The sequence below is a fragment of the Poeciliopsis prolifica genome, unplaced genomic scaffold (genome assembly GCF_027474105.1).
Source record: "Poeciliopsis prolifica strain line A6 unplaced genomic scaffold, Auburn_PproV2 SCAFFOLD074, whole genome shotgun sequence".
NCBI lineage: Eukaryota > Metazoa > Chordata > Actinopteri > Cyprinodontiformes > Poeciliidae > Poeciliopsis > Poeciliopsis prolifica.
The window spans coordinates 1,383,161-1,524,796 of NW_026562449.1; the positions used below are offsets into that span (position 1 = coordinate 1,383,161).

At 41.0% G+C, this 141,636-nt stretch overlaps 9 protein-coding genes across 17 annotated transcripts; 4 read left to right on the top strand and 5 right to left on the bottom strand.

Moving 5' to 3' along the window:
* Positions 1 to 7,736: 7,736 nt before the first annotated feature.
* Positions 7,737 to 19,104, bottom strand: LOC129352303 (cAMP-dependent protein kinase type I-alpha regulatory subunit). 2 transcript variants are annotated; one of them, XM_055021228.1, is made up of 11 exons: positions 18,959 to 19,104; positions 17,420 to 17,635; positions 12,613 to 12,783; positions 12,428 to 12,519; positions 11,655 to 11,716; positions 11,530 to 11,576; positions 11,289 to 11,447; positions 11,156 to 11,216; positions 10,901 to 11,022; positions 10,627 to 10,708; positions 7,737 to 10,104 (listed from the first exon to the last, which is right to left on the bottom strand). In XM_055021228.1, the coding sequence occupies exons 2-11, from the start codon at positions 17,591 to 17,593 to the stop codon at positions 9,932 to 9,934; spliced, it is 1,143 nt and encodes a 380-aa protein (XP_054877203.1). In that variant the 5' UTR covers positions 17,594 to 17,635; positions 18,959 to 19,104; the 3' UTR covers positions 7,737 to 9,931. The 2 variants fall into 2 exon arrangements, with proteins under 2 accessions (XP_054877203.1, XP_054877204.1); XM_055021229.1 differs by lacking the exon at positions 18,959 to 19,104 and adding an exon at positions 18,809 to 18,903.
* Positions 19,105 to 20,998: 1,894 nt separating this feature from the next.
* On the top strand, positions 20,999 to 30,634 carry LOC129352241 (WD repeat domain phosphoinositide-interacting protein 1-like). Its single transcript, XM_055021120.1, has 12 exons — positions 20,999 to 21,413; positions 22,176 to 22,258; positions 23,153 to 23,322; positions 23,400 to 23,496; positions 23,827 to 23,924; positions 24,010 to 24,102; positions 24,185 to 24,255; positions 24,973 to 25,080; positions 26,654 to 26,818; positions 27,005 to 27,112; positions 27,213 to 27,352; positions 28,252 to 30,634. The coding sequence occupies exons 1-12, from the start codon at positions 21,334 to 21,336 to the stop codon at positions 28,371 to 28,373; spliced, it is 1,335 nt and encodes a 444-aa protein (XP_054877095.1). The 5' UTR covers positions 20,999 to 21,333; the 3' UTR covers positions 28,374 to 30,634.
* A 37-nt stretch (positions 30,635 to 30,671) lies between these two features.
* On the bottom strand, positions 30,672 to 46,222 carry arsg (arylsulfatase G). Of its 3 annotated transcripts, XM_055021118.1 has the most exons (12): positions 46,122 to 46,222; positions 40,925 to 41,149; positions 40,554 to 40,789; positions 38,579 to 38,693; positions 37,748 to 37,894; positions 36,047 to 36,237; positions 35,885 to 35,965; positions 35,673 to 35,781; positions 33,543 to 33,663; positions 33,325 to 33,415; positions 31,896 to 32,222; positions 30,672 to 31,606 (listed from the first exon to the last, which is right to left on the bottom strand). In XM_055021118.1, exons 2-11 carry the CDS (start codon positions 41,134 to 41,136, stop codon positions 31,942 to 31,944), a joined length of 1,584 nt encoding a protein of 527 aa, XP_054877093.1. In that variant the 5' UTR covers positions 41,137 to 41,149; positions 46,122 to 46,222; the 3' UTR covers positions 30,672 to 31,606; positions 31,896 to 31,941. The 3 variants fall into 3 exon arrangements, with proteins under 3 accessions (XP_054877093.1, XP_054877091.1, XP_054877092.1); XM_055021116.1 differs by having other exon boundaries at positions 30,672 to 32,222; XM_055021117.1 differs by lacking the exon at positions 46,122 to 46,222 and adding an exon at positions 44,065 to 44,166 and having other exon boundaries at positions 30,672 to 32,222.
* A 10-nt stretch (positions 46,223 to 46,232) lies between these two features.
* Positions 46,233 to 53,030, top strand: LOC129352239 (monocarboxylate transporter 7-like). 2 transcript variants are annotated; one of them, XM_055021115.1, is made up of 6 exons: positions 46,233 to 46,326; positions 47,489 to 47,729; positions 47,839 to 47,982; positions 48,083 to 48,211; positions 49,933 to 50,844; positions 51,424 to 53,030. In XM_055021115.1, the coding sequence occupies exons 2-6, from the start codon at positions 47,492 to 47,494 to the stop codon at positions 51,714 to 51,716; spliced, it is 1,716 nt and encodes a 571-aa protein (XP_054877090.1). In that variant the 5' UTR covers positions 46,233 to 46,326; positions 47,489 to 47,491; the 3' UTR covers positions 51,717 to 53,030. The 2 variants fall into 2 exon arrangements, with proteins under 2 accessions (XP_054877090.1, XP_054877089.1); XM_055021114.1 differs by lacking the exon at positions 46,233 to 46,326 and having other exon boundaries at positions 47,420 to 47,729.
* Positions 53,031 to 53,317: 287 nt separating this feature from the next.
* On the bottom strand, positions 53,318 to 62,482 carry LOC129352242 (archaemetzincin-2). The gene is made up of 7 exons (XM_055021121.1): positions 62,282 to 62,482; positions 57,851 to 58,139; positions 56,957 to 57,130; positions 56,725 to 56,853; positions 56,468 to 56,631; positions 55,541 to 55,717; positions 53,318 to 53,934 (listed from the first exon to the last, which is right to left on the bottom strand). Exons 1-7 carry the CDS (start codon positions 62,282 to 62,284, stop codon positions 53,776 to 53,778), a joined length of 1,095 nt encoding a protein of 364 aa, XP_054877096.1. The 5' UTR covers positions 62,285 to 62,482; the 3' UTR covers positions 53,318 to 53,775.
* A 73-nt stretch (positions 62,483 to 62,555) lies between these two features.
* Positions 62,556 to 65,712, top strand: si:dkey-21c1.1 (uncharacterized protein LOC100150256 homolog). Its single transcript, XM_055021122.1, has 3 exons — positions 62,556 to 63,314; positions 63,459 to 63,564; positions 64,788 to 65,712. Exons 1-3 carry the CDS (start codon positions 63,298 to 63,300, stop codon positions 65,040 to 65,042), a joined length of 378 nt encoding a protein of 125 aa, XP_054877097.1. The 5' UTR covers positions 62,556 to 63,297; the 3' UTR covers positions 65,043 to 65,712.
* A 974-nt stretch (positions 65,713 to 66,686) lies between these two features.
* tepsin (TEPSIN adaptor related protein complex 4 accessory protein) lies at positions 66,687 to 74,963 on the bottom strand. Of its 2 annotated transcripts, none has more exons than XM_055021248.1 (13): positions 74,888 to 74,963; positions 74,539 to 74,611; positions 73,153 to 73,244; positions 72,987 to 73,080; positions 72,824 to 72,891; positions 72,409 to 72,490; positions 72,246 to 72,317; positions 71,893 to 72,081; positions 71,430 to 71,613; positions 70,099 to 70,212; positions 69,927 to 70,005; positions 69,024 to 69,158; positions 66,687 to 68,940 (listed from the first exon to the last, which is right to left on the bottom strand). In XM_055021248.1, exons 1-13 carry the CDS (start codon positions 74,924 to 74,926, stop codon positions 68,314 to 68,316), a joined length of 1,848 nt encoding a protein of 615 aa, XP_054877223.1. In that variant the 5' UTR covers positions 74,927 to 74,963; the 3' UTR covers positions 66,687 to 68,313. The 2 variants fall into 2 exon arrangements, with proteins under 2 accessions (XP_054877223.1, XP_054877224.1); XM_055021249.1 differs by having other exon boundaries at positions 74,539 to 74,629; positions 74,888 to 74,953.
* Positions 74,964 to 75,199: 236 nt separating this feature from the next.
* On the top strand, positions 75,200 to 76,840 carry ndufaf8 (NADH:ubiquinone oxidoreductase complex assembly factor 8). The gene is made up of 4 exons (XM_055021164.1): positions 75,200 to 75,276; positions 75,364 to 75,454; positions 76,389 to 76,502; positions 76,580 to 76,840. The coding sequence occupies exons 2-4, from the start codon at positions 75,374 to 75,376 to the stop codon at positions 76,598 to 76,600; spliced, it is 216 nt and encodes a 71-aa protein (XP_054877139.1). The 5' UTR covers positions 75,200 to 75,276; positions 75,364 to 75,373; the 3' UTR covers positions 76,601 to 76,840.
* Positions 76,714 to 102,931, bottom strand: slc38a10 (solute carrier family 38 member 10). Of its 4 annotated transcripts, none has more exons than XM_055021161.1 (18): positions 102,754 to 102,931; positions 102,349 to 102,568; positions 100,478 to 100,595; positions 100,264 to 100,309; positions 100,029 to 100,122; positions 99,358 to 99,501; positions 96,239 to 96,363; positions 89,831 to 89,933; positions 87,914 to 88,096; positions 86,844 to 86,955; positions 85,318 to 85,424; positions 84,033 to 84,186; positions 82,069 to 82,227; positions 81,586 to 81,990; positions 81,394 to 81,498; positions 80,696 to 80,716; positions 78,757 to 78,897; positions 76,714 to 78,549 (listed from the first exon to the last, which is right to left on the bottom strand). In XM_055021161.1, exons 2-18 carry the CDS (start codon positions 102,436 to 102,438, stop codon positions 77,333 to 77,335), a joined length of 3,324 nt encoding a protein of 1,107 aa, XP_054877136.1. In that variant the 5' UTR covers positions 102,439 to 102,568; positions 102,754 to 102,931; the 3' UTR covers positions 76,714 to 77,332. The 4 variants fall into 4 exon arrangements, with proteins under 4 accessions (XP_054877136.1, XP_054877135.1, XP_054877137.1 ...); XM_055021160.1 differs by lacking the exon at positions 96,239 to 96,363 and adding an exon at positions 96,984 to 97,108; XM_055021162.1 differs by lacking the exons at positions 80,696 to 80,716; positions 96,239 to 96,363 and adding an exon at positions 96,984 to 97,108.
* Between the last annotated feature and the right edge of the window lie 38,705 nt (positions 102,932 to 141,636).

The window sequence follows — 141,636 nt, forward strand, 5'->3', positions numbered from 1 at the left end:
AAAACGTGAGAGAACACACACTAGCCTATTTAAAATCGTAGGTGTAACGGGTTCGTTCTAAGAGTGTGAGGTTTCACTCGAACACATTCTAATACCAGCTACGAAATACCTTCAAATTAAAATTCTGCACTACCACAGCTGAATTTGGAGTAAACAAACAAACATGGACAACGACGTTGAAGTGGTAACTTTAGTTTGCGGACTTATTTTAACCCAAAAAAGACGTAACCAAAAATCAAAGCTTTGGATTAAGAACTGGAGATATCGTAAGCAAGGATTATATTTGTTGCATCGCAACATGGAGGTGAGTTTTTTTTTCATAAAAAATACTGTTTTCAATGTTTTTAGAAAATCAAATGGGAGTTATCCTTTCTCCCCAACTGACCGCGAAAGCTTAACGTAGCCTATTCCAGCTCCTTTAATTGAAACTTATTATATTGTTTAAAATTGTATTATGACTGCAGAATAAAATCAAATGCGCCATTTCAACCAAAGATTGGAATGTGCTTCTCAACCAGATGTACTCTGTGCAATAATTTTATAATTATCTTTCATTAAAAGATAAAAAAAAAAAGTCGGAGGAACACCACAGAGATTGGATGAATGAGCAAAGATGATTAAAGACAGTCAATATCCCCGATTTTAGATCAAAGCGGTCCCGACGTTCCACCGACTGAACTCGATCAGTCGTAACACACCACACACTACAGGATGATCGGTTACGATTGTTTGGAGCGACAATCTTACAACGTTCTGAGTTCTTAAGACTGATACATTGGGGTTGTAATATTTACTTGGACCACTTGCTGTGATTAATACCTAATTATTGAGAGAGATTAAACCTGTGCTTTTGTTCTAATGTACTGAAAGTTAACTGTGCTCTCTGAATGTGCATTGCCCTCGGTTTATTACTGATCAGAAGGGTTTATTAAACTGATACATCTTAACCTTTACCATTTTCCTGACTCATTTTAGGAAAATGTTAAAGTTGCACTGCATTTAGATCTCAGTTGTAGTTAACATCAAGCATGTGGGCGTGGCTTAGTGTAAAACTTTCACTATTTGCCATGAAACATAAACATTAAAAAACTTCCAAATGCAAGATCACAGCTGCATCACACTTCCTGTGTTTCTCTATAGAACAATCCTGAACACATTTCCATGGTCACTTGATGAAATCACCCTAGCCCCGCCCACTTTTCAAAGGCAATCACCAGTTTTTTCTCCTGTGAGTTTTACTGTTATTCTATCATATATATGGGTTTCATCATGTGAATACTGACTTAAAACGACAAGATGATGAACTCTGTGAATGCTGGCTGCTGACCAAACCGCATTGGGGTGTAGAAATGGCGAACTGCAGTTCTTCACCATGTGCATATGATAGGCTCTAAATGATACGTTGATCATCCGACTGCGCCAAATTGGCAAATTGATATGTATGACCTTTGTTGACCTCTAAACACCCCAACAACATTGAAATGTATTTTGACTCCACTGCGCCAACTACATTAACACACCAGCTATATCTCCTCGCTATATCAACGAATCTGCACCACATTTTTTGTGCGTCGTCAGGAAGTGCCGCCGAACGCATCGATGCATACCGCCTGGTGGACGGGCGCGGAAACCGCGCAATGACTTCTGTGTTGGAACGTGGGGAGCGTTGATGGAATCGGAGCAACAGTTTCCGCGGTGCGGGCGGAGGTGCTGAAAACTGCTGAGAGTATCTGTGGTGGCTGGCGTCGGGCGGCGGTTGCTAGTACCCGGTGGCAATAGGCCGGAGCGGCGCTTGGCTGCGAGGGCCGCTCGAGGCTGCTTGCAGCTTTAATTATTATTTATTATTATTCTTCCACCCAAATGAATTGGCTTTTTGGGGGCTTTATCATATTCAAAAACTCACCAAACTTGGCGGAGGCCTTAAGCCTGTTTAAAATTTACGTATTTTAAAGTCGTAGCAAAAATTGCAACAGAAATGTCTCTACGGCGCCACCTGGAAATTGGAAAAACACCCTTTTTTACCCTCTCCTATTCACTTACTTTATCGTAGACACATGAAATTTGGTACACTTGTAGAACTCCCCAAGATGCTCAAAATTTATAATTAATGTCATAGTGCAAGTATCACAGGAAGTCAGCCATTTTTGATTGAAGTTCCCATTTTGACCCCATTTTTGCCGATTTTTGCCGTTTACAGCATTTGTATTTGATCTATCTCCTCCTAGGGATTTTGATTGATTGACTTCAAACTCGGTCAGTCTGTTCATAAGGCATGTCCCATCTAAAGTTATCTAAACGGTGAGTTTTTGAGTATGCTGAAGGGGGGTTAGCAGGGGTCAAAGTTCACCTACTCGCCATAAAAAAATAAACTGCTATATCTCTTACACAGAAACTCACAGAAGCATCAAAGTTTCTGTGATTGATCATCATCGGGTCTTCTACAATACCCTATGGTCGAATGATGACATCACTTAGGCCACGCCCCCTGAGAACAGGAAGTGTAATGTTTTACTGTGAACTGTCGCTATCTGACCCCTTTGACCTCATCAACATGAAACTGTGCCCAGACACAGAGAACATGTTGGTGTATTGAGGATTCTAACCCAGACCAGCTTCGATGGAGCAGGTGGGCGTGGTGGCGTGGCGAAGTCACCTGTAACGCCATCGCCATACGTTTGGCTCTCAATTCCACATTTTCGGGCCCAGCTGCTGCAAACTCATAAGGATGGACCCTCATCCACTCCCCAAAAGGAATCCATCACAATATTTGGTGGGCGTAGCCGAATTTCTCTATAGCGCCCCTAGAAAACTTTAAATGATCAGCCCCAAGCCATGCTTTAACCTACAATTACGAAACTTTGTACACATGTGTACCTTGTCAGGACGTACAAAAAAGTCTCTTGGAGCCATGGTCTAAACCCCACAGGAAGTCGGCCATTTTGGATTCAAGTTCGGTTTTGACCCCATTTTTGCCGTTTACAGCCTTCGTATTTGATCTATCTCCTCCTAGGGATTTCGATTGATCGGCTTCAAACTCGGTCAGTCTGTTCATAAGGCATGTCTCATCTAAAGTTATCTAAACGGTTTGTTTTTGAGTATGCTGAAGGGGGGTTAGCCGGGGTCAAAGTTCACCTACTCGCCATAAAAACATAAACTGCTATATCTCCTACACAGAAACTCACAGAGGCACCAAAGTTTCTGTGATTTATCATCATCGGGTCTCCTACATTACCCTATGGTCGAATGATGACATCACTTAGGCCACGCCCCCTGAGAACAGGAAGTGTAATGTTTTACTGTGAACGTTCGCTATCTGACCCCTTTGACCTCATCAACATGAAACTGTGCCAAGACACAGAACACATGTTGGTGTATTGAGGATTCCAACCCGACCAGCTACGATAGAGCAGGTGGGCATGGCGGCGTGGCGAAGTTACCTGTAACGCCATCGCCATACGTTTGGCTCTCAATACCACATTTTCGGGCTCAGCTGCTGCAAACTCACAAGGATGAATATTTATCCACTCCCCGACTGGAATCCATCACAATATTTGTAGGGCGTGGCCTAATTTCTCTATAGCGCCCCCTAGAAAACAGCAGCCCATAGGTTATGTATTTATTAATTATTTAAATATACATTATTATAACTTTTTATATATATAAGTTTATTTTGTGGGTTACAGTACAAACATTCATTCATTTTTGCTAGAAATAATACAAAGTCATTCAGCAAAACTTATGACACAGCGAAGTAAGAACACACTGGGGTCAGTGTTGATGGAGTACTACTGGCACCTTGTGGAGAAATACTGGTACTGCTAGTGCAATACCAGTATTGCGACAGCAGGAGGCAGTGGTACTCCATCAATGAGAAAACAGATCGACGCTACGTAATAACAGTCAGCCGGCGACAGCTGGAGCTGCAAAGTTTTCCTGAACATTTTGCTTGCTTTTTGGAGCCACAGAACTGGACTACGCTCAACATTTTGCTTGGATTTTGGAGTTGCAAATCCGAACCACGCTTTGGAGCAAGAAGGCTCTGTTGGACCGGAGTTGGAGAAGTTTAATGGGCTCTTTGCACCTCAGCTTACACGTTCGGGAAACACGGCTGAAATGTTTTTCCAAGATAACAATTAATAATGTACATCGATCCGAAACCCCAACAAGTAAGGCAAAGAAAGGTTTTAAGATGTTCGCCTCGTTATACATTCACAGATATGAAGGTGAGTTTTATTTTCTTTAAACTGCTAGCACAAGCCTGCTAGCTTTCTAGTAAAATCTGCTATTTAATTATCTAAAGATTTCTCAGCCATTCTAACGGACACTGTGCCTTATTTTCAAGCATATTACGTGTGTTTATTGTTAACGACAATAAAGCAGCGGGGAGGGGGGGGGGAGCAGATTACAGTTCAGACTTTTTGCTTGAAGTATGACGAAGAAAAACGAGCACAGAGCTTACTCTGGTATCGGAGTTCTAGTTCAGCTGACTGTTCAGATTCAGAGTTATTACTTTTAGAAAAATATGGCCGTGTTGCTTAAGGTTTCTGTGTTATTTCGTTTTATTACTTTTGCATGCTTGTTGTGAATGGCTCATTAAGACGGTGTTTAGAGCGGTGTGTACGGCGTTAGCTTCAAGTGGTAGCTTTAACTTGTAGCAACGAATATTTACAAGCTGTCTTAATTGAGGATCGCTTGGAAATCCATGAAACTTAAACAAAGTACATAGTATTGTTTTATTTGTGTCTTAAGTACGACTTTGTCTTTTATAGCAGTCATAGTTTCTGAAAGTGGAAAAAAGAGCAGCATTCGGGTATACAGTTGTGACGTCAGCGCGGCAGGTGCAAAGAGCCCATTGCTGTTCGTTTAAACAGTCGTAACTCGCGGTGCGGTGAGTAATTTATTCCTTCCTGCTGGTTCTGGAAGCCGTCATGTTTGGAACAGTTATTCTGAGGAGGATGCTAACCCAATGCCTGAGGCCTGCAACGTTTTTAATGCTAACAAAGCGCTTGACTAATTCAATAAACTGAATAGTGTGTGTGATACATCCAGTTTCATAAATTCAGAGTTGTTTGTTATTATGTATAGAAGATGTTTAAAATGTCGTTTGAAAGAGCTCTGAGAAAATGCTAAGTATCTTTTTACCGATCCATTGGGGTTGTAATATTTAGTTGCAGCACTTCCTGTGATTAATACCTAATTAATGGATGGGATTCAGTCTGTGCTATTGTTCTAAAGTGCTGAAAGTTAACTGTGCTCTGTTAATGTGCATTGCCATTGGTTTATTACTGAACAGTGCGGTTTATTAAACTGATACATCTTAACCTTCACCATTTTCCTGACTCATTTCACGATAACGTTAAAGTTGCACTGCATTTAGATCTCAGTTGTAGTTAACATCAAGCATGTGGGTGTGGCTTAGTGTAAAACTTTCACTATTTACCATGAAACAACATTAAATGACTTCCAAATGCAAGATCACAGCTGCATCATCACACTTCCTCTGTCTTTCTAGAGAACAGCCCTGAACACATTTCCATGGTCACTTGATGACCTCACTGTAGCCCCGCCCACTTTTAAGAGGCAGTCACATGTTTTTTCTGCTGTATGTTTTACTGTTATTCTATAATTTATATGGGTTTCATCATGTGAATACTGAGTAAAACGATAACATGATGAACTCTATGAATGCTGGCTGCTGACCGAACCGCATTGGGGTGTAGAAATGACGAAATGCATTAACTTCGCCACGTGCATATGATCGGCTCTAAATGACACGTGGATCATCGGACTGGCGCCAAATTGAAAACGTATGACCTTTGTTGACCTCTAAAGAGCAAAACAGCATTGAAATGTATTTTGACTCCACTGCGCCCCTACATTGATCCGCCAGCTGTATTTCCTCGCTAAACCAATGAATCTATACCACATTTTTTTGCATCTTGAAGGATAGCCGCCGAACGCATAGATGCGTACCGCCTGGAGGACGGGCGCGGAAACTGCGCAACAACTTCTGTCTTAGCACGTGCGCAGCGTTGATGGAAACTGAGCAACTGCTTCCGCGGTGCGGGCGGAGGCGCTGAAAACTGCGTGAGAGCTTCTGTGGTGGCTGGCGTGAGGCGGCGGTTGCTCGTACCCTGCGGTGGCAATAGGCCGGAGCGGCGCTTGGCTGCGAGGGCCGTTCGAGGCTGCTTGCAGCTTTAATTTTCATTATTTTTTTAGTGTGAGTTTATGCAACTGTAATAAAATCTGAATGTATGTTGAGGTTTTTCCCACACCTCAGCCAGCGGTTCTGGTTCTGGAGGAGAGAGAAGTCAAGCACTGGATATGTTGTTGGTCAAGTTTGGGGCCGTGAGAACGACAGCTGTTTTTAAATTCTAAAATAAAATTATTTTTAAATAAAGACACGTGTTTCAGAGACGCTTTCTTCCCCTAAATTAGCACAAGTGTGAGTTAGGGAGGGGAACTGTGAGTGGGAGAAAAGGCAATTTAGCAGGCGTTTCAATTCACTCCACCCTGTTTTCCAGACTTGTAATCCTGTTTCATCAGCGACTAAATGCCTTTTACGACATCTGAGGCAGGCTGGGACAAAGAAAGAAAGAAAGAAAGAAAGAAAGAAAGAAAGAAAGAAAGAAAGAAGAAAGAAAGAAGAAAGAAAGAAAGAAAGAAAGAAAAAGAAAGAAAGAAAGAAAGGAAGGAAGGAAGGAAGGAAGGAAGGAAGGAAGGAAGGAAGGAAGGAAGGAAGGAAGGAAAGAAGGAAGGAAGGAAGGAAGGAAAGAAAGAAAGAAAGAAAGAAAGAAAGAAAGAAAGAAAGAAAGAAAGAAAGAAAGAAAGAAAGAAAGAAAGAAAGAAAGAAAGAAAGAAAGAAAGAAAAGGGCACGCATTCTCCGCAAGGCCAATGAAAATGAGAAACTCATTTTATTGGGTTTCTTGTTTCTCCTCAGTTCTTCATCAAACATGCAGCAAGGTGTGGATGTTGAACCATGTCAAACAAACTGCAAAGCACAGACTTTGCTTTACCATGATACTTTTTCTTCATGGCGTCAGCAGACCTGTCTGCTAATGACCAAATAAAAAAAAGAGTAAAATAGGACTGAAAGGATGTTTAAACTCATTCATCTTTCTGGTCATCACGCAGCAGTGGACTGATTTAGAACAAGTTTTCAGGAGTTATACAGGATAAATGTCTCCCTCTGCTGTTCAGATGCGATGTAGCATCTTTTCTGACATTTCATAGGCATCAGACTTGCTACAGTAGGCAGAGGTAGAGATGAATGTTAAATGTCTATTGGATTTTTGCTGTTTTGGTTATTGATAAGGCAAAATGCTTACAAAAGGTGCTATGTTTCCATACAGATTTCTGTTGAAGTATAATTGCAAATATTAATATGATTTAGAATCAGAATTTAATTCCCAAGATTTGCCTGATAGTAAACAAACACAATGGCATCACAGTATGGTCAGCATGTGAACAGAGGTTAGGTGTTTTATTCACTGGCATTACATAACCACTGATGGTATTTATTGATCTACACGCTAACTTTAACTGCACATGGTTAAGAACAGCATAGAAAAGGAGTTATGAATTATCAACAAGTCCTATCCAAACAGAGGAAACAGCAAGTTATCTGGAGGAAACCCAGGAGAAGTGAGTCCCACTGTGAGAGAAACTGCAATGAAGGATTAGAACACTCAGTAAGCCACAAAAATAAATTAATAAAATAATGGACAAAGGTGAATTGACTTTTTACTTTTTTTATTGCTTAAACTGCCATCTGGAACAATCTATACCAAAAGGATAAACATCTTTGCACATATAGGAGGTCAAACTAAATACAGGTTAGAATAGAAAAAGAATGGTCCTCTGACGGGCTGCAGCTCCTCGTGCTGCACACCAATCAAGCTCTCTGAAGGTCGGGCTAGAAGTGACGGACGACTACTGTAAGCCCAGGTTAGGTAAGCTAAGGCAAACCGGGACGATTGCAGTGTGGCTAAAAACGGTTCCAACTAAAACCTCCAATGCAGCTATTTACATGAAAACAATGAAGGTGACTCCCTCCGCCCTGACGGAGGATAAACACGACGTGTCATCAGTGGACACAAACCCAGGAGTAACCCGGGGGGCCGGCTGGGACGACAGATGATCAGTTTAAGTTCAGACGTTCCTTTCACCGAGCTGAACGGTCCGCAATCAGTACCAAAAAAACAAAAACAAAAAAAAAAAGCTTCAAAAATAAAAAGTTCAAAATCAAACAGACATCTCAACGTGAAGCGCATACGACTGCTCTAAATGAAGCAAAGAACAGAGACACTGTGGATTCAGAGGTCAGCTCCGATAAAAGAGTGAAGAGGGAATGAGGAGTCAGATCAACATCATCTCACTTGGTAGATCTTACAAAAACATCATATGCTATCTAAATAGTGGCGAAGCAGTTAAGCCAAAGGGATAACAAACAAAATATCTGACAAACTTCCTGCTTCTGCAACAAGCATCTTTTTTTTTTTTCCTTTCTATCTTTAAATACGCCCTTCCCTTCACACCGGATCACTGGATGCTTTAAAGCGTCCTGCCAGGTAAGCGTAGAGAACAGGGCAGGCTCCCCCTGCAGGCGATAACAGGCGATGACAGCAGTGAGTGTGTTCTCTGCCTGCCAGCTTCAGTAGCCAAATACTTGACTTTCCTTCAAAACGTCCCATTGCTGCTGAAAAACTTTTCCCATGACGTTTTACACAATACGAGTTACATACTGTTGATGTTAGTCAACGAGAAGAATCATTTATTTATTTAGTACTTTGTGGCACCAAACACCTAAAATAGAATTTATGGAAAAATAAGTGTTTACAAAAGACAGTTAAACATATTTCACTCCAAACCATAAGATTTATCATTTTCTCAATGATAATAATAGAACTATTTGAACTATACTATAATAACATTTTGATTATAAACAATAGCAGAAGAGCGACCAAGTTATTTGGTATTTTTCTAAAGAAACTGAATACTGAAACTTGTGTAATACTCCTTTGCCTTCTATTCTTGTGTATTTTTTTTCTTCTTCTCCTTTGAGTGTTCAAGGCAGTTCTTGTGTGGTTGTTCAGTCAATTAGGAGGATTCTAGCCATTTCCTGTTGGAGCTCCAGGGAACATTTCCGCAGCTATGCATGTCTGCGCTGTGACAATAATCAACATTTGGCACTAGCCTGGTAGCTGCACAATAAAAACCCTTTAAGTTGTACAAACTCTTTCAAACTAAGCGAAAACAGACGCGTCACTGCCTTCGTCATCCCCATCGAAAAGTTAACAAAACAACAATAAAAAACTGAATGGAATCTCAGATCACAGCTGATTCCAGAAATCAGCGGACAGTAGGGTCGTCCCTACTGTCCGCTACTAAAAGAAAAGAAAGGATTAAAAACAAGCAGAACAACAGTTGGGTGCGGTCATGTTTCTGCCTTGCTTCTGTGTACCTAGAGGGAAGAATCAGCCTTCACCTCATCTGAAAGCAAAACAGTAAAAGCGCCTTGTAAGGTCTGATTGTCTCATCAGTCTGAGACCCTAAAGTCTTTCAGATCTCCTGCTTTAAATTGAAATCTAAAAAGAAAAAGTGTAACCAGCAAATATATATAGATATATATGAAAGATAAGTAACATGTGGTGTAACTGTGTCTACAAGGTAGCGTACAGCAGCTGGTACAAGCGCTGGTGAGTGGCTAAAAGTCACCACAGCGTGACACGTGGAGACGGCAAAAAACCATTTTAGTAAAACAAAGAGAGAACTCAAAAGCCAAAAAATAAAATAAATGAGAGCAAAGTAACAACGAAAAGCAAATTGCATTTGTGGACCCTGGGTTTGAAAGAAGAGAAGGTGAGGAGGAGGAGAAGGAGGAAGAAGAGTAGGGGGCAGAAAAAGAAGATGGGGAGCAGCGGTCCTCCCTCAGACAGACAGCGACACGAAGCTGTTGTACTGCTGGATGTTGCGTTTCAGAATGTCTGAGCAGGGGCCCAGGACGCGCTCGAAACGGGGCCGGTCCAGCTTCACGCACTTCAGGGGGCCGCGGGCGACCACTGTGGCAGCGCGGGGGCGGTTCATCAGCAGAGCGATCTCACCTGGGAAGCAGAGAGAAATGACTACTGAAAGGAAGCTAAATTCACACCTTAAACATCTGTGTTAAATTATTTAGCCTGTATATCATTTCAATCAGCTCTTATCTTAGTGGTGTCCAGTCCTACATCTAAACAATAGGGTTAGAGCTGCATCGACAGCAGCTGAAACACCATTCATTTAATGTCAAGTCATTCAAAATACTAACATTAGGAAACAAGTGAAACTACGCGATTCACAGAAACAGCATAGAAAATGGATTATGAGCTGAATTATCAACAAGTCCTATCAACACAGGAAACCTGCTTGCAGTAGCCTCGCTCTCCAACAAAATGGACCACATTATAACACCAGCAGCGAGGCTCTGGGACTTTACTGGTCAGTGTATTAAGTGTCAGACAATCACAATATTAAAGTAGACCATGTAAGTTGTCAAACACACAGCAATGTGAGAAAATGTCGAGGGACATCCCTACTGTCCGCTGCCAGAAGCAGAAATCTTGGAGTAGTGTTTGTTCAATTCTCACCAAAGTAGTCAGACGGTCCTAATCTTCCTACTTCAACAAATTCTTCATTCTCAGAGCGACGCTGCAGGACAGCTGCTGAACCCTGAAAAAGGACAAAAAGTTTCAGTCTAGTTTGTTCCACAGAAAAAAACTGAAAGCTTTATACAGTGAACTACAGAACAAACTGAACAGCACATTTAACACTGAGGAGCATATTTGATAACAGTAAAAATTTATACTAATGAACTTGTTAATGTCTAAAGAGTAAAATGTTTGTTGAAAAACAAAAGCATACCTCTAAAATGATGAAGAACTCATCTCCGGGCTCGCCCTGCACCACGATCTTCTGGCCGTCCTCAAACTGAACGGGCTCCAAGGCGTCGGCCACCGTCAGACGCTCCCATTTATCAAGAGACTCTAAGGATGGAGATGGGAAGAAATATCTGAACTGAGCTGACAAGAAGATATTTTTAGCTGCTCTTTATGTTATTCGGATCTTCACACAGGTGACATGATCTGTGTCTATTTTTAAACTGCCAGAAAATCTCACCTAAAATGGACACTTTCCTGAGGAATTCCTCATACATCTTCCTCTTTCTCAAAGTGCTTCCCTACAGAGAACGGCGAGTTGTGTTAGTGTCACTCCAAACACAAAACCACACAGACCAGGGAATCGTGATTACCATGAGTATTCTCCTGTAGCTGTCTCTGTCGATGCCCCACAGCTTCACGTTGGTCTTGGCTCTGACTGTAGCCGCTCTCGGGGTGCCATAGATGAGTGCCAGCTCTCCGAAGCTGCCTCCCTCTCCGATGCTGGTCACCCACTCGTTGTTCACGTACACCTGAGCAATCGGTCAGACAAGTTTTATCACCCGAAAGAGACAGAAATGTTTCTGCCACGTCACGACAACGAGAGACACTCACATCCATCTCTCCTTGGTCGATGACGTAGAAGTTGTCCCCTTCATCACCTGAAGGCAGAAAAATAAAATGTTTCGTTTCAAAGTGAATTTATGCTCTGAATAAGTACACTGGATACGTTTCCTTACCTTGCTGAATGACTGTTTCCCCAGCAATGTAGGTGACTGGAAACATGGCATCAAATATGTCACTGGGAAAGAAAAGATTCATGAGAGGATGAGCAGGATGTATATTCATGTCTTCAAAACATGAATATACCATACCATATATATATATGGTATGGTATGTTCATAAGAACAGCTCATTAAAGGGGCAGTATTATGCGTTTTCTAGGAACACAGTGCTACTTTATGAAGCTATCAAATAACTGTTACCTTCAGTTGATATAAAACGCTGCATACATCAAAAATGACTTTAAAAATGTTATGCCTTAAAATGACATCTCTTTAAAATGTCCTGCTATTTCTGAAACTCCACCTTCAGGAAGTCATCACAACATGGCTCCTCTATTAATCCTTTAACAATGTTTTCAGCAGTGTTGCTCTAAGAAGCAGCTCATATAATGAGCTCAGCAGATGTGCAGGCCATCAGGGGTTTGCTAGTTACTGCTAGTTACTGCTAGTTAGTTTGAGGGAGCTGAGTGGTGGAGTCATGGGGGAGGATGCTCTGTGAGGTGGAAGTTTGGAAACTCCAGCTCAGAGGAGGAGCTGCTTCTCAAAGGTAGGGCCAAATCCACCCATGTGTTTTACACAGCTGAACGTTTGCCTGGCAATTAAAGGATTTCTCACACATCCATGAAAAGATCAAGGCAACACTCCAGGTATGTTTTTATGAGGAAATAACATTACAATATTATGTAAAACTTAAAAATGTCAAATAAAAAGTAGCTTAAGACAGGTACCTCCTTTCATTGTCATCCAGGTGTGAGAAGAGCACATTCTTTTCAATGGCTTTAGCCAAAGCAGCCATGGTTTTGTAGTCCTTAGGAATCACCTTCAGTACCAGCAGGAAAACACATGTTTGAAGCAGATCCACAGCAGCATTGCATGCATCATGTTCCCGATAGCTGACGTAGACCAGGCCTACCTTCCTGACGTACGAGGCTGCGTCCTCCTCTGTGTAAACCTCTGCACTGAAGGCTCCTCTCCGCCGACGACCCTTCACCACTGGGTTCATGGGCGGAGACACTTCTTCATCGCGCGAGTCTGAGCGGGAGCTGCTGGCCTTCTGCTGGTTCTGAATCTGCTTGGCCTCCTCCTGCAGGGCCAAGAGAGAGAGGAAAACATACTGCGATCAGAAATCTTTCAGTGTCCAGAGGTTCGACTCAGGATTCGGAAACCTATTTTTGCACTTCAGTCTATAGATTGTGTTTACATTTTGTAACTGACATGAACTGACAGTGTAAACAAAGTGAACATTCATTTACTCTACTGTGTCAAATTCCATCAGTTTATATTTAAACAAAAATAGGTCTGTGCAAAATATCCTGCAACTTAAATGACTAGTATTCAGTGAGCTGAGCTGTCTGGCTTTTTCTTGATAAAAATATCAAAGAATTATTCAAAGCACATATGGTGACCATGTGAACTCACAAATTGGAAAATGTTGACGAGAAAAACATACAAATTAAACACATTTTCAAAAGATTTGTGAGCGTTTTGATTGGGTTCACTCATATGTCTCAATAAAGGTGTAAAAGCCGCATTTATTTCAATTAATCTGCGAAATAAAACCTGCCGTTTTAGGGCTTACATGGTCAAGAAACGTGATAATGTTACGAATATCTTTGAAAGTTTCCTCTTCGGTCATATTTCAGTCCGTTTTCTCATCAAAATGCGAGAGTTTAGAGTGATGCGCGCTCCCGAGACAGGGCATCCAATTCTCGGCAGGTACGCATTCCCGGTTTTTAAACTCTCACTGGTTGCCATGGCTACCCGGTTACATACAGTAGGATGTTGTCAGCCACAGTGTAAAAAGTATCGTAGTTTACCACTCTGTCCTGGTGTTCCATCAAATTATCATACACCGTCAGAATAGCATACATGCAGCGAGTACGCATAGCGACGCATGCGCATTAAGGAGTCCGACTGTCAGAGGTTCAGCATAGGCGACAAGTTATGAGGAGTAACTCATTAAATTGCTTTCAATGATGACTAGAAAGATATACATGCATTGTTGTGGTTTCAAAGTGTATTTAAAGGCAAGTCTAGCTGCAGTCAACTACATCACACGGCAGTGTAAAACTCATAAAGGACTGTTCCTTCTCTGGTGTCTCCTGCAGTACGGAGATCGATTCCTGTTTGGTAACAATTGAAGCGTCTTCCGATCCAGTACTTTCAGCTGCAGTCCTTAGATCAGCAGGTCCATGTTTCTCCAACCAGATATGAAATGGTATCTTTTTCTTCTTGTGGCGCCTGGTCGTTGGTGGCTGTTCCTTAGACTTAGAGGGCTGTTTCTTCTCTGCCATATCGATCGTCTCCTGCACTCTAGCGATGGACTCTTCTTCACTCACCAGTGACTCGTTCTGTTTTTCAATATTTTCTGCAGAAATCTCTTGGTCAACAGGGACGTGTTCCTCCAAGCAGGTTTTAAATGGTACCTGCTTCTTCTCATTGGACTCACTCTCAGGTGTCGGTCTGTCTCCTTGTTGATCCACTGTCTCCTGTGCTTTGGCAATCGATCCTTTTTCAACCACCAGTGAAGCGTCCTGCTGTTTGATATTTTCAGCAGAAATCTTTAGCTCCTCAGGCGCGTACAGCTCCCCCACACTGCAAATGACACCTTCTTCTTCTTGCGCTTGGGTGGCTTGGGTGGCTGTAATTCCCTTTCGACAATGTTGTCGAATTCAACCTCTTCGACTCTCGGCTGGTTGGACTCCATTGTAACCTTGGCTTGTTTCAGGTTCTACGATAAATCACTTCTCTAGAAACGCAGTAAAGATTTGATGTCAATCTCCAAAAGAAATGAGCATCAAACAAAGTTGAAAATCTTACTGTGAACTGCGAAATAAATTCTCAAGAGACAAGTATCACCAACGGCTGCTAAACGCTTGTGATGAAAGTAGATCTATGTGAGGAGCTTATAATCATTGGTGATGTCAGAATTCTGCTTTTGGAGTTATGTTGTTATGTCACATTGTGATGTCACAGGCTTGTCTAATGGACTGCAGAAAACATCAGTGGGTTTTAAAACTGGTTTCCATAGTTACCCACCATTACTTGTTGTTTTGACGTTGGTTAGCATGTTGTTAGCGTAGCTAGCCTGGGCTACAATAACTGTTCAAAACTGAGTGATAAAATAAGTTCTGGGGGCCCGCCACAATTTGTTTTTTATATTAATTAAGGAAAATAACAAAATTAATCATATTGTGTTTTCTAAACTAGTTTTTATCAGTAAAAATGAAATGCTGGCTCTCTCAGACCAAAAAGCACACATCCATATTTGCACTGAACCTCCTGATCTGCATGAAATGGTTCGTTCCTGCTCAGCAGAAGTCAGTAGAAGACAAGAACGACTGTGGAGATCATTTTGCTACTAAAAAACTGAGAAAATCAAGTATTTAAAAATTGTGAGATAAGAGAGAAAAAGACAAGAGAGTCAATTTATAAGCCAGTTTTTCTCTGAGAGGTGGGTCGACTGTGAGATGATCAACCATTCAGCATAGTTAGTTTAGCACAGGGTACTGTATGCCTCCAATAACTAGCATTTAATGAGTTAAGGAAAATAATTACCAAGATATTCATATATTTAACTTGTCCCTGCACCTTTTACCACTTAACAACAGATGAGTCAGTCAGCAGCAGCTCTAGTCCTGACCTGTCCTCTAAGTGAAATTAAAGCTGCAGTATGAAACTTTTTTTACAATTTTTTTACATATTTGTTAAAACTACAATTATATTGTTATTGTATAGCATGAGAAATAATCTGTGAAAAATCTATTTCCTCTGCCTTCTTGCAGTACTACCTAGAAACAACCAATCAGTGGCAGTTTTACTGCAGTCAATCACAATCTTATGTGGAGCTGCTCATCCTCCCTCCCCTTGCTCTGTGCTATGCTGTGGCTAGCACAGCCTGTTGTGAATGCTGATGATGGCAGATAAACAGTTTTCCTGTAATGATAATTTGTTTCTCCCCCACTATCATATTTAGCAGTGAGTGAATGAGGATGATTGACAGCGCTAAGACCGTCCTACTGGTTCTGATTGGTTGTTTTGGTCAGAATGTTGCATTACTTTAGACAGCAATAGTAGTTCAGGGAGGAAGTGAAGAAGATTGATTGTTTTCACAAATTATCTGTCTCATATATTCTCACAACATGGTCACAGCTTTCACAAATATGGAAAAAACATATTTTTTTTATATCAAAGTTATATACTGCAGCTTGAATAAAATGCAACCCTATAGCATTTCTTGAGAAGTTTGGATTGCTTTATGTGTATTTTGCATGTTGCCTGAGAGTTACTTGTGGGGAGAGACATTTCAGTAAGAGAAAAAATGTAAGCAACCTACTTGCATACTGCGTGTGAACTGTTATATGTAAAATTTATGAGCAGTAAATACTGTTTACTAATATCAGTATTGAACCAAAGAAACCAAGCCAGCTGCAAGCCTTTCAAGTTGTGATGCTTTTTGTGGGTCAAATAGACTCAAAAAATTAGAACAGCAGCTGCGCGGGGAGTGGGGCCCAATCTAATTTTGGGGCCCAAGATTCCTGGCAGCGCCCCTGGTTGTACTGTCTGACAGTAACTCCAGCTCCGGTTTTCCTGTTTATCTGTGCCGTTAGAGTCAGTTATGTGTTAATACCTTCATAACTTCTTCCATCTAGGCCCTTCCTCTAACTTCATTTTTAAGCACCTCAATAATGAGGAACATAGCCACCTCTTTTGTCCTCCTCACTTGGTAATCCTTTCGACACCAAAGAGTGTTCTAGTCAGTTTGATGTGGTGCATTCAATAACAACAAAAAGATAGAACATGGTAGTTTATGGCTCACTGATCCCAATCAAGTTGAAAAACACATGATTCTCATCAATCCCTGATGTCTCTGAGCATCTCCTCCAAACAACAATATTTCACAAAAATAAACCGCATCAGAAACATCTCCTAAAGCAAAAATCCTCACAGATCCAGACGTTTGTTTACTGAAAACATTTTGCAGCTGTGTGTGACGAGCCAAATGAGGGGTAAAGCTGCCTGCGTTTTGGGCCAAGTGTTGTTAGAACATTCTAGAAGTTTTTTATGACCCAGTTAGTCGGTTAGTCCAAGGAGGACAGAAATTTTACTTAAGAGAGAAATTACTCATTTTAACTATGAAGTTACTCAAGTAAATGTAAAACATATAACAGTAAAAATATTCCTAAAAGATACATTATATATATATATTTTTTTCCAAAATGTTAATCATGTAAATGTAGATAGTTCTTACCCAACTCTGGAATTAATGGTGAAAAAAATTGATTCTGTAAGAGTAATATATAGCTATATATATTTTATGTACTTTGGCAGATAGAAGAAAACAGACCATTTTTCACACTAGGTTGCTATCGACTAGAACTATCTGTGGGTATCTGAAAGCTTTGCCTCAGTTATATGTCATACTTTTGTTTTGTTCTTCAATTCTTTTTCAACAGTTTTTCTTAAAGTTACAGTGAACACTATGGTTTACTGTTAAGAATCAGAGAACCAGGCCATAATTAACTGAAGGCCCGACCAGTGTGCTTGAGTTGTAACAAAAAACCTTAACAACAGCACTGTAGAAATAGAAAACAAATAAAACGTGTTTAAAAAATGAGACAATTGTAGCAGCTGAAGAGCTGAAGAATCCATTATTTTGCACACTTAATGAAGGCGGTGTGATGCTTTGTTTACCGTTACAAACCACATCAAACACAAACCTTTTCCAGCCTCTCGAAGTATTCCCTGAGGAACGCCATGGGCCGGTCAGGCCTGGAGGTGCACAGCTGGACGATGCAGTCCTTCAGCAGCTGCTGGATGTTGTGTTTCTGCACGTACTGCTCACACTCCCTGAGGCTCCGCTCCTCCTCGCTGCTCGTACTTCCAGATGCCATGATGACAGACGAAACCCTGCTCTATGACCTCTGACGTTAACGCTGGAGAGGACACAAAAAACCGGATTAGAACTGCACAACGGAGGTTTTGACAGGGTTAAACTGGCACTGTGTTGTTGAAACACTAAAATTAAGAGCCTGAGAAAGGATGAGACGCGGACTGACAGAACTGATGAGAAGGTGAGAAAACTAGAACTAGAGTGAGACTGAGCGGGTAGACGGGGTTTTGTTTTGTTCGCCATGGAGCCTGATCATATGACGTGATCACACTTATGTGACTGAATGAAAATAATTCAACTATCTGGTGCCTCGTCACACGCATGGCCAACAGTTACAGAGCTGCTGTTAAACAGGCAGAACCACAACAGAATTGCAAAATGCAAAAACATCCTGACTTGAGCTGCTCCGGAGGCTTCGAGTTTTAACTGAGCTCAACCTGTCCGCGTTTCAGCAGCAGGACTGCCTTTCCACTGCTGCCACCAATCAATGTGTGCGTTTTAGAGGAATAAAGAGGACTCGTGTCACGAGCAGAACAATCCAATCTCCGCCTGCATGGGGACTGTGCATGAACGGCACCCATGACACTTCTAATCTGACAACTCTGGAAGGGAAATCACTGAGCAGTAATCAAACTTATAAAACACAAATAATAATAATCCGGGCATAGATTCTGAGCAATAAAGTCAGTTTGTATTGAAAACTTGGCAGGATTGTTTGAATCTAACCTAGCACGGAACCTGGAAGCCGAAGATGCCTCTGTTTTTGGACCCACATGTAGCAACTATTAGAGGAGAATTTACGCCTTGTGTAATGGATTGGTCCAAGTACCCGTTCTGGTGGTCTGGGTCTACCAAAAATCACATTTAGTCTTCGGTTTAGTTGCAGAATTTCACCCGCAGTCCATCAAATAACAAACGTCAGTTCAAAGTGAAGGCATTTTCGTCATGCATAATAACGTGGCTTCTGAGAAAACAACTACATGTGATGAAGGAAGGTCGATAAATGCAAGTGTATTCAGTAAAACTGCTTTTTAGAATAGAAATCAAATGTCCTGTCTGTAGGAGTATCGCCGTGTAGGTCAAGAAGGCCGACGGGTGAACTCAAGCTACCCACCGCAAACAAATTAACTATGAACTGGTTGAAAAATATTCCCCCAAACACACAAAAAATGCTCAATAAAGGTTGTTTACAACTGCCTAACTATATTTGGCCTACGTTGTGCGTCAACGACTGGCTTGCTGGCTCTGTGCAAAGGCAAAGCTCTCCTCCAATGACGCCATCTTGAGTTCTATCATAAACAAACGAGAAACGCAGGAAAGAAAATTTCACCTCAACAGACTGCAGTGAAACGACACAAATACTCACAAAAACTGTAAAATCCCACCGAGCCTTTCGATAAAGACTCGGCACGTATGGTATTTTCACAAAGCGCACCGTTACTAGATCTTCCTGCTCGCTTCGATTTTTTTTTTCCGAGCCTTGGACCGCTGCCCCACCGGATACGGCTGACAACCAATCAGCAGGCGTCACTGACGTCAATTCTGCCCATTCTGACATGTGAGCCTGTAACCCGTAGCAACCTTAAAGGAGACAGCGCGGAAATGGTGACGTCAAGGAAATGGTTCGCGCACACACAAAAACCGCTGATGAGAAGAGTTAGATTAACAATCTACGTTCCGTTACCGGAACACGACTAACTAATATGAAAGCAATATCATCATCTCCGTTCAGTTAGTTTGCACGTTAATGCAAAATGAAACGGTAAAATGCGTATGAGAGTATTTGAAAGTGCTCTAATCGCATGCAATACCTCGGTTACAGTAGTGAAACTGAAGTTTTGGTCTAACTGTATTCAGAATAAGGGCTTTTCCGAAACACTCAGCCAATATGCAGCTATCAATTTACATTTTTAAGTATATCGAACGAAAGATTTTAAAAAAATCATTGAACAAAGGAAGAAAGTGTATTCAGATAACAGATAAAAAGAAGTGAACTATAAAAGACATAAAAAGAATAATGTCAACAAAGTGATAAAAAAATAGATTAAAAGTCTAAAATATTTTAAACTTTGCAAAAATATGTCTGAAATAAATAGGATATCTAGCGTGCAGTCATCAAACAAAAAGTCTCCTCATTGACTTAAAAAGAAATCAAAATCAGAGGCAAAACCTGATTTTATTGCATTGCACAACACAATGCAAGGAATTGAGACACAAAATAAGAAAAATAACAAAAAAGCTATTACAACAATCAGTTGAAAATTAATTGTTTATAACATGACTATTTAAATGCTGTGTAGAACCATTTAATCTGAAATAGGGGTTATCATGTAGATCCGAAATAAAGTGACCTAAGAATGGACCTTTGACGAACTCCACAATTCATTTTTGTTCACCCAGATTTGCAATGATGAAATGCCACATGGAAATCCCTGTCTGCCAAATTAAATCTGAACCAGATTAGATTTGTAGTTTGTAAATGAGTTCATAAAGTCTCTTTTTCATTATATTTGCCAGAACAGTAGATTGGAAAAGGCCGGCCAATAACTTTCTACTGCTTACTGTTCCAGGGGCAAATGTGAAAACCCATCGATTTGCTAATTTAGTGACCCATCATGACAACCACTTCCTAGTAAAAACATTTACTACACTGAGTACTTGTTGTGCTCTGTTTTCAGGCTTTTTACTATTGTGCCAGGTGAATATTATTAGCTTTTCTCTGCTGTGTGTAATAAAAGCTTATTAAAGAGGTACGTATTTATAATATATATAATTGCTCTGAAGCCCAGAGCCATATTATGTAACAACCAATAATGGATCATTTATTATTCTAATGAATGAATCTTCTGAAGATAGTATGATAAGACGGGAACATTAAAATATTTTTTAACAGATGATAATTGAACTTAATAACGATGTTATTTTACATTCAGATACACAAGCAACAGTATGCACGTCTGTTAGTTTTCTATTACTCTACTACACATTTTTAATTATTTTTCCATGTGCTGCATCTGGTTGGTTTTTTTTTTTCTTTTACTGCTGTTATTTTGAGCACAATTCTGAGTAAATCCAGCTCAGCTAATAAATGTCATGTTCCTTCCCGAGAAAAAAAAAGCCAAAGGTGACCAAATGACTTCAAACTTTTTTAGCTTTAGCTTCTTTGGGTTGTTTTCGTCCCCATATTTTTATCCAATTAAATAACCAAAACAATTCCTCGTGATGAGACAGAAAGGTTAGTCGACCAATCGGGCGTTTTATGTCTTCTTATAGGCAGTTCGTGGTTGATGTTTAGACGATTCATCCAATCATACGTCAGCGCAGGAAATGTTGGCCAATAGCAATGCGAGAAGGAATGGGGTTGGCCTGTTGGAATGAGCCAATCGTTACGCGGCTGAGTGTGACGCATCCTCCCATCAGCTGTTTTTGTTTTTCTCCGAGAACACTGGATGTTAATAACAACATAATAACAGGACTCCTGACTGGCTGCGGTGAAACATCTCACTCCGGAGGTGACAGTGTTGATCTTTGATCTCGTTTCGGTTCGGCAAAACTCTTCCTCTGGGAACTGAGCGCGCCCCGAACCGCTATCTGAGCCCGGACATTCCTTTCCCTCAAGAGTGCGAGCGTGGCGCTTGGAGTCTGGACGCCGCGGAGGAGCAGCGGGCTCCGGCGGGGATCGGCCCGAGCCAAAGGCCTTCAACCTCGGACAGCGAGACGACAGAGGTTCCCGTGGCTCGGATGGAGACCCAAGAGGCGGTATCGGAGGACCCGGGACCGCACCGTCACTTCATCTGCGCCTCGTTCAACCAGGACACCACGTAAGCGACCTGCGGGCCGAGCCGAGCCGAGCCGAGCCGGACCGGGCCGAGCCGAGCCGGGCCGAGCCCGGGGTCAACTCCTTCATGTACCTGGCTGTTGCATAACGATTTCTAGCCGTATTCCCAGATAACGGTTTATTAGTTTTGTTGACATAGACCCAAACAGTGAAGAAGAGAGCAAACAGAACAAATCTGCAGCTTTTTTTGTAATCGAAACATCAGAACTTGAAGATAAGGTGGAGGTGAAGTAGGCCACTGTGTTAATCTTGTGGGCCTGTTGCGCATCAGAGCAGTAAATTTATGACCGAACCACGCTGATCAGAACACCAACAATCTGGATGAACAAATAGAGCACCAAACATATACAAAAACACCAAAACGTATATATGAACACATCTTTTTGTATTTTAATGAACATTAAAGTGCATTAACAGGTGGCAGGTAGGCAGTGATCCATGGTAGGTTTATTATGTGCCCTGGCCAATAGCTCCATGTTGTTCCCACAAAATGTACTGTAACTTCTTAAGATTCAAATATTTGAATATAACAACTGTGTTCTTTACAGATGAAGGCCTAGTTAGAGAATGATGCTGCCACCACCGTGTTTATCTGTAGGAACAGTGCGATCCATCTTCTTAAAGGACTCCATTTGTTCTTTTTCTCAAATTAATTCTTTAACCTAACAGCCGGGGAGATGGTTATGTTTCATATCTGATCATGAAGTTCCTTCTCTTGATGACAGTGTGTGTGTTTTGATCGCAGCTCTCTGTCCGTGGGCACGAAGAGGGGATACCGGCTCTTCTCCGTCACAGCCGTGGACAAACTGGACTGTATCCATGAGGGAGGTACGGAGCAGGCACTTCCCATGCTAACCTCACCACCAAACAAAACCTCCTGAAACAAAGACGATTCATTGTTGCAGAACCTGCAACTCCGTGTTCGAGTTTATCACAGCAGCGGTCTGCTGCTGCATTACTCTGCTACTCAAAGCACTGTCTGAGTGGTTTTTTGAGCCCTCATCAGATGGGCTGTATCATGACTTCTCAACCACAGACGTCTCCAGCAGCAACCGTCAATTAATCGCACGGCTAATTAAAACCAGTGAATCATTTCCATTTGCACAATTTATCGTTGTTTTTCCTCTTTTCTCTCTTTCTACCTGAAACTGGAAGCCAAATGTTTTCAGGTTGGTTCTTTGGTCCCTTTTTTTTATCTTTTTAAGTAACTTTTTTTTTTACAGACGTCATAAATTCTTTTATTTGTTCTTTCTTTTGTTTTGCCTTTTCATTTAGGATATTTTGAGTATCGTCCAGTTTCAGTGTTAAATGTTTGTTGAAATTTAAAGTTTATTGATCCTCGATATTGTACACTTATTATTTTTATTATTATTTCAGTATGTAATTTTTATTTAAAAAAATATTCCAAGTGTTTTTGTTAAAACTGTCACCATATTGTGACAGATAATGACACATAATCTGTGAGTAGATCAATTTCCTTCCTCAGCTTCTGTTGCCGTCAGAAGAAACACACCACTCCCAAGTCGCCCCAATCAAAAACAACCAATCAGAGACAGGAGGAGGGGCTTAATGCTGTCAATCAATATCATGTCGTCACTGCTAACTATGTTAATGGAGAAACAACTCCATTTATAGAAAACCCTTTTATGCGCTGTCATTGGTGGTAATGCTAACTAGCTTTAGCATTCACAAGGCTGCTTTCGCTTCCGTTCCCTCTCTCAGTGGAGTGCCCAGACGTCTACATCGTGGAGCGACTGTTCTCCAGCAGCCTGGTGGTGGTGGTCAGTCTCTCCATGCCCCGCCGAATGAACGTCTACCACTTCAAGAAAGGGACGGAAATCTGCAACTACAGCTACTCCAACAACATCCTGTCGGTGAAGCTGAACAGACAGGTGAGAACGGGAAACGTCTCTTTCCGGTTATGTCCGGCTGTGTTGCCGTGCTGATCACCCTGGTCTGTCGACTTCAGCGACTCGTGGTGTGCCTGGAGGAGTCCATCTACATCCACAACATCAGAGACATGAAACTCCTCAAGACCCTGCTCAACACGCCGGTCAACCCAACAGGTACAAGCCAGCTGCTGGGTCATTTAACTGTTCAGAATGGATCAAATGTGCAAACATTGACAGTTGATGCAGATGAACACTTTATTTTTATGGTAAGATTTATAAAAAAAAACTTATTCCAAAATGTTAGGTACACAAAGTTTTGTTTTCCATTAACTATGAACACAGACAACATTTACATCTTCAGTTGTTTTGGCCAATCATCCGTGGGTTAAGTTAAACTGGAATTCGACTAACCTGGACAGAAACATAATCACAACGAAAGAGTTCAAGTTGAAATTTGACTCAACTGGTATAAAAATTTATAATAGTCCCTCTGCTCACCTGTAGGTCTGTGTGCGCTGTCCGTCAACCATGGCAACTCTTACCTGGCTTACCCAGGCAGCGCCACCGTTGGAGAGATCACGGTCTACGACGCCAACAACCTGGTGAGGATTGGGGTTGGCGTGGTGAACCTTTCTAGTGACCTGGATGCAGGTCACTATTTCTATTTCTTTGTTTTCGCACTGTTAGAGCACGGTGACCCTGATCCAGGCCCACGACAGCCCGCTGGCCGCCCTGACGTTCAACGCATCCGGCACCAAGCTGGCCAGCGCATCTGAGAAGGCGAGGGCGTGAAAACAACAAAACCCTGCTTTTTGTTGTTTTCAATAGCAGGGAGCGTGAACTACTTCTTTTTTTTCTGTAGGGTACTGTTATCAGAGTTTTCAGCATCCCAGAGGGTCAGAAGTTGTTTGAATTTCGTCGGGGGATGAAAAGGTTTGTGTTTATATGTGCTTTTAATATTTAATATTCTCTTATTAGTCTTAGTGGAAAAACTGCCGGCTCAGCAAAGTCATTTTTGTGTCTCTTGTAGAGGATGCTAACAGGCTAACAGCATTATAAATGTATTTCCATTATAAATAAATCTTGACAATATTCTGCTAAAACAAAAAAAACCATAATTTTGCAATTGCAGTGTCTCCATTAAATAAGAAATGTAATCAAAATCACATGTGAATAAGGTTGTTCACACAATAAGTTGTTACAAAAACATCCTCCTCCATAAACTTCCTGTCTTCTTCTTCTTTGTAGTTTGTGCCAGTGGCAACATCCAGTTGTTAATCATGTGACTCATGTGATGTGAAAAAAGTGTTTCCATTGGAGATTTGAGAAATAAATCAATTTCGATAAGATCCCTAAAAACACACACCTCATTCTCATACCAAAACTTTTTATTAAAAAATGTGTTTTCTTAAAGTTGCAGAGTTTCAATTACGCAAATTTATTTATGAAATGTTAAATTGCGAAACTTTATGGTTAACGTAAACATCAGAGTGTAGAGGAATCATCTACACTCAGAGGTTGGAATGTTTCAATTCTTGTTCAGGAACTAGATTGAGTGTGATTCTGTACTTTTTTCTAATACCATGCTACATGCACCGATGCTTTACAAACTTCTTAATTTAGTATTTTCTCGTTGATGTCCTGTTTCAGATACGTTAGCATCAGCTCTTTGTCGTTCAGCGCAGATGCTCAGTTCCTGTGTGCTTCTAGCAACACTGAGACGGTTCACATCTTCAAACTGGAACAGCACAGCCCCAGGTGATCACCGTTTCCTTTTATGTCTGAGTCAACAATTAGAAGCTCGGGGTGATAAATGCTTGAACGTCTCAGTCGAGGTCTTCTCCAGAGGTGATGTTATTTGCACATCGAGGCTTTTCCTCGTTTATTGAACAACTTCAAGAGACAGATGCTTTTAGAGTCAGAATGCTCTTTAGCTATTTGCAGCTCAGAGACACATGCTGTGTATTACAAAGCAATACACAGCATGGAATATCTGCTTCATGACAGGCACACATTGCACTGAATACACACCAAGCAGGTCCAGCACAAGGCAGCTGTTTGCCCCCATTTTGGCATCAGGCTGCAGTTATAATGTGGACAAACAGACCTTTAACCTACTTCACCTGCTTTCTCCAGGTCGCTTCAACAGGCCGTGCTGACCTAGTTAAAGTAACTGTCATGAAGTGTGTCAAGAACAGGACATGGAGCATGGACATACCGTAGGTTCAGGCAGTGGAATGAAAAAATACAGCAAAGGAACAATGTAAAAAAACAAAAACAAAACTGGAGCTAAAATACGGAGGCAGAGGCGAAACTAAATAACGGAGATGTGGAACAGCTGTGGCAGGAGACAGCAGCGAGGAAGACTGAACTAAAACTACACGGTCTGCAACCCAAAAGGTAAAAGGCCTGATGTCCATCTAGAGAAATAAATTCAGAATACAAGAAACAGAACAGAAGCAAAGGAATGAACTAATATGGCAACACCTTGGTGACAATAATGAACACAAAGAGATTAACCAAATATTGGCAAGATCTAACCAACACAGAAATGATCAAAACCCCAAAAGAAACTAAAACCCAAACACCCAATAATCATAACAACTTATTATTATGTATATGTGAGAATCTCCAAAATATGACTGTTTTCATAACCTTGTCAGGTTTATTCAAAACAAAATGTGTGTCTGAACATCTGTAAATATGTGACAAAGTATCACATGTACAAGTCTTAGAATTTTTTTAGAGAAGAAATGGAAAAATATTGAAATAATCCATAAATTATAATTATACATACTAATTTGTGAACCTGTCTTTAAAAAACTAAAGGAATGTAATTATACACTGTATGACTACAGTGTAACCGCAGATATTTTAACAGTTGTGTAAGCTAGAATATATCACCTGATACATTTTTCAATGATTGGTTTGGACAAATTTTGGGCCATTTATAAAAACTAGAAATAGTTTTTTAAAAAAGAGAAAGAGAGAGAGAGAGAGAAAAAAAAAATTAATTAAAAGTTGCTTGACATTATGACATTTCCCAGGTTTTCCAATGATGTTGGACATTTTTCTCTTTCTGAAACGACCCAGGGATGAATTTTGTAGGAGAGGAAAGGCAACAGAAAAGTCTTTAACTGATTATCTGTTTTGATAATCGGAGGCTTTCAGTGTTGCAACCACAAATGTAGAATCATGTTGTGCAGCATTAAAATGAGCTCTTTTTAATGTCACTGCTGATTTTGTTGCCACCTAATGGTATGGCTGTGGTGTAAATATAACAAAGAAATGCAACTTCAGTATTTATCCTGAACCCTCGTGTTCCCTCCAGTCAAGAGGAGGAATCTCCAACATGGTCAGCATACGTGGGGAAGATGTTCACAGCAGCCAGCACCTACCTACCCACCCATGTGTCTGACATGATGCACCAGGACCGCGCCTTCGCCACCGTACGGCTCAACATGTTCGGACTGAAGAACATGTGTGCCCTGGCCACGTAAGAAATCAGCACTGCAAAGTTATTTTACTTTGTTTTTAGTTTTCATATAAATTTCTGGAAAATATTTGAAATAAACACAGAAGATTTTTGTCACAAACGTACTCCTCCTTCTTTCCCCATGCACCCACAATACGCAGTCGAATGTCTCTCAATAGATCTGTTTACACTTTATCTTTGTTTCAGGATTCAGAAGCTTCCACGGCTGCTAGTTGCATCCTCAGAGGGTTTCCTCTATGTCTACAATGTAGATCCGCAGGACGGAGGCGAGTGTGTCCTTGTTCAGAAACACAGGTGTGTTCCTGCTACCAGAAATATTGACGATGTCAAAACGACTACGGAAATGACACAATGATCATGTTTCTATGTTGCCCCCTCTGCGCTGCTCCGTCAGACTCTTTGAATCGGGGGAGGAGCAGGAGGAGCACAAGGAAGAGGAGAACCAAGAGGACGGCCCCCAGCAACCCGCCGGCCAATCATATGCTGCCACTGTGGCTCTTCCTTCCACGCCTCCTTCCTCCACCGCACTCATGGGTAACCTGTTGTTGAGTTGGAAATGTCTTTCAATACTAAATGGGTGTAATCCATTTTTTATTTGTTTTTCCCACTTTTTAACAAAATGTGGTAGTGGAAGACATTTACTGCGTTTTAAAACCTCTTACAATGTTTCTACAGCTTCAAACACATTTTAGAGTAAATGAAACAACACAAGCATTATAATTATCCAACAGAAGACTGATTCCACTTCAGAGCTCTGTCATATTTTATGCTGCTCTATAATAAAAGAACAAAGGTTGTGGTTGTGAGAAAAAAGTGAAAAAGATCCAGGGGTGTGAATACTTTTCCAAGTTGCTGTAATTCTAATAGCAAAATCTTACTGGACCATAGTGGAATTTTATGGTTTATTAAACGTTTATTTATATATGTCAGATATTTAAAGTGAAAATAAAACCACTGGGAAAATTACTAGATGTGCAGACGGGCAAAATAAAAGAGCCAAATTTATAAATTGCCCCCGATTTCCTTAATTTTGGGAGATCAGTGATTGAATGATACTTAAATCTTAAAGCACATATTATCGACTTATCTTCCTCAGCAAAGGTCTAAAAATCAGTCACTGTCCACTTTCTCTCTGCTATAAGAGATTTGACTGACATGCACCCCCTCAGCTCATGTCTGCATGTTTGCAGTCAACAATAGTCACCCCACTGTTAACAACTCAGCGGCTTTTTAAATATTTTTAGCAACATTTCAGCATCCAAAAAACTGGTATCGGCCAAAATCAGCAGGGCAAGCTTTTTAAAGATCGGTAATCAGCAATCATCCAAAAAAATTGCAATTGGTGCATTCCTAAAATGTCAGTGTTTTGTTTTTTTTTTCCCTTTGGATTGTTGATCAGAAAACCCTTTTTCTCTCCTCTCGCTCCCTCCCAGGCTACTCTGAAGACGGTGGAGCCCAGAGAGGGGAAGTCATCCCTGAGCATGAATTTGCAGAGAGCCCAATCTGTCTGGATGACGAGAACGAGTTTCCTCCAGTCGGCAACCAGAGTAATTAATCCACCGTTTCTCCAACATCCCCACCGTGATCCAGCACAAAAAAAAAATATTTACAGTACTAGTTCAAACAGAAAGAATGGTCTGATGACAAGAGACTCTGCGACCTTCCTCAAAGCCCACCGATGACCTTGGATACTATGTCAGAGGATTCCTTTGTGCTTGTTCCTGTGTTCATCTCATTCTGTAAGAAAGAAGCACTAGGACATCTCTCATTAGGAAAACACCTCCTGATTTCTGTTTTTTCAATCAGTACAATGTCATAACCATCAGTGTTAGATATTTGTGAACAGTAAGAGACGTTGGCAGAGAAGTAACATTATCATTGTAGCTAATTCCGTTTAAGAATGCAGACAGTCTCATTAAGAACCTTTACGATTTTTTCCCCCATTTTAATTTCAATGTTTTTTCTCTGAATGTTGCACTTTATTCTTAACTCAGAGGTTACACTTTAAGAAAAATAGTCCGACATTTCATGTGTTCTTCAGGAGGGATGCTGGAAGTTTGTATTAGGTATTAAGCGTAGCCCTTTTATGCAGCTTTAACTCTAACAAAAATCATGTGGTGACTGTTTGCATGTCACTTTAAAACTGAAGACATAAAAAAAGATTTTGAGCAGACGTTACGGTGCCTGACTCCGGCAGTGTTCAGCTCAGAGGTCAGGTTCCACTCATTCACACCTCTTGAACTTTTTCACATTTTGTCATTTTACAGATGTAACTTGATACAAACAATGGGGTGTCCAAGATGGCAGGTTTCCTTTTATCTAATCATCAACCCTAATCAATGATCCTGCCCCTGGTAAAGAAAATCTCTCAGGATGATGCTGCCACCACCATGTTTCACAGTGTGTGGCATGCTTAAGACTAGTTGGCTTGACACACGTCTGAACCGTGTCCCCTACATGGCCTGTGGTAAACAGTGTGATTCTGTCGGTGGACTTCAGCTATTTGTTTTTTATTCTTTGTAGTTGTAACTGAAATATGTTTAATTACATTACTGCTGACCCATCTCAGATACTATTGTCAGATTTCATCTCTAGAAAAAAACAAGTCGTTTCCTCATCTCTTCTCAACTATCCCCTACATGTAGACACTCTATTCCAGTGGTGGCCAAATTTTCGCTAATGCGCTAATAGTTAAGCTAATTGTCCACTCTGTGCGTTAGCAATGAATGAATGCTGACTTTGAGTGTGTTTAGCGCACTTAGCTTCCTCTGCAATAACAACTTTGACCTTGTTTAGGGCAATTGACTATGATGTAACATGCGTCATGGTGGGTATCAACATGGTGGAAGCCAACTCGCTCTATAGCGTTAGCTTCTACTAAATAGCATGTTAGTATAGCGATTTAGCCTTAGTGTTTATGATTAATGCTTTAGGGTTAGCTCAGCTAACGTTTTAGCTAGCGTCGCCCACCACTGCTCTTTTCCATTAAAAACACTGAAGTGACAACATGTAATTTCAAGGGGTGTGAATAGTTTTATAAGGCGCCATAACTGTGTTGCAGTAATTAAAACCAGCTGAGCGTGACAGACCACTTTTGTTTAAGATTCGAACTGTGAAGGCATCTGTGACGTCACACTGGGCCGGTTCTTTTAAAGCTCAGGACAATAAGAGTATTTCCTGATACGAATTATCTGAAGTACTACAACCTGCAACCATACATTGATGTCTCTTCTCTTTTTCTTTTTTTCTTTATGTCAGCGTTAGACCCTTTAAGTTTATTGAAGTTATTAAATGTTGCCTCAAAACAGAGAAGTAGTGGTCTCAAGAAGGAAAGCAAATAATACACTATTTCCATCATTACAAATGCCGTATGTATTACTTGCAGCTATGATGCTAATCATGGTAGCAACAGAGGAGAGCAGAGACCTGAGAGTAAATGTGTTAGAGTTAACTCTGAGGAGCAGGTGACCAGATGAACGGGGCGAAGCTGCACGTCTTTGACTTTCAGTGATAGCATTCAAACCTTTTTAATAAGATGTTCAGATGTAACTCAGTTATTTTTACATTGATGTATTAAACATTATTTTGCAAAAGCATTATTACACATCAGCACATAGATTTACCATACCTAATGTATGTTAAGGATTTTTACTGGATGTATAATGTGTAAATATTGAATTTCTATATAGTACAAGTGTACTAGGTAACCTGGTAATTGAACACGACTTGCCAAAAGATGGCGCTGTTAGGACACTCTGAGCTGTTCAGTTCAGGACATTTTACCCAGCGACCCATTAAAGCTCAAAGTGACTCAAACTCACAAACTCCCTGTGTCTGTTTACGTCCTGCGTATTTGACAACTGACGCTTGTAGAAAGTAACAAGTGATCATTAAATGTGTTTTACTAAGAAGCGGATTGTGCTTCCTGGTAGGCATTTTTTGGATCTAGTGCAGGAGTCAGTGACCTTTATGACACGGAAAACCTTTTTGGCCTTTGGCCCAGCTAAATATGTATTTTTTAGGGCTACAAAAGCTACTTGTTTCATGTAGCTTATTTAACTTAGCTTATTTAGATTGTTTGATGTTAGGTTTTAAATAACAAGTTATTGAACATTTTTTACACAAAAAAGTACAGTTTTTCAGTGGAATGTAAAATCTTTAATAGAAAATTACAAACTCTGTAACCAAAAGAGGAAAAACATATTAAAAATTATATTCATTAGACTATTAGCGTTATTATTTGTAAACATGCTTTGTTTATAGAGCTCTGGAAAAAAATGAGAGCACTTAAAATTATAAGTTTGTCTGATTTGACTTTTTATATTGATATGTTTTGAGTAAAATGAACATTGTTCTTTTATTCTATGAACTGCTGACAACACGTCTCTAAAATTCCAAGGGAATATTTAGTAGAAATTTGCAGAAACTGAGAACTAATCACATTAACTAAAAGGATGCAGTGCTTTCAGGTGGCAAATAATGCAGAGAAAACAAGTTCATATTCATTTAGAAATAACAATACTAACGTTTTAACTCAGGAAGAATTCAGAAATCAATATATAGTGTAATAACCAGGAGGTTTTCAATGGGGTTCAGTGGAGGGGTCTCTTCATTTTTTCCAGAGCCGTATTGCATGAAAACAGCTAGCATTTTAAAACACTACATCTTTAGTGTTTTTGACAGAAGAGTCACATGGCTGCAGACCCCTGAACTGGTCAGTCTGAAGGTTCAGAAAGCAACATCCAACAAAGGTCTCAGGGTTGGAACCGAAGCCTGGATGACCAATCACTTCAACAGATGAAACATGCTGCTGATTAACAGGAACTTTGTTCACAGATCAACAAAATGACACTTAAATGACACACTGTCTGATGGCTCCAGATGTATTATGAATTTTTTAAAGTATCGATCTAAAATAGAACTGGACCAGAAGCCCTTTAGATAAACAATCAGATTTCAGCTGCTGGTATTTCTTGTTTGCACATCTGCTGCATCTGGACATTGAGCCTTTAAATAAACTCTTTCTGCACATTAACTGTTGTGAATGAGACACGTGTCTGTGCTTTTGTTCGCCTACCTCATGGTCCGTTCCTTGTGCCTGTTGTTAATGTTTCTTCCGGGCTTCAGCACATGGTGCGGCATCGACACATGGCCTGTGTCCGATCGCAGCACGGCGCTGCTAATTCATCTTGGCTGTAATCCGCTGTGGACACCGATCCATCAGTGGCGATGTCCCACAGAAGTTCCTCTCTTTTGCGGGCTACCCTCTCTGCAATCGCCCTGTACTCGGCTGTGGCGAACTGCAGGGGTGTTTCCTCAGCTTCTTCACGATCCAAGTCAAATATCAGAGGTGGATCATGGAGCTGCTCCTGGCCGGTGCTGCCGTTGCAAGCTGCTGCTCCGCCTGCCAAAATGAAATCTGTTTCAGTTTTAAATCCCTCTGCAAAAGTGAAACGTTCAAATGAATCTTATGCTATTTTAAACTCTTCTTTGTTGTGTAACTTTCACGTCATAAGGCAGACAAAATTGACAGACAAATGTTTTGGAAACTGTCAGGTTTTGGTTAGGTTTAGGGTTAAATATGTACTAATAATTGTTAGGTCTAGGTTTAGTGTCTATAGAAATCAATAGAAGTCAGTGGAAAATCCCTGCAAAGACAGAGAAACAAAAGTGTGTGTGTGTTTTAACTAGGTTGGTTTGCTGGGTTGAGATGAGGTCCATTGCAGCAAATTCATATTAAATTTGCTGGTGTTATGAAGTAGTGCATTGCACAAAATCCACTAGACACCACAACTGGTTTGGGTCTTTCATTATTGATCCTTAAACTTAGCCACATGTAGAACTGTAACCATGGGTGAATAAGAGAGAATTCACAGTAAATTCTGGCTTTTGGACCCAATGCTTATGTTGTTTGTTGATCAAAGGAAGTAATTTAACCAAAACTGTAACAAAAATACACATTTGGCATGTAAAAAAAAAAAAAAAACTTTCTGTCTGTAAATATGCTAGAACTCTTCTAGTGGCAGATTTAGCTTCACTTCATTCAAATTCTGGAAATAATTTGAATGAAGTTATTCATTCAAATTCTGGAAATAATTTGAATGAAGTTATTCATTCTATCGAGCACCTTTGCAAATGATTATTCCATTAATCATAAAATAATCACCAGATCGTCTTTACACCATAAATATGTTCAGTCCAGCAGAAAGCACTGAGCTTTTCACATGTTGATGTTCGGAGGATTCTTCAGCTGCAGATGCATCTTTTGCTACAGATGATCAGATGTTCTCTAAAGGAATGCTGCTACTGCTTCTTAAGAAATAGAAAGGTTACTTTCCTATTTAAAAACGGATTTGCATCACTGTATTTGTTTTATTGACATATATTGATATATTTCTAATATTGCATTAAATTGAAGAATCTGCACAATGTCCCCAGTTTTGCATCCGATTAATAAATAAATTGTCAAAATAATTGATATTGATTTATTATTGATATATTTCTACCTGTGATGTAAAAGGCTTTGTGTTTTCCGACTCTAACTGTTTTCAAGTCCCCGAACTTTCCTGCAGCGCCACTGTTGGGGTGGAAGAGGAACTGCAACAGCAGAACACAGGACAGTCCCATTTCACAAAGCAAGACAGCGATGCAACGCAAAGCAGCAACACAACGCAACGCAACACAACGCAACACAACACTTCCACCTGTTTGTAGCAGTTTGTACCTCGTGACCAGAATGTTCGCCACGAAGCAGAACACTGCTGGCATCGATTCCATCGTAACGCCTGTCTGCAGGGGGCGCTACGCCTGCCAGAGACAGAACTGTTGGAAAGATGTCCATACCACTGTATGATGAAAAATGAAGCAAGAATGTGAGTTATGAAACAATAATTCAAAACAGTTCATCTCTTTTTACAAACACTTCTCAATTTACAAACACTTTCCGAACAGATCTATTGCATGGTGCATATCGGAAAATTAGAATATATCTGAAAATGAGTTTTACATTTTAATTTAATTTACACATTGTGATTAATTCATTTTAATACTGTACAAATGTGAAGGTTTCATGCACTGAGCAGAGATCAGAATCAGACAATATCCCCTGATAGGCTCTAATCAGTAATTCACAGATCAAACACTGGAGCATATTTTTTCTTTTCTGTTCATTAAATGCATAAAAACTAAGAAATATTGACTATTAAAGTTATGAAGTACTTCCTGTTGGTTAATGTATTTTTGCTTCCTTAAACATACATTGCCAGAGGGGTTTTTGCAATTAAAAATTACAAGTTGAAATTGTGTTTTTGTTTGTTTGTTGTAATCCATCAAGTGCCACATTAAGGTTATTATGTGCTGTTTAAATGATTTTACCATGAATTTCATTAGTTCTTAATGAGTCTTCCTTTCACAAATTTTTACGTATCTATAGAAACTGGGTTTCTAATTTAGAAGTGTATCATGGCAATGAATATATCCAGTCAAATACAAGCTTAAGGGATATATAGTCATATCAATAAATTAGAATATTATTGAAAAGTTTATTCATTTCAGTGCCTCCATCACTAACTAGAATTCATTATATATGTTATATATTCAACCCAGACTGATGTTTTCAAACCTTTATTTCTGTTAATTACAACAGTATTCTGCTTACAGTTCACAAAAAACACAATACTTAAGTTTTGCATATTACATCAGGCAACTAAAAAACAACTTAAAACACAACTAGGGGCTTAATAAAAAGTATGTTTATTACCAGCTTAAAGGGTGCAATCGAAAGTTACTTTTAGTCTGACAATCTTCATTGGAAAACAAATTCTATTTTTTAAATATATATGAAGGGTGTTTTCTGCTACATAAATAGATTATCTTCTAACTTATTTTACTCTTCGACCTAAAATACAGCAGCTGCTTTTCTCAAATAACTATTTTTGTTTTTCTCTTCTATGTGTTATAGTCATTGAAAAGAAAATCAGAAATAGTCAGAAACTAAATCCTCAAGTCAGCCTGATTGATGTATTTGTGTCTGAAACTTGCATGATCTTTGTTAATTGCTTACAAAAGCCCTTCACACCCAGAAATATTTGAATTCCTGAAAAAGCATAAAGCGATGTCAGACATTTGAGTAAAGCAGATGGATAATTTCTCTATATTTAGACAGAAATCATTTTTGAGCTCTTCTGTGGTTCAGCAGTTCATGATGACACTTACTTTATCACTACAGACCAGTGGAGTGAGCTTCATGGCCTTAGGGCTTCAATTCAGGTTATGAGTTGACAAGTAACGCTCCATAAATAATCAGCTTGTAAAACTTACCAAAGTAGACTTAAATATATCCTTCATAACAAGTCAAGACAATATATGTAGCCCTGTCGCACTATCAAATATTTTAATCACATGATGAATTAAATTCAGTCTCTATCTGCCAAAAACTGGATGATGAAAGTCTTCAGTCTGGTACTTGGGTTTCAACTAACTCTTTTTTGATGAAAGGACTATTCATTCTGTTTACAGAGTCTTCATACTTCATTTTATTTGTTGCTGTTTCTGTTTGGATCCTTAAAATGTCTTCCAGTTTCAGTGTTAAATGTTCATTAGAATTGAAAGTTTATTTATCTTTGAGAATGTGTTCTTGCATAAATAGGCTATCATCATTATATTACTTGAAAATGGTCTCAAAACAATAATATTATTATTTATCACAATAAGTTCTGGGACGATTTTTCATCTGGCCAAACTTGTAATGTAACTACTCCCTTCAATGTTCATACCTGGATCATCTTCGTCTCCCTAACATTCTGGTGCAGCAGGTGTTTAACTTGGTGGATGGAAACAATGAAACAGTGCTTGCCTGAGCAGGGCTGAGCTGGTGGTGTTTGCAGGGATCCTGCCTGGCCAGTACACCACAGTTGGCACCCTGTGACCGCCCTCCCATGTAGTCCGCTTAGCTGATCCGCCGCCTAGCATGCAGAAACAAAAGTTCACCTTATAAGAAGTCAAGAGTTGACTGTGAAGCCTTCTGAGGAATTTCAGTGAGCCGATCTCAACTTCAGTTTGTTACACCTTTGCTGGTCTGCCATTTTCCGGTGAAAGGCCCAACGCTCCCTGCAAACTGACACTTTTCTTCCCACGGGCCGTTGTCGCCTAAAGCATACAGACACTTTGCTGACTCCATCACATGATGTTCTGATTTGTCACATGAGGGAAATTATAAAACAGTCCTACCAGTAAACCAGATTAGAGTATTTCCTCTATCTGTCTCATCGGCGGCAGCCTTTATCGCCCCAACCAGACCGTCCAGTTCGCGCAGGCTGGCGGCGTACACCACGTCACCTGAAGGCTCCGCCACCGCGGGGGCGAGCGGGACGTGCATGTGAGCTGATGCCACCAGGAGGAGATACGGCTGTGCTCGGGCCCTGGAACCGCAGGACAATTTGGTTTCACAAAACATGTGATGGGTAAAAATTTTTGAAAAACGTTTAAAAAAAACAACCATAATTTCCTCACGAGGAAGAGTCACGATAAAGTGACATGACCTAACAGGCTGCTTATTGATTTACTTTCAGCTACATGATGCAATAGCATTCAGGGTCAGTTTGGTGAAATTATAAAATGCTCTAATTAGAGCATTATCAAACAATAACGCTCTAATTAGAGCATTTTTATTTGGCACAAAATATGTAAACATATTTTGTGCCAAATATGTTTACATTAAACAAAATATGTTTACATATTTGGCACAAAATGGCCTTATGGACTGTTTGGAAGGATTGTAGTTTGGTTTACTTGATTTTAGTGAAATAATGAATTATTAGATATGTATGTAATTAATTATTATAATGACCTTTCACCTATTTATGATTTGTTAAATTGTAGAATTTAACTAGCACCAAACTGTCCGTTGACTACAGGTGGAAGCATTTTTTGCTGTAACCCGGCTTTGTTACAGCAAAGCTGGGTTCCAGTCGGTACCAGGCATCTCTCCTTTTAAAAGGTTAATAAAATGTTGTACATCATTTCGGTGTGAAATAAATAAACAACAGTAGTACAAGGGTCTGAATACTTTTTCTGAGGCATTGTGTGTCTGTCAATGATGGAAACAAATATAGTTAAGATTAGAATGAATAACATGTAGCTTAATGTGTAGCTTTTTGCTTTCCAGACACTCAAAGCTGCAGCATTGACTGAAAAGTGCAGAACTCGTTCACATGACCCCTGGTGCAGCCTGGGGTCATTCTGCCTTTTAACCCACAGCTGAAAGCAGCAGGGTTCACCGCCCTCCTCCTCATATGCTTCAAGCGTGCACACACACCAGGAGTGTGTTATTGGTACAACTACTGTGTAAATATGCTCTAATAAAAACACTCGAGACAATAGCAAATGGCTAACAACTAATGCTGCTGGATGGGTCTTTGATTTATTACTGTGTTACTATGACTGTCACAAGATAAACATTAAATCAAAAAGTCAAAAGCAGTTCATTAACTTCTGGGTAAAAATGATGGTCTGATGTGTTTGGTGAATGTTGATTTGAAAAAGTTGGGAGCAAAACTGATAAACTTTATTCTGGTATTATTACAATTTTTGTTAGTATTAACATACATTTTCTCTGATACTTTAATTTGACTTAATTTTGGAAATAAAACAAAAAGCATTTTATTCTTAACCTGACCGTAATGCTCTGCTGTAAACAGATATAGTTTAAATGAATCATTTCTTTTGTGAACAAATTTTCAGTAAATTTCACAGCTTTGTGTGCCTCCCACTTTTCCGTTAGCTGTAAATTGCGTACTGGTCTGTATTGTATTCACAACTTGTGAAAATCAATTAGAATGTCCTTTGGACAAACGGATGTTATGAGTTATCCAAATGTTTTGTCTGGCAGAGATCAACAGATTGATCTACTCTGTGTTCACTGTGTTGTACCTTGCACTTTGTATAATCCTGAGAGCAGCAGATCTGTACTTCTCTGTTAGCGCCCAGAGGTTCAGCGGCTGCTCCACAATGGAGCTGTTTTCAACCAGAGGAAGTCCCACCTTGGAATAACAGCCACTGTGAACACTCCTCCTCTGTCTACAACAGGAAGACACAGTAACGTATGAAGGCCTGCAGACGTAGAGTTGTGGCATGATCGGAAATTAGTTTTAAATAAAAAGTTTCTTGATTTTTTTACACAAATAATTGAAATTGGGCGTCTGTCACTTTAAAAACTCCTGTGATCACAAAAGTGCTACTCTATTAACACTTTAACAATGTTTTTAGCAGGGCTGTACTGAGAAGTAGCAGAAGACCAGTTTCACCAGGTGTTTGCTAATTGCTGTTAGCTAGTCTGAAGGAGCTGAGTAGGAGAGTTCTGGGGAGGACTGCTCTGTGAAATGGAAGCTTGGAAATTGCAGCTCAGATGAGAACTTTTGTCCTCAAAGACCGGGCAAGGTCCACCCAGACATCTTACACAGCTGAATAGTTGCCATGGAGATTAAAGCATTTCTCAACCATGCAACACTTGATACATACACCAAGGTATGTTTTTGATGAGTAAATCACATAGTAACATGATGTAAACATAAAAAAAATTACATTTTGAATAATAATGTCCCTTTAATATTCTCCTTTGCATGCATTTTCACCAAAAGCTTTACACACCAAATTTGTATGAAGTATAAACTGTTATTCTTCAAAATGTCCAATATTGTGACTGCAAGAAAAATATGTGAAAGTAAAACATAAAACAAACAAACTAACTAAAAACAGCCACACCTGATCACTTGAGGTTCTGATGAAACACAAGGGAGACACGGGGGCAGATCATATCCTGGTGTGTCAGTACAGCCCATGTCATTACTGTAGGGAATGCCGAAGTAATAATCGAATCCTGTTTACAAAACAAGAACAACCAGTCAGTTGTGGTTCACCATTGTTAAAACAATCTGCCACAAATGGTCATAAGCTGGTTCTGTTGGAGATTTCTTCCTGTCAAGTTGGAGTTTTTTTTTCTCCACTGTCGCTACATGCAGGCTCAGTATTAAGGATTGTTGTAAAGTCAACAACACATGCTGGTCCAGGAGGAGTGAATGATGTAAGCCAATGACTTGATACAATCTGCTGTGTTTCCTTAGGTAGAAAAAACTTTTTAACTCCTTTATTGTTTGATAACTAGGAGTAATAATGGACTTTGAATTTGTTAGTATGAACTGAAATGCTAGAAGAGAGAGGGCTGTAACTCAGCTGGTGAAGAAGAATCAGCAATGATGTGTTTTTTGTCACAAGGCGCAGCTGGAAGATGGCTGGTGACCTTGTTTCGTACATTTCCTGCAGTGAAGATGTAGAACTGTGAGGCTGGAGGTGCTCAGAATGTCAGGCAAATGGAAGGATACACAATTGTGCAAGAGGTGGAAATGTACTCATGTTTCAATTTAAGTGATATGTAAAGACTGTAGAATGATTTCTACCATTGACTGTTTCAATTGATGTCAGGCATATGCAGTTTCTGTATAAGCTTATCACAATGCTATAATAGAGGCCTTTTTCTGAGTAAATCAAATTTTTGGTACTAAAATTCCAATCAGCCTCTGAAGATCCCCTGAGTTACCAGTGGCAGACCTTTAGGGTTCAAGTTGCCAGCTAGTGCCTTTGAGGACTGTGTGTTCAGCAAACTTCCCAGAAGCTTGAAAGTCAACAACTGAACTCTCCTTCCTAAGGCATTTTTGGAGAATGGCTAAAACAACTATCCAGCTGAAATAGGCCATTGTCATACAGGTTGTCATTTTTATCAAGAGTGAAAGGATCTATCCAGAGTGTTCCCTGCTTCACACCCTTTTGATTCTCTAAACAGAAATTACCCCAAAAGGATCGGCACATGGACAGATGTACTTTGTCAGCAATATAACATACTAGTCATGGTTAAAATAAATTAGTCTTTTCTCATTTTATCACATTACTTTTGCAATGGATGTTGGGGTATTCTCCGCCTGATGGCAGCATTTCAGACAGTTCATGAAAAGAGCGTCAGGTGTTAAATCATGTTAAAATCGGGCGTCATGTTAAAATCGGTTCTCATCGTTTTCGAAATTGGTTGACAAAAACTACGTCATTTTGTCTCGGAATTTTATGGCTGTGTTTGTTTATGCAGAAAAAACAGCCCTAAAAAATTAACCTCCAGAAGTCGATTTTTCAGCCTCAGACCAGACCTTCCCCCACAGCCAGGGGGAAGGTCTCTGCTTATCTGCTGAGGGTACACCAACAACTGAACTCTCTTTGTTCAGTTCTGGTCCAGTTCAGCGGGTGAATGTCCAAAAGAAGCTTTATGCTCTTTTTTCTTTTGACTTCTGTCGACATGGAAAAAAAAATAAGATATTCCAGCTTGTCAATCTTTACTTCCTTCTCTGACAAATGTGTGAACATAAGTGTTTACTACACTGGTATAAACCACAATGATATGCCAAAATATCCTGGCTATGGGAGGGGTTTTATGGCTCAGTGTCTCTTGTGGACCTTCAAGATAGTGTATGAAAAAGAACATCGGCACGAGCGTTCTGGCCGTTGTTCTGTGCCCTGATCTTACAGTCACTCCAATTCTCCAATGACCCTCTTAACTCCTATCATTACCCTCAGCAGATAAGCAGAGACAATGCTGAGTATAGGTGGAACTGCTCCAATTAACAAAGACATGACTAGAATGGAAGTCAGGCAGAGGACAGAGTGAACTCAGCAGCAGCCTGCAGCCTGGACTCACCTCTGTTGATTGGACTGTAAGGTCCGTTGTGTCCGAGGTGCCATTTCCCAATAACAGCGGTGTAGTAACCGGCCTGCTGCAGCAACTGGGCCAAAGTGACTTCGGACAGAGGCAGGCCAGCCACAGAGTTCACAGCAAAGTTATGAGTCACTCCATTTCTGAGGCCATAGCGGCCGGTCAGGATAGCAGCACGCGATGGAGAGCAGGTGGAAGCAGGGGAGTGGTAGTCTGTTAATCTGGAGAAAGTTTTTTCATACACATACGGTTTATGACATCTGAGGTCCTCTTCTAAGATTACACTTTAATTACTTTGTTAACTTGTCATGGAAATCAGAGGCTCATATCTCATATATCACAAATAAAGGTTTTACCTGAGCCCTTGCCGGGCCATTTGGTTGAGGTTTGGTGTATTATTTGTGTGTTTCTCTGGTTGGTTAACATCCAGATCTCCCCAGCCTATGTCATCTGCCAGTATGATGATAAAGTTTGGCTTCTTTTCTGCTCCTCTTTGTGAAACTGTGTAGATCACCAGCCCAGACAGCAATGTCACAGTCAGGAGCAGCTGAGATACAGGCCTGACCATCTTGGAATAAAAACTGTGAAAAGGAACACATGTTTCACTTTGAACTTGGCTAATATATAATAATATTCAAGTAGTTAGAGAACAAACATTATCATGAAAACCAAGATGTAGAGAAATTTAAAGGGCCGGCATTATGTAAAATAGACATATTCGAGCTTCACATTATGTTATAATGTTGTTCGCTCATCAAAAACATAGTTAGAGTGTTGCTTTGATTCTTTCATGCATGTTTGAGAAATCCTTTATTCTCCATGAGAATAAAGCATTTTACACATTCAGCTGTGTAAAATGCCTAGATGGACCTAGCACCGCCACAGAACTGCAGCATCAAAACTTTCAAGCTTCTGCCGCACAGAGCAGCTCTCCGCTGTGACTCCCCCACTCAGCTCCTTCAGACTAGCCAGCAGCAATTAGCAAAAGCCTGGTGGAACTGGGCACCAGCTGAGCTCATTATAGAAGCTAGTTCTCAGTGAAACACTTGCAACAACGTTGTTAAATGGTTAATAGAGAAGCCATGTTGTGATGACTTCCTGCTCTTTCTGAAGGCATCATTTCAGAAAGAGCAGGAGTTTTTAAAGAGACAGAGGCCCAATTTCAAGGCATTCAATAACAAAGTAAACATAGTTACTTGACTGTGCTATAAAATGGTATTAAGTGCCTGAAAAAGACATAGTACTTCCCCTGTTAAGCAGGGTTAGGTTATAATACAATATTCCAATTTTGAACATGTCACTGCTCTGTACAAGTCTTTAAAACTAGACTATGGAACAACAAAAAACCTACTGTGGCCTATTTGAAAAAATTGTACCATTTAATCAGAAAGGGATTTACATTCAAGTGGAGCAGTTTTTTCAGATGACTGTGATGTTGAATTGAATTAATTAGCCGAGTTACAATTAATAAAGCAGTCTGGTATACGCCGAGGAGCTTTCAATGTGTAATAAAACCAAATGCATTATTGTTAAAATAGCATCATTTGTGCTGCGTTCTCATGTAGGCAGACTGATATTGATGGAGGGATGGTTCAACCTCTCTCAAATAATAATAGTAGTTTCTCCAACAATTTCATTATCATTGTTCTCATGAGGGCTCAACGTTTTAGGAATCGGAACTATCACAGGTTTTATTTTTTTCCCAGAGCTCAGGCTCTGAGTGTGTGTCAAGTGAAAGCTGAAAATGTTGATGTCGTGCAAGCATGAGCTGATCTGCAGATGTTTATGACAAAAAGAGAGACAGACGCCTTGCTACAGAATCAAGTTTGATTAAAATTCAAACCTTGTTAATCATTTATATGCAACCTCCCGTATAAATCCCAGCATCTGTGCTGGACTTTCAAACAAATAGAAATTTGTTTAGTTCATTTGCTTTATCGACTTAACAGCAAACTTCTTTTCGTACTTGTGTTAGTCAGACCCTGTATGTAGCCCTACAAGGTTTTCGTGACAGGTCGAGGACAGTGTGTGTTCTTTTCCCACTCGCTGTAACCAGCCTATTCCCACCAGCCAATTAAGGTTTTGTTGAGCAGCTCTGACTCCAGATCTTGAAGCTGCTTTTTTCCTTGTGAATGCCGACCTTTTGTGACATCCATAGGGCTTATTTGGACTCTTCTTGATAAGAATTTTCTTGGTTATTACTGAGATAACGAGATGTAGGCAGCTATTGACTCTGTGACAATGCAGATCTCTGTGTCTCTAGAAAATGTCCAATCGGTGCATAGAAAGCCTTCTTTAAACTCAGGTTTGCTTGATTTAAACACCCTTACGGTCTTCATATGGTATGAAAGAATAATAAGTCACACTGAAAAAAGAGAATACGTTCCAACCTTTAAAAAAATTCTGATAATTGGTCATCAAATTGAGTTGATCCAAGTTCATTTATTAAGTTTATTAAATTGTCAACGTAAGCAAATGTAAATAAAATTAAGCTTGATCAACTCCATTCAATTGGCAAAAAGAAATTAAAATGAACATTTCAGAATGGCCTATTTGAAGTCTGGACTTAAATTTAACTAACATCCTGTGGTAGGACTTTAGACAGGTCAATTACACTCTAAAGCACTGGATGTGGCTTAATTGTAAGAATTCTGCAAATCGTGGGCCATTGTTTCTCCAAAGACATGAAAAACCCTGGACAGCTGTCTGTCGCCTCCAGGGGTTTGGTAGATTTAGGGGTGATTTTTTTTTCTCACACATTTAATTTCAATTTGCATTTTGTATTTACTCAAGCTGTTCCGTGTTAAAGATTGTTGAGTGGAGTTGAAGCATTTTTGCCTTAAGGACAAGGCAGAAGGGGAAATCTCGCTCATCATAGTGGAAATTTGGAAAAGTAGGTAAATCTCCACCCAGGTTATTAACCTGAAAGGACATGTTGTGCAGACAGAGGGCAGACATTCCAAATGTTCAAAAATGTGGGATAAACCTGGAAAAAATGCGGATTTCAGAAGGACTTTCCACAAATTTCAACCTGAGAACCTGCAGCCACCAATCAGAGCAGACCAGGTTTTAAAAAAGGCGTGCGCGCTTCTGCGGACGGTTGGAACAGACTTGGTACAGACTTAGAACTGGTTGCAACCAGATCCCTCCGACCCGACCCGACCTGTCTCCCTCCTCAGTATGAACGCGCCTCTGTGACGCACGCGGCACGCCTGTTTCCGGGGTTCACGCGTGTCTGTGGACACATGCCTGAGAGAACATGTGGCTCACACACCGGCTGCCCCGCGGCACGTGGGAGACGCTGAGAACAGTCGCAGCTGTCCCGACGGAGAACGGATTCATTTCAGCTGAAAGGAGCAACTCTCAGGTCAGACAGAAACACTTCCGAACCGAACATCTCACAACCCGACATGTCCTCTACGGCCGGCCGTCACTTATCACTACCTTGGCTAACTGAGCTGTGAACGTCTTTAAAAGGCGGCGTACAGATACTTACAGTGTGAGCGAGTTGTCATTTATCGACGCGCACGCGACAACAAGCAGCCAGGTGGCAGGTTGGCTGACCTGAACGAGGACGCTGAGTCAAGAGCAGCGCGCGCGAGGATACGAGCCCAAGTCAACATCTCCACGCGCACTGAAAATCAGGCGTTTAATTGGTTCAAACCAACAGGATGTAAAGCACGAGAGACTGTACGAGCACATGTAAATAATAATCACAAATGAAGAAAGCGGAGAGGCATTTGTGTGCTGGTTGACAACCGACCTAAGAAAATACAAGGTCGTAAAAAAAGTTTCCAAAGAAGGCAAAAAAAAAAAAAAAAATGAAAGAAAAAAGTAGTGGAAGGACAGGGAGGATGCTTGTACGTAACAAATCTCCAAGTCCTGTATTTCTCCATCCTTTAAAATGTTTTAGTCTGTTATTGTCATGTTATGCATGTTCCTTTATTTTATAAATAGCAAGTTATTCATGTTATTCAAGACTTTGTTCGGTTTTGTCACATAACTGTATTTTCCGTTGGTAAAGTAGAAGTGTATTAATGTGAAGTGAAAGGAAAACCTCATTTTTCTTGGTGATGGTCTGATTTCATATATTTTGTTAAACCAAATGAAAATCTGAAAAGTGTGTTGTGAATGTGATTTTATTTACATTCACAACTCCTCCCCCGTTAAATCTTGCTGCTGTTATAAAGGTGTAGAGAAATAATATATATATTTTGGTCTGGACTTTGACTGGGCCATTTAAACTGTTCCATTGTCGTTCTGGCTTTATGTTTCAGGTTGTTGTCCTGGTGGAAGGTTAACCTCTGCTCAGTCTCCAGTTACCAGTTAAATTATTGTTTTCAGTTTTTTTATTTTCCAAAAGGTAAAAAATCATTTTCCTCTTTTTGTGTAGGTAACCAATATAAAACCTTAACGTTTATAATGTCATGTGACTAAATATGGAAAACTTCAAAGCACACCTTTCCTCACTTAAGTTTTAACTTGATCATTTCCAAATCAATCGATACAAATATTTATATGTATGTTTTAGTAACTATGAAGATCACATAAGACATAGAACACATCTCAGTCTTTTCTATTCTCCATAGGCCAGCTTTTGTTTCGGGTTGGTAATAAATGCCCATTTTCATTCATACACACCTGCAGGTGTATTAACATATTAACACATTTAAATCCGGTTTTCTTGGTGTTTTCTAACAGGAGTTTTTTGTCTTTTCTTTCACATTTCACATCTCTGTATGTGTAATAACATGGGACAATGGCTACTTACCCTTTATGTTTATTTGCTTTGTAAATAAAGTGTTATGCAACTACAGCATACTGTGCACAATAAGTCTTTCATTAAAGGTTTCCAGCAGCTCGAAATGAACATGGATTTACTCCACTGCACGCTTAACGTACCAGCGGCGGTTATGAAATCTTTTCTTGTTGTGAAACTGAACAAAGCCATGAGTGGAAATTGCATGAGTTTCATATAGTGAAGGTAAATTTTCAAATGCTGCCCTTCAGAGGGTCAGTTAGAGGAATAATACAGAAGCTGCAGACTGTTAATAAAAAGATGTACAGCTGTAATTGTTTGCATCAGGATTCATCCCATGCCTTATTGTAAGAGGATTACAGAGTCGACTGCAGTTCCCTTTTTGCAATTTTTAAAAATGAAAACAAATTTCATTAAGTCTTTAATAAATTCATTGGAGGGCTGAGGAACTGTTATATTTTCCTATGGTAATTCATATTTTATTCTTAAGTAACAGAGATTGAAGTGTCAATAAATGCACCACGTTTACAAATGAGGAACAAAATACTGTCGACATCTGGACTTTTTTGCTCAATTTTGACCCCCCCCTCTCCTTTTCCCCCTCCTCAAGTATTAATAATTAATTAGTTTCTACCTTGCAGAAAGAGGCTGAACTCCAGCAACTGTTTTTTTCTCTCTCCTCACATCTATGGACTCCGCACTGACACTGTTTGTACATTCAACATAGCTGGAAGATGCGCAGCATGAAAATGGAGCAGCAGGAGTTGAACCAAAACTAAAACAGATGATCTGACCTGTCAGCGAGGAGAAGAGGAGCAGATCAGAGGGAGGATCAGGCGTCCTTTGACAGCTCTTCGCTGCTAGAACCACTGAGGCGGGTTCTGCAGAGTCCGACTGAGCCAGTGCCAGCAGGGACTGGGACTCTCTCACTGCGGGCTCATTGCATCCGGCAGGTGCCTGAGGTTCGGCTCCACATCGCGGACTGATCGCGGTTCAAAGGTCTGTGCGTGTTTTGGTCATTTTCTAACTGTGCCAAAACATACAAATAAAATTTTTTTTTTTTTTAGTTTTTGTTTTAAAATATATACTTTTTTTGTGATAATAAAAGTCCCTCAAACTGACTGAGAATGACCCCACTTTTTTAAAATTCCTAATTTTGCGACCAATCTCTACTGTGCCTACAGGAGGCGCTATTTCCTTCTGCTCACCTCAAATGTATAACGTGTTTTTTACCCTAAAAATAAACACGTCTCAATTTTCTATAAGCTTGGAAGGAGTATATATGTAAAAAACATATTGTTTTACAATATCAGGATCATGTCACATGATCGCGGTTTTGGGATGTGGAGGGTTTTCAGAGTATTAGTACAAAATGTACAAAGTGGCTTATTTTTCAATATCACATTTTCTGTTTTAAAATTAATAACTGTCCATTTTTCTGTCCAAGTGAGTTATCCCAAAAGATAATAACTCACTTGGGCAGCTTGTTGTTTATTCAGAAGCAGGCCTTCTTTAAACAACAGTGTATCTCTTCAAAGAAATAATTCTTGTGAAAATAATTTTATGCACCTCTTGCTTACTGGTGCATCACAAGACATTAGCATGTATAACTAGAAGTATTTCAGCAATACCTCTGAAAGAGTGAATCTCATTCGCAAAGTAATATATTACAAGTATTTATTTCTGTCAATGCCAATGGTTATGGTTCACATCAAACCAGGAGCTCATGGGAAATCTCATTTGGTAATCTCACATAATGTTGATTGAAAGTCAGTCATGCTTCATTTGTGACAGTATTCACCGGTTGCAGTTTTCTGGCCAGTTAGTGATTAACAATCTTTAAAAAGCCTGACCTGCCAATTCCAAATTTGGCTGATACTGTGTTTGTTTTGTGTGTGAAATATTGCTAAAATATGGCAAGAAAGTCATTGAGTTGGTGACTATTGTTAACTGCAAACATGTACACGACTTGGTGGGACGGTCTGTCAGTCAAACCTCCCTCACAGCAGAGCGATAGAGGACAGTGGTTGATTTTTAGCAAGACCGGTAGATGTGATCGGTTTCAGTATTGAACAAAAAAATTATCTCCCAAATGAAGGCAATTGAGGCCAATTTATTGGTATACCCCTTGCGATTACTAAAGCTTTTTCCTCTTTTGCAGAGCATGGGACTGTGCAGAGCTAAAGTAACCCAGCTCCTTGGGGCCAAAGAGTACTCTCAGGCCCCTGACGGAGGATGGGGGTGGGTGGTGGCTGTTGCCTTCTTCCTGGTGGAGATGTTCACATATGGCATCATTAAGAGCTTTGGGATCTTCCTCCAGGACATGATGGAGGAGTTTGGTGAGACCAACAGTCGGGTCTCATGGATCATTTCCATCTGTGTGTTCATCATGGCCTTCAATAGTAGGTGGCCGGTTCATCTGCCGCGACAGACTGGATGCAGCTCTGAAGAAACCAAATCCAGCCCATGAGGGGCAATGATATTAAATCACAATTTGCTTGCAATCTGCAGGTCCGCTCTCCTCAGTGATGATGAACCGCTTTGGCTTCCAGTTTGTTGTTATGATTGGAGGATTACTTATATCCACTGGCACCATTGCAACGAGCTTTACCACTTCACTCAATCAGATATACATTACCTATGGATTAGTGACAGGTATCCATTTGACTTCATCTACATCTATAATGAATTCTCTGAAGCTGTCCTACAGCGATGTGTCTTGGTGAATTAAACAGAAGCGTGTTGAACTGTGCAGGTCTGGGCTACTGTCTGACTTTCCTGCCCACTGTGACCATCCTGTCAAAGTACTTCAGCCGTCGGCGGTCTCTGGTCACTGCTCTGGCTTCTACTGGGGAGTCCCTTACCATGTCTGTCCTCGCTCCAGGTGAGAGCGAAGCCTCATCTGGATCCGATGACTTTTATGCACACACACCAAGAGTGCGTTGTTGAAGTATTCATGCTTTCTATGTATTTTGTTGGAACTTATTCTGTACAGAGACCAGAGATTAATTTAAAAATGGATAACATGATTTTCTTTTTTTTAAAAAAACGCCAAAAAAACAAACAAATGCATTTGAGTTCTCCCCACTCAGTCTTTATGTTTTAGACCCACCTTTTGCTGCAATATTTCTGGGAAATGTCTACCAGATCTACTCATCTTGAGGCCTACATTTTTTTCTAAACTTCATCAACAAGCTCAGCCACATTGTTGTTCCAGATTCAGATCATCAATTGGATTTAAGTCTGGACTTAAACTGACCCAGCCTGAAACACATATATGCTTTGATCACAAACTATGAACATGGTAGCTCTGGCTGGATGGTTAAGCTGCAGCTGTGGCTTTTATATATATATATATATATATATATATATATATATATATATATATATATATATATATATATATATATATATATATATATATATATATATATATATATATATATATATATATATAAAAATTCCCTTCTCACCCACCACGGGTGGTTCTTATCCTCTGAGCTCGGGTCCTCTACCAGAGGCCTGGGAGCTTGAGGGTTCTGCGCAGTATCTTGGCTGTGCCAAGGACTGCACATTTCTGGACTGAGATGTCTGATGTTGTTCCTGGGATCTGTTGTAGCCACTGCTCCAGTTTGGGGGTTACTGCCCCGAGGGCCCGATGACCACAGGCACCACTGTGGTCTTCACCTTCCAGGCCCTCTCCAGTTCTTCCCTGAGGCCCTGGTATTTCTCCAGTTTCTCGTGCTCCTTTTTCCTGATGTTGCAATCACTTGGTATTGCTACATCTACCACAACGCCTTTCCTCTGATGTTTATCCACTACGACAATGTCTGGTTGGTTCGCCATTACCATTCTGTCTGTCTGGATCTGGAAGTCCCACAGGATCTTAGCTCTGGCGTTCTCCACCACCTTTGGGGATGTTTCCCACTTGATCTCGGGGTTTCCAGTCCATATTCTGCACAGATGTTTCTGTACACTATGCCTGCCACTTGGTTATGTTGCTCCATGTACGCTTTCCCTGCCAGTATCTTGCACCCTGCTGTGATGTGCTGGACTGTCTCAGGGGCCTCCTTGCACAACCTACACCTTGGGTCTTGTATGTATATATATATATATATATATATATATATATATATATATATATATATATATATATATATATATATATATATATATATATATATATATATATAATAACAACATGGTTTTGTACATATATTTGTTCTGTCATCATATTGTGACAGTATAATATGTATCATGTCCTCCACCTCCTGGCCAAGAGGCAGCAACAAATAACACAAAAATGTACCCAGATAAAAAGAGATGAGAAGACATAAACAAGAGGTACTTGTCATTGGATCGGACTTTCAATTTGGATGCAAAAACACAAATTCAATCAGCTGCTGAGAGCGACTAAGAGCGAGGAGCTGACAGAAATTCCCTCAGAGAGGAAGAGTGGTTGACCTCATCGCTCGGTGTGACCATGCCTTGTAGGGGTTGTGATTGGTTGATACATGAAACAACATAAGACAAAATGTGTTCATTTTTAAATAAGCTGAGCAATCACACATTTAATTTCATTACTGCATTTCCTTTCCCTTTTAGGCTTTTCTGTGTTAAGAGACAAACTTGGCTGGAGACACAGCATAGCAATGATCGGAGCTCTGCAAAGCGTCATCATTGTCTGTGGTGCATTGCTCCGGCCAATCATTATTAAACCCCCAACGTCCCAAAGCCCAAACATTGACACGTTTTCCCCAAAGGACCTGGAAGCACTCAAGAAACAAGAGAATGTAGACAGTTTGGTTCTTGAGAACTTTGAGATGACTAATGGAGTTCTGTCACTTAAAGACACCTGTACACCAGAGGAGAATACTTCACTGGACAAAGAGCCCAGGCCAGAGACGGCTCTAAACGCTGGGGAAAAATGTAAAGAACCGGAAACAGAAAAACACAACAAAGATGACGAAAAAACGATAGATCAAGAAGAAGGATGCAACTCAGGCTACACAAAGCAATCTGCTGCAAATTTTAGACTCCTAGACTTCTCCATCCTCAAAGAGACCAGTTTTATCCTCTACTCTCTGTTTGGACTGTTTGCCACTATGGGTTTCTTCGCCCCTCCGCTCTACATCATCGAGCTGAGCGTGAGCCGTGGCGTGGAGCGAGAGCAAGCCACCTACATGCTCTCCATCATGGCCGTGGCTGAAATCTTTGGACGATTCGTCATTGGGTGGGTCCTGTCCCAGGATGTGTTCAAGACTAGGAAGCTCCTGGTACTCTTGGTGTGTGTGATCATGATGACAGTGGATTTAGTGGGATTTACGCTGGTGACAAATTTTTACACTCTGGCTTTGTGCTGTGCTGTGTACGGGTTCTTCATGGGAACCCTGGCATGCACTCACATCCCCATGCTGGCAGAGGATGAGGTGGTGGGCGTGGAGAGGATGTCATCAGCTGCTGGTGTCTATGTGTTCATCCAGAGCTTTGCTGGACTGGGTGGGCCGCCACTTGGAGGTAAGAAAGATCTTTTTATGGGTAAACATTTTTTGGTACTATAATATTCTGATGTCTAAGCAAATGTATAGGCCCTTAAAAGCAGAGATGCACCGAGAAAATTGCTTGCGACACAAAATTGACAATTTGCAGCTTGACTGGTTCTGATCAGCAACTCACTGTTTGGAAACTCATTTAGAAAACAAACCTCAAGTAAACACTACCAGAATCCTCAACAACACTCTGGACATGGATGCTGTTATTTGGTGAAAAAGTCAGAGGAAGCATAGATATGCATGAGAGAACTGGATTAACAAATGACTCAAAAACATTGAACAGTATCTGAGGTTCATATATTCCATTTGCGCAGCCTGAACACGTCTGTGATGCTTAGACTTCCAATCGTTTGAAATTTGTTCAGACACATGGATCTCTTCTTATTCCATTTTCTCTTAGTATAAAAACAAATATGTTGCTGTGGACAGTGAGATCAGTTTCTCAACCCCAAAACGATCTGTGGAGGACCAAATAATATGATGCCATGGTTTTAGATTTATAGTTTACTGAGCTTGTTTCTCGGTGTCCACTCCGTACCTGCAGGTGTGCTAGTGGATGTAACTGAGAACTATGGAGCAGCGTTCTGCTCCTGCGCGGTGGGAATGGGACTGAGTGCTGTGTTCCTGGGACTTGTTAGACCTGCTAAAAAAGGGCTGCCCTGCAGGAGGAGAAGCCCAAAATGCTCTGCAGTTGAACATGAAAGAAACCCTGGCTACAAAGAGGTGAGTGGAGAGGAGAAACCGGACCAAACTCACATTGGACACGACTGCTCTGAGACAGAAGACAAAGGGGACGTCAGTGAGGAAGGAGTCCAGGAGGTCAAAACTCAATACTGAGCTGGAAAAACGCACAAGTCAAAGAACAAATCAAATGAATATAAGGGTATAAGGTTCAGTAAAGAGAAGGCTACTGGGTTACCAGGTTGGGCTGGTTACTGCTTTTAAGGTATACTGCAATATAAAAAACGTTACGGTTTCAAAACCACAAAAGCTTTCTGTTATAGCATTCTGGTTGTACAAGCGTTTTGGGTTTTTTTGTCTGGTCAGATAGAGTGGAGGTCAAATCAAGCCAGTCATGCGTAGCTGCACTATCACAACCCGTCCACTTTGTCTAAAAGAATAAAGTCCACTTTATGGGAGTACGTCAGCTATCACAGGAAGACAGATGGCAACTTGGAGGAAGAAGGTTGCTCTATGTGCAAAACATGCTCACCATACTGTAGCCTAGTCTTCCTCTGCCACTCTGCTCAATTCAAATCTCTGATTCGGTCCAGGCTCCTGCCCATTGACTTGGAGTCTGCTGGTAGATTTTCTACTGGGCCAATCATCGTACAGAAGTTGATTTTCTGTGCTGTTTTAGAATTGTACTCTCACTGTAGTTTTAACAATGGCAGCAGAGGAAGTGAAGGAAGTCCATGTTGGCCACACTATCAGATAATGAATTGACTTTAACAGCCGCCTCGTAATTTCCGGAAACTTTGTAGCATCAAACTGGTGCATTACATCATTGTTACGTCAAGGCCAAACATTAAAGACTTTAGGAAAATGTTAAACCTCAACAGAGTCCACTCCTCTAGGAAGCAATCATTTCTCAATAGCCGAGCGTTCAGACCCTCTGTACCAAGCTAAGAGTAGAACAAGGGGCTGACGTTCAACCTCTATGTGATACCACCACACGGTGATATTTTTATAGAACGTATCATATCGGCATAATTTCATACCTCCCCATGCCTAGAGGGAAGTATCTAAGGTTATGTGAATGGTAGATCTATTGTTGTTTATTTGATCGAACTAAGGAGTTGTGCCTTAAATATGATCTAACAACCAGTATTTTTTTTTTACAAGTTCTCATGCCAAATAAAAATATGAATGTTTGTTTTTTTGTACTTTTTTCTGTGTTAGTGAAGATTGCAGAGTGAATGAACAGTGACAGGAGACGTCACACAAAGGCAATGAGTCATCAGTGTTAGTTTGTCTGTGACATCAATCAAGGCTCAACACTGAAGCATTTTACATCAGCTGTTGATCAGTCTTACCACTCCTGGAAAATACTAGAAACTAAAAAGAGCCGCTAACAAAATATACTGCAGATTTTTTTGCACTTAATTGAAAAAAAAACTAATAAAAAAAATTCAAGAACCTCAGGAGAATGGAACAAAAAGTGTTTTCTTCTTTTTTAATCTATTTTTTCTGTATATCAATCATTTGTCATTTTGTACCACAGATGCATTAAATTGCAATAAAGCAATGATGTGATTTGAACTTCTTAATTAAGCGTTCCAGGTGTATTTTTGTGTCATGAAGCGATGGCTCGTGTATTGATCACATCAGTCACTGAAGAGCCTGCATAATATAAACACATTCATCCATGCAAAATGACCTGCTAAAGCTAATATGAGCATAAACACATCAGATTGCAGTTTGCATTTCAGACTAAAATTAAATGTGATATTAAGCCCCTTAACTCAGTTTCTTTCTTCTGTTGATTGTATGACAGACAGTCCATCCACATTCCCTCTTATTTTTAACGTGTCCCATCAGTGTGACACATCTGTCGAAGTCCTCAGTTTACACAATAAATCAATAAAAATATCTTAATGATGCTCTTTCGTGTTTGCTTGTGATAACCAGCTGCACTTGTGACTTGTTTTTTTCTTCGTGTTTGAGCCAAATGAAGACGAAACAATCAGCCTAAAAGATGTCATTTGAGTATTTCACATGTTCATTCATACACCAAGCTGTAGGCAACTTGGGGTTAAGTGTCATGCCCAGGACATGCAGAAGCCGCAAACTTCCAATTGCAAGATCCCAACCCTCCCACTGAGCCACAGGTACAACCTCAAGAGGCTTAAACTAAACTCTTCCTCAGCTGAATGAAAGCTGACAGTCACTTCTGCTAACTTATTTCCAGTCTGTCCAAACAGCTGCGGAGCCACAGCCGGGATTCATTGAAGGCTTCGGTGGGTTTGTGAAAACGGACAGCAGAGTGGTGAGCAGACGCCCCCTCTGCTTCTGACAGCTGACTCTCATCGTCTTCCATCCAGCAAAGCAAAGCCTGTTGAACACACAGGAAAAATAACTCACAAGAATCAGAGTAAAAATAGTGTGATGATGAATAAACTCCCCCAAAATATGGTATAATCACACTGAAGAACACAGTAACCATCCATTTATCAATGACTAACTAAATCATTTCTTGCACCTTGCCGGTCATATTTATGGAATCTTCTTGGAAGTTCAACCTAATGAGCAGCAATCATGGCAAAGTTGCTTTAGGGGTGTTTTTATTGGTTTTTTTGGTGATCCATTCATTTAACAGAGACAGATGTACAGGAGAAATGGTTTTCAGTATTGTTAATTAAACAAATAAAGTAAAGTAACAAAGTAACAAAATGTGGGACTTGATACCAGCAGAAGAAAATGTTTCTAAAAGGTTTATAAAAAGAGAGAGAGAGAAAAAGATACTTATAGTCCTGGGAGAGTCTCTAATCAGCAGATTAACAGGTTATATATAGAACAAATTTCCAGAAAACTACAAAACAGCTGAAACACTGAGATCCTTTAAATCAAGACTACACACCCACCTGTTTAGAGTTCTGCAATGGAACGTAAACCAACATGTTTAATGTGTTTTGATGATTTTACCAATGGCACTTGACAAAATGCAAATTACTTGTTTTCATCATGATGCATTTATGATGGTTTTATGTTTTTGTAAAATATAAAACAGTCAGAAACAACAAGGCACTTTGAACTTCCTTGTTGCTGAAACGCCAGGTGAGGTGGTCAGAGTTGGGTGAAAAAGTATCATCTACCAAAGATTCACGTCAGGGAAAAGAAAAACAAACCCAATGCTAAGGCTAGTTAACATAACCACTGATGGTGCATAAGAGGTTTTCCCGGAACAGTCAGTTGTTTCTCCGCCATTAGCACATTCAGCAGTGAAATTGATTGACGGCGCTAAGACCCGCCTCCTGGTTCTGATTGGTTGTTTCTGCCCTGGTGCGCTGTGTTTCTACACATCACAATAGCAGCTCAGGAAGGAGGTGGAGGAGACAGATTGACTGTCTCATGCTACATTGTCACAACATGGTAAAACAAATGTGTGCAAAATAATATTTTTTTGTCTGTTACAATCTGCAGCTTTAAAGCAGGGCAGGGAAAGCTGAGAAATAGATGGAGCTCAAAACAGACCATGAATTTGAAATAAATGTTCAAATCTAACATTGTTTTTTTAATCCTTTTTTGGATACTGGGGTTTATGCCTCAAGAATTTCTGAAGGAGAAGAGAATAATTTAACTACAAGAAGATCCTTAAAATGTTTAGAGAAAAAAAGAAAGAAATGTCACAAATTGTTACAGAAAAACTTTCTTGCGGAGCGGAAATTCACAGCATTCCGTTGGGGTTCAAAAGTCAAGCAGATGTTGAGAAAGATATTTTTCAGGATGTAACAGCTCAGCAGAGTGAGGTTAAAATTCAGTCCACCATGTGAACTCAGGCATGTCAGGGAGCAGAACACCGACCCAGACACTACCAGAAAACAAGCTGATGTAATCAGTTTCTAACACCAGTGACACTTACAACGCTGAGTTACTTTGCACTCATCATCATTACAGCATGAAAATGCCTCCTGTACATTGAATAGTTGAGCGTAAATTACCTTGTATCTGTCAGCAATTTTAAATCCAACTGCGACCTGAAGCTTGTGAAGGCAGATCGGACAGAGGTCCAGTGGTCTACGATCCGACTCCTCCAAGTGGTTCGATCCCTGCATGACACAGTTCATCCACTGGCAGTGCTTCATTCCAAACATATGGCCAATCTCATGGGTAATGGTCTGCAACAGCATGTTACATACACAGTATCATAGCAAATTCACAAACAGCAGTAGTGAGATAAAAACACCTGCACTCAAAGCACTGAACACACAAAGACTCAACGCAGTTTACAGATAACTGGGAGAGTTATCTCTAAACATGTTTAGGGCCTTAAAGTGTTGAAGACATAAAATGTAACTACGTCTTCGCAATTATTTTCACAATAGAGTAGTTGTAGAGTACTACTTTTCTGAAATAAAAAAATGCCACCACTGAAAGAGAAAATGTGACGTTAGGGTCACTGTAGATGAAAGAAAAAACAGGACTGGTACATTTTGGAAAAAAATAAAAATAATAAAACTCAGACATTTTTAGATTAATCTCAGAATTTTTTTTCAAGAAACTTAGAAATGTATGAGCTTCAAAGGTTAAGAATTTTCAACTTTTGGACATTTCTGAGATTTTGTGTTGTCTGTGACTGATCTTTTAAATCCCTGGGTGGGGGTCTCAGCTTGATAGGCATCCAAGCTGTCAGACATTTCTCCTCTTGCCTCTAATCGGCCAATCAGGGGTCGAGTTCAGCTTCCTCAATATGATGTCATCACGCAGTGGCGTAATGCAACTTCCATCTGTGTTCTCAGCTATTCCGCACCGAGAACTTTTTAATCAACTTCAAGCATAAAAAATGAATATAACTATCGTAAGCCAAAAATATGAGTGCAACTGAAAATGGAAATGTGTAAAAACGACTCCATATGCCCTTTAAGGACCTTGCAGGATCGAAGCAGCAGAGTGCTGGTGATGGGAGGAGTGTAGTATCCCTGGAACACAGAGTAATCTCCCTGCCTCGGCTGAAGCTTCTTCTTCAGCCTCCCAGCATAATTTCTGGAGTAAAAGTGGTCGTCATATCTGGCAAAACTGAACACACCCATCCCTGATGGGGGTGGAAATTAAAGTCACACTCTTTACATTTGAGCACCATCTAGTGGTTGCTGTACATTTTTCTTAATGACGACAAAAAGCTCACCGTCACTGAGAGAAGCCTGACCAAACACGAAGTTCCAGGAGTCTTTTGGATAGAGGTCAATCATCGTGATTCCAACTATGCAGAAAGCACCTTTTGGTTTTCTTTTCCCCAGAAACCGTAACAAGTCACCTTTGTTTGAAAGGGAAACAACAAACAGGTTGTGTTTGAAGGGGAATAATAGGAAATTGACATTGTGAAGCAAAGCTTGGATAAAGAGACATGTCTGCGTTACCTGTGAGAATCTGCAGGTTGTGTGAGCTGCTGTTCACCCTAAAGGAGCATCCGGTTTCAGACACACTGACTGCTGGAAGCAACTTAACAGAAAGCCCACAGAAAAAGGCCTGGCAGTAATCTCTGAGCCATTCCACATACTGGTCTGTCTGGAGTCCCTCGTCTCCAAAACTACCTGCAAACAGACACACACGGTTTGATATTTCAAAAAATATTTCGCTTAACTGAAACACACCCATAAAAAAAATACATTTTTTTTTTGGTAAAAAACAATAAATAAAAAAATTGGGGACTACAATGAGGTGGTTTCTTGGCCTCTTATTTGTAGAAAACATCACAGTGGCGAAATTGTGTCTTTATGGCATTAGTGGATTTAAAAACAGCTATTGTTACACATTTTTTCATCGGAAATGTGCTCAAAACTTTGTTGATACTTTGCTCATGTCGAAAAAACACAATTTCACAATTGCAATATTTCTATTAGGAAAGAAATACAGTTTAAATCCTGTAAATAAGTTTGTCACCACAATGTCGACCGTCTATCACTTCCTGTTGTCTTCTTCACTTTTTTCCAACAGCAGTAACATCCAGCTGTCGATCACGTGGCTCATGTGATGTGAAAAATGTGCTTCCATTGCAGTTTTGTGAAAAACACTGATGTTAATATGGCCTCAGCAGAAAAACTTTTTATCCAACTTTTTATTCCTTTTTTTCTAAATTGGCCTCCTTTCATTAAGCATATTTATTTCTGTAATTTCAATTTGCACAATTTTATGGTCTTGGGAAGCACAGTGATACCTCTTGAATTTATTTGACAATCTTCAACCTTCTAAGAAAAACGCATTTTACAAGTAATGAAAAAAGTTCAAGTCACCTGCAGCACAAGCTCTCTCACCTATAGTTTGTATGTAAATAGTGTCGTGGCCTGCATCAGGGGTCTTGCGGCGAGGGTCTCTATAGAAAGCCTCAAAGTCTTGCGGTTCCTCAGGATGAGCAGCGATCCAGTCCGAGTCAGAGTGAAGAGTGATGGGCTGGAAAAGAGACCCTCGCTTCCCAGGGTGCAGTCCTTCCTCCAGAAGACTCTTTTCTGCTTCTGTGTAGTCGCTGTATAATTTAGCCACAGCCGGTAATTTAGACACCAAAGCCGTGCGGAGTTTCTCCTCAGAATGCTGGACCACGTTCATCTGTGGGTCGGGGAGATAGAATGAATTTATATCAGAATAATAAAAACAAACTTTTACTGCAGGAAAAGCCCAGCACAGCGTAGCAGTAATTTCTCCCCTCTTACCTTGTTGCTGTCTTTAAAGAGAACTGCTTCACTAACACTAATAAAAAATACAAACTGAAGAGTTTAAGACACTGGAGCAGAATTGCTTTTGCTGTATGTTATTAATAATTCAGCAGGGATGTTGTAGATAAACAAAAGTCCATTTTTGGGCAGGCACCTTTTGCCTTTACAATAGAAACAATCATTCAATTTAAGTATGTTTTTAAGCGCCAACCAACCACAGATATACACTGATATATGTTGACCCAGGTTCTTCTCACTTTTTATGAATTTCTTTACATATTAATTAATAAAGAATTACTATTAATAATAATAACTATAATACTAATAATAATGCATTAAACTTAAATAGCATTTTTTTTTAGAAATCTCAAAGAGACTTTGCAAGGAAAGAAAAATGACAGATAATATAAACAAGTAGCTGAAAATTGAAAAGGGGTTTTGGTGGATAGAGCAGGTTAAGCAGGTGGGTTTTGAGTAGTGATTTGAAGGTAGTTGGAGTTTCTGACACTTTGAGACAGAGGGAAGGGACAGAGGCAGAAATTGTTTGTTTCTCTTGGGGGTCAGGAGGTTAAGAGTCAAAGGAACAAGGGGGACAGGTATGAGTTACGGTGAATAGGTCACGAGATATGGCCAGGTTACATGATGGACTCCCAATTTTATGAAGGTGAAAAGTTATCCAAACAAAACTGGGAAAAAGTAACAGCACCTAATGCGTAACAACTGGATCGTCAGTTGTGATAAAGTTGCTAGAAAGCTTTGCAATCGTTAGTGGTGCCTTTTACATCACCGTGGTGGAATTTTGATCGACTCTTCTCATCTACTGGAGGAGTTGATGAACATTTCATTGGATTTAAATAAAGATTTTCTCCAGGCCAATTAAAAAACTTTTTTTGTTGTTTTTTTTTAAACACAGGTGGACTAGCAATTGTGCTTCACATCATTCAAATTCTGCGAGCCACTACTCTTGGGATCTCTGATCTACTGCCTGAACTAAACATCGCTGCTCTTTCAACAACAGAAGACAAGCAGAGCTCAAGTGGGCTGAAATGCGCAAGTTCATTTCCCGACCAAAAAAACGGAAGACTTGACAAGGCATCATGCCCTATGACATCACTGACATGACGTCACTGAATGACGGCGTCAGAAAGGCTTTGACAGGTTTTGACTGGTCGTCTTTTTCAGTGGCTCCTCACAAACAAACAGAAGTTCGAAGAGTTCTCACACTGGAATTGTGTCGTGCAGACTTTTAGCGAGAAGATGAACATAAAACGGATCTTTTTTGACTGTCCCGATGTTCCTGACCCGATGGAGAATGTACTGGAAGGGAAAAAGCTGAAGCTCTTCGCAGCAAACCTGGAGCTCTGGCTGCTGATCGACTGCGGGGCTTTGAAAGCTTTGGAGCAGCTCGGCGAAGAGGAAACTGCCCTCATCCACAAGATGGTAGACAAGATGGCAGAAGGTCTCACGATACCCAAGAAATTTACGACAATGTCGAAGAAGCGGAGCAGCATGTGCAGCAAAGCGCTGGACGAGCTGAAGAAAACGCACAGCAGCTCGCAGCTAAAGAACCTGTAGAAAACAAAGGACGAACACGTCAGCACCAAGATGATCGAGCTGCTGCAGGAACAAATGAAGAAGGCCTTTAAAGGCTTTGAGAACAGTCTGCGGAAAAAGCTGCGGACGGCAGAAGTTCTTGTGGTGGTTGTTACAGGCTTGATAATAATGCTGTAGCAGTTCGGTTTGAGAGCTGAACTGTTACAGCATTAATTCAAACCAACTGATAACTCAGTGGTTCAGCTGTTGGGAACAGATTTGCTGAAGAGGCTCTAAAACTGGTGGCTGCTGATAAACTGTAAGTCCGTCTTTAACTGCTCCAATGTGACAGAGACAATCCTTTGTTTTCAACTGATTGTTGAAAACAAAGGATTGTCTCTGTCACATCTTGGCTCTGTCTCAGAGCCAAGATGTACAGGGGAAAATATAATTGTGTTTTTCTATGTTACTTTTACATCTTGTCGTGATTTGCATGTTTAGATTGTTTTGGGTTTGTTGTTTTTCCCTTTTTTTCCCCCTTTATCGACCCAAAAGCTCTGGACTGTCGACCAGAAACGGCGTCGTAAGCGGAGACCAACCTGTGGTTTCTGACTGATGACTTTCATTGAAGGGCAATTATTGAACCCCGGATTTTATGGAGACAACAGGACGGTTTTAAAGTGACTCTCTTGTCATAAACTACATCGACTGCTTCTCTGTTTGGGTTTTGGAGTTGTTTGCTCCCCCTTGAGCCCAACGCAGAGTCACAGTACTAGTCACAGTTTGAGTTCTCAAACGAAACTGTTACAGCATCGGTTCAACTAACTGATAACTCAGTAGTTCAAATGTTGGGGACAGATTTGTTGAAAAGGTGTTAAAACTGGTGGGTGCTGATTTACTATCTGAAGCTAACGTTGCTAATGCGTCAGACTGGTTTGCATTCAGTCTATGTGGAGGCGCTTTGAGCGTTTGGAGTGTTTGACACATCAAGCCCATCCAACACTCCACATAGACCTTGAATATAAACCAGAATCGCCTGACTCTCAAAACTCGTTTAGTGTGACTGCACCATTAGAATGTTCAGCTTCAGTGGTAACAATGACATCAGAGAGTGATGTCAAATGAATCTCTCTCTCATGTGTAGCACACAGACTGTTTTTTCAAACCTCTTCCTGTTTCAGACTTATAAGTTATGAGTTATGAATCTTCTGCAGGAGCATTGTTAAAATTATTTGGAGGCACAGAATCAGCCCAGAACTGGTTCACATTCAGCCCAGTACTGGTTCACATTCAGCCCAGAACTGGTTCACATTCAGCCCAGTACTGGTTCACATTCAGCCCAGTACTGGTTCACATTCTCAAGTTAGAGAGACTCACCTGGTATAAAGCTAATTTTTCAGTACTGAAATTTATGAATTTCATCAAAGTATGTCATGAATATGTGTTCATTTACTCCATCATAAGTCCAGAGCACACTAGATTTTTTGTTGCTTCAGCCACCACTATATGATATGCATATAAGATATAACAAACAGCGCTATTCAGATATGCAATGAGTTTATAGCAATTGTTCCACCATGTTTGTAATTCTGACATTCTGCCATCACTGTAGTTCTAAGGAGCAGTTCAGAGGGAGACAAAATTCTGTCTATTTTGAGTGAAACTGACACTGTTTTGTGTCAGTTAGTCTTTAGTTTTGACTTGAATTTGGCTCATTTTTTGTTAATTATGTCGCCACAGATACTCGAAATGCCAACAAAAGCAACAGCTCCCCTCATGGGATCAAGCCACACGTTTTACTACATATATTGTGAGGGAACGCAGTGGTCCGGGTCGCAGGTATTAGGAAGCGGCAGTTATTTTGTATGATGCTTTCCATACATTTCTGTGGCAGGACCCAATTATAATGGATAATATTTTTTATCAGAGTGGCGCCGTCACACTGGTCATGTTTCTGCAACAACAGCAGATCAGCTGATTCTTCTGGTCATTGTAGCCCCATCTCCAAATAAAGTGGGCGGATCCAAATGTTCTGAGGGGCGGGGCCAGACTGGGCGGCTCTCCACTGAACACTGAGCTAGAAACTGTCAGTCCTTATTTTCCCCACTTGCAAAAGAATCAAAATCTCATAAAAGTAGAAGAAATTTATGGAGGGTGGGAGTGTAACAGTTATTTTAGTAATTCGTTATTCCTATTAAGCATATAAAAGAAATTGCCACATTCTCCAGATTTTTCATTTGACCCCTGAATTGAAGCTGCTTAACACTGTGCTTGTTTTTAGCATAATGCTAACCTATGCTAATTGAGTGAAATTTCCTCGGTTGGCTGGATAATGCCTAATTTAACGACGTAATGAAACATTTCCTTTCTGCTTCTTGATTGTGATTGGCGGGTGGTGAAAAATGTTTGGTATGTGTCACCTCCACCACCTTTCCTGTTTTTAGAAATAGTTCCTATGTAGGTGGAAAATGTAGCTGTAAACAGGAGCTAGCTAAAGCTCACCATGGCGTTAACGTCCAGCTTCTTCTTCTTTAGGTTTTAACCGCAGCTTGCATCCATTTTTGTTGCACTACCGCCATCTGTTGGCTCCGAATATCGATCCAAATGAGCCCAGTATTATAACGTCCAGCTGTACCTGGTGACGCAGAGTAAACACAGAGGAGGAGTCTTAACCAGGCTGAAGTTCGCATCAATCTTGTAGTGCCAAGTCCGAAACTTCACTAAAGCGCAATTCCGCTCATTTAATAGTGAAATACAAAGAATAGACATACGTGAACTGGATTGTTTTGAATTGAGTACAGACTTTGTACAACACAGTTTGTGATTTTGATTAAGGCTCAAAAACTAGACATTTCAATGTTTTTGTTTTCCAAAAAAAAATGTGTAAATCACAAACTATTTAATATGAAAAGAGTATAAAACGCAATATTGTTTTTCTTTTTGTAACCATTCCAGAAGAGTTTGAATCAGATCGGTTAATGGTCGTTGAACGGAGCGGAATATTCCTTAAGTCCAGTTCTGAATCTGATGCCAACTTCATGGTCTCAGAGAAGCGGCTCTCTGAAGCGGTGCTACTAAACGACTTCCTGAATTGAGTTTAATATCTTCCTAATTTATCTGTTGTTGTGTTTCGTCGACCCCCCGCGAGCCTCATATAGAAGCTCGACGTCATTTTACGGTGTGAATACGAAAGCGGAAGAAGTGTTTGGCTAAAGTAGTTAGCTGCGGGTCGGCTCGCTCCCTTCTCGCCGTCATGCCTTGAGTTCCCCGAGATTACGCTGCGTGAACGAGAACACGCAGCAGTGGGTTCTGTGGGTTCGCTCAGAGAACACGTCGGAGAACCGAAGAGAGCCGGACGACCCAGTGCGGGGGCCGGTGTGTTAGCTGTACCGATTCGGCTCCCCGGTGAGACTGGTGGGGATGTTCCACTGAGTCCCACCGAGAAATGCTGCTGAAACCGAGCCGCTGTCAAAGCCTCTCCACTCGGTGCCAAATATCACCCGTGTCCGGCTGCAAAAATGCTGACTGGTAACAGGTAACGGAATGAGTGTCGTCATTCACTGCATTTCATTGAGACGTTATAGTTTCCTCTGGGTGTGTTCAGATGTGGAACATATGAGTGTGTGGCTCTATTTTTGGTTCTCCCGCTGTCACACACTCTTGTCCGGTTTCTGCGCAGGAAGCGACGCCGGAGCGGCGACGGCGCTGAAGAGCAGCAGCTGAACCCCCAGGCCAAGAGGTCAGGAGCGGATCCCTGCCTGCTGGTGTCCGACCTGGACTCTGAGGTCAGCGCTGCGCTTCACAGGTTCCTCCTCATTCTGCAGCGCATTGCAGAAACTATTGATACCACTTGAGTTTTTTTCCTAAACTCAAGTGGTTAAAATATTATCTTTTTAACCACTCAAGTGGTTAAAAAGATAAGTCAAAGTCTATGATTTTGACTTATCTATGATAAGTCAAAATCTATGATTTTGATAGATAAGTCTGAATTTGTATTCAGCCAGCATCAGTAAATGTTTTAAATCTACTTACACAAATGTTAGACTCAATACAAAGTCATCATCTTTTCCAGGTTTTCTGGTTTCATGGTAACTTCTGCTCACTGACTTTACTCCAAAATCCACCTTGGTGCTGTCAGATCTGCTTCTATAACTGCTTTATTAAAACTTGGTTAAACACAACAAGTGTTTTCAAGAGAAGCGTGGCCGAGGTCCAGTGTTTGCTGTTTTTGCTCAGAGTAAACAAAGCATTTTCTTCGGCTGAGCCCAGAATGATGAGCAAACTGCCTTTCATGGAAAACATGAACAAATCGGAGGTTTGGGATTCGTCATCCCATTCCTACCTACTTTCATTTGTTTCCTTTAATTAGTTCATACTTGGTTTTTTGAGAAGGAAAAATAAAATCACAGCAACCCTGTGAGTGATAATTAGTTTTCCTTAGCATGTAGATGATCCAAAAGTGGGGTTTTAAAAAAACTCATTTTACCTGTTGTTTGCGATGTCACCTGTTTGGACAAAATCACTTTCTCAAGTCTTTTCAAACATTACAGACTGAACTCAAAATGAGTAGTTAAAGTATGTATGAGTTGTGCTGATATTGTATCGGTATTAGCCAATACTTAAAATTGCCACATCGATATCGTATCAGAAGTGAAAACACTTTATCAGGAGAGCCCAACTAACCGATGCTTACTTTGCATTAAAACCATTGGAAACCATTTATCATCTTCCTTCCATTTCACAAATATTCATTAATTTTATGTTCATCACATAAAATCCCAATGAAATGCATTTAATCATGGTTTTAAGATGGCGTGTGAATACTCTATTAAAGAGCTGTAAATGTAATGAATCTCCTTGTCAGGAGAAACGGTGGACATTTACAGGTTGATACACGTAGAGTTCTGCTTCTCCCAGGAACTGCACCACTCTCTGATGGAGCTGAGAATATTTTATTTAAAGCTCCGCATCTCCTCCTGCTCTCCCTCCTCTCTGTGTGCATCTGCAGTCCTCCAGCAGCGACAGCAGCAACGGAACCAGCAGTCCAGAAAGGGCAGCTGAGGCCAGCGCCGGGCCCAGCGCCGGGCCCAGCGCACGCCACCAGAAGAACTGCGGCAGACCGGAGCGTGAAGACTCGGCCGGCTCCTGGCAGCGCCGTCTCCATGGCTACGGGCAGAGCGCCTCCTACGACCACATCAACAGAGTCCTGCGGGAGGCGCACTTCAGCAGCCTGCAGACCAGAGGGTGGCTGGGCTCGACGTGACCTTTGCCCTCTTCTGTCTTCTTATTTAGTGCTGAAGCCTTTGACGGCGTCACAGCATCCTGGCGCGGGGTGTCGGGGGTGGAGTCTGCTGCGTGTGTTTGAGTGGGAAGTTAGGCGGGTCGACGAGACGCTCAGCTCGTCTTATCATTGGTTCAGACCATAAGCACATCTTCCACGGCGTATTAGTATCGTAGTTAGAAAAAAAAAAAGGAACAGTAAATTTTCGTAAAGAAAAAAAATCTGAAATTTGTAATCGCAATTTTTTTTTTCTTCTAGAAAAAAAACAATTGAATTTCTGATTTTGGGAAGTCGAAAATTTGCTAGAAAAATCTCAGAAATTTTCAGGGTAATCTCAGAAACTTGGAAGTTCTCAGTTTCAAAAATCGAAAACCTTCCAACTTTTGAAACTCAGAAACGGCTCTGATACGACGTCATACACATCCGCCTTCCACGGCCTCGCCATTGTGTCCTTTTTTTTGTTTTTTTTTCCTCGTGCTGTGTTGATGTGTGGGTGTGAGTGCGTGTAAGCACCCTGTGCACTTTATCAAGAAGTATCATTGTTTTTACATGCGTGCGTCGGTGCATGGACATTCTTCATTGGTGCTAATAACAACAGAAGTGTGACAATGATCCAAGGTGCTTGTGAATTGAAATAAAGGTATGCACTTTACTCCAGTCGGCTGCGTGTTTCTAAATAGGAAGCTGGTCATCTTCAAAATTTAGTGGCTGATGACATTTTCATGGCGTAATTTAATGACGGCATGGTATCGACATGCATAGCGTGAACTCAAAGTGTTTATTTAAAACAAAACACTTTGTTGAGAAAATAACAGAACATTGAAAAATGAAAATATTCTTTGTTCAGACATTTTAAATCTAAGGAATGGATTTTAGGATTTCAACCAGTTAGTAAAGAAACTGAGACATCTCCTTCCAACTTCTTCAACTGTCCTAAATTGGTTTATTTCTCAAGACTGCAATGGAAGCGCCAGAGTCACATGATCAACAAACAGATGTTGCCGCTGGCGCAAACCACAAAGATAACGACAGGAAGTCGTAGGAGGATGTTGAGGTGGTATGTTTTTAAGAACTTATTCGTGTGCGATCTTTAATCTTAGTTAATGGAGACGCTGTAATTGCAGTCGTGTTTTTTTGACACTAGCAGAACAGCGACTAAGATGTGCACACATTTGTAATGGAAGCACAGCTTCTGCTGCTGATACCCCAGAGAAACAAAGTCAGGAATGACTAAACACTTTGTCAACTTAAAAGTGATTCTTAAATCTTGATTTAAGAATTATAACAGATTCAGAAGAGGATTTTGTGCCTTTCCTCTTTGTTTTTTTATCTGCTCACATGCACATGGCTGCACAAAATGCATGAGAATCCCAGTCTACACAAACCAAACGTGAGCAAGGTGCTGGACTTTTAAAAGCATACATTTTGAGTGTAGTAACTACAATGTGCCATGCTGAGCTGAAACCTCACTGCAAATCTGATGTGGTGTTTTGGTATTTGACACAATTATTTAGAGCAACCGTAGAACTTTATTTCATGCATCACGGCTAATTTTTTATGCATTCCTCTTAAATATTTAAGTTAAGAGTTTGTCTAGAGCAGCAATAAATAAGCAGCATTTATGAAGAGGTTGTGCTGTAGTAAAAGTACAGCATGTTTTATTGTTCAGCAGCATGGCTTGTGATCACTGAAGCAGTTTATTTTTACATAAAGTTGTACTGCACTTCGCTAGTCTGTAAATGTAACGTGACATTTGAAGAGTCTGCGGACGGGAACACTTGTCCCATCACAGGCTCAGAACCCCAGATATAAAAAAATAATCCATTCAATTTTAAATCATGCACATTACAACCTTTCAACTACAATTTTCTTCATGTAAAGAAAAATTCACACCCACATAACAGCTTAGTAACAAAACATATGGAAGACTAATTTCATTCCCAGGTTTGAGGTTAAAAGAAAAGCATCTGTAGTGCAAATCACAAATAGGAGATTCCCTTAAAGGTTCATAACATAACATGCACCAGAGGTGTTGGTTGTTACTTAAAAAAAAGAAGACTCCTGAGATAAAACAACCATGAGCTGAATAACAATCTTTGTTCTCTGAATCTCTGATTCTGTGCTTACTGCCTTTCAACATTGTAAGGCATGTTGAAAGCCCGTTATTTCATCAAACCCCAGCTGTTCTCTTACTTCACAGAAAATAAACCTAAGGCATCAAAGTCTGCAAACCCTCAGTCCCCCTGTCAGGACAGACATGCTTCTCTGTAGTTTCCCCAAGTCAGATTCTTGGCTGAGTTAGTTGTTGAAAGCAGCAAATGGACACAAAAAAAGTGAATCTAACAGGGACACTGTTCAGGCATAATAATATGACCCTTGTCAGGTAGTCAGGTCGTGTGTTCATCAGCCACTCCCGGTTAAGGCATGGACTCAACTGAGGGTGTTGCTTTGGTGTCTGGCACAAAGATCCTTTAAAGCGCAGGTGTCAAACTCTGGTCCTTAAAGGTTTTTAGACTCTGCTTCAAACCACCTGAAGTCACATTTTTAGCTCACTTTTTGGATGTAGTTCAGCTATTGATTCAGGTGTGTTGGACAGGGGACACATTTAAAAGTTGAAGGAGGCTGTCATAGTGAAGAACTTGACCAGGACAGCCTCAAAGGGATTTTGAGCCAGAAAACCTTTGAATCATTGACAATGAGAAACAAATTCTGATAGTTTTCCCACAGTTATCAAAAAGAATAAGAGATTTTAAAAATACTGACACAAATAAAGGCTCCTGAGTCAGGCCTGCTAGGACAGAAGACACTTCCACATATTGATACTGAAAAATGTCTGTTCCAGCACCGACTTGATGTTTTTTACTAAACATGGATGCTGACTAAAATGGGATAATCCTGACAATAATGGACATAACTCAGTTCATGCGATTCCTACAAGTAAACAGCCCGATCGATAAGGCATCTGTAGGTGTTGTTTGTGAGCATAAAGTTTACCAGGTACTTTTTACTACCAGGTATTGGCCAAATTGGACTTGGTAGGCCAAGCTTTTTAAAGAATGGTGATTGGCCAGAAAGGTGCAATCGATGCACCTCTAAAAAAAAAAAAAATCCATATTGGTGGTCATAATGTTATGCCTGACTGGTTGCACGTGGGGTAAAGTTATAAGTGGTTAAAATAAAAAATAAGTTAAAATAACCCTTTCTGAAAGGCTATATGTTTGACATCAGAATAGAACAGAAGAGCAGCAGGTAGTCAAGAGTTGAGAAAGGAGAAAACAGACACTGGTTCTGGATCCAGTGAGACTGGACTGCAGCCTGCAGGTTCCTCCTCTCTGTCTTCAATCCAAACCACAGAGGAGTTCTGTGAACATTCAGCATTAAGTCCAGTTTGAGTCACGCTCCAGCTCTCGTCTGTGTTGTTGGACTCTGCGTGCGGGACGCCTCGTCCGGACAGCGCCGTCCCCCTGGTCACCAGCTCCATCCCACTAAACAGACTCAGGCTGCTCTGATTGGCCGGTGCACTCTCGCGTTCAGAGGTAAGACAGGGACTTTCTTTGTCGATAAGCTCTGGGTCTCCAGCAGTCCTGACCGACTCAACCTTATTGCTGGTCAGATCGTCCATTTGCTCTAACGGTGAGCATCTCCAACTCTCATCCATACTGGAAGACGAAGACGGGAGATTTTGCGGTTGGATGATGCTGGACGAGAGTTCAGACTCATTAGGTCCAGAGAAGGTGTCGGCTGAGTTTGTTGCTTCTGAGCTCTCCAAGTGTGCACAGGGGTGACACTGATTAGGCGTTGTCTGATGGCTGCTCTGTGTCACGTTTTGTCTTGTGGAGAGTGGCGGTCCGCCCGTCAGAGCCTCAAACTGTCGCAGTATCTGCAGAGAGACGATAAGCATTTCACCTAATCTCAAACCCTTTTGACCTCTCAGCCCTTCCCTTCCCCGTCCTCCTCTCTTACCTTGGTAGCCTTGTTGGCCACTGGTCCTGGAGGGCCCTCACTGAGCTGGCGGAGTCTGAGCTGAGTTGCTCTGAATGTTTGCTCCAGAGCAAGTAGGTCGGAGGTCATGAGGCAGGCGACAGCACACAGAGCCCGCTGCAGGATTAGAGAGCCGCAGGTTCACAGGAAGAACAACTTCTCACAGCAGACAGGAGGCTTGTCAGAAGGAGTGCACCGATCTTTAGTCTGACCTGCTCATTCCAATTTTGGAATGGAATCATTTTTTGGGGGTCTGAAAAGTCACTAAGTTTGCATCAGTGGGATGACACCACCCTGATTAAATACCATGACCAGGGAGCCTTCAAAACGTGTCTGAAACACTACAAACTATATCAATTAACTACGTCACTGCAGCATACGGTAACGTTAGGGCCGTTTTCACAAGCTTGAAGTAAAAATGGATTCAACTTAACCTTCATTAGGTTATTTCACCTTTTCTCTCCCTCTGTTTCAGACAATCGGCTCGAGTTTTTCTACACTCCAGAGACCAACGCAGCAGCTAACTACTGCAGCAGGTAACTACTGCAGCAGGTAACTACTGCAGCAGGTAACTGCAGCAGCTAACTACTGCAGCAGGTAACTACTGCAGCAGGTAACTACTGCAGCAGGTAACTGCAGCAGCTAACTGCAGCAGGTAACTGCAGCAGGCAGACAGGCAGGAGCTGACAGGGCTGGGTCTTAAAACTAAAGTAACTTTTAATGCTTCATAATATTTAAGTTCATGGCAGCTTTTATTTTACTCCACTATCAGTTATATGTAGAAGAAATCCTGGATTTGATCGGTAGATTAGCTCGCTTTCTCAAGTATCAACCTATCGCCGATCTCCCAAGATGAAGGAAATCTCTGTGAGGTGTTTTTATTACCATCTTAACTGTGTATGATAGATCTTGAAGCTTGCTTGACAGCAACTCCACCACAACTTCACAATTAAGAGTAGAACACCTGAGAAGGATGGAAAGAAACATTAGAGTAGACGACACAAAGCAGAGAGAGAGAGAGAGAGAGAGCAGCTTGAAGAAGAAGAGAAGCACTGACTCTTTCAGGAAATGTTGACTCTCCTCTCTGGTCAGGAAAACTTTGGATCCTTCGGTCAGTCTGCTGATCAGAGCCATCTCCTGACCACAGTCCCCCAGCTGCAGCGCTTCGGTCCTACATGTGGAGAGTAAGGCTTTTACAGAGCAATCCACTGCTATGCAATACCAATATCTAATTGGTTTGGTTCAGCGATCGTCCAAGCATTTTGGGTCTATCTGAGCAAAAGCCAGATCGCCTAGGCAACCAGAGCAGAGGCTGTTCTGTTCCAAGAAGAGTCAAGCAGGAAGCTGCAGAGGCGAGCGTGACGCGGTTCCCCTGGTCGGTCTGTGTCTACAAAACATGACTTGGGTTTTGTTCTCATTCAAATTCAGAACATTTTGACGCAGACAAGCCGGTTAAAGACCAGCTGGACACAGAGAGCATGAAAGCCACTGGAACAGAAAGAAGTCTTATGTTACTGAAATGAGTTATTGTTCACAAAATAGACAGAGAAATCAAAATGTTTGACTTATTAGATTTCAAATACGGGTGATTGACAGTGACTTAGCATTTTATCATTATAGTTTGCAGATACTGATGTGATGATGACAAAAGTAATAGAAAAATGTTTGGGGTAACAGTGTGGCGCAACATTCATTTAGAAAAATATTCTCTTGATATAAGAATCTTCAGTGCTTAATAAACCATGTTTTATGTCACTAAAATGATTAAATGAAACATCATTTAATAATATTTTCAATTTTACTGAAATGTATTGATGCCCCAGGGGAAAAAAAGTATAAAATTAACATGCTATTCAATTTTCTGTCAATGCTAATTGAAATCTATGGTGACAATGTTCAATTTAAATTTTCCACAATAAGTTATAAACAAAATATAACAGTAAGTTACAAAATGTGCATTTTTGTAAATGTCACTTTCAGATAGAGGACTTAAGAGACTTGAATGTGTACAATCACAGACCACAAAAGTAACTAACGGTTTAAAGCTCAGAGATGTCATGCCTTATTATTTATCTTATTATTTTATATTATATTCAGAATTCCTAAGTGTCCTTTCGGAACCATATGATAGGTTTGTTTCAGATATCTAGTGCCTATCTAGTCAGTAATGTGGTTAAATGAAAACAGATGAGTGCTTTTCCCTAGTTTTACCTCCAGTGGGTCTGGATTTTATCCTGTCCTTTGGTTAAAGATGATGGAATAAAATGTAACCAAATGTAGTTAGATGAGTTCTGCTGAGGCGGAGACGAATATTCGCTCCGTTTGTAAAACTCAGTTAAAAACCACAACAACATGTCTGGCTAACGGATTTTAACAGCAGCTACTGACCGTTCAGAGGGGTCACCGTTACTCTCTCTGCTGGCTCCTGATTGGCTCCTGCTGCCAGCTGACTTGCTGCCAGCAGAAGCTCTGCTGTTGGCGGCCATGTCCTGTGAGGAGTTGTGAGACGATCCGTTGCTGCTGTCCGTCTCTTCCCATCCGCCCCCCACCTGCCCTGGGCATCTCTGGCTGGCTGTGGTGGTGAAGGAACACACAGCGAAGGGATTCATTTATCTTTACGTTTCTGCTGCATCGGCTTACAGAAGGTAGAAAGTTGGTTAATTGCCTAAGCTGGCGCACTGTTTCACAGGTTGGGACTTTGACTGGGTCATTCTAATACGTGAATATGCTGTAAGTTCAGGGTCGTTGTCCACATCGCAATTATTCACCACAACAACAAAAACAAACACGCGTAATAAAACACTGAGAGGAGGAAGGAGCAATCATTTAACTAACAACACAAATGTCTCACCTTTTGTTCTGCCAGTGGGCAGGTTATAAGCGCACGCTGCCACGGCGACCTCTATGGGCGCGGATGGCGCCACGACTGGCCGGTAGTGGTTCTCATGCAAGCGGATGCCCTGGTGCTCAGTGGGGGGAAGGACGGCGCTGGCCACCACCTCAGCAGCCTTCTGGATCTTATCTAGCAGGGTGTCGCTGTCTACACACACACACACACACACACACACACACACACACACACACACACACACACACACACACACACACACACACACACACACACACACACACACACACACACACACACAAAGCTTCATCATGGAGAACTTTCCACAGACTGAGCAACAAACCACAGTCCCTTACCCGTCCCCTGCTTCCCCGGACTGTACCCGAATCCCTGCAACCCCGACCTTTGGGAGCCTGCTGACCCCATTCCTGAACGGACACAAACACACTGATGAGTGTTGGTTTCCGAGGTGAAACATCACAATGCCCTTTTTTTAAACAGCACATACAGTATACTGACCCACAGATGCTGGGCCTGCGGTGGGAGGGGCGATGCAGTCTTTGGTGGAAACTGCGTCCGTAAAAAGTAAACGGGCCACATCCTGTGAAGGAAACAGTTCAAACTTACAGTCACTGGAATCAGAATCCCTTTATTGTGAAAGAAATGTAAAACAGCAGTTCTGGAAGGCAGTGCAAATACATAAATAAATAAATACATGAGTATATTTAAATGAGCAGTTTTATGTATTTTCAAGGTACATTATGCCATTTTATCAAGTATCTATATTACCTTCAGTTATTATAAAATTATGCATTTCAAATTAGAAGTTCCAGCTGTTTACCAATTGCTGCTGGCTAGTCTGAAGGAGCTGAGTGGGATGCTCCATCATCTGACTGTAACTGTGATAACAGTCAGATGATATCCTGCGGCTCACCTGTGCTGCACTCCTCACTTTCTGGTACAGCGCCGTGCCGTGGACGGGATCTGGAGCGCCGCTGTAAACTGAAAGGCAAGTTTACAGAATGTAAACAACCTGCTGCAGTTCAGGTGGTACGTGGAGCCTGAAGCTCCTGAAAGCATCGAGGGGCGGGGCTCACTAGACGCCTGCTGGATGAAGGTGGAGTTCCTTCTGAGCTCCGTGAGGAAGTGCTTTGAGCCGTGTCCGCACAGATGGATGAAGATCTTCAGCACCTGGTTGGAGGAGAGGAGAGGCGTCAGGAACTGAGAGAACAGGAAGGCGCGGCTGGCGCCGGTCGCTCTCACCTTCAGTTTGACGTGACACGACTCCACCTGAAGCCTCTCCAGGAGATACTCCAGCAAACACTGGCCGTAACCAGACGACTCATGGCAGATTTCTAACAGCGGGGTTAAAGGTCAAAGGGTTGTATCGATAAAGAGCAGCACTCTCTACATGAGCACAGCTTGAAAATGATAAAAATATCAAACATAACATTTCATCAAAGAGCTTTTCTAAATCTGGAAAGTGTGGCAGGCATTTGTATTCATCTCCCTTTATGCAAATTGCACAAAATCTAGGGCTGGACAATAAATCAATAACAATAGATATAGTGATAGAACCACGATCAATATCAACAGATACAATATTCAATAATTTCACTGAACTCCAATTCAGATCTGCACAGCATTCTGGGGGATGTAGGCAGAGGTAAGGCTTTAGCTGGTCAACCTCTCACATTAACTTACCTAGCAACAACCTGTCGAATAATTTGCGCAGCAGCAGCTTAATATTTTGCCACATTGCCTGCTTAAAAATAAAAAAACAACGGCATGGAGAGAAAACTGAATAAAATAATGAAAGCTCACGTCACCAATGAGGCAGTATATCAGATATTCAAAACAAAGCACCAATCAATAATTGTAAATATTGACTGATATGAAGTGATAAAATTCAGCTGTATAATCCAGTCCTACCAAAATGATTTTCTATTTTATTAAACACTGTACTGAAAAGAAAAGAACAAAAAACCCCAAAAACAACACACAAAAAAAAAAAAAACAGCGGCCTGTAGACGAGGGATGACCAATGTGTGGCCCGCGGGCAAATTATGAGGCCAAACATTTCAGTGAAAACGGCTCAATTGATCATGATAACGTGGAAAGAGGATGAATTAATAAAGACACAGAAAAAAGAGGCCACCAGCTCTGGAGGAGCTGCAGAGACAAACACATCAAACCGGAGAATCTGTCAATTAAGATACTAAGAGTGGCAGAATGAGATTCGTTGTTGGAAAAAAGCAACAGTTAACAGTTTACTACAAAACATGTAAGAAACAGAATGCATTGTGGTCAAATGGGACCAAAACTGACTTTTTATACAAAAACACTTATAGGAAGATGGCAGCATCTTCCTATAAGTGTTATACTCTTCTTCTGCAAAGAAAGGAAAGAATTGTCCTGACTTTAATTTGTAAAAAAAAAAAAGATGAAAAAAAGGAAGAAAAAACCAAACAGAGATATAATATTATTTGTGATGTTGGCCATTAACATAAAATCCCCTCCAAAATATATCCATAGAAGTTTGGGGTGTCACTATGATGCCACTGTATGTGCAAGGGCTCAAAGGGGGTGAATAGCCTTGAGATCTTGAAAGGAAAAACCTGGAGGAACCCAACAGCCAAACAAGGATACTACCAATCTCCTGGAAAAGGTAGCCAGGACAGGGAGCTTCATCATCTGCTGTTGCCTTCATCAAGGTGGGGATCTGGAATTATTATTACTACTATTAGGATATTAACACACAGGAGACGGAAAAGTCATTAATAGTAATATATATAATAACTCAGTGACTTTGAGCTTTGACAAAATAAGATATGTCAAGATAAACTTATTTAGGTGTTTAGCTTGAATGCTAGCAGCAAGAAGCTACAAGGAGGATAAGGCGTTAAAGGAGAGAAAGTTAGCATTAGCGCCGACTTGTCATCTTCCTCTACTGTGTAAGCTGCTCGGTCATCATTCAACACGAGCTAAATTCACTTACTTTCTGCAGGAAAGATAAACGTTCCATAAATGCTGCCATGATTTAGCAGTCCTAGCTGCGTGTCACTCATTTTCCGGCTAATCTGGGAAGGCGGGGTCAGCATTGACAGCTGGCCAATCAGAAGGCAGTAAATAGATCACTTCACGTCTATTCGCGTACTGACTTCTCCTCAAATGGGGAATCAGCGAATCAGGTAGAAAGAAAAGCTCCCGGCCCATAACGTTTTCACGGGCATCGCTTTGACTGACAGCTATGTCAGCCAATCAGACTTAGAGTATCAGGCGGACTTTTTTTTTTTTTGTCCTTCATGTAATAGAGATTGCAACATGGCGCTGTCCATGGCTGGCATGAATACTCTATCTACTGGGTGATATCTTTGTTTGAAACAGGTTTGTCCGTGAGTTTAATAAACCAACAGGCACTACAGAATTTCTTTCTTTCTTTTTTTTTTTTACTGTTGTTGATGTGAAACACAGAGGACAAAGCATGTCGGGGTCCAATGTATGGAGTCGTAGCCGAGAGAGACTGAGACAGTTCACTGAGCTGGTCGCTCAGTGCGCAGATGAGGTGAGATCTGACCTGATGAGGTTTGATGATGACCTGATGAGGTTTGATGATGACCTGCTGGTCCTTCATTAGGATGTTGTAACAGATAAACTGGGTTAGTTACTGTTTGTTTGTTACACTGTTTCCTAACTATCTATTCAACTGTGTATTCTGACCTTAATTAAAACTGATGTAGTCTCATTTCGTAAATTTATATCAAAAATTTGCACCTTTTAAAGCATTTCATGTTCCTGTATAGGTTTGATATTGGTCATGTTATACAAATTCCGTCGTGAGCTGCACTTTGAAAAAGGGGAGTGATTTAATAGCACTTAATTGGAAAGATTTTTTTTTTTAAAGCACAAAACTGCAAAGTGTGGATGTTGTAAATCTGTTTTATGTATCCAAAATCTAGTGAAAATCCTAAAAAAACACAAAAAAGAAAAAAAACAGCCCACCTGTATGGAGACACAGAATCCAAAGAAAAGAATAAAGTCGGGAAAAAAACGTTCCCAAAACTTTTCATTCTAATCCAACAAAGCTTCTATTATTATTATTATTATTTTTTGCAAAGAAGAAAGGGCAAAGATGTGGGTTTTTGAGATGTGCAAACCTGATGGGCAAACAGTACAGCAGGGACATCGCAAATAGAAGAAAAAAGCTTTTCCACCAAAAAAACCCCGTTATTTTCTTGAAAATCTTATAATTTTCTACATTTCATTGTCAAACTAGCACACGTTTTCTAGAAAATTACCAACATCTATTTTTTTTTTTTTGTGGTGGAAATTCGCTGTTTTGTTTTCCCCACCTCAAAACACAGTTGTATAGACATATCACCATAACTGGAGTGAATAAAGATGGACACTCCACTTTAGAGGTGAAACTAAATCTTCCCCGCAATTTGATTAAAAATGAATACAACTTATTTTTGTTTCTTTTTATTCCTTTGCTGTAGGCAGCTGTTTATGGTCAGTGTGTTGCTGCTACAACAACAACTGGTAAACAGGAGCTGAAGAAGGATCTGTGTGCTAAAGAGTTTGAGGCACTGAAGACCTGCTTTACAAACGCAGTAAGTTACAGTCCACAATAGTGGAACTGGTGTTTTTATTGATTAACGAAAAGCTTTTCTCATCATTTGTTTCCCAGGCCAAGAAGAAAACCAGATGACACACCTGGACTGATCTGTGGGAGAAAACCTTCCAAGTGGGGCATTAATGTGGTGTTGTGATAGGAGACAAACAATTTTCTTTCAGTCGATATTTATACAAACGAGCAATCAATAATGTTGAATGTCTTTTATTGAATCTTTTTATGAGCAAAATATTACACATAGAAAAATCTGCTTGTAGAAATGACCTTGATCTTCACAGGAGAAACCAGAAAATACAGACAAGATTTCCAACCGCACGTCTCATCGCCTTCATTATATTCTTATTGTGCAGAAAAATGAAGGTAAAGGGAGAAAAGAGAAAAAAGTGTGGGAAAACAAAATGCACATTTAGTCTGTTCTGCAGCATATTGAAGGGAAGGCACCAAGGAAGAGTTACGGGCAGCTGATGCGCCGTTCATCAGGCTGCGATGCACACAGGAGAGCCTTAACCGGGTTCAACAGGACAAAAACACGACAGCGTGAAACGTGGAGGCGGCTTCCATCCACACAAATATTAACATTAAATACAGAATATTCCTGCTCAGAAATGATAGATTTTGCATAGAGATATTTCTATTTACACAGCAACCTTTCCAGAATGTTCATAAGAGACAAAAATAAGTTAATATTTACAGACTGTAGCGCAGACTTTAGGTCGGCTGTGGATCAGAGGCTGATGAAGGCAATTCTGAGGTCCTGCTGGTTTGTGCTCTAAAGCTGGAGAGGAGGAATGTGTGTGTGTGTGTGTGTCATTCTGCTCCATCGTCCACTGCGGCCTGTTTAATCTGTCTGGAGTGCAACACTCCCCCGGCCAGCAGCTGCTGCTCCAGGGCAGCATGCAGGTCTGGGCCCCCCAGCTCCAGGAGGGGCTCCAGGCCGTGGACCCCTCTGGATCTTCCTGGGAGCCCTGCGGCCTCTCCGGGCCCCAGGGCTCTCTTCCTGCGCCTCAGATCCGTCTCTCCCTGATCCCTGGCCATCTTGTGGGAGTCCCGGAGTTGCTCCTTGGCCCCGGGGTCGGCGTCGGCCCCGGGGCCGGTCTCAGAGGAAGCTTTCTCTTTCAGGTCTCTTCCTCCCTTTTTCAAAGCTTTGCTCTCGTCTTGCTCGGCGTTTCTGGCTTCTAGAACCCGCTGCAGCTGCTCCAGCCTCTCCTGAGTCTCCTTCTTCTCCTGCTCTCTCTTTGCTCTGTTGTTGATCTCATCGTCGACCCGGAGCCTCTCGGATTGCTTGGCCTTCTCGGCGAGCTCCTGCTCTCTCTTCTCTCGTTCCAGCCGTTCCTTTTCCACTCGCGCCTCCACTTCTTTCTCTATTCTCTCCTTTTCAGCTCTCTCTTTCTCTATTCTCTCCTTTTCAGCTCTCTCTTTCTCTATTCTCTCCTTTTCAGCTCTCTCTCTCTCTATCCTCTCCCTTTCAGCTCTCTCTCTTTCTAACTGCAGTTTTTCCCGTTTTTCCTTCTCCAGGAGTTCGTTGGCCAGCCGTGCTTGGACTTCCTTCTCTATCATCGCCCACTGAAGTTTTTCCTTCCCCAGCTCGTTCTCACCGGCAGAGTTTTTATTTCCGTCTCCTTCCAGCTTTTCCTTGTCCAGTGTTTCCTTTTTGAGGTTTTCCATTGCTTCTTTTTCCTTATCGAGTTTTCTTTCTTCGTCTTTGACCAGAGAAACCTGATCATTCTGAGGCTTTGCGGATATCTTCTTCCCTAGCCGGACCCCCCGGGCCCCCAGCTCGCTCTGCTGCTGCTGAGACTCTCCTCCTGGTGCAGCTTTGTCGTCCTCCTTGTAAGCGGGTGCAGCTGCAGCAGCTTCTTTAGCGCCTGCTGCGTTCCCAGCTGGAGCCGCTCTTTGCTCCCCAGCAGCAGCAGCATCTTGTCCTCCAGCTGCTGCTGCCTTCAGGTCTGATCCCACGCCGGGATCTTTGGCTTTCCCCGCTCCTTCGTCCTGGACTCCCTTTTCTGCCTCAACATCTGGAGCTCCTTATACACACAAAAATAAATAATGAACTATTGTTGTCAATAAGTTGTTAAAATCATGGCAATGATGGATTTAAACATTTACATGAGATATATTCAGAATTAAGTCATGGCACTAAACACTCCTGGCCGTCTTGTGGGAGTCCAGGAGTTGCTCCTCGGCCCTGTGTGTGTGTGTGTGTGTGTGTGTGTGTGTGTGTGTGTACGCACCGCCCGGCTGCTTCTGGTGGATCTCCTTGTGCTGCTCTTCTATGACGGCCAGCAGCTTCTCCTGCTGGTCCAGAAGTCTCTTCTGCTGCTCCTGCTGCTCCTTGATGACCTGCAGCAGCACGGCGTGGTCCAGCTGGCCCTCTGCATGGACACACACACATCCAACTGAAGCAAGACACACTTCGGAGTTGCACAGTTACAGACCACGGCCTCAGGAATGAGGGGACTCAAGCTACAGGTTAGGGGACAAGGTGGGTGGAGGCTTTCTTCACTAACAGAGATGCACCAGGTTCAGTTGTTCACCTGCAGGTCAAGTTTTTAGCAGTTTGATTCTTCAAAGTACAACAAAATCTAGAAATCATACTTTTTTTTTTTTCAGCCTTCCTGACGAGAGCCGCTAATATTTATACTCAAAGGAAACGACACATTGTGAGAAACAATGGCTGTTAAAAAGGATTTGAACTTTTTTTGTTTTAGAATGACAACAAAAAAAGGTAGTATCTATTATTAATGATTAATGGGTTAGCATTAATAACCTAGTAGTTATGTGGGTAGAAATGTAGGTTCTCCATATATTCCATGGACAACATACAGCTTTACCGTAACTCTAAGACGGGTGTCCAACTCTGTGTCACGTGAGTCAAAATCATTGAGTCAAAAGAGTTTACAGGCCAAGTAAATAATAAGAGAGGAAGTATAATCAAGCAGAAAGTTATGGAGCCCTTTAGGGATTTTTTTTTCTTTTGAGCTGCCTTATTGCATTTCTTCACAAAACTTCTGCGTTCCCTCACAATAGGATTTGCATTCTCTTGCAATAACATACTGATCAGTTCACGCGACATAACTGAATACTGAAAGTCTTTCTTGCGGTGGCCACTGTACTTTCTGCCATAAGGTTTTTGAGAGGTTTCTTCCATGCATGTTAATATCTCATTTGTGAGATATCTGAAGGGTTATGTCTGTTTCTGTAGGACAGAAATGCACCACAAACACATATCAGCAAAAGCAAAACAGGTCAAACGTTGGACGATGTGTGAGTTATTTTCACGGGGTAATAAAGTTTTGATTGTGTCTCTTTGTGTTGATGGTCTGAATGGTTTAAAGGGCTCTTTTCATGATCATCTCAGCCTTACACCAATAGACAAACATGCAGTAAATAAATTGATTTCCACTCAATTTATTGCACCAAAGAGTTAAGAATGAACAGATTTTCACTGAAGCTCTTTAAATGTGCATAAATTTTACATGTTAAATGGATATTTCTGGCTGTACACAAAATTAGACCATTAACATTTTCCCCATGTCCCTAAGGGGCCTCCGTAGAAAGTGGGCCGATTTGTTGCTGGGTTTTTGTAGCCAGGGGATGTTTGTTCATCATAGATCCAAACGTTTAAAATGATTTTGCTTTATTAAAAGTAGGGTACCTAGTTTTCAAATTCTTTTGGACTTGAGTGAACAAATTCATTTTCAGCTACAAGAACAGGATATGAGTCACTTTCTTTCAAAACACTTGTTATGTTTAATTAATAAAAGCTGATTCAGGTGCAGCAAAGGCAAATTTTCAATAAAAGTTGCCTTGTTGAAAAAGCCTGGGCATCAAATTAACACTTTGTGTCATAATTGACATTTTCCATCAGAAGAAAGTTATTTCAGCAGTTTTTTAATCATTAAAAATAAAAAGTTCAATAAACAAATTGGTATCATTGTTAAAAATAGGGTTTGAAATTTTCCTTGGACCAGCCAGTAACCATTCAGGGCAGAGGAAGTTGAAAATCCAACCATCTCCATCTTGGTGCATCTCCGTTCACGACCATTTGTCGACTAATGCAGCGGTTAGTAAAATGAGCCGCGTGTTAAAGTAATGATTATTGATCAGCTGATGAGTGAGTGCGGCGACAGACTGTGACACAGAGACTAGAAGGAAAGAGGGAGTCCATACCTGCGACCAGCTTTTTTATCACTGCCATTTGAATCCGCCAGAGAGAAGGAAACAAAGGAAAGGCGTTAAGAGGAGGAGAAAGGTAAACAACAGAATATAAGAGGGAACAAGCCACATCAGACAGCCAAGTGTGCCAAGAATCAGGAACTGAAATCAGATCGCCGCGTGTCTAACACCTCTGGTGCAACAAGCAAAGAGAGAGGAAGAGAAGAAACAAAGTTACATTTTAACTGCAGGAAGCAGTTCGGGAACCAGGCCGGGTTTCTGACATTTTTTCCTCTTAACTGTTCAAATGGGTAGAAATGTACCTGGAAACCAGGACAGGTAGGGAGGCAGAACCTGAACCTCAGAACGTCAGAGTGGTCCACTATCTCAGCACATTGTTTCAGCTGAGATAGTCGTTTTGGGGAGAGTTGGGATGTAGTCAGAAAGTTTGGGGTCTAATTCCAGCTTCCCCTGTGACCACGTTAATGTGCCTTCAGGCAAGGCACTATTTCAAAGCATGCTCTATTATTAAAACTTAGTAACTGAGAGTCTGACAGATTTAATGGTGCTGTTCCCAGATACGCATCCGGCTGCAACCAAAGATAAACTGATAAAAACAGAGGCTGATTTCGGGTATCCTACTGCTGCTTCCGTCACATTACTTTACTCCACATCTCACTTTTTCCGACTTTCAGAAAATTAGCTGAACCTACCGTCCATCTTCTCGTCTGCTGTGTCTTTGCTGTCTGCGGCTGCACCGCCGTCTGCAGCTGCGCCAGCGTCTGCCACAGGGTGACGCTCTCCTTCAGCAGGTGGAGCTGGTCAAAAATTTCATGGAAGTTGGACAAAACATACACGAGGGAATTGCTGCATATTCACTATATTGCTAGTTGTTAAGTCTTTACCCTTTTCTGCAGCATTTGGTTGTTTGGCAACTTCTTTGACTGGTGCTCCTGCTGCCTGATTGGCTGCTACAGCTGCATTGTCATTGGCCGCATCTTTGGCAGGTTTTTCCGCCTCCTTCAGTGCAGCAGAGTCCTGCTTGTCCACCTCTCTGACCGGCTTCTCCAGCACCTCATTGGACGCCACCGGTCCACCCGCCTTCCCCTCTTCCTTCCTTCCAGCGGCCTCTTGGGCGTTTCGTTCTTTTCTGACGTCATTTCCCAGCTCATCCCTTTGTGGATCTGCTTTGAGCCCTTCTTCAGCTTGCTTCTTCTCTTCCAGCTCTGGTTTGTCCTTCCTGGAGTTGACCCTCACTTCGTCCTGAGGGATGGGTGGTTCGTGGCGGTGGGCATCCCCCTCCGGCACAACTGCAGCAGAGCAAACAGAAAGCCGTCGTAAACGGCTTTGGATCGGTTCCGTTTCACAGTTTGCTTCAGCTTCCTTACCAGCATCGGGGCGGTCCAGCTGCACCACATCCTCCTTCTTCCTCTCCATGGGCCCTTCGATCTGGGGGGGCTCGTCACCTCTTTCCGCTGGCCGCACCACATTCCCTTCTGGAAGAACGGGCTTCTCTATTTCTACTGGTTTTTTGACTTGAGCATCATCTGTGAGGACAAGAAAAACCTGATCAACTCAAACACCTGCAGTATGTTACTGAGACTCAACACACACTAATATAGTTTGTGTTAATTTGTGTTTGAAAATCAAGCTACTTTTTCCTTCCACTCAACTTTCCACCATTGAGCTTGCTTCCAGAACACTTTTGCGTGGGGCTTGTAAATGACCCTCTGTCCAACGTATTATTGGTCCTGTGCTAAATTTTAATTTTGGAGTTTTAATCTTCATAAGAATGTTAGTATGTACCCACTCCGTGTGTAATTAATCTACGTAAAATACCGATTCCCCTTTTCATTTAAACTGCTAAAATTAATGTTTTTTGATAATACAATTTATGAAGATGCATCTGTATCTTAGTTTTCAAACTGCTGATTTAAAAAGATCCACTAGGTGGCAGCAAATGCAAAAACAACATATCTGACACTTCATCTCAGAGTGAAAGAGGGAAGACGATTTCAAACTAACAGAAAGCAGGTGGATTGTTTGCTCCGAAAGAACAAATATAAGGCTTCTGCAGGTTTGACCAACTCCATTTTAAGACTTTTCAGAAAGAAATTAAAGACCTATATCACAATACAAATTTACAAAAGGAAATGCACAGAATGCACATAGAATCCAACGGGTCACGGCAACAAAAGTGACTCGGTGGCTCGTCTGGCCAACTGGCACTTAGGAGACAAGCTAGCTGGCTAGCTAGGGTTTACTAGCAGCTAGTTAGTAGTAGCCTCAACCACCTCAAGTCACAGACCGGAGTGAAGATGTCTGCGTGACACTCAAACTTTCGAAGGACAGAAAAGCCCCACCAGAAAATTAAAACAATCTTAATACCATACATACCTACATATGAGACTGAATAGACCTGCCTCCACAAAATGTAAGACCTGTGATTGTGCATATTTTATTGGTTCATACCTTAATTTAATCTTTAGACTGTTTGAGGGACACCCTTTAAGAAACACAAAATAAACAACTCAAAGAAAATAAATAGGGGATATAATGTTTTTGTACGGTTTGTTTATATTTTTTTAATAATGAAGAACTGTGAAGTTTACGGCTATTCTTACTTGTGTGTTACCACAAAACAGCAAACCCAGATAAAAACAACGTTCTCCGGGTCTCACTGGTTCGCTTCATCTCCCTCTGAGCCCACAGCATCCATTTGCTTGGTACCGGTTGAGCCTGCAGTCATTTTCTGGCTGCCACACGAGGTTTAAGGGTAGAAGAGGCTGAACATGGTGTGTTTTAAGGGGTTGGGGGCTGGTAAGAGAAATGAACAGAGGCAGAGGGGCTGAGAGAAATTGCTGGAGTTTGAAGGGCATCAATCCCGCTTCATCAATGTCAAGCACTGAGCGCTGCTTTCAGATATTATCAAGAGGTTATCTCCTCACCCTGCCTGTCTGACTACCAGTCACCCTGTCTGTCTCTTTTCTTCTCAGGGAAATAGAAAAAATAACATTCTTCTGTTACTGCTCTGTGCTTTTTGTTTTAATCTCAATAGCTCTTTGCCTCCGACTCATTTTTTCTCAACAAAGCTCATTTAGTCTGCTGCACAAGCCTTTGGAATTTGAAAGCAAAACAAGAAACAAGCATCTCCTTTCTGTTTCTGGTGCGTTTTACAGAAAATAATGGCATGCAGTGGTGCTGGCCAATCTCACACTCAGCAGACGGCCCCGGCCTCGGCTCCGGCCCGCTGAGGTAAATGTTTCCACGGCTCATTAGAAAACCACTTTCATTTACAGTCCATCAAGTGGCTAAGTGTCTGGCAGCCATTAGAGGAAGTCGTGATCTTTACCGTGCGGGTCGGGGAGGTTTGGTAGAGGCGCCATGTTCCTGTTGGGTGCCGGGGGAGGAGGAGCCGGGACTTTGTAGCCGGGGCTGCTGCTGGAGACGGAGAGGGTGGTGAAGGTGCTGATCAGGAGGATTCCCAGGCCAACGCAGAGGACCAGCTACAGGACACACAGACATCACACACACACAGCTTACCAAAAATATTCACCCCTCTTCAAAATGTTTCACATTTAGCCACTATTTAACCCTGTAGAGATTCACAATCAGGCAACAAAAGAATCATTAAGCTACATTCACACAGCAGGTCTTGATGCTCAATTCTGATTTATTAATATCGATTTTTTTCATTCCACTGGACGACACAACCTGAATGTGCAGAAGAAGAATGCAGATGTCACACAGCAGCACGCTGGTTAAGTAGTAATGGACGCCGACGTTTATGGCTGAGTTTTAAAGCAGTGGGAACTTTCAGGACTGTCACCAGACCAAAACAAGATGAGAGAAGCTAATAAAAAGAACAAACGACTGATAACAGTGGCCTTTTGTGGAGCACAAACTGCAGGCTCTGTTGAGAAGTCTGATTGGACATGGAGTCAGAGCCAAATGTGGAGGAACTTCTGTCACAATTTCATGATTCTGATTTTATTTTTCATCAGTTGTTTAAGTCAGACCTGACTTCTTCTGGTGCAGAATTATGACGCACATGTCACGTCAACATAAAAATCTGATTAAATGCAACGTTGTGACTGAAGACACTTTTAAAACAATCAAGTACGTATCTGAATTAGTCGCACATTTGGAAGCTGCACAAATGAGATTTTTGTGAGGGGTGAAAAGATTGAAATTGGGCCATTTAGGCTGTTGTGAAAAAGTTGAATACAAGTCCCACTTGTTCTATGAATATAGCATCTGTCATATTGCTGCATATTCGCTATATTATGACAAGAAGTCATTAGACATTCTTTTAGCAGGGAACAGTGAAAACATGTGCAACACGCTGCTCTGGTCAATCTGTGAGACACTCTTTGGACCTTCCACAATGGCTTCGAAAACCTCAACATTTTATTAGCAAATGTGGATTTTAGTATATTTTTATGTACATTTATTATTATTATGTTGGAAGTTTTGATCAAGTTTTTTCTTTGATTTAAAAATCTAAAAATAACAAATCACCTGAAATAGATATTTAGTGTGACATGAATAAAAATTTAGTTTCAACTGTAAAAATCCCGTGTATAATAGTGCTGTGCTCTGTGTTGATTACCGCCTAAAATCTCAGCAGAACAAACCTGTGAAATGAAGCCATTCTTCTGAATCTTCCTGTAGATGAGAGCGGGACATATGAAGCATATGAGGCTGCCCATGGTGGCACCGGTCAGACCCAGGATAGTTTCCACTGTTAAGAGAGAAACACAGAGATGAGCAGCAGCTCACCAGGATATGGGGAGTCATTTCCACCAGGGCAGAAAAAAGAAAAGCCTCACAGAAAGTCAAAATTTCCACTTTAAAAGTCATAATTATAAGCTATGAAGTCATAATTTCAACTTTCAATGTCACAATTTTGAGATTCATAATTACAACTTTCAGATGTCACAATTTTGAGATTCATAATTACAACTTTCAGAGTCATAATTATGGCATAAAGCGTCATACTTTCAACTTTCAGTTATAATTATAATAAATGACAAAAGTCATAATTTTGTATCTTTTGAAAACTGACTCTCAAAGTCAATTTTGAGTTACAAAGTGATAATTTCGATTTTCAAAGTAAATTACGAGATACAAAGTCATAATTTAAATTTTTAAAGACAATTTTTGAGATTCAGTCATAATTTTGATTTCCTAAGTCATAATTTTGAGATTTAAAGTAATGACTATGAGAAATGGGCTTCCATAGAAGCAGGCCTCTTTATGGAAACAGAGTGGCTTTCCATCTCATAATTATAAAAATTTTATGTTGGACATTTTTTTTCCAGGTGGAAATGAGCGTCCATACCACCAAGTCCATTTTCAAGTGTGGCCTAAATTTACAAAGCAGCCATAAATACAATGAGAGAATTCTTAGCAGGAAGCATAAAGTCTAGTAAAAATATGCAGAAAAGTTAAAAAGAAAAAAAAGTTCTATCAGATTCAGTAATAAAAATCATACAATCGTGAATGAAATGGCCCCCATGAGCCTCCATCGAGGGGACAGACACCAGATTGTTCTGCTCTGCTCAGGTTTAGTGTCCATTCTCCCCGGGGTCCTCGCCTCATTTCTCCTCAGTCTATTAGTCTGATTAGATACACAAACACACCCCACACCCTTGTGTGTATGTCCACATGTGTGTTCAACCAATCAGACCTTTAACAAACAGCGACTAACTGAACAATGAAATGAAGTGGAAAGTAACGCTAACCTTACAACCTTTTCATCTCTGCCATTTTGGAGTTGTTTGTGAGCAGTAAAGCAACCTAAAGAAGCTGACAGAGAGCCAGGATTGGTGTGTACGTGAACTTGTCTTTGTGTGATTTTATGTATGCGTGTGTGTGTGTGTGTGTGAGAGAGAGAAAGAGAGAGAGCTGGGGAGAATAACAGCCCTATCTCACCATCAGCCCATCTAAAAGGAGATAAAAGTTGGGCCCCTGATTTAAAGACTGTGTTAGAGTGTGACAGTCACTGACTCGTAAAGTCACATTCACACACATCGTAAAGCTCCCTAGCCACCCCGCCCACAGAAAGGAACACATGCACCTTAAAGACGTCCACAAAAATACACACACACACAGACATGCCACACACACGCATGCACACACACACACACACAGGATGTACCATTAGGAATGAGAATGCCTCCCAGCATGGTGCCAAAAACAATGCAGAGGGTGATCATCTTGAAGCGCAGAGGGGGCATGTAACCTCCGGCAGCAAACGTCCCATCTTTCTGCTGTCAGACGGAACCAGAAGTCAGGTTGGAGGAAAAAATAATAATTTACCACTCAGGATAACTAAACTAAAAATCTACAAAACTGAGGGTGATTTTTGTGTCTTGAGGGTAAATGAAAGAAGTCTATCGCAGGGTTGACCCGATCTTATATTATAAATCGGTCTGAAATAAGCCAAAAGAGGTATGGGATTATATCAGCCTGCATCCAAAATCTCCTACGTAAGCACACTGTTGGAAGCACTATTCCAGTATTTAGCCTGTCCTGGCATTTCTGTCTTGCCTTCTGCACACAGACCCATCGATTTAGAAACAAAAAGGGGTCAGTTGTTTTCAAACCAATTGTTGTTGGCTATTGTTCTCCGTTTGAGTAATATCACTTCATCAAGTCTTTGCCAACATCACACTATAAAATTAGTAATAAAGTACCGGTATGCATCTGTGCTGATATGGCATCAGGTCAATAACAGCATCAGCCAATACTCAAAGCTGTAATATCTGTATCGTATCAGAAAAGAAAATATTGCATCGGGACACCTCAAGTCTATCATTAACGTTCCATAAGTGCTTCTCCAAAGTATTCATAACTTTTTTACACTTCACAGCTACCAGCTTTAACATATTTTATTGGAATGTGATGTAATAGACAAACACAGACAAGAACATAGTTAAACTGAAGCATGGCCTTGTTTGTATCAGGCTTCTATAAGTCAACTCTACTTAATGCCGGTTTTTAACCAGCTTTGGACATTCTCACATCTCTTCTCTCTGTGGGTTTGCAGTTGTGTTGCATTTTTCTCCAATAAAATACACTGAAATATGAGGTTGCAACTAATAAGGTGTAAAAAGAAATAAAACACAAGGGCGTGGATACTTTCTGAAGGCAACTTCAACTCAAATGTCTGTCAATGAATGACACACATAATCTGTCTTCTGATGGTGAGTGAAAACATGATCCTACCTGCTGCTCAAACAGCATGGTGTTGATGGCCTGACGGCAGGGCAGGATCATCATGGGGAATCCAACGGCCACAGACATCATGAAGCCCACCCGGATCATTTCTGTCACCAGGTTGGATGGAAAGTTCATGAGCACGTTGCCGGCGATGTTCTCCGTGAAGCTGACGTAGCCAAAGAAGCCCACCTGGTGGAGAGGAAAGCAGAGGATGTAATGTTGAAGAGGGTGGGACAAATAAAGGTGTTCTTCTTCCTATGTCTGAATGTTTCAGACATGGGGTCACCCCCCAAAAGAGAAAGTATTATGTAAAATCCACTTTTTTGAGCTTTACATCTTCTGTTATTCCCTTATCAAAAACATATCTGGAGTGTTGCTTTGAATCTTTCAAGCATGTTTGAGAAATCCTTTGAGCTCCATGGCAACCACTCAGGTGTGCAAAGTACCTCCTCCTCCGAGCTGCGGAGGAGACATAGCTCCTCCTCCGAGCTGCGGAGGAGACATAGCTCCTCCTCCGAGCTGCGGAGGAGACATAGCTCCTCCTCCGAGCTGCGGAGGAGATAGCTCCTCCTCCGAGCTGCGGAGGAGACATAGCTCCTCCTCCGAGCTGCGGAGGAGACATAGCTCCTCCTCCGAGCTGCGGAGGAGACATAGCTCCTCCTCCGAGCTGCGGAGGAGACATAGCTCCTCCTCCGAGCTGCGGAGGAGACATAGCTCCTCCTCCGAGCTGCGGAGGAGACATAGCTCCTCCTCCGAGCTGCGGAGGAGACATAGCTCCTCCTCCGAGCTGCGGAGGAGACATAGCTCCTCCTCCGAGCTGCGGAGGAGACATAGCTCCTCCTCCGAGCTGCGGAGGAGACATAGCTCCTCCTCCGAGCTGCGGAGGAGACATAGCTCCTCCTCCGAGCTGCGGAGGAGACATAGCTCCTCCTCCGAGCTGCGGAGGAGACATAGCTCCTCCTCCGAGCTGCGGAGGAGACATAGCTCCTCCTCCGAGCTGCGGAGGAGACATAGCTCCTCCTCCGAGCTGCGGAGGAGACATAGCTCCTCCTCCGAGCTGCGGAGGAGACATAGCTCCTCCTCCGAGCTGCGGAGGAGACATAGCTCCTCCTCCGAGCTGCGGAGGAGACATAGCTCCTCCTCCGAGCTGCGGAGGAGACATAGCTCCTCCTCCGAGCTGCGGAGGAGACATAGCTCCTCCTCCGAGCTGCGGAGGAGACATAGCTCCTCCTCCGAGCTGCGGAGGAGACATACTCCTCCTCCGAGCTGCGGAGGAGACATAGCTCCTCCTCCGAGCTGCGGAGGAGACATAGCTCCTCCTCCGAGCTGCGGAGGAGACATAGCTCCTCCTCCGAGCTGCGGAGGAGACATAGCTCCTCCTCCGAGCTGCGGAGGAGACATAGCTCCTCCTCCGAGCTGCGGAGGAGACATAGCTCCTCCTCCGAGCTGCGGTTTCCAAGCTTCCACCTCACTGAGTAGCCCTCACCTGGAACTCCCCCATTCAGCTCCTTCAGACTAGCTAGCACCAATTAGCAAACAGCTGTTGGAACTGCACATCTGCAGAGCTCATTATAGGAGCTACTTCTCAACCAAAGGGTTAATAAAGGACCCATGTTGTGATGACTTCCTAAAAGATGGAGTTTCATAAAGAGTAGGAGTTTTTAAAGAGATAGAGGCTCAATTTCAAAGTGACAAGTTACAAAGTAAATTTTTTTAAAGTTCTATTTGAAATTTGTAGCACTTTCATAACATCTGAAATTTAGTTACTTGAATATGCTGTAAAATGCCACTGGCTGTAGTTCACTGATCGTAAACTACGATCAGTGAACCCCTCGTTGCTGCTAAAAACAAATGCTGTAATAGCACAGGTGGAGCTAAAGGTGAAGAGTGGCAGGTGTGATGAGAAGTGCTGGCTCTACTCACGGTGATGTAGAAGATGGTGACCACGTTGAGGGCGGAGGTGAAGATGGTGCTCATGCGTTTGACTGACGGCTCGTCCAGGCTATCGTACGTTGGCAGCACCTGCCTGTGAGGAACAAGCAGGCCAAAAACGACAAAACTCGGCATGCCGCTCCACACAACGCCATGCTGGAGCTGCTGTTGTGCGGCTCGCATGCTGCCTGCGCTATCACACAGCTACACTCCTCTGAGAGGAGGCACTCCACCGTTCCAGATCTAACTCAGGAGGTCAGGGGGAGCGTAGTTCCACAGATGTTGAGGAAATTGTGTTGTTTATTTTCTCATCCTGACAGCTGACAACATGACAATCTTCACAGCCACTCATTCCAGATTTAATACCGGGATTGGCTCTGTAAAGTTTTTTTAATGAGCAGGCATATGGGGGCCCGTTAGTGCTTCTCAGTAATCAAATGATGCATCTCTTTTCTCCTGTCCTTGTCAGAAGTGCACTCATCTGATCTTATTGCTTGCTTTTGTTTATCCCACTGAAACTTGACTAATTTATCAGGAAGATTGTTCAAATGAAGCCTTCATCAACTGCAAGGCAACTGTAGTGCTTCCAGTTTACCTGAGTCAGGCTGCTGTATTTTCCTCTTCACATTATGGGGAATAAAAACCTACTCAGCCTCTGTCTTATCCTTTTTTGCAAAATGTTACATTTAAAGCCCAGCTAGTGCCAACTGCCAAAAAAATAATGAGAAATGGAGAGATCAGACTTTAACTAAATAATACCTCATTTGAAAAGAGTTTTGTCAAATCTGAAGCACTTGAAAAATTTTCATCTAAGTGACCAAACAAGATTTTTCTTCCCTTTCATATTTCTCCTAAACAATATTGGTTTTCAAGCTGGAAAATGTTTGCATCGTTTTATATCTGCATACGGGGAAGGAGCCACTTACGAAAACATCACTAGCTTTGATTTTAAACATCAAATTAACATTTTCAATGTCACCAAAGCAGATTATCCATTTCTAAGGATTTAACTAAAAAGCCAAAGTAAAAACATGTACAATTTCTTATATCCACAGAAAAAAAATTCTCGCTAAAAGCAGCCATTCTGCAAATGGCAGACATTTGAAGACATGATATGCAGTGATAAATTCAACTAAAGCTGAATGCAAAGATGATTTTCTCAAGATCTTGTTGTGACATTTTGAACATTTGTATTCCTATAAACTACAAATGTTCTTCAGGTGAGAACTGTCTATGTGATCCTTCCTGTCAGCCACCGATTTCTTAATGTATTTTGACAACAATTTGCAACATTATGAAAACTATATTAGAGTTTCTTCAATTTCTTGCTGATACTAATTACTAATACTAATTAATACATAAAATTAAAAACATGCTGATATCCTCTGGAAGATTTTTTCCCCATCAGTTTCACTACCATGCTTTTTACTGACATTTTTCTTCCACAAACCTCTTTTTTCACAACTGGCACTGTAAGAGTTTTGTATACATTTGTATATCATCTTAAGAAAAAGCCAACTGTCTTCTACTGAAATATTAAACACCTGAGCATTTGAGTGAGATTTTCTGCAGTTTGGGATTAAATCACACAAGTAATACGTCAGACACTGAGCAAGTTGTCTTCCACGTTTTCGCTTAAGAGAACTTCCTGTCTGGATTCCAGAGAACTTAAAATCGCATCTCAAAGCTCATGCATCTGTGGATTTCCAAGTCAAGATAAGAAGAGCCAGAAATTTGTCAGTTCATGCAAAATGTTTGTAAACGAAAGACATGGGATGGAAGTGTGATGAAGGGCATACAAAATGCTAACAGTGTGTGTGTGCGACACAGAGTAGGTGACAGTAGTCAAGGCTGGCCGAGGTAAAATGTGAAATTGCTCCATCATTTCCTGCTCTGTGCTGTAGCGAGGGGCGGTTATGTGGAGGGGGGCCATTGACACATTAACCAGTAAATTTACAGGCTTTATATAAAAAAGCCAGTGCCTGGAAGGTTTTAGAGCATTAGAAACTTTCCTGGCAGTCTTTTTTTTCCGTCCTCACCTCCATTCTTTGGTACAAAAGAAGAGCCATGGAGCAGAAACAAGACAGGAAGCAAGACGCCGTAACTTTCTCCTCCTCTTGTTCTTTCTCAGCCTGTCTCACTTTCACACACTCTGATTTTTATTAGCTCCAGCCTTACCAGGATGCTATCTCTTCGCACTTTTTTTTAATGTGTGAGCCAATAAATCTTTCCGCCAACATTAATTGAAACAGCAAGCATCTAATGGTCACTCAACCGTCCTTCCTGGAAGGCTGATGTCCTCTGATGAAACTGGGGAGACATGGTGGAAGAATTCTTCACAGTTACAGGAATGACATGTTTCACTGTGCATCAGGTTAAAAGTTGAAAAGATAAATCCAAAAAATCGTGAAGCACTAATGCCATAAAGTCAGGAAACACCAGCTGTTTTTACATTTTTAGAAACCCATTTGTTCTCAAAACACAACTAGCTTGTTTTGGCTGCAGATACCGTTAGCTATTCAAGCCAGTAGCATTAATTATTTTTTTCTCCTCTACAATTGCTCTCAAAAGTCAACATGCCACTGTGAAAAACAAAAACAAAAATTAGATCAGGATAAATTATTCTGAACTCTTTACTCACATATAATGTGACATTTGACCTGTTCTATCCAGCTCACAAAGACACAATTCTGCTGTAATGGAAAAAATCAAATAAAAAATAGCTGCAAGAGAATGTTTGGATAAATGTGCACGCCTTTTTAAAGCAAACGTTTGGATTGTTTGACACAGTAAAGAGAACCGCAGCAGCTGCAGCAGCTATTGGCAAACCTTCAATTAGTGAAAATGATCTATTCATTATATAAAATGTGGTGCATTAATAAAGCAGTGCAGCTATTTGTACCCTTCTCCTGACTGATACTCTTGTGCAATGACACTCTTGCGATTGTTTGTGACCCGTCTGAAAACAATGGCTTGAGTTTAAGAATGCAAATGTTTTCCATATCGCAAGAAGATGAAAAATCCAAGTATTTCAGCTGAATTTCATTCCAGGCCAATCAGATTCACTGTAACTGGTGGCTGGTGCAACACAGGAAGACTCGATGCTAAAACTGAATCAGAAGACGCTTCGTTAAGGGATTCGTTTCACCGTGTGCACGCTTATGCAGCCAGGTTATTGTAGCTTTTTATTTTTTACACCAGCAGATCCATCAAACAGATTTGACTCTGAGCTGAAATACACAGCATGAATATTTTGAAAGGTGAACAAGTGTTTGGAATTATTTACTATGGTCTCGTTTTTGTTCATCACAAAAGCTGGAAATTACCTGGGGCATGTAGCCTTTAATGATGATAATGTGATACATTAAACCAATCATGATCACTTTTTATTGCTGTGACTGCAAGGTTTCCCCCAGAGAACTTGCTAAGCCCAGTGGTTGGGTGCCGGGCAGTCATTCATCCAGCAGCCAGTCATGTTTTTGAGTTAAAAAATGTTTAAAGTTGACAAAAAAATTGAAAATATCACTTAATAATTATGTAGTATTGAAAGTTGGAAGATTAACACCAACTATAAAGCCTTAAATTATGAAAACATTTTTAAAAAACTTAAAATAAAAAAGGAATGCTTAGCCTGGTGGGGCACAAGTACAGTCTGGTGGCCCGCCAGGCTTATAATACACTGGGGGAAACAGACTAGTTCAGTTAGATTTTCAAACTGTTTGATTTTCTGAATTGGAACTGTTCACTTCTGAGTACCAAGTGCAAACTGGATGAACTATAATTCTTTACTAGTTCCATCAAAGTTTTATTTCCGCTCGGTTTCTGCTCCGTGGACCTTTCGGGCTCAACTTCTGTTTCTTTGACTTTTTGCATATAATGGATATAACCCTTTCATACCCAGACATTTTGAGCAGATTTCCGATCTTTTGCCACCGGTCCCTCCTAGAGGGACGGCTTCTGCTGCACACTTTAACGTGTCCCTAAGACGAGCCAAGCATTCCACATTATTCCACTTCCAAAGAAAAAAAAAAACCACAGGGCCAGCTCCCACCATGTCATAATGGCGATGTTAAGTAATGTTCTAGCTGAAAATAAACACATTTCATGAACGTAATAAAAATCCAATGTGCTAAGAGCTGTTTAATCAGCCCGTGAATACATCAGTGTGTCTGTAATATGGCGGCAGTCCAAGGCGTTGATTAGTGGTTTGGCTGAAGCTGAGTGAGTGCTTGCCTTGCTCAGTGTGACCACAGGCCAAGAAATCCCCCCACCCACCCCTCTGCCAAATATCACTTAGCACAACAACGCTCACACAGACACACACAAGTGCATGTTTTCTTTGTTTTGGGGTGACATGCACATACCCACCACACCATGTTTAGTTAGCTCTGTCATTACATTAATTCAAGTCAGGTTTAGGACTCCAGGCTTACAGCCACCGCCCCCTCCCAACAGTTTTACTCTCTTACTCTCGCATAAAACAAAAACACCGCCGCCCAAACATCTGCCCCGTAATGATCTCACCATAACAGTCCCCTAAATCCTTCCCCGACACTGCATTCACATCCAACACAAACTCCATCCATTAGGTCGGTCCGGGCGGCCCCACAACCCGCGCACACCAATGGCAAGCAGCGACGGTAGAGTCCGGCACAAAGGAGGCACTGATTGAGCCAGCAGAGGGATGAAAGGGAAGAAATGTGGCGGCTCAGAGAGGCTGCTGCTCCAGCGATTACTAGATTCACTGTGGGGAACTTCGCTGGAATGCGAAGGCAGTTTTTGATCGCTTATGTTTGCTTTTAAGAGCAGAGAAATTTCACTACGGCAAACAGTTTTGCAACATAACCTTGCCTTTTAAATCCTCAAATGTTTGTCTTCTTTTCCCTCTTGACAAACTCAACCTAAATCCTTAAATCCTTGAAAATGACACGAGTAAACAAAAAGAGACCTGAAATTACTCTGGACTATCTTTAGGGACTAAACATGGGCCAGTATCAAAGAACACTAAGTTTTTAATCTTCAGAATCTTATCAGAGCGTTTTTAAATGAGGTGCCAGGGAAAGACAAGTTTTCTCTACTTATATGGATCATATGTTGCTGCACACGGCTCATTATAAAAGCCTACAACACTTTTCACTGTTTGTGAAGAAGAGATACAGGAATAATGGGACTCATTTCCTGCTCCAAACATTCTTGTCAAGGTGTGTTTAATAATTAATGAGCTCGACTGGTAAGTTTAAACTGATTATCATTATTCTTATGATTATTACTGTGCTACTATAACTGTGATTACAATCACTATTAATGATTAAGACACAAATTATCTTCTCAATATCAATTATGATATTTTATTGAGAAACAAATTAAAGAAAAAACAATGAAGACTTTAGGTTTTTCAATTCAAAATGATTTTTTTTCAGGCAGTATATGAGACAACCTTTTTAACAAGATGAAGAAGAGACTCCAAGGAGTGATGTAAAATGAATTTGCATTTTTGTATGCATGTACTGAAACATATTTTCCATTTTATGCAGTACAGTACTGTATGGGGTTTGGAACATCTGTATGCTGCCTGTCATTTTTACTGGTTTCCTTGTAATCCATTACATCAGCCCTGCCTCATTATCACATAGGCCTAAATCATCAAGACCAAAGAGTTCAAGGGGATAAATATATAAATAATATTAATCAAAAATGCTGAAAAATAAATATATAAATATAGCTACATATTTTCTTTTTTTGTTACCAGCTCAACAAATTTAATGCAGCTTAGGGTGCATAGAGTCCGCATTGCATAGAAGTTGTTGGATATTTGTCTGATTATTAAAAGATCAATATTTTGTTTAGTAATGTGCAACACTTTTTAAAATTATTATTTTTATTTTTTTATTTTATTAAAATAAAAAAAATAAACACAGGGGCCATAGATGGCAACTGACAACCATTTTGGACACCCCTGGTTTAAGGAATAGTGCATTTATTTCATTTATGTTTTTGACAATAAATCTCATCAGTTATTAATATGTTTTATTTGGACTGTTGTTTTGCAACAGATTTCAGAATCTGGACTGTTTATTTGAAACCTTGATATCAATATTGATATTGTTCAATACAGAAAACATTTTTTTTTCTGTTCATATTCCTCCATTCACAGAGATCACAATGAGCAGTAGAAATAATAGTCACATTTCTGTTTTAAATAAAATCAGATCGTTTCTGTGTTTTTTGTTGTTGTTTTTTTTACTCAAGTTGATGACACTATGAGACTCTCAGGTCGGCCCACACCTAATAAGTTCTAATATGAAATAAATTCAAAATTTGAAGCTGGACAAAAACTTTTCAAATCAGCTTTATGATGTTATCCTGAAGTAGGGCAATGGGCGGGAAAGGAGTACTTACGACTGGCAGGCGAAGGCCATCCCACAGATAGGGATACAGCGAAAAACACCCTCCCAGCGCACCATATAGACCTGCCCTAGCCACCAGCCGCTGAGCAGCCCGTGTTTGAACGAGGACAGCACCATCTGAGGGGAAGGAGGCGGAAGGGAGGGAGGGAGGGGGGGAGCAGGGGTTACAGCCCAGACCAAATGAATACAAATGGATGGAGGACAAGAAGAACGTAGAGGAATGAGAAGGATGGTGTCCATGTCGACAGCTCACTGATTTTGTCGTCATAATCATTGAGGGAAGAAAATCAGAAAACATGAAGAGACAGAAATGGAAGGAAGCCGCATCCTGGATGAAAAACCCGTCGGAATCGGACAGAATGAGTCAAATAGAGAGCTGGGGAAAACTGGAGGCTTTTGGGCGACAATCTAACAGGTTTTTCACCAGCATGCGTTTCCTTTGTCTTGCTCCTTTAAAACAACGACAAAAAACCCACCACATCCAGAACACTATGATTCATTCTGTGTGGAGGTGTAGCAAAAAACTCGGTTAAACCCCTCTGCCTTACTACTACTGCCACCAAAGACACACACACACACAGCTCAACCAGAAAAGGTGAATGAATGGCAGGGTTGAAGGACAGGAGTGGGCAGAAGGTTCAGGTGGGAACATGAGGAAGGATTTAGGGAGAGCAAAGCTTCCTTCACTCTCTGCCCTTACCGTGGTGTTACTGGGGGTGGGGATGGGGTTTACTTACGGGTGACAGCAGAAGGTTGTGGCGATAATGGGCAGGCACTGAATGACTCCCTTGAAACGCCACAGGTGAACCTGCTCCACCCAGGAGCCCGAGATTATGCCGTAGCGCAGAGACGACAACACTATCTACATCACCAGAAGCAGAGACAGCGGCGAAAAGAGGAGAGGGAAGAGTCAGAGGGGGGGAGGAGGGGCGCACATGTTAGGTAGAGGAGAGGAAGGGAGGCGGGACAAGAGAGGAAAAAAAAAAGACGGGAAAGTTAGATGATGAAGGGTGAGAGAGGAGATCAGTTTAGGGTAGGATGGAAAGAGGGAGGGAAGGAGATACATCTATTAGAGGGTGAGGTGACTGGGCCGGGTCGGGCCAGTCTAGAGTTAAACTCACTGCACCACTGCTCTAGGTTACCGACATGCTCCACAACTCATGTGACAACAGAGAGAGAGAGACAGAGAGAGAGCAGCAATGGCAGTTGTTACACTTTGGAGGAATTCAGTAAAACGGAGCTGAACACAAACACAACCTAACTCACAGCAGGCAGGAAACTGATGCTGGACCAGCCTCTGCTGTACTGCTGCAGAACGTTGCCTTGACAACCGTCTGCAGTACTACAGCAGGGCCATCTCTAGGTTTTGTGGGGCCTCAACATATCAAAATGTTGTGCTGATTATTTTTGGATTAATCGAGTGATGATCGGACAGCTAAAGATGCTTAATAGATTTTTTATTGTTTTTTGCTGAATTTAAATCAGCTGAAGCTACATCTGCCACTTAAAGAGTTTCAGGTAGAACATATTCTCATACAAAAAAATTGCTTTTACATCTTAAATGAAAAATGTGTGCATGAATAAAGCAGTGTAAATATACTTTTTACTCCAGTAAACAACTAATTGATTACAAAACTAGTTGACAATTATTTTAATAATCGATTCATTATGATTAAGCATTTAATCCCTTTTTTGTCTGAAAAGTTGCCAAATCATAGAGACAAAGTTGCTAAGTTGGAAACTCTAAAACCACATGTGAAAAAACTTGATCCTTGGAAGAGAACACATGTGAAACTGGAGTAAAATGGACATCTTCCACTTTTGGCGCCTGCATCAACTCTTGGGCAGATTAAAGGTCAGATTTAATCCAAAGACCAGTGTAGCAACTGTCTTCTGCCTGAATGACTTAGTGTGGATTTGCTCTTTACAAACAGGAGCAAGACAGTACCTTGTTGGTGCATTGGAACAACGGAGCAAATAAGCAACAATTCATGAAAAACACAAAAACAACATTTGTTCAAACAGAACAGGAGCTCCAACTGAAAAGCAGAACGGCACATTAGATTCATTTGGTTTTTACATGCATAAAAACAACAAACTATTTAATACATAATAAACTAAAGCTGCTGTTAGTTCATAATGTCATATAAGTCTAAAGGTAGAGATGAGAAACAGTTATCATTGGTTTGCACTAACAAAACTTCAGCCACAAAAACATCTGGTTGTCATTTTAAAGACAACCAGAAACCATCATCAATCAGGTTTCTGTTGAAGGTTTCCTCGGAGGAATAACATGAAGACAAAGAAGACGAGCTAAAGCTCTCCGGTTTGGATTATTGTAAATTATTCAAATCATTTAAAAGGTGGCAATATTTCTCATTGTTAGTTCATTGTTTGTCCAGGAAGGAAATATTACTAAGAACTGAAACTTTCTGTTTTCTTTGCAGCTTCTAACAGAATGCATCAACCAGGCCACATGTTCTATATAATGACTTGCTTAATAACGTTCATTGACAAAGTGTCTACCTTTCTGGGTCCTTTTTGCAAAGATTCCATCATCAAATTATTCATTTCTGTATCATTTTCTGCAAAGGACACAGCAGACATCCTGCTACAGCCAAAGAGAAATCATTTAAGAAGCACAGAGGGACACATTTGAATAAAAACACACAGACAAAAAAGAAAAACACAAAAACTGATTAGTATTTTAAAAGGACAAACAGAAAATCAGAAAGAACCAAAGAAACGAGAATAAAAACAGAAATCAATAGTACGAAAGAACAAACCAAACAACGAACGAACGAAGAGAGGAGCAAAAGAGATGGATGGATGCTTTAAATGAAAACTCGTCTTTAATACTTCAATAGTTGAAGTATTCTAGACTAAAAATAAGTCAATGAAAATAAGTATGCAGAAAGACGCTGGGCCGGGATTTGAACCCAAGACCAACTACCGTGCTGTTAAACAGGATCTGAGCCCAATCTATAGAGAAACTCTGACTCATGTATACAGAGGCTGTTTTGCTGGTGCAAACCATTAACCTGCTGACCTCACAGACGGTCCTCACATGTACTGGACAGACAGAGAGCGGCTGAGTGGAACTGGGCTCACCGTGAACATGAACAGGGTGTAGAACATGAGAGCCATGGCTGAGAAGGACTGGATGGAGGACATCATGTTCCTCTGCAGGCTGAGTGGGAGGACGACCAGCAGCGACACGGCGACCAGCAGGAGCACACGGAAACTCCCCGTCACCTGAACGCAGCACAGCAACGACACCGCAGTCATACTCGCTGGCTCCAGATTAGGGGTGTCCAAAGTGCAGCCCAAGGGCCATTTGAGGCCTTTAGAATAAGCTTTTATGGCCCCTGACAGCATTTGAAGAATGGTGCAATTTTGATGAAGATTGCAGCTTGCTTTGGCAAATTTCTATTCTAAATGGAAAATGGAAAAATATTTTTTTTATCAACCTCAAATGTCAAACTAACTTTGGTTTCTTTAAAATTACTTGTGAGGCTGAAATTTAACTAGATAACTGCGTGCAGTTCTAGTTAAATTTAATGTTGTGAAGATTAAGAAGAAAACCACAATCATATGCTTGCACTTTTGATTGGAGAGGAAAAGTTAATTTTGGCCCCTGAGAACTTCTAACTTGAGGACTTCAGCCTTCGGTGAAAAAAGTTTGGACACTCCTGCTGTAGCTTATGACAGATTTTTTTTGTGTATTTCAGAGAGGGGAGCAGATTAAGACTTAGCGTTGATTTATAAAATAAGTCTCAAACCTGTAAACCCAACAGCTGAGCGAAGAAATTTGATCCCAAGTCAGCAATGACAACATAGAAGGCGATACAAGTCCCGAGCATCAAACCGATCATACTGCAGAGACCAGAAAAAGAATTTCAATTTATTTAAAACGTCAAAGTCTTAGATTAACTTTACATTCTCATTCCTGCTGAGTTTTTAAAGAAAAAAACCCAAAAACATTTAAAATCTAAAAACACAAAAAGTGAAACTTGCCTCGTCTCTACGAGCGTTTTTCCAGGTTTCCCATAAGCATGGAAGGCTGCAGAAAGGGAAACATTGACGTGAATAATCTAAGAAAAACTCACTTCATGAGCTGGCATCCTGCTCAGATTGGCTGGAGGAGCAGCTGGCTTTCTCACTTCTTCAAAACCGCAACTGCTGCTACTTCCGTTACTGCGGCAACAAGGAGGCCCCACAGTTTACCCACCCAGTCCAGCGTAAGTCCTCCGCTTGGTGTTGCTGGCGGTGTGGACCAGGAACATGCAGGACTTGTGGGTCATCCATGAACAGAAGAAGAGCAGCAGAGTGCCCAGAACGATCCCACACTGGGGAGGAGCAGAGAGGCAGGTCAACATCAAACCCAACGTTTACACTCAATTCCTGTGACTCAGGAAACTAACGCGAGAGCGAATGAAGTATGAGAACTACTTCTGGTCTTTTCATATTTCACGGAATTTATGGGAATTGTTTAAATGGACAAGTTAGACCAGTGCTGCTCAAACTTTGAACCGTGAGCGACAAACTCGTTAAGTAGAAAGGACCTGGGGTCACAGAAAGTATTAGAGTTTTCGTAGAACATTTTGGAAAAGAACATTTTGTGCCGTTTTTATTATGCTCAATAATAAACTAAAAGTGACAATTTTCTGGAAAGCAATATAACAGTCTGAATTTTTGTAGAAAACTGATCATGATGGATAGAAAACATTTGAAAGGGTGGAGCACGACTACGTCATTATCAAACAGTTTACAGTGGTCGATCATTTTCTTATTTGAACTAGAAAATTTGCTTTTGAGAAAATCCAGACCAATGTTTGTGATTCTAGCTACTCCAAAATTAAGACGAATGCAAAAACCTTAATAAAAGTATTTCTATACTCAATATTTCTCTAAGATGTCATCCATCCATCCATCCATTTTCTAATCACCCTTCTCCCTATTGGGGTCGGGAGTTGCTGGTGTCTATCTCCAGCTGCGTTCTGGGCAAGAGGTGGGGTCACCCTGGACAGGTCGCCAGTCTGTCGCAGGGCAACACAGAGACAAACAGGACAAACAACCATGCACACACACACACTCACACCTAGGGAGAATTTGGGAAGACCAATTAACCTGACAGTCATGTTTTTGGACTGTGGGAGGAAGCCGGAGAACCCGGAGAGAAACCACCATGCACAGGGAGAACATGCAAACTCCGTGCAGAAAGACCCCAGGCTGGGAATTGAACCCAGGACCTTCTTGCTGCAAGGCAACAGCGCTACCCATTGCGCCACTGTGCAGCCCTCTAAGATGTCATTTATTTGTAAAAATGTTGCCCTATAGCACATGCCAAAGTATTTGATTTGAAAAAATACTCACAGTTTGTTATTGAGTTTTTTCATAAATACATTCTGCCACTACAGACTATTTGATTACATTGATGATCTTGATATGGCCCAACATGAAAATGTATTTGAAACTCCAGCTTTAGAAGATCAAAAAGTTTCCATCTGCAGAAAATGGCCCCTAAAATAACCAGGCAAAGATTTTTCTGCTACAACAGATAACGTGTCCACAGAATTGGTCGACTGATATGACATGACAAGGACACGTGTAGGCTTCAGGTTGTGCATGTTTTCCTAAATCTGTCTCATTGTACATAGCAAACCTAAAATCTGAAAGAGGCTGCTGATTTCAATCATGAGCGGACACACAGTCACACACAGGAGCAGCAGAGCCACTCTTTTATCCAACATGTGCATTTTTAGAACGGGGAGAGGAAGTTGGAATCTGGTAAAAGTCCATTCATCATGTTCAGAAAGAACAAGCAACTTCCACACACAGAGGTCACAAGATTCTAAAAAAAAAAAAAACAGTTCAAAAAATCCAAATAAAGTAAATTTATAATCAAATGATGGTGTTAAAATCCACAGTGAGAAATACAATCAATTTTGTCCACATAAAACATGCCATCATCAACAACTGTTAGTATTTATTATACTTCAATACGACACTAACGAAAGTGAGAAACCAAATCCAACACTGGATCAGAACAGTTTCAGTGAACCTCAGCCTGTCTGCGTGGAATAAAGCTGAGTGACCCACCTGTTTGAAGCAGAAGGGCATGGTGAGCACGCTGACTCCAACGATGCTGTTCACCACGTTCATGATCAGGCCCCAGTTTGACGCCGTCATTTTCAGGTGCTATGTGCGGGGCAGTGGTCTTATGAAACCAATAAAGCTTGAGGAGGCAGAGACGGAGCACCGGTGCTGTTTTGGCTGATCTCTCGGTCTGATCTCTTCCCCGTGGATCAGTGACGTGGCGCTTTGAGAGGAAACACAACGACAGCTCGGTAGAACACGCAATCTACTTCATTTAGTTTTCTAAAATACCAGCTGAGAAGCTACCCGAATAGCGTTTGGGTAAATGTAAATAAGTCCACGTAGGCAGTTTATGAAGTGCAATGTAATTAGCCACAAAGCTAAATCGATAACTTCCTAGTTGCATACCTGACTCTTCGCCCTCCCGCCTTCCTGTCCTGCTACGTTATCATCTGTACTTCCGCCACATTCATTCGTTTTTTGTGGATAAGAGGAGTGCTGGTGCGTATAATGAGAGAAAAAAAAATTAGGTTTCACAGTTCGTCAACAAATACAAGAGGACTAGTTCCCTGAAAGTGTATCCAGGAAGTGGTATCTAAGAGCAGAGTGACGCTGCCTCGACTAAAAGACTGATGAAATTCTCGGGCGCCTACTAGTGGTCGAAATGTGAATGCCACCTTTTACGACAGCTTCTCTTTAGACCTTCATTGTTATTATAAAAGGCAAATTGATTGAATTGATCTAGATTTTTTTTTAAGTGTATATGTTAACCGAGCAAGTTGTTGTTGTTTTCTTACTGTGTTAATAAATAATGAGTTTCTTTCTTTCCATTCAGTCTTTAATAATATTAAATAAATATATCTTTAATAATATATTTAAAGATATTAAATAATGATATTTAGTCATCTTTTTTCTGTATTGCTGCATTTTATTGTCCATCCTGCATTTATCCTAACTTGTTTTAAATCATTTCCAGTCTTAGATTACACTGACAACATTACAGAATGTGTTTTTGAAACTCAGAAATTTCCATGAGTTCAATTTCAAAATTTCAAAGATTTTTCGAGCAACATTTTGATTTTTGAAACTGTGAAATTTCCCATGTTTTTCTAGAAAATTTCTGAAATTAATGCCAACATTTCTGAGATTTTTGGTGGAAATGTACTTTTTTATCTAAAACAGTCTTTGTATGTCATCTTAAGCATAATTGTTGCTTAGTTTTAATGAGACCTCCCTTTTTAAATTCTAAAATATGTTAACACATCTTTTTGGTGATACCATTACACTGTGGCGTTTGTCATATTTTACTAACTTCTTACCATCCCATAACTTCAGACACATTTTGTTATTGTAGATGTTTTCAACAGTTCTGCATGTTTTTACAGTTATCATTTCCATCATTATATATCAGTTGACAGATGATTTGTCACAAAAGTTGATGAGCTTTCAATTGTTTCACTTTTGCTAGCATTCTCTTTCACCTTTCAGCCAGTTTGAATGTTGTTTGTGACATATATATTTATTTCTGTTGACATTAACTTCACTGGTGATTTTAATTTATTTTACTTCAATAATTATTTAGACACATGCATAATTAGATGCAACTCGGTGGCGTTGATACATTAATGCATCATAAAATGCTGATATGTCATCAGTTAGATGGAAATGTTTTTTTTTCTTCTCCTGCATAATAGATTATTCTTTTGAGAACATTTTGTTGACAGTGCTCTTTGTTCCTCGTTTCCTCCAGAGGGTCATATACTAGTAACAGAATATTTTTGCATTGTTATATTTATTTTACAAAAGCACCAACAGACATGTTGGAATCCTGTTTTTCCAGAGGCCTCAGATATTCCTTTCAGGAAAGGGAAACAAGCAACAAAAGACTAAAACAGAAAAGAGCAAATGCGGTCGATGACGTTGGAGAGTTTTTTTTTTTTGTTTTGTTTTTTTTCTTTTTAGCCTCTGCACCTGAGATGCTGCTGGCAGCGGCCCCGGTTTGTTTCCGCCTGCCCGGTGCCCTCTCTGATACACAACTATTGTGTCATTTGACCAGGAAAGAGAAGAAGGAGGCGGGGGTTGGAAGGAGTAAGCCATGGAGGGCGAAAAGGGTCTTGACCTTAAATTTCCCCCTCAAGCTGGTTGTGCTTTCCCCCAGAGATGAGGGTTTTTTTAAAAGCAGGCATGTGATGAAGCTTTGATAGGCAAGGAAGGGGAATTCTGAATTGCACAGAGGATGTGGATGTATATATACATGTGTGTAGGTGGATATGGCAGATATTTTAGATTGTTACAAAATCTACTTCACTACCATAGATAGATGATAGATAGATAGATAGATAGATAGATAGATAGATAGATAGATAGATAGATAGATAGATAGATAGATAGATAGATAGATAGATAGATAGATAGATAGATAGATAGATAGATAGATAGATAGATAGATAGATAGATAGATAGATAGATAGATAGATAGATAGATAGATAGATAGATAGATAGATAGATAGATAGATAGATAGATAGATAGATAGATAGATAGATAGATAGATAGATAGATAGATAGATAGATAGATAGATAGATAGATAGATAGATAGATAGATAGATAGATAGATAGATAGATAGATAGATAGATAGATAGATTTCTTTTTAACACAGTGTTATAGAGTAAGTAATAAGTTTGTCACTCATATTCAGGTGTTGGACATTATGAAAGTGTCTTTCTTGTTTTAATCTGATCTTTTTGAATCTCAAATTAAACAAAACACAAACATGATGCGTTTCAACACAAATAATACTTGTTTATTAATCAACGGTATCAGTTATTCTTTTCAATCCACTTTCCCCACATTACTGATAGGTAACGGGTTTAACCCTGTTTTAGGTCGATGACTTAACTCAGTACTCTGGCTGAAACCCCAAAAACAAACCTGTTGGGTTAAACCAGGCCAGTCCTGATAGGTCAGTGTTGTATTTAGTCCAAATTGAACTGTTTTTAGTCAGTTTTCAGTCTGTAATCCAGCATGTGTCCTTTACAATAAACTGCATTTTTACACTAATAAAATCAAATTTATTTCCTTAATATTTCATTTAAGTAATTACACCTATAAAAAGAATGTATGGCTGTTTGTTTCTGCTAATTAAATTGAATTTACTGCTATGTGTGTGAATGTGCGTGTGTGGCCTGGACTTAAGGTTTAAAACTGCATGTGTATTTTTGTGAACGTCTTTAAAGTACAGTTGCTTTCTGTGGGCGGTGTGTATGCTTGAGTGTGTGCCGGTGCACGCGTGTGTGTGTGTGTGTCTGGTTCTGTTTCAATTTACCATATAGTTGCACATTTTGGGATTATGAAATAAATTTGTCTCTTGGATGAGTTTTTGGCCTATGAAAATTGGTTTATTTAGCAAAAGTGCAGTGGAAACACTTTTTTTGCATCACGCGAGTCACATGATCAACAACATGGCAGTGAGTAGTAAGATCATGCCGCATTATGTTTTCAATGTCTTATCACAAAAACAAATTTATTCACGTGATTTTAATTGCCTTTATTATTAAATGGAAACACCGCAACTCTGAAATTGTGTTTTTCGGCATCAGGAATATAAACAAAGTTTTGCACATATTTGTAGTAGGAGCAGAGCTTGTGTGTACTTGATTAAAAATTCTTCTTACGACCATTTCTGGAATTACTAACCATCTAAAGGCCAACGGCCGTAAGCCCAGTCATATGACAGTGGACCTTGTCAGGGTTAAGGGTTAGCTTTAGCGGTAAGGTGTGATTTAAGTTTCAGTTAAGGTTAGAGTTAGAAAAAGACCAGTACTGGTTGGAGTTATGAGAAAATGTCTGGATTAGGCATAAATGGAGTTATTAAATGATGCAAAATCCTAAAATGGGTAAAAAAACAAACTTTGTGTCCGTGTGTGTGTGCCTGTGTGCGTGTGCAGGCGTGTGCGTGCGTGTGTGTGCATGATCCGAAAGGTTAAGACAGGAAAAACCCTGGCCATTGTGTGGCAGTGACCCCTCAAAATCAATGTGACAGACCGGTTGATTGGCTGGAGGGTCCTGTCTCTCTGCACATAATCCCTCAAGGTAGACCCTCAGCCAGTCCTGCTGTGCTCGTGTGTGTGTTGGTGTGTGTGTGTGTGTGTGTGTGTGCGTGTATGTGCGTGTGTTAGTGTGTGTGTTTGCATTTATGTATATGGATGTATTTGGGGTTGTCTGTGTGTCTCTCTTCACCTAATCCCTCAGGATTGACCAACAGCTATGGGATTGGGTATTAGTGCAGTTGCAGGGGTCAAGCTTGCTGGTGTGTGTGTGTGTGTGTGTGTGTGTGTGTGTGTGTGTGTGTGTCTCTCTGTGTGTGTGTGTGTGTGTGTGTCTCTGTGTGTGTGTGTGTGTGTGTGTGTGTGTGTGTGTGTCTCTGTGTGTGTGTGTGTGTGTGTGAGACTGAGAGAGCTTGAGTGTGAGAGCTACTTCATGGTAGCCCAATTAGACTGCAGAGTCCCCATGTTCCTCTGAGGCTCAGTAATGGGTAGAGATACTGGGAGTCTTCAGGAGCCGGGGAAGTGTGGGAGTTAGCCTGGGTGAGGCAGGGTGGAGGCAGGGGACGCAGATTTTTACGGCATCTGGATTTGACCTCCAGCCCTCAGCATGACCCACGGGTCGCTCTGGGGTCACGGGGCACAAAGCAGAGCACTGACCCTGCACAGGTCAAGCATGCGGGCGGCTGAAAGGACGCCTTTGTGGGGGCCTGGCATGCTCACTATTTCCCATGAGCACCAGGGGACCATGTCTGCTCAGGAAACTGAACCGGAGAGTCAGAGGAGGTGTGTGTGTGTGTGTGTGTGTGTGTGTGTGTGTGTGTGTGTGTGTGTGTGTGTGTGTGTGTGTGTGTGTGTGTGTGTGTGTGTGTGTGTGTGTGTGTGTGTGTAAGTGAGGCTAGAAAACCGTAACTGATTTTGTTTATATATCTGCCTGTTTGCCTCCTGATTATCACTGACTGAAAATTTCTCTTGATTTTGATTTACCGCCAAACGCCTTGCTGGTTGTTTGATTTTTTTTCTCTGTACTTTGGAAACCACTCAAGGATTCTGGAACATCAGGTTAAAAATAGCAAATAGCAAATTTACTCTCTAAGTTCCAGTTGAAGGATAATGTTTGGAAAACTGAAAACGCATTCCAGTTTCTTCAACATTAAGATCAAATCCAGGTTCTCTTAAAGCCCGAGAAGTTTTATATATATATATATATATATATATATATATATATATATATATATATATATATATATATATATATATATATATATATATACTCCTGCCTGCTTTTGTTGGTGGAAGGAAGAGGGAGATGCAGTTGGGATCTTCGGGTGCGCCTGTGGTTGTTGCTTGTGTACATCTGTTAGCGCCTCCTTAATGAGCACATGCACATTCCCTCCAGTCCTGTGTGTGGCCCTCGGAGAGCCGGAGCGAAGCCCCTCTGCACCCCCCACCCCCACTCCAGTAATCACATTTAATTACGCACCAGCATTAGACGGCTTATGAATAGGGTTTTTAGACAGGCCTCTCACACAGAAATTGGCTGCATCCAGCTGAACATTGCCCACCTTTGTCCCGCTTATCCCGTTATATTCTATTAAGACTTTGTAATTTGACTGTCATCAAAGCACCACGGTGCAGTGCTAACAACTGCGGGACCAGTGCTGCGCATTAAAAACCGGGGGAACAACGGCCGTTTTCCTGCTCGACCAGCTAGTGTCTTCCCTGTTAATGCAGCACATGGGAGCACACATCACACTCAGTCCAGTTACTTACCAGCTAGTACTGCTGATGAAGGATGTTTATTCTAGAGAGTTTCCTCCACATGAGCCAATCTGAGTCTGAAATGCGGAGCAGCTTCTTCTTGCAGATACAGATTTTGTTGTTAATCTCTCAGGATATTCAGGTTTGCATTGAGGAAGTTGTAGTCACATTCTGTACTGTTTGGACCTGCAGCATGCATATCCAGCATATGAGTTCTGCTCTGCCCTGCATAAGTATTCACATCCTTTAAGCTTTTATCTATTTTGTCCTTCAACAACCACAAACTTTAATGTCATTTATGGGGATTTTATGTAGCACATAAACACTGAGGGTGTTTTAACACTGGATAGTCCGGTGGACATACCAATACGCGTCTGTCTGGCTTCCGCAGCCAAGAGGCCCGTGGGGGAGATGCAGAAATTCACAGCTCGGGTGGGAGAATCTGTCAACAGTCCAGGATGAGCATGTAACAAATCAGACTTTTATGGAAGAGTTGTGAAAGGTAAGTCACTGTTGAAAGAAATTCATAAAATGTTCTGTATTTTTGCCACAAAAGGCACAGCAAACATATAGGAATCAATGCACAGCCACAATAGTTTTTCTTTAGCTCTTTTGCCTTCATTCAAAATGTCTTATGCTGCAGAAAGTGCTGAAAACTGACCTGAACAGAGCATCCACATTTTGAAACACGGTAGTGACAGCATCATGTTTGGGAAGGCTTTTATTTTGCAGTGATGGGTAAGCTGGTCCAAGATGAATAGGACATGGAAGGAGGTGAACACAGGATGAATAGTCACCAGAGGCTGCAGAAGATTTGAGAGTGAGGTGGAGGTTCAGCTTCAAACACACCTGAAGCTCCAGTGGAATGGTTAAGCTCAAAGTGTGTTCATGTCAGAAAGGTCCAGACAGAGACTCGCCTTCCTATTCCGCTAGACTCAAATCTCGCTCACATCACAGTCTGGAATCCCGTATACTTGGATTCCCTCTGTTAGATTTTCTACCAGGTCAATCAGCATACAGAAGAAGTTGTGAACGATGACTTGATTTTCTGTGCTGTTTCAGAATTATAGTCTGCTTGTAGTTTTATCAATGGCAGCGTAGGAAATGAATTAAGCTGTTCAGTCTGTGTTGGCCATGCATCCAAACATTGTATTAACATTAACAGTCACCTTCTGCAATTTCTCTCTTCGCAGTGCAGGGCGGTTGTTTACAGCGCAGTCAGTCTATTTGCAGAGCTTCATAGCGTCAAACTGCAGTATTACATCACAGGCAAACGTTAGCGATTGGGTAAAGTTTAAAACGTCAACAGAGTCCACCGCTCCAGGAAGTAATTGTTTCTCAACAGCTGAGAGTCCAGATCCTTTGGACAAAGCAAACAGGTAGAACAAAGGGCTGGGTTTTACCAGGCTAATCCAGACCTAAAGCTAACTGAAACTCCATTAGTTGGAAGTGAATGTCCACATGTTTAAATTGAGATATTTGGCCAAGAACCTGGATACGCTTCAAGATGTAGATGTGCAAAGCTAGTATAAATGTGCAAAGCCAGTAAAGACACATTGTTAAAGAAAATGTGTCTTTTCTTTCAGACGGGGGCATAATTACAAATCTAGGTCATGTTTTAAGAGATAAAGCTAAAATCCCAACAAGACATGCTGAGGTTTGTGGCGATATTGTGTGGCACTGCATCAGCAGGAAGCTCTGTCTTTACATGAACCAACCATATGAAGCTGAAGGTAAAAATTCCAATACTATCTATCACTGATTCAAGGCCTGCACTAAAAACAACTTTCAAAAGCTCCACAGGTGCCTCAGCGTTACCTTCAAAATTCAGCAAAATCTCAGTGTTGCAGTTCAGAAACAACGCATCGTGCTGGTAACAGTCTTGTCACTTTCAATGTTGTCTTTTCAGCCGCTTGTTTTGACAGGAAAGCAGACCAATTTTCTACTTTAGAGAGAGAGACTCACACACGCTGAGCCGGAGCCCAAACTGACCATAAATCCGGGGTGTTTTTAAAAGGCCAGACTCATAAAGCGAAGAGGTGACAGAGCGACACCTGATGGCTCAATATGGCTCTCATCTCTCCACGTACAGTCTTGAATGTCAGGCAGCGGTGGAAGGGCCCACATGGAGCTGGATGTATATTTCTGCACGCTGTGATAACTGCACCAGAACACTCCTGTTGGAGTCATGCATCCATATTCTACACCACAATATCTAATGCATTGGTTGCATACTGAGGGGTTGTAATGTGTTGGGCCATCTGTGTGTGTTAACACACACCGAGCCTGAGCGTTGTGAATAGTGTGTTTGACTTGAATAGAATGACTGTGGGGATTCATGCTGGGCTTCCTCTATTAAACTCTGCAATAAGGTCTGCTGTGTGGAGGGCGCTGACGGTCCTGCCCACCCCGGTGATCTATGGCCTGTGCGTTCACGCTAAATTCCCTACCTGTTCCCCCATGATCTACGGCTTCGGTGGGATGCTTTATATGCCTCATACGGACATGTGTGTGTGCATTTGCGTGTGTTTGAATCAATGTTTGCGAGCGGGCGCGTCCAGCGTGGGCGCGCGGGGCTTGCACGCGGCGCAGCAGGCCTCGGCGCAGCAGGCCTCGGATGGTGGAAGGTTTTTTGGAGGCAGACAGAGGAGGGTTTTGAATGTGAACCGATGCAGACCTCGGATCGGAGGTGGTGATACTTTACAGCGACTGAAGGAGGGACTCAATGAAGTGGTGGAAACGGCGCGGCTCCATAGATCTCCGAGGCCGCAGCGGAGCTGAGAGCCTGCAGGGCCGGCGCTGTCCTCGGGTTTCCTCCGCTGCCTTTGAAACAGACGCTGCCTTTGAAATGTGGTTCTCTGGTGCCAGCAGCATCATTAGGATTTTAGGAGAGGCACTTAGCACACGAACAGCCAGGTCCTTACTCAGAGAATATTAGGATTCTGTCTTCTTTCGTTCTTTCTTTCGTTCTTTCTTTCTTTCTTTCGTTCTTTCTTTCTTTCTTTCTTTCTTTCTTTCTTTTTTTTTTATTGCTGAACTGATTTATAACAGAAACAGTACAGACAAGAAACAGAGTGTCCTAATCAAATCCAGGAAAGAACATGACAGAAGTGTAGTATTATTGAAATAACATTATGGAGGGGGATGAGGGGATTTCCTGAAGCTTATATTCAAGAGACAAAGCAAACGGCCTTTTCTCAATACAGAGGTGCAGTCATCATAACTTTGAAACTTTCTCACTTTTTTTTTCCATCTCAAAAAGCACAAACAATACCATTTGAAATATTTATAATGTACAAATTTCTACTAAAAAGCATCAATGTGTTCAAAGCTGCAGTATTTAACTAAAAGAAATGTTTTTTTTTTTTACATATTTCTTAAAACTATCAGTTAACATGCGACAGATAACCTGTGAAAGATCAGCTTCCTCCACCTCCTCCCTGCTGCTGCTAAGGTTCACCACACCCAATCAGAGCCATGATGAAGGTCTTTATAGCTGCTAATCAAGCTTGTGTATGTGCTAATGGCGGAGAAACAGCTTACTGATAGGAGGACGGCTCATTCGCCATGCCATGCTAACTAGCCTGAGCATTCATGGCAGGCTCCAATATGAGCAATGAGCTGTAGCGTAGCACAGAGCAAAGGGAAAGGTGTGATGAATGTGTACACAGGCATGATTGGCTGCACTAAGACCCTCCTCCTGATTCTGATTGGTTGTTACTGAACAGGAGCAGATGGCAATCGGAGCGCAGGGAGGAGGAGGCAGAAGAGCTCGACTTGTTGGGGACTTATATTGTCACAACATGTTGACAGTTACAACAGATATGTAAAAACATATTTTTCTAGAAAAGTTACATACTTCTGCTTTAAATCTATTTAATATATTAGTATATATTAAATGTAATATCTAAATATTTTCATATCTGAAAAGTCATAGAACAGTGATTCCTTGGTGATCCAAAATGCCGTCCATGGAGGCGAAGGACAGAGCTAAGATCCTCTGTTACTTCTAGATTCAAACATACATAGTAATTCCCAACCAACCCGATATTATTTGTCAGAAATAAGCAGCGGAGCACAGTGATGTAATCAACGTGTCCATTCCCAATGATGGAAATGTCAGGAAAAAGGAACACAAGAAACTGGAGAAATACCAAGGACTCAGGGAAGAGTGAGAACGAGCCTGAACACGCTGGGCGAGGAAAAAAACAGCTTCAGGTGGGTTGTTAAAATCTGGTCTATTAAAAATGTATGACATTATAATCGACCAGGTCGTGTCATCAGGTTGCAGATTAAACTGATTTGAATGATTTCCTTCTTTCATCTCAGCAATACTAATAAAATCAGAAGCATTCTGTCACAGACTGACGCTGAAAAACTATAAGCATTTCATAATACTCTTAAGGGTGAGTGTTATGTGTAGCACTTTGTGCTATTTTATAGCACAATCAAATAACTATGTTAACCCCAGTTGTTACAATAATGATATATATATATATCAAAATATTATAAAAGAAATGTTACTTTGTGATTCATCTCTATAAAATTGGGCCTTTTTCACTTTTAAAACTCATCCTTGTTCTGAAACTCCACAACATGGAATTCATCACAACATGGCTCCTTCATTAACAATGTTTTTTTGTTTGTTTTTTTTAAAAGTAGCTCCTATAATAAGCTCAGCTGATACACAGTTCCACCTGGTGTTTGCCAATTGGCGCTGGCTAGTCTGAAGGAGCTGAGTCGGGGAGTCTCTGGGGAGGCATGCTCTGTGAGACTGAAGCTCAGAAACTGCAGCTCCCAGGAGGAGCTGCCACTGTTTTGCAGTGCTATGTTCACCAAGGTGCTTTGCAGAGCTGAATGGATTTCTAAAACATGCATGACAGAAACAAAGCACCACTCCAGGTATGTTTTTGATGAGGGAGTGACATTATAACATGATGTAAAACTAGATATTGCATAATACTGCCCCTTCAAAAGATTGGACTTGTTAGGATCTTAGATTGTTATGGTGTTTGGACTATTCGTCCATCCGTCTGTCCGTCCGTCCGTCCATTCGTCCGTCTGTCTACCTCCAGCTAAAGTTCTGGGCGAGAGGCGGGGTCACCCTGGACAGGTCACCAGTCTGTCTCAGGGCAACACAGAGACAGACAAGACAAACAACCATCCACACACACACTCACACCTAGAGAGAATTTAGAGACCATTTAACCTGACAGTCATGTTTTGGACTGTGGGAGAAAGCCAGAGTACCCAGAGAGAAACCACCATGCACAGGGAGAACATGCAAACTCCGTGCAGAATGACTGGGAATTGAACCCAGGGTGTTTTGACTATTTCATTCTAATTTGTTTCTTCTGTGGTTCTTGTTCTCTTTCTTTCATCGGATCTTTTTTCTGTTTGCTTTAATTCAGTTCTTCCTTGGTGATTCTGGTTATTTATATTTATTTCTAGTGTCTAGTTATTCAATGTTACTCAAGTTTATTCTTTAGTATTAGATTTATTTCCTAGCTGTGTACTCTCTCTCGCCCCTATGCCAGTTTCTCTCTCTCTCTCTGTCTCATGATCTGTGTCTTTCTCTCTCTCTCTCTTCAGCCTGCCTTCTATTCGTTCTCCTCACACCTGCAACCAGTTTCTGATCAGCCATCTGTTCCTTGTTCAGTAATCAATCTCCCCAGTATGTATGCAACTTATTTTCAGTTTCTCTTTGCTGATTCCTCCTCTCTATTCTCTAACCCTTTATACGATTTTGTGTTTTTGCTGTGTATTTCTAACATAATATCTCAATGATTGAAGATTAAAGACACATGGTTTAAATATTTGAATTTCTCCTGTCAGTGTCTTGTAATTTTTTTCATCTTTCTTACCACCATATTTGTGTATGTGTGTGAACCAGGTACTTATATCCTTGTGGGGATCTATGTCTGTCTACAATGTGGGGTTGTGAGGACCACTGCTGATTGTGGGGACATTTTCTTGATCCCTATGAGAGGAAATGCTGTTTTGGGGTTAAGCTTAGGACAAAGGTGTGAATTGACTGTGATGGTTATGGGTAGTGGAAGGGTCAGGCTGTAGAAAATGAATGGAAGTTAATGTAAGTCCCCACAAGTGACTGTGTGTGTGTGCATTTAGGAGAGACTGTGTGTGTGTGCATTTAGGAGAGAGTTTCTGTTTGTGTGTATGTCTAAATACCTGACACCCTAAACAGGAAATATCTCTTTTCTGCTTGCAAATATGATTTATGAACCTCAGCATTTAGCTCAATTGAGGGTCAGAATTTCATCTCTGACATGCAAATACCTTCAATTCCCAGAACTGTACTTTGCAGATGTGTTTCAAATCTTTTTCTCTTTTCTTTTTTTAAATCAAGGCTTGCAAAGTCTGGTCAAACACAGCTTGTCCACATAGTTTTCCACATTCCTCCTGTTTCTAAGTTTTTTTTTCCTTGAAAGATATGCCTTCCTCCTTCCCTTCTTTTCCTTTTCACATCCCTTCCCCGCCTCTGCTTGTTCTCCCTTCCTCTTCCTTTCTTCGGCTCTCATCGAAATTCAGCTGTGTAATTCCCTCTCCGAGGACACCCATTGATCTCTCCCTCTTCCTGCACCGTTTGAGAAAACGCTGGGCGGGCAAAGCTCGGGTTTTGAAACGTCAGAGAGGAGGGGGAGAGGAGGAGGAGGAAGACAGAGGAGAACTGGAGAGCCAGGGCAGGAGAAAAGAAAAAAAAGGTGTGGGGGTGGGAGGGTAAAGAAGTGGAGGAAGGGGAGGTGCGCACACACACACACACACACACACACACACACACACTCCTCTGTCTGGAGATGCTGGAGAAGAAAAGACACGGGCTTTCCTCGTGATTGCATCTTCCGCCCCTTTTTTGAAGCACAGAGAGACAAGAGAGCAGCTATTTACTGGAGCCCACACATAATGGCCACTTTTATTTACTTTCATCCATTTAGCCTCTGCCAAGGACTCTCCAGCATGGGGGGCCAAAAACAGAGGCCCTAGGTGTTTTACAAAGTACAAAACTCCCCTCCTTCTCCTGCTGCTCTGTGTGTGTGTGTGTGTGTGTGTGTGTGTGTGTGTGTGGGGGTGTGTGTGTGTGTGTGTGTGTGTGTGTGTGTGTGTGTGTGTAAATGTTCTCTCTTTATTTGCAGAAATATTACTACCAACGTTCCAGAAAGCAAGAAACTAAAACTGAGGTGAACCCCATACCCCGTAAACTGACCAAATATATATATGTAGACAGATAGATATATCTACAAATATATATTTATATATATGGCCTGCTTTTAGAATCTCCTTCAGGCCAGAGCCCATCAACACACACTCTGGCAGAGCCCTGGACTGACATCAGAAAGGTCAGCGGTGCCTCTCAGCCGGTGACGGCGCTGACCCCGTTTCCCAAGGCGGGCCGGCGACCAACCAGGTCTCTCAGTTCACTGCTGACCTTTAAGGGAGTCTCATTGCTACCAGACCTCAGGAAAATTAGGCTGCGGCTGCAGAATTTCCTTCTTGTTATCTGCAGATCAGATTTTTACTTATGGGATTAGCAAATGACATCCTTTCACTTCTTTTTGGTCAAACTGGAACCTTTAGGAAGCGGTATGAGGTCTTCCCGCCATGCCCCCTCCAAAAAAATATTTATCATTATGAAGCAAAGTTTGAGCAATCTTCCAAATTTCATCAATGCGACCATGAAGCAGTAGCAGCAACTGAAAAGCCCAAACTGAAAATTACAAAGACATTTCGCTCACACTTTGGGCACCTTGAAGAATGGTGTGATTTAGGGATTTATGAGCACATTTTTTCTTTCCACTGCCGTTTTTTATTATTTGTCGAGACAGCAGAAATTAATGCCTGTAAAACTTTTTCTTACAATTAACTTAAATGTTTGCATTTTCTTGTCCTGCAGTTTTCTTATTTTTATCACAACTTACAATGTGAAATTAAATATTAAAATTGTTGCAGACACTCATTTCAAAACCAGGAACATAAAACATATATTTTATTTTATTACATTTGATTTATTTACCACCCTCAATAAATTACAATGTAAAAACACATTAGATGGAAAGTTAATAATCTTTTTTTATTTTGTTGTTGCTGATGCTCTCTTTCAAACAGTGAAACTACAAAAGTACATCAAGCTCAACCTTCAATCCAAGTGGAAATAAATTTAATTTTATTAGCAACCTTAAATATATTAAACTGTAAATTCTGTTAGATCAAAAGAGTTTGGTTCTCCTTGGGCTGTCTTTATACTCTGCTGCTGACACGGTCTTTATCACACAGTTAAAAAACAAAGTTACAACAGAATCTTCACCTGGAGAGTTTAAAAATAAAACATATTTTACTATTATTTTTTTAAATTATTATTTTAATAACTAACCTCAATTTATTGTGTAGATAAGGGAAGAGAGAACGTCATTAATTCTTTTCTGTTACAAGTTACAACAGAATCTACACCTGTAGGGTTTAAATTTTAATTTAATTTAATTTAATTTAATTTAATTTAATTTGATTTAATTTTTATTTTATTTTATTTTATTTTATTTAAACTAAACTCACTATTTTATGGTGCAGATTCTGTAAGAATGAACGTCTCCAATACTTTTTCTTTTTGGCTGATAGAAAAATCAAACTCCTCCCCTGATGAAACTGATGTAAGTGCAATAGAATCATCGCCTGGAGTATTTAAATTTTTTATTTTATTTAATTTCATTTACTGACTTCACAAATGTATGGTGCAGATACTGTAAAAATAACAGTCACTAGTACTTTTTTTTTTTTTTTGCTGACGCTGTCTTTATCATCCGGTTCAAAACCGAATCAGAGTGGCTGTTTTTACCTGGGGATCGAGTCTGACACATCTGTTGGCTGTTTTGACGTAATGAAGGAGACTCCTCAGCTTGTGAAACTGCATCTGGTGTATGACTGATCACCTGGCTCTTGTGCCATGCTCGTTTTCACTCTGCAGAAAGAGAAGCCATTTTCTCTCAAATGAAGCTCACAAGGGCCCGATCACAAGACAGAGAAACTTGTGTGTGTGTTTGTGTGTGTCGGGGGCTCTATCTTCCCTTTCCTGTCTCGTCGTTCTCTGTGTGTGTGCGCGTGTGAGTGTGTGTGCTGACAGCATGGTGACGGATGCCCCTCTTGCCTCATACTTGATGCCTTTACTAAGGAGGCCTCCTGCATTCAAAAACAAATAAGCTGCCACATAAAGATCATTGCTCATTTCATCTCGAGTCACTCAGTGACATGCACACAGATCACAGACACATTTTAAAGGAATCCTGTGTTTTTTATATTACATTTGCAAACCACACACACATACAAGTGTGCACCAGAGGCTAACATCTGTTAGGGATTTGTACAGTGAGATGATAGCCAATAATAAATAATGTGAACATTTGAAACTCATTTCAGTCTCCCTCTGGGTGACCCTAAACCAGGTCAGAGGAGCATGTGTGTGTTTGTGCGTGCGTGTGTTTGTGCGTGAGTGTGTGTGTTTTGCAGGAGAAGAGGCTGAATGCACGTTGACTCATTCCATGATTCATTTCTGGTTGCAATCAGATGAATCCCAGAATCCCACAGGTGTTCCCAATTCCCGTTTTACTGCGAGTGTCCCCTCTCTCACCCTTCACCGTTTCCCCTCGCAGGATAAAAAACACACATTCGATCAAATCTCACCTGCTCATATGGAACCTTTAATAGTTCCAGTTAAAGAGACACAGCTGACAAAAAATATATATATACTCACTGCGCTTTATACTGTGACCAGCAGGGGAGGCTGTGGCACATTCTTTAGAACTTGACTGAGTAACACAAAAGCAGCTGATGCTGCTGGTCAGAGGTCAGCAGACAGACTCGGAGAAGCACCAGGCATTCCAGCTGAGCTGATTTGGAATTTCACAGACGAGGGGAAAAAGTACTGATGGTTGGAGTTTACACTGACGGAGGATATGACTCCTCATCTGTCCGCCTCCTCCTCTGGCCTCTGACCTCCGACTCCTCCTCCTCCTCTTCTTTTCAGGACGCCTGCTGCATATTTTGCTGTTGTCATGGCAGCGGAGGTTTGTTTGAGGCCTCAGCGAGATCATCTGTTATGTCACCTGACCTTAAACTGAACCTTCACACACCGAAACACACACGTGAACACACACCTCTGGCGTGATGTCATCTCAAGAGGGACCACATTCAAAAGAAGGCGCCGTCTCCTGCCTCATGATGTTGTGTGTGTGTGTGTGTGTGTGTGTGTGTGTGTGTGTGTGTGTGTGTGTGTGTGTGTGTGTGTGTGTGTGTGTGTGGGAGGGGGGGGGGGATTTGAATTTTAGTGGGTGTGTGCTGAACATTGAGTGCCTTGGCAAAAGTATTCATACCCGTTGAACTTTTTCCAGTTTCAGCATACTATAACCACAAGCTTCAATGTATTTTATTGGGATTTTGTGTGGTAGACTTGAAAGCAGTGAATGAAGTAATTGTAATTGTAAAGTAATTGTAAAGTTGAAAGAGAACAATACATGTTTTCCAAAGTTTCATGACAAATGTGCAAGAATGTGCTTTGGTCAGTTTGGATGTTTGGCCAACATCCAGAACAACTAACACTGCATATTACCCTGAACACATCATGCCACAATGGTGGTGGTATCATGCTGTGGGGATGATTTAACTCTGCAAGGGCAGCAAACCTGCTCTGAGTTGATGAAGAGATGTGAGGATATTGTTAGTAGAAAACCTGTTGAGACCCTTCAAACATTTTTGACTGGGACCGATGTTCACCACTCAGACATGTAACGACCCAAAGCTTACAGACTGGAAAATGTATGTTCATGGACAGTATCTGTCTAATCTGGTAATGTTTAGGTTTTTTTTTTTTTTTTTTTTTTGCAATAGCAGGAAAACATTTTAGTCTCTGTGTGTCTAGAACATTTAAAGACATACCCCCAAAAGACTTATTTGTGCAAGTAATAAACACAATGTAATCATGTTGCTTCCACCTGACAATTATGGAGCACTTTGTGTTGGCACTGCATGCGGGACTTTATTCAGCACGGAGGAATGTGGTGGACTGAAGCACAGCCACGGCAAGAGGAAGAAGGCAGCTTAAATCTGATCTTCTCACACATCGTGCCTCATAAATACGCCCACAGACACATGCATATTTGTTCTTATATTTGCATGCAGAAAATAGTACATTTCATGGCTTCTTGAACCTGTGACAGTATGAGCAGACTTCAAGAAAAATTGACCCAACACTCCTGGGTCCTGTGTTCAGAGCGGCTTCCCGCAGGTTGGGTGAGCTGTCCACTTCTAGACCCCGGAGTGCATAAAAACAAGCGTGCACACACTGCTTTCACATCTGCTTTGGTCATCTGTCCACTTTCCAGTGGCCCCTCCTCCAGTGCTCACGGATTCTTACCCGCATGCATTAATTCCCCCTGCACCATTGTAATCCCGCTGCTCCTCACCCCTCTCTCTATCACCGACAGAGCAGTTCACCATGTGAGTATGATGAATGGGCCATTCTGCACCGGAAGCACACGTTCGAAACCTCCCCTGCCACTGTGGCCCGGCTTCATAGACACACACACACACATGTGTTTCCTCCCTAAATTTCTCTCACCCCTCTTCAGTCTCTTATCCTCTCCCCTCCTTTTCTCCCCTCCTGACCTCACAGGCCTCCTTCCTTCCTGCTCGCCACATCTCCTCTGCCTTCATGCACAGGATCCTGATGATGTGGGTGTGAGAGAAGAGGGACTACAGGCCGTCTCGTCTGTAGCATTTAGTGTTGCACGCACGCCCGCAGCTCTGCTTGCGTTTATTATGTGCTACAGTTGCATTTTATTAGCTGTAGCTTCACATGTGCATGGATCAAACTAAAGTATTATGAGTCATTTCAAGAAAAACCAAAGAAGCCCAATAGTTTCTCTAGCGCTTCTTTATTTCACAAAAGAAACAAAGCGCTGAATGCACCTGTGCTAATGCAACAGAAACATTTATTACAGTATTATACAGGTTTTACAGTGAAAAAAACAAAACAAAACAAAAAAAAACACATTTTGTCATATTGTTTCTGAAATCAGCCAGAGGAGAAATGCTGGAACTCCAGGTGGCCCTAAACTAATTAAATGAAGAATCATTGTGTGTCTTTTGAGATGCATATAAAAGCCCAATAGATGCAGAAATCTAGAAAAAAGTTATTGTGTCCTGAAAGCTCCAGTCAAAGCACCGAAGAAAAAAGGGGAAAAAAAGCAAAAGAAACAAAAAAAACAAAAAAAAAACAGACAAGTTTCATTTGCAGCCAAAACATTTGTAGTGGAATTAAACATATGGATGCCACAGGGCAAAGTGAAGGCTGGAATATATTAGAGCAGCACAATGTTACACTAACCCTGCAGTATCTTACACCGCTCCCAGAGATTAATGGAATAAAGAGGAGAGAGAAGGATTGAGTGTTCCTCCTGTCTTTCCTGGGCCACTGCAAAATCAATATTTCGCCATGATACACGGCTCTCGCTTTTGGCCGCAGATTTACTCCTAGATACACTCATCAAAAGCCAAATATCAGGTCTCCTGAGTTGAGGTCCGGCTTCAGAGCTAACCAGACGGATCTGTTTGGAATTGTAGTATTTGATTTGTTTAGGAATCTGCTCATTTGAGGCTTCCTGTATTTTATAATAAGCCCAAACCGACACTGCCTGCAATAGTTTTTTTCTTTTTTTTTTTTTTTTCCGCACACACTCCTACAACATGGGAATGGATCATCTTCTACAGAAAGTATTATCTTTCCAGTTCCAACTCGTCTGTTAAACCATATTAACCCGTTTTCTTCTCTTACAGCGTTAAAATAAAACAACTAAATCTATGCCTGAAATATTGAAGCACATCAGCAAAGCGAATACAGATGAAGAAATGTGGGAAAACGTTTAGAACTGAAAAAACCGGTTTGTTGTTTTAAGGAAAGAGTTGAACTGAGAGCTGCATAGAGCTGCATACTCTCTGTTTGGCGTAAAGCCTGCAGTTTGCATACATTTGTGTCTCCTTTAATCTATAAGACCTGATTAAGACCTGATTAAACAAATCATTTTCAAAACATTCAAATTTATGTAAAATACAGTTTTTAAGCACTTTTAATAAGGCACATTTTTTTTAATTCTTTTTTTTGCGTCCTAATTAATATATAAGGTTTTTATTGTCACTTATTTATCAATGCCAAAAAGATATATTTTGTATGCATTATAAAAATGCTTTAAAGTTTTACTGTTTTAAAAAGTGAATCCAAATTTCTTCAACTCATTTTGATAGAAATATATATATATATATATATATATATATATATATATATATATATATATATAATATATATATATATATATATATATATATATATATATATATATATATGTACTTTACTAAAGGATTCTGAAGAAAGTTTCTTATTTCATTAAAGAAATAAAAGGTTTCAGGATGTTTGTTTCAAAAATAAAGTATCACCATGCTTGGCATGAGGTTTGAAAAGTGATATGTTTGGCATTAAAGGGTGAAATGTTTTATGAAATGCTCTTCAGGAAAAACAAAACTGTTCACTGGCCATCTTTGTTAGAGGGCGTTGGAGGAGTGGGTCTGGCACTAATATCAGTGTGTTGCCATGCAGTGCGATATTTGCGCTGACCGTGACTCAAAGAAGCAGTTTTGTGGTTTAACGCTCGGTGAATTTTTCACACTCAAAAGGCGAATCTGGTTCATATCTGAACTGAAAGTCAGTTTCAATAGCTGGGTGTGAAATTTAACAGATATCACAACAACAACAAAAAAATTAAACAATGCTTATTGTTAAGGTTATATTGGGAGTTGGATATAAGATGAGGGCATGGATTATATTTGAAATGAAGCTCACTGTTTGTCTTGAAAAGACAGCTTAGAGACAGTCAGGGTGAAATATATATGGAGACACAGCTGAAGAAAAATCACATTTCATCGTAATAACATTAAAATGTGAAGTTTGCTAGTCTAACGATATCTGTTTTCATGTCTGAACATATTTTAATTAGCACATTTGTTGCATTATAATAAGCCTTTTACTGTTTTCTACTATTGACCTAAAAATGTTTTCAGAAACAGAAGATAATAATGTACATAAACATATATAGTTACAATAATTTATTAAACATAGACACAGATAAATAAACAAATAAATAACTGAATATTACTTGTGCTCTCTTAAATTTCTATTTATTGAAAGAAGTATGGTCATCATGAGACAAGTCCATGTTCCTAAAGATAAAACATGCTTCAAAATGAATCCTAATAACAGCCTCTTTCCTTCTCCTCTTTTCCTCTTTATAATTGCTATTTTACTCTATGAACTGCTTAAACCATATTTTGCCAGATACAAATTTTACGCTACAAATTATTCAACATTTTCCCAATATAGAAATTATACATTTATTATCATTATTATTAATAATCCCTTTTTCTGGGTAACAATGCAGATATGTTTCACATACAGCTGTTTGACCTTAAATTGTGCTCTAAGAGGTGAACCTTGTCACTTGAGCCAGATTCTCCTAACAAAGACCCAGACGGGCAGTTGCCCCTCATAAGGTAAACTTGGTAAATGTGTGTGCCCGCGCATATTTTACATAACGACTCTAGCTATTATTTCAAATTTCGGGAGGGGATTGGGTGAGAACAACTGCCAATTTATCATTCATTGCCGTAAATCGCAGCGGAGACAGAATTTAATTGAGTTTGTATTGTGTTGGGGAAGCTTGGTGCCTGGGCAAGAAAGAAAGGGGGGTTTGGTAGTGGGGTGGGGTGGAGGGGGTCTGTTTCAGGCACAGGGTTGAGAGTTTCTTCATGAGTTTTATAGCTTTATTATTGTTGTTTTGTAATAATTTGTAAAAACATTTGAACTTATTTGTTGTTTTATGCTTTTTTTATGCAAAGAAAGTGATATTTATGTGTGTTGAGCTGGAATTTTTAAAAAGTGTGTTGGGGGGAAAAAAACGAGGAGGGGAAAAAAAAGGAGAAATATGCCCTTCCTCAAGCCCCCCACTACATCCCACCCCTGCCCCTCCTCCTCTGGGCACCGCCTCTGTCTTACAAAACAATCAACTGGTAGAAAAAAAAAAAGAAAAATGGGGGCATCTCTCACTCAAATTGGTGCGTGAAAGATGCACCAATAAATGCTATATACAAGCATTTACTGGTTCGGTTTTAATCACTATAAAATGCAAACAGCTCAAAACTTCAATGTGACGCAAATAAACGGGAGATGTTCCGCTCTTTTGCGCCGCCTGACTAGATCTGTTCTGCTCGGCTCCTCGTGGCCGTGCAGCTTTTACTTCAGTTGAATTGTTGGGGGACTTGAGGGCCCAACCTGCGCTCCCACCGTCATGCACCGAGGACACATCAGGAGCAGCTGCAGCGCTGGCTCCTCAGGTCTGCACACACACACACACACACACACACACACACACACACACACACACACACACACACCCACACACACACACACACACACACTTACAGCGCACAAATGTTTGTCTTGCAATTTTTTTTTAACAATCCAGGCAAACTGGTTTGAAGTACAAAACAGCAACGCATAAGAAACACACGCACGCAAATCGAGACGTAGCCTGCAGGTTTCCAGCTTGGGGGAACATTTTATGAAACCAAAGAGTTTCACTATCTGATGAGGATAAACTGAACGTTAGTGTCGAGTCACCAGCAGTCATTCAGTCACCAGTCTGTGTTCACTCAGTCACCAGTCTGTGTTCACTCAGTCACCAGCCTCGGTCTGGAATGAACACAGGCAGCAAGAGGGACAAAGGAAACACGACAGGAAAAACTACAAGCTTTTTTAAAAAATAAACTGAGAATTTAGATTTAGATTTAGATCAGTATCAAATACACCAACCCGAGTTTTGTTTCAACGCAAATCAGTAAAACGAAGAAAATGACTTTTTATTGGGGGATGGGAAGGCAAATTAACAACTACACACAAAACGGATTTTAATTTAAAAAGAAGTTAGTATTGAAGTAGCCTACTTTTATTAGAAGAAATAAATAAATAAATAAATAAATAAATAATGATAAAAGGAAGACGTTATCATGACTTATGGCTACAAAACAATTTAGTCGATTTTAACAAATGAAAAAAATTATATAAACTATATATATAAATTACAATTATAATTATAAATATTATAAATATATAATTTATTAATATGTAAATAAACGTAAAAGTAAAGCTACAATTAAATTGCAAACGAGGCGGATTGAGGCTCAAACTCTTTTCAATAAGTGAAAGAAATTTTTTAAAAATTGTATACATTTTTAAAACAACAGCAGAAAATTCAAAACTATAAAAAATATCCCACCGAGTCAGTTTTCCCTCCTTCTACACTCGATTCAAACACGAAGTCTCCAAACTGCCGCTCGGCTCAGACGCGCGTCTTCCATCCGTTCCTGCTGCCGAGAGCTCCTTACACACACACACACACACACCCCACCCCCCCCCCCCCCACACACACACACACACACACACACACACAGAGTGTATTTGTATGCCTCTCTAGGTGTGTGTGTGTGTGTGTGTGTGTGTGGTAGGAAATCTAAAAGCGCCGAGGAGACAGAAAACACAACTTTGCTTTTTTGTCGCAAAGGTTCAAACCGCGTCACCAAAACTGTGAATAAGATAATAAGGATAATATGTTGGCGTTTTAATTGGCTGCTGTTCTCCACGCTGCGATCATCCGCTCAACTTAAAGCGTGTTGTTCAAAGTGAGCGGACTGACGGCTCTGTGCGTAATTATGGAGAGCAGCTCTCTGCTGCTCCTGCTGCAGCTGCCAGCCAGTCATTTTAGACTTTGCTTTCTTTGATGGCGCGCGCGAATACGCACACACACACACACACACACACACACACACACACACACACACACACACACACACACACACACACACACACACACACACTACATCAGATCACACAACACGAAGCAAAGCGGAAAAAACTGGAGGACGTCGCTGGGAATCAAATCCTGTTTGTAGCGTAGAAAAATGGAAACGGAGTCATTGTGCTTGTTTACTTCCGTCTGACCCGCGCAGCATTTTGGGCTTTACCACGCAGATTCATTAAATGTGTTATTTTTTGTAGCCTATTTGATTTTGAAAAGAAATGGAAAATCTGGACACACACTGAAATGCGTCTGCACAAAAATAAAACAATATTAATAATCATTAAAAAAAAAACACAAATAAATCCCGAGAATTAAAGTGATTTGTTAAAGATCATTGTTTGTTATTTTCAGTTTTAATAATTACATTGTTTTTATTATTATTATTATTATTATTATTATTATTATTATTATTATTATTATTATTGTTGTTGTTGTTGTTGTAGTTTGTAAGCTTACTTTGTACTATTTGGTTATTTTATATTGTCATGTCATATTATTTACTTTGCTTTTTAATTTTTAAAATGAATATTCTAACCTTTAAAATAAACGTTAAAACTATTCTTAGAATATTAATTCAAGGTCATTGCTCAACATGCCAGAAAATGATGAAATAAATAAATATTCTCACCTTTGTCAAAAACAAACAAACAAAAAATGTCACCAGCGTGAAATGATCAATAAACAGTTTCTTCCCGGTCCGGTCCGGTTCGGTCCGTTCCTGGCTCAGTCCGCTGCAGTTCCGTGTGAAACATGAGAAGCACGACGAGCTGCGAACACAGCTTTTTGAAAATGGCGCCCCAGTAAACGCCTCCCAGTCGGAGTGTGTCGGGAGGCGGGATGTGTGTGTGTGTGTGTGTGTGTGTGTGTGTGTGTGTGTGTGTGTGTGTGTGTGTGTGTGGTGTGTGTGTGTGTGTGTGTGTGTGTGTGTGTGTGTGTGTGTGTGAGCGTGCGGCTGCAGCCTCTGCTCCCGTCTCGGTTGGTTGTAGATCATGGAGCTCAGGTCGTCCCGGCGCGGCTCTCCTCCACCCTGCGTCCCTCTCTGGTCACCTGACCGCCGGTGCGGCGATTCGGAGCTGACGCGCGTTTTTGCGCAGCGGAGAAACGGCGCGTTCCACGGGAAAAAAAAAAAAAAAACACCCTACAAAAAACCCCAAACCAAACCAAACCGAACCGAATCAAACCCTGCAGGCTTCCATCCCATCCCCCCATCTTCTCTTGCTCAACTCAACACGGAGCTCTTCTTCCCGTTTCCCCTGCGATCTTCCCCGCTCAGCGTGCATGTTTTTCCGCCCTGTCTTTGTTTCCTCCGTCCAAAGCCGTCCTGAGCGCATTTACGAGAAAAACAATCAGAGAAAAACCCGAAGCGTCCACCGGCAGCTGTCCCCGCGCAGGCAGGCTGCCCGCCTAACCGCGCAGTCTGGCCAGAAGCTGAGACTTCCAGGGGAGAGCTGTGAAGAGAGAGGGATCTCTCTCTCTCTCTCTCTCTTTCTCTCTCTCGCTCCCTCACTCTCTCTGTCACTCTTTCTCTCGCTCTTTTCCTCAACGGCAGAGCGGCAGCAAGGGAGAAGAAAGGAGGAGGAGGGGGAAATCCACGCTGATAGCTGGAGGACAGGAAGCCCTAGCGATTGTGTGTGTGTGTGTGTGTGTGTGTGTGTGTGTGTGTGTGTGTGTGTGTGTGTGTGTGTGTGTGTGTGTGTGTGTCCCTTTGTGTGCGTTCGTGCATTATAGCGGTTGCTAGGAAATCCTTTCTGTACTGTTGTGAGGGAACACCTACAAGGAGGATGAGAAGACAGCAGCTTAGAGAAAGGCAGCGAAATAAAAATCAGCCTTAATGGCTTTAAAATATACATTCCAGTCTTTCTAAATAGTCTGTTTTTAAGACTTTGCTGTGGGCTGTGATGTGGGGTCAGGGCCAGAATTAGGAAGCTGGGGGGCCCCAGGCTGCAGACTGTTTTGGGTCCCTTCCCACACATGTAGATTACAATGGGCTCAGGCCCCATCCACCCTGGAACTCCAAACTGGGGGAAGTTTTTAACCGTTTGTGCCCCGCGTCCACCCTCTGGATCCTCGGTTTAACTTTCAAACCTGTTCCAAGGGAAAATGTCACCCTTGTGTTTTTCACATGGGAAACAAAAACACCTCTTTTGTGAAAGCCATGATGTGTTGGCCCAACCTCTAACATGAGCCCTCACACGTCACACATAACAATGGCGGACTGCATGTTCATCTTGTAGTTTATTAGTTTCGTGGTCCGTTGTGACGGCTCACATGCAGAGGCTGTCCTGGGTTTGGTTCTCAGTCTGAGGCCGTTTGCTGCATTTCTGCCCCTTCTTCCATCTTCCTATTTCCTGTACAATTAAATAAGTTGTCAAAAGATGCAAATAAAGATCACTAGTGCCTAAAGAAATAAAACAAAATATTAATTCAATGTGACACGAAGAAGAAGCCGTTCTTTGTTGTCACCCAAAAACCAAAGGCTGTACTTGGACTTTGTGGTTTGCCATTCTTATTATCTTTTGTTGACTACTGACCTCGTGTGTGTTTCCTGTATCCATGTCGAGAGCCAATTACAGGTGTTGGGGTACAAACAGCGTTTTGGGGTGTTGCCAGTGTTTCAGTGTGGGTGAAAAAAAAAATCCTGGAAACATCCCATGTGGACATTAGGTACACATCAACTTTAAGGCCGACATGTTTCTGAATCTATCAGGAGACGGGACAAACAGCCATACATGCACACACTCACCCCAACGAGAATTTAGGAAACATGAGGGCGAGCATGCAAACTCCACGCACAAAGACCCTGAACCTGGAATCAAACCCAGGACCTACTTGCTCCCAGGAAACATCCAAATAATAATAATTGTAAAACAAACATGAGCAGAAGTGTTGCAGTGACTATGCCAGGCCTGCATGTGGTGCTGTGACAGAATTTGTATTAGAAGGTTTCTGTTATGTCTGAGGTGCTTGGAGTTGATCGGTGTTTTTAAAGTTGCGGGGTAATCTGTGTTTATATGAAAATCCAGTCAATTAAAACACATTACAGTGACAGTTGAGAAAAACCTCTATATATTTTGTTACCGATCCAATTCCATGTAAATGTAGATACTGATACTGATAATGACACCGACAGCTATACGATACGATACTTTTTATTATTTACGTTTGACACATTGTCAGACTTCTGACTTTCAGTTGTTTTTGAAGTTTTTTTTTTTTTAATTATTTTGTTCAAACCTAGAACCGAATTTGGACGTTTATTGGTGTGTCCAAAATATTTTGATGGCATGTTAATATGATAAACAGAGGCAAACAAATGCGCTTTTTCATAAAGAAACAAATTTGAATCCAAAGCAAAATATATAAAGTTCAGTGTCACAAGTCAATAGCATAAGGTCATGTAACAGCTACAGAGTGAGGACTTACCATTGAGTAGATATCTAAATAACCAATAAAAAACTTGCTTCAGCTGACATAACTTTTGTTTTTTTATTAACCTGAAGTTCTCGTGCCTCCCCCTGGTAGAATAGCAGCCTGGGGAGTCGGCCATTTTCCGAATAAAAATGTCCCAACAAATACAGGCTGCCTCCTTCATTGTAAGAGAATGGATCTAAGACTGAAAGCATTTGTGTGTGTGTGTGTGTGTGTGTGTGTGTGTGTGTGTGTGTGTGTGTGTGTGTGTGTGTGTGTGTGTGTGTGTGTGTGTGTGTGTGTGTGTGTGTGTGTGTGTGTGTTTGGGATACTGGTGGTATTTCCAGATAAATCACTCTCAGCTTGCAGAACAGTCAGCCCTCACCTATGTAAAAGCACCCCTGAGGGCATTAGATTTATCTGCAAGAAGAAGGTCCACCACACACATACACGCACACACCCACACACACCCTTACCCTGCCAGTGTAAAGCCCCCTCCCACTGCCTCCTCTCAGCATGGAGATGGATGGCCAACATCTTCTTTGTCTACATGCAAATGGACTTTAACCCAAATTAATGGATAACTCCCCAGAAAGGCCTAATAATGTTCTGCTCTGAGTTGCAGGGCCAGCACAAGGTTGTGTGAAGCACAATTTCATTTGGGGAACCACTTCCAGTTGAAGGGCTCAAGCATTCTTTCAAAAAGGTCATTTTGCGGCATCAGCTGGAACGTTGCGGCCTTTCATGCTGCACAACACCCACTGTAGCGGCAACAAGCAGCTGGGAAGAATCAGCTTGAATGCAACGACTGGTAGACTTTAGAAGAAGTGGATTCCTCATGTACACAGCTGGATCTTATGATATGTGGTTTTAGCTATTTTTACCTTCGTGTAGCACTCTGTGGTCGTATTCAACCATAGCTATGCTCCCATAATACATTCAGATTCCCCCAGACTCCCACTCACACGACACAAAGGGAATTACGAAAATAGAATTGCACAACAGGGTCTGCTTTGTTATTTCTGCCTGTGGGCCCAGAGGAAGCATCCATAAACTGCATAAAACTGTACTAATTTAAGTTTTGAGACATTAATCTGCTGGAGGTAGCCTTCAGAAGATGGGTGCATGAGGGTCATAAAGGGATGGACATGGTCAACATCAATAGTCAAGTAGGCGGTGGAGTTAAAGGGTTTATTCCCATCAAACCTGCTGGTTAAAGTTTGCTTTAACCAGGCTCTGGTTTGTGTGCCTATAATGTCCGATTTGTTTGGGGAGTTGTGAATGTGCAATCAAACTCCGAAGCACAATGAAGAGCCGAACTCTGGTTTCGGTTCGGGTGAAGAGAACTCTGGAGCGGTTCAAATTCATATGTGAATGCAAGGCTTCAAAAGCAGGACACAGACTGCAAAACAGGGCATTCTGGGTAAATACAACCCAAACAAATATCTAGCTCAAGCAGGAGGAACGACTTATTGGTCTTTTACCAAAAGAGAAATCCTACAAATGCTGAAATCTGAGAACACTTCATTTGGGCTCAGTATCTTCTTCAGTATAATTTTCTTCAGTGTTTCTTCCTGCAGTGCCCCTACAGGTAAAGGGGGTGAACACGGTCATTTGGCAGTGCAGTGTGAAAGAGAATGGCACCAGCTGAAAATGTAACCAATGTTGCAATCTACTGGACTATCAGGTGTGAAATCACTCCCTGGTTGTAGTAACAGCGTTCCCAGCTTGTCATTGTTCTTCTTATGCCTTCTAATGATCCATCATGGGATCCAGGTGCGTTAAATCAGGGAGCAAACTAAAACATGCAGGATGCCGGCCCTCGACGACTGACTTTGGAAACCACTTCCCTAAATGATGCCTAGTTGGTACAAAAGTACAAAAGTTGGCCTTAAAATTATCCCTCAAAGCTTCATGCTACGTCACATGTTCAGCAGCCTGAACTGGATGGACCTATGAGTTAATGTTATCCATTTCCAAAGCTCATCCTACCGTCTGAATCTTGCAACAGAAACTGACTCATTCAACCATTGACTGTGTTTCTCCAATCTGCTGTTTTTCGGTATTGGTGACCCTGTGTGTTTGGAGTTTGGAGGGTTTTTTTCATCAACACAACATTACCGGACATATCCGCATTGTCGGATCATTTTCTGTAAACCCAGACGATGGTTGAATCCCAGCAGATCAGCAGTTTCTGAAATGCTCAGACCCTCCTGCCTGGCGCCTGCTGCCACCAACTTAAATCCCTTCCTTCCACATTCTGACGCTCAGTTTGACCCTCATCCAGTCAACTTGATTTCTAGATGCGGAAAAAAATCGGCTTGCTGTCATGTGACCGACTAAATCCCTGTTTGTGATAGCATGAAGTTGAACAGGTGTACCTAATAATCCGGTGAGTAAGTGCATTTGCAAATCCGTTGTGTGTGAACCCAAGTGCCTCAGGGTTCCGGAGCCAGCAGGAGGCCCTGAGCAAAGTCTGCTTATAAATCAGAACGGCTCTGTGCAGATGCAGGCGGCCTTGCTCATAGGAGCAGCAGCTGTCAGTAAGAATGCAACAAACGGGGATGTGTTTTTTGTTTTGTTTTTATTTTTCTCCACAATGAGTGCTTTGGAAATTAAAGAAAGCCTGTCCCAAAGGGGGAAATTTCAGAAACCACACAACCGCTCTGACCAACCTCCTCCGCCACAACAGTGAAAGAAATCCCCGCCAGCGTGCCTCCTTACTGTTTTCCCACCCTTCTTTATAACCCCCCTTGTGTACCCCTCTCCCCTCCACCCCCCGCCACAGAAATCTCACATTGTTGTAATTCTATTTGTGTTTTATGTGCTGACATTTGAACTTTTGGGGCCGTTATATCCTACGCCAAATGCACGGGATGATGACAGACGCTGGTGGGAGGGAAGGGGGGTAAGGGTGCAGGAATCAGGGTGCAGATATGATCCCCCCCATTAGCCGCGGCGCCGCGCTGCTCCGCAACATTACCACTGCACTAAAATTTTATTTTAGTAGCGCTGCACTCGCTCGGCTTGATCAGGAGAAATCCCCCCTGAGCGGCTCTGACTGTGTTGTGTATTTAGGAGCCAGCTCTTGTTATATACAGTATTTCTCTGTGAACAATAAACCCACATCCTGCATGTGTGTGTGTGCGTGCGTGTGTGTGTAGCTGTCACCCTTGAGCGCAATCAATGAAACACAGCCATTTGCTTCGTGTCAGGAGCAGACCGGATTACCACGGACGTAAAAATTCATCTGGATAAGGGGCCACTTGTTGCTGGGAACGACAATAGCTGGAGGAATCAGCAGAGGAAATAGGAGGAGGGATGTTGGAGCAGTTTCACCGAAACAAGACAAACCTTTTAATACATTCCACATAAATGTACATTGCTAAGAATGTCAGTTTTTTTCCACGTGCTTTGAAAAAAAATTTTTTTGTTGTTGTAACTTTTCACGTTTCAATTGGAGCTGTTGGGTTTTATTTCACTGAACGGAGGTTTTTCAGAAGCATTTCCAAAGCATTTAATTCAAATCACGGGCACTTATTCTGTCTTCTTTTTTTTTTCTGACCAAATCTCTGCTTCTACCCCACATTAACTCAGATGCAGATGTCTAGTTAAAGTCATGTGTCAGGTTTAACTTTATTTGAGAGATAAAAGTAATTAAATAAAATTAAATCATAATAAAAATGGAATTAAGAACGTTTGGAACTTGACACACACACCACCAACACTCTTGCATGCACTGCATCAGGTCAATTTGACCATCTGCCAGTTCATATTGCAATTTTGTCCACACACATTTTAACCAAATCATCCCATGCCTATATATTTAGCTACTCTGTCTAATTTCTTTTATTTATTTTAAATAAAGTATACTATTTTTGATAAATTATAGAAAAAAGTCATAAAGATACAATAATCTTCTATGTAATTTTAACTGATTGCATAGCATTTGAAATTCTTTTAATCACACCCCATTTCAGTGGATTGTTCTAATCAACTTTTGGGTCATTCAGTTATCATGAAACATGAGTAACGTCCTGCTAGATATAAACTGTATGAGGACCATAACCACATTTCCCTACAGTAAATTACAAGCAGATTATAGAAAATGACATTACATCATGGGTTGTCACGGTACCCATGACAACCCACTCACACAAAGTGTAAGTTGATGTGTGGTCAATCGCAGGCTGTCTGTCTGCGTTAGTACTGTTTTCTCAGGCACGACTCAACCAAAAGTGGAAAAGTGGGATAAAATGTCTAGTACCCTAAATACACACACAAACACACACACCCACACACACACACACACACACACACACACACACCCACACACACACGCAAACACACACACACACACACACGCGCGCGCAAACACTTAATATAAGAACACACACAAAGACCAATACTGAAGGACATACACTCGTACAGTTCTACTTTTTTTTAATCTAAATATTTATTTGAAATTTAATTTCATCACTGATTTAACACACTGAAACTCTAAGCCCAAGTACATGGATGAAACTTATGATAACAGGATTTTTCTTATCTGAACCGCTGACTTTTTCAAAAGGCACAAAAGCCAACAATTTCCTCTGAACATGTGACACCATTAAACCATTTTTAATGTCCCAATTAATTTGACAAACCAGCTATTTTCACTAGTTCAACTTGCCCATTTTATTTGTAAATGTTTTTTCTGAACATGTGGACTTTTTCCACTTTTTAAAAAGTTTTTTTAACTAAAAACTTTTGGAATATTCTTTCTGAAATACTGTATTTGAACAACTCTCCTGTTCTACCAGAAGAACTGGCACATTTAAGTTGGACAGCTACTATATGGAGAAGACAATTCAGGAATTAAGAAAAATTAATATTAACATTTTAATTCATCTAATTACATGTTATTACAATCATAAGATCTTTTATCTTCTGTCGGCCTCTTTTCGGACAATTTGTGTAAAATTGCATTTCAATTTTTATGACTATTTGTCTCATTATCATTATTTTTGTTGTTCTCTGTTGGAAATACATAAATCAGTACAGAATCTTTTTCAGGTAAAATACCATCTTCAGTTCCACAACTGTTCTTTAGCTATTTAAACAAAGTTGGACAAAGGAGACAGTCTCCACGATTTGGAGAAAAACCTTCACTGTCTCATGAAATGTGGCTCGGATAACAAGTCGGGTCATGTGGTTTGCGGTGCAGTTCTGCTGAGGATGACACCCCGTGCCCTAAATTTCTACCCTAACTACTTGGAGTGTCATTCGGCTCCATAAAACAACACGTGAAAAGCGTGAAATCATAGAAATGACATGTGAACTGTATCCTGGGTTGCATGCTATTTATACGCATTGCCTGGAAACCCCTGCGAGCGCGCACTCTGAACTTTTCACTCATTCCTCAGCCCGTGGTGTTGCCACGTTCACTCAGTCTCATGATCCACACAGTGTTTATAGAAGCACTGTTGTTGTTGAGAAGGGTGACTGCACCAGATGAGGGAGGCAGCAACATGGCCTCCCTCCTGATGCTAACACCTGTAGCACAGTTTGCAGGTAGCATGTGCTAGCATATCTCACACTGATATGTGGTCATATTTATGTCACTAGAGAAAAGCTGATCATGACTACAACTGTGTTGCTAACAAAATATAACAAGCCAACTATTTCTGCAATGTTATTTCTAAGCTTGCTATATTGATTTTGAATGACAAACTTATGCAAAATATAAGGAATCAACATCACAATTTTATTTGATCTTTCAAATGCTCATTGCACAGAATATTACACCTCTTTGCTACACCGCTAACCAGCTAACTGTTACTGCTTGCTTGATCATCCTTGTCTTTCTGCTGTTTATAGAGAAATACAAATATAACAAGCTGGTGCATTAGTTGGGGTATCTGCCGGGGTACCCAGCCAACAGTCAGCTGCCGAGTCATCACTGTTTGTTGCCGTAGTTTTAACACAGCAACAAAAAGCTAAAACGAAAGTTACTGGTTTTTACAGATTTTTTTTCTTTTGAATTTGCCTTTATTGTGAGCGAAAGAGTCACGGCAGGGCCTTTCTTCACCAGCAACGTGCAGCAACTGGTAGGGGAGGGTCAAGGCTTGTCACAATAAGCAATAAATCAATTAATCAGTTCATCAGTTCATCAATTAATCGTGTGATAAATTTAGACAAGCTCAATAATTTCCATTTGTTTTTCCTCATGCTTCTTTCTCTTTCTGCCAAAAACTGGATGACAAAAGTCTTGAGTCTGGTGCTTTGGGCTAAACTGGTTCCTGTTTTGACCGGCAATTTTATGATCATAATTAAATGTATCTGTTGTTTCAGTTTTTGGGCATTTGAAATGTCTTCCAGTTCTAGTGTTAAATGTTCATTAGAATTTAAAGTTTATTGATCTTTCAGAATGTGTTCTTGCGTTATTATTACGCCATTACCAGCATATTACTTGAAAATAATCTCAAAACAACAATATTAGTGTTTGTTCCAGTGATTCATTGGACAAATTGCCATGCAGCGAAATTTTTAATGTTGCTGGGAGGGGCAGCTACCTGGAGCTTCGTACTAACGCCGAGGAAAACTCTGGGAATTTCTCTGCCATGTCATTCAAAGAATGAAGGCTTAGGAATGGTAAGACTCTGAATGTTAGGGTTGAATCTGTAGCCTTTCAAACTCTTGGTGTGCCTTCATACCTGCAGCTGGCTTGTGACTCATTTCCAGGTGTTGATTGAGTTGACTGGAATTCATGCCGATATCTGACTAGAAACCCAGCAACTTTTTCCACAGTTCTCTAAAGTCTCAACGCTTTGTTTCTGAACTGTTTCATCCTTTGATAATTTCACACTTATGAGACATGACTATTTGCTCTTTCTGTTCTTATGCATTTTACCAGTAAATGCCCAGAATGTGATGACTATTCCCCAAACAGTCGACTTCCAGCTCTGGGACATGTCTTTATGAACTGTCTGATACTCTGTTCATGCTGAATTTCACTAACCACATCTTTAATCACAGCCAGCCTCGGGCTTTGAAGGCAGACATCTGGGTCAGACCAGAGGCCAAGCAGCCGAAAAGAAAGAGACGATGGTTAAAAACTGTAAAAAGGAGAAAAAAGAAGAAGAAGAAAAGAAATAAAGAGAAACTCAAAGAGAAAAAGCTTTGAGCTGCTTTGAGCTGCCTTGTGCTGCTCGAATCCACTGGATCAGCGTTGAGTTGACCTTTGACCTCCCAGCTGGACCAAAAAAACCAGCCTTTTGGCCACACACTTCCCCTTCTTCTTTGCTGAGCGCATCACATGACTCTTCGGGGCCGACCACACCAAGCCGCGTGATGCTGCTGCAGATGTGAGGACAAGAGGGGAGGTGGGTGGGTGGGAGTGGGGGAACAGGGGGGATTGTGAACTTATAAAAAGGGGGGAAGAAAAGAAGTTTTTAGAGAAAGATTGGAAGGGGAACAAGGGCTCTGAGATGACACGGAGAACAAGCGATCGCGTCAGCAGACAGCCAGGAGGGGTCCAGAGGGGGGGTCACAAAGCTAGCTTTGTTTCTGTCCTGGCTGCAACATTAGCAGCTGCAATCTAAAAATCGCTGAGAGAATAGAGGATGGATGGCCAACGCTGCGGAGGGGGCGAACGGCCTGGCGTGATGTTAAAGAGACGTCTCTGTTTGTGCCCTGAGCGCGCCGTTTCATAGAATATGCATACAGGCCATAACTCATGCAGAGAAAGGAGGACCTACATGACAGATTCCAAGATGAACGCAACGCTGTGTGTCCTGTGATGTAACATCCTTTTTATGGCTGATATGCATCACAATATGAGAGTGAAGATGAAGGAGTTTACTGCTTTGGCATGAAGTCACATCCGAGGACACTTTGTTGTCTGAGCTCACCAGTTTGGAGCTGCCTCAGTTATTCACCTCTGGGGTCGCAGGACCTCAATAAACCAGAGGTCAGAGTAAATTTTCCATGCAGTCACCGTGTGTGAATGTGTGTGTGTGTGGGACCTTGTTTATGATAAAGTGTAAGAACTATTTTTCCAACAATTACGACGTCATGAGGACTGATGACTCCTTATGGGACCAAAAAGCCCATGACCCATAAGAAAGGGTGCTAGTTTTGGGTTGGGAGTTGAGTTTAGGATTAGAGTATGAACTAAATTTAGGTTTAGTATAAGAGTAGGCATATGTTAGGTGTAGAATAAGAGTCCAGGTAAGGCTATAGAAATGATTGAAACATGAAGGGAAGTTAATGCAAAGTCCTTTTGAAGAAAGAAAGACATTCTGTATGTGATGACTGCATGAACAATTTCTGTCTTTAGTACCAACAGCACAAGGAAGTTGTTGTTATTCTTGTCATCTAAAAACAGTAACCAGAAGAGATCTACCATTTTATCTATTGGTTTAAATCCTCTCTTTCTTGCCACACTCAGCTATTAAATTTACATCTCTCCTTCCCATTTATCTTCTGTTGTTCCCCAAGTCCGTGTACACGGATCCCTTCTATTTTATTAAATTAATTTCATTAAATATAAGCGATTTAAGTCCTCATTCAATTTTCTATAAAAATAACATTTCGTAATGTTGTTATGCACAAGATGACCAGCTCTACCTGTCCAACCTACCCACCTGCTCCCCAACAGAGAAGTACCTCTCCAATTGTCTGCAGAAGGTCACATAATGGTTCTCCAAAAACATTCTCAAACCTAATAGAAATATAAACAAACATCATCTCAAGTTATGAAAAATGCACCTTCTAAAATTAAAGCAGCTTTTCATATTTTTCTTGACAACTCTTCACCTTACATCCACTGAAGTGTCTCATTGGGCCACATTAAACCATATGAATATAATCTCATATTTATTGAACTCTTCCTTATTGGGGAAAGTATAACGACCATTTGTATATTCATGAAAAGCAAAAATTGAAATATATTTCAGTAATATTTTTGTTTTAACTTAATGAATAATTTGGATACTCACTAATACGGTCAGTAATTATCTGATTGGTGGTGACATTAAGCTACTCAACAGTCATTGATTAATCAATAAGGACATTAAAAAGAACATAAAACATTAAGCATAAAAGCTGTTCCACAAGATATGTCTGTGACTTGGACTGAACATTCAGAATATCGGCTTATTATAAGTTTAACTTTGTCTAAATTTCTTCTGTCTTCCTAGAGGTTAAATATAGGGTACGCAACCAACTGTTTCCTTCTGAAGTTAGTCTGAGGGATTCATTTTTGGTCAATCTTTCAGACTTCCTTAGCATCTTCCACCAGAGCTTGGCACATTAGAAGAGTGAAGAGTGTTTGGTTGTTTTGCTGAGGTTCAATGAGATTCGATTGCTGCCAGTGCGGTTCTAACTGCCTCCCATCTTTTGTGGAAACCTCTGAACAACAAGCTGCTGATTAAACTGACGCTCACTCGGTCAGGAGGGTTGCAGGCTGACGAAGGCCTACGGATGTTTTGAGAGCCCCTCACTCCGCCTCATGAACAAACCAAGTTGGACATGATGGAAAAACTGTCTTAGAGAAAGATACCAAGTTAAAATGGACACTCCTTCAATGTGCGTTTAGAGGAAATCAAAATTCTACCCATGAAGAAGAGGAAAGAAAGAAAAAGCGGTGATCCAGCTTGCTTCGATTTGGATCGGGTTTCTCTTCCCACTGTCTGTTGTTCTGTTTTGAATATTTCGTCTCTGAGTCAGGATTCAGAACTCGGCTCCGGAAACTAGCAGCTTCCAGAAAAGCAGACGTCATCTGGACCTGATCGGAAATCAGAAAAGAATTTTCTGAGGAGGGTCTCCACGTTGCATTTGATCACCAATAAGAGTGGTGAAAACTTATCACTGAGAAGCATTAGGAAAAGCTGGTTTGTGTTAAATGTTTGGTTTGTAAAGTTGACACCCTTATTATCCATACAGTATGTAAAGTCACACAACATACCAGAGGACATATGAGCATATTCTTTTTATGTTTTTGTGGTGCTTTTGGGGTTTATTCATTTCCACTCACTTCTCCAACACAGTGCAAGGAGATGGGCAGGCCAAGGTCAGCTGAGACATTTCATTGGACTAGCCCAATGTCCTTAAATAAAATCAACCAATGAGACATTACGGTCAATAAAAATTATTTTTGAGACACTTTTTTTTGGTCATTTTATGACAACCTTGGGCTGGCTCATAAATGTACAGCAGCCTACTGGGCATTGTCCAGTTTGCCTGATGACCAGCCCACCATGGTCTTTCTTATCCATCCTGCTCATCCAGCCACATGCTCATGTGGAACTGACCCAGAATATCTGAACTCTTTCAAATCTTGCCTTACAACTAGGGGTGCGCTAATTACAGTTTTCTGACCGATTACCGATCTTTAAAAGTCTTTACCTGCCAACTCCGATTTTGGCTGATATGAAACTTTTTTCTCTGAAATGATGCTCAATAAAGCAAGAAAGTCACTGAGTTTGTAACAGCAGGGGGGCTTTTGTTAACTGCAAACATGCAGACATGACCTGGTGGGGTGGCCTGTCGGTCAAACTTCTCTCATTGGATAGCAGAAGTGGACAGTGGCTGATCTTCAGACCTTTGCTGAAGTAGATAAGATCAAGGGATAAGATCGGCTTCATGTTAAAGCATCAGCTGCTCACCGATCTCCCAAAATTCTGGAAATCAATACCAAAAAAGTGGCTGGCAGATAAATTGGTATACCTCTACCTAAAACCCATCTCAATATTGCTTCACTGTTGAAGTGTATCCAGGTTGCACTCTAACCAGCTCTGTTCAGTCTGTTCATTAGTGGTTTGTTTGGATCGGTGTGAATGCAGACCAGAAAATCCAACTCTGGTTCTCCTACACACCAACATCTTGGTGCCGTATGACACCACGGCCAGAAGAGTTGCTTCTCGGGAGAAAATCTCAAACATTTGTCCACGTTCATCAACGCTGCCAGTTTGAGGAAGACACTCCAAATACCGCAAGGCCGAGCATTGTCTTCTCTGCAGCTGCTGGATTCTGCAATGACTGTTGCAGATGTTTCCTGTCTCAATGTGTTTACCACACGATGCCATGCAGACAAGAGGTTATTACGAACGGCTCGAAATGCAACACAATTGTGTAGAACGGCTCAGCATAGTTGCGAAAAAAATAACTTGGCGCTGACAGGTGTTAACGCTCCGTTTGAGAAGGAATCTGTGATGAAGGGGGAGTGGGGTCACCTGACACCTCTGATGGTATCTTACAGGTTGTGTTTACCCAACACAAGCAGAGAGGAGGGCATTATGAGCTGATGACCTTCTTTAGGAACTGATGTAATTGAGGTAATGCTTTGAATTTCTGAGTAGACTTTCTTTTTCATGTTTCTATTAAGGCTCACTGTCCAGGGCGCCATTCTGGCACTAGGGTGGCACTCAGCAGCAAAAGTGAGCTACAATCAGAGCAAGTTTTTGTTTTACATTTCTTGTCGGGTCTAGTCAAAAAGGTTTGTCTGAAACAATAGAGATTACTATCTGCAGACCCTGAATGACACAAATTTTGTCTCAAAAGTGCACATGGTTGATGCAGATAGAGACTTTATTATTATTATTATCATTCTTCTTCTTCGTCTTCTTCTTCTTATTATTATTATTATTATTATTCAATTAGGAGAAAACTATTAAAACTTTTACAAATTTAGAGCAGCCTAAATCATGTTTTTATTGAAAAGGACAGACTAAAGCTTATTCAGTTTTCTTCAGCAAAGCCAAAAAAAATGAGCAAAGTGGTTTTCTTTCTTTCTTTCCTTCTTTCTTTCTTTCTTTCTTTCTTTCTTTCAGTAAAGAAGTTTTGGATCTAATAATTCACACACATTAACTTCCAAAAAAAAAAAAAAAAATCTGGCTACTTTCTTTAATTGATTAAAATATTTCATGCTTAGTGTAATGTGGAACAGGAACAAAATTCCCAATAAAACTTTTTTGTGTTTTGGTTTAAAAGATAAAATAAAATGATTTTGGCCCCCATAACAAAAAGGTTGATCTACAAACACATTCTTGAGTAGAGCATATTTTCTCTACTTACAGTAGATATGCTTTATGTAACCGCAGTTCATGTCAGTATGTGGGATGAGTTTTCTGGCTTTAACGTGTACAATTGTCAGGATTTAGATGTTCTTTGACGGTGGGTGTGGTGTATGTGCTGGAAACTCATCCACTTCCCTTCTGTTCATAAATGCTTTCAAAGCCGAAGCCTAAAAACCGTACAGGGAAGATTTATGTCTGTATTGTTGCTTTTGGTGCTGAGAACAGTTTCTATTTTTCATTCGGGGGGCGGCCGCGGTTTGGAAAAGTCACAGCAGAATTACTTAGCGTGAACGTTGAGTTTGTTTAAGTGGATTTTCCCCTTCTGGAGATGCCGGCGGGGCCGAGAAAGCCCTTTTTGTCCGTGCTGTTTATGTGGAAATGTCTGATGATGCATTTGTCCAACATGCACATGTCTCACTTCATTCTGAAAACTCCTAAAATCTGCCCTCATGTGAACACTTGACATCTTAGCCACCTGTTTTATTATTATTATTATTATTATTATTATTATTATTATTATTATTATTATTATTATTATTATTATTATTATTTTAGTTGTTGAGGCTCAGCCAATAGTGATATATTTTTACATCAGAAAAATATGATGAAAACTGACCTTATTTAGTCCACATGTCCGATCCGGCTTTAGCCTCAACAAAGATGTAGAAAGTCACGGTTGGTTAAACCATTTGATCAAATTTCCAAGCATATTTCGACAGCAGTCGATGTCTCTAAACATCTCAAGGCCGGATGAAGGAGTGGGCACAGAGCAGGCGCTGAAGAAAGCCAGTCCAAACCAGTCCAATTTGGAGTTTGCGACAAGCCGGAGGGGACAGATGTGGAATAAAACCGTCTCATTGGATGAGAGCAAGCTGTCAAATATTTTGTGCCTTTGTCTTCAGACACATTTCAACAGTGAATCTGGAGAGACGTGACTTTTCCTCTCGGACAGTCCCAGAAGAGGAACTGGTGCAGAACACAAACACAAACACTCTCCCTCCATGTATTGGAACTGAACTCACACTTTATTACGAAGCAGAATGAAAATGATG

Coding starts and splice junctions, on each gene's coding strand:
- LOC129352303 (XM_055021228.1), bottom strand. CDS start 17,593: ATGGCATCTGGAAGTACGAGCAGCGAGGAGGAGCGGAGCCTCAGGGAG. Junction 11,717..12,427: donor CTGGATGACAATGAAAGGAG/GTACCTGTCTTA, acceptor TTTCTTTCCCAG/TGACATATTTGATGCCATGT. Junction 11,217..11,288: donor GCTACAGGAGAATACTCATG/GTAATCACGATT, acceptor CGTTCTCTGTAG/GGAAGCACTTTGAGAAAGAG.
- tepsin (XM_055021248.1), bottom strand. CDS start 74,926: ATGGCAGCATTTATGGAACGTTTATCTTTCCTGCAGAAA. Junction 73,081..73,152: donor CGTGTCACGTCAAACTGAAG/GTGAGAGCGACC, acceptor TCCTCCAACCAG/GTGCTGAAGATCTTCATCCA. Junction 72,082..72,245: donor TCCGGGGAAGCAGGGGACGG/GTAAGGGACTGT, acceptor GTGTGTGTGTAG/ACAGCGACACCCTGCTAGAT.
- slc38a10 (XM_055021161.1), bottom strand. CDS start 102,438: ATGACGGCGTCAAACTGGGGCCTGATCATGAACGTGGTGAACAGCATC. Junction 85,425..86,843: donor AGGCATTCTCATTCCTAATG/GTACATCCTGTG, acceptor CTCTCTTAACAG/TGGAAACTATCCTGGGTCTG. Junction 78,898..80,695: donor GATAAAAAAGCTGGTCGCAG/GTATGGACTCCC, acceptor GTGTCCATGCAG/AGGGCCAGCTGGACCACGCC.
- LOC129352242 (XM_055021121.1), bottom strand. Junction 56,632..56,724: donor TCAGGCTTCTCTCAGTGACG/GTGAGCTTTTTG, acceptor CACCCCCATCAG/GGATGGGTGTGTTCAGTTTT. Junction 55,718..56,467: donor TGCTGCTTCGATCCTGCAAG/GTCCTTAAAGGG, acceptor ATGCTGTTGCAG/ACCATTACCCATGAGATTGG.
- si:dkey-21c1.1 (XM_055021122.1), top strand. Junction 63,565..64,787: donor TGTCCGACCTGGACTCTGAG/GTCAGCGCTGCG, acceptor GTGCATCTGCAG/TCCTCCAGCAGCGACAGCAG.
- LOC129352241 (XM_055021120.1), top strand. CDS start 21,334: ATGGAGACCCAAGAGGCGGTATCGGAGGACCCGGGACCGCACCGTCAC. Junction 23,323..23,399: donor CGGTGAAGCTGAACAGACAG/GTGAGAACGGGA, acceptor TGTCGACTTCAG/CGACTCGTGGTGTGCCTGGA. Junction 26,819..27,004: donor AACATGTGTGCCCTGGCCAC/GTAAGAAATCAG, acceptor TCTTTGTTTCAG/GATTCAGAAGCTTCCACGGC.
- LOC129352239 (XM_055021114.1), top strand. CDS start 47,420: ATGAAGGCAATTGAGGCCAATTTATTGGTATACCCCTTGCGATTACTA. Junction 47,730..47,838: donor GTTCATCATGGCCTTCAATA/GTAGGTGGCCGG, acceptor TGCAATCTGCAG/GTCCGCTCTCCTCAGTGATG. Junction 47,983..48,082: donor TACCTATGGATTAGTGACAG/GTATCCATTTGA, acceptor TGAACTGTGCAG/GTCTGGGCTACTGTCTGACT.
- ndufaf8 (XM_055021164.1), top strand. CDS start 75,374: ATGTCGGGGTCCAATGTATGGAGTCGTAGCCGAGAGAGACTGAGACAG. Junction 75,455..76,388: donor TCGCTCAGTGCGCAGATGAG/GTGAGATCTGAC, acceptor CCTTTGCTGTAG/GCAGCTGTTTATGGTCAGTG. Junction 76,503..76,579: donor AGACCTGCTTTACAAACGCA/GTAAGTTACAGT, acceptor TTTGTTTCCCAG/GCCAAGAAGAAAACCAGATG.
- arsg (XM_055021118.1), bottom strand. CDS start 41,136: ATGGTCAGGCCTGTATCTCAGCTGCTCCTGACTGTGACATTGCTGTCT. Junction 35,782..35,884: donor AAAATGGCAGACCAGCAAAG/GTGTAACAAACT, acceptor TCTGCATGCTAG/GCGGCGGATCAGCTAAGCGG. Junction 32,223..33,324: donor CAAAGCCTTTTACATCACAG/GTAGAAATATAT, acceptor TCATTTTGGCAG/GCGGAGCAGCAGCTTGCAAC.